This window comes from Pleurodeles waltl, chromosome 11 (assembly GCF_031143425.1).
Source record: "Pleurodeles waltl isolate 20211129_DDA chromosome 11, aPleWal1.hap1.20221129, whole genome shotgun sequence".
NCBI lineage: Eukaryota > Metazoa > Chordata > Amphibia > Caudata > Salamandridae > Pleurodeles > Pleurodeles waltl.
In genome coordinates, this window is record NC_090450.1 from 382,323,717 (window position 1) to 382,467,895 (window position 144,179).

The following is a 144,179-nucleotide window of genomic DNA, read 5'->3' on the forward strand; positions in this document are numbered from 1 at the left end:
TAAAAAGCACTGGCTCACTCACACCTGCTCTTACTTACCTGTGAACAAGGCATGCTGTTGCTGAAACGCGTCAGGATTTTTTGTCTTGCTGCTCAGAAATGCTATTAAATGCTTGGATTTTAACAGGGACTGGTGCCTGGGCTTTTCGTTTTTTGGAGATATTTTCTGTGGGATGCTTCACCCCAGTAACCCAGGCCGCCCTGCAGGGTCTGTGGCCCCTTACGGAGCAGGAGGTGTCAATGATAGTTTTATGGAAGGGGCCCGACCCGCTCTCCTTCATGCAAACGAGGCATTTATCCGAGAAATATATTGTGATGGAGGTGAACAAGGGATAGGAGGGAGACAGTGTGCCTCTCCTCTTACTTTTCATGTATTCCTAGTATAGCTGTTATCATGCTGGGCAACAACTGTAAAAGCAAGTGGACTATCAAGTAATGGATACCTAATACACACAAGAACATTTATATGGTGAACTGAAGTGCCTGTGACACTATTGCAGCTATATGGAAATTAAGCGCTCCAGTTCAGGAAGTTATTTATATCGAACTGTGCATTATGGGAGTTGGAGTTTGGTTATTGAAGTCACATGACTGTGTATTTAAAAAGCAATGGCTCACTCACACCTGCTCTCACTTACCTGTGAACAAGGCATGCTGTTGCCGAAACGCGTCAGGATTTTTTGTCTTGCTGCTCAGAAATGCTATTAAATGCTTGGATTTTAACATGGACTGGTGCCTGGGCTTTTCGTTTTTTGGAGATATTTTCTGTGGGATGCTTCGCCCCAGTAACCCAGGCCGCCTGCAGGGTCTGTGGCCCCTTACGGAGCAGGAGGTGTCAATGATAGTTTTATGGAAGGGGCCCGACCCGCTCTCCTTCATACAAACAAGGCATTTATCCGAGAAATATATTGTGATGGAGGTGAGCAAGGGATAGGAGGGAGACAGTGTGCCTCTCCTCTTACTTTTCATGTATTCCTTATATAGCTGTTATCATGCTGGGCAACAACTGTAAAAGCAAGTGGACTATCAAGTAATGGATACCTAATGCACACAAGAACATTTATATGGTGAACTGAAGTGCCTGTGACGCTCTTGCAGCTATATGGAAATTAAGTGCTCCAGTTCAGGAAGTTATTTATATGGAACTGTGCATTATGGGAGTTGGAGTTTGGTTATTGAAGTCACATGACTGTGTATTTAAAAAGCACTGGCTCACTCACACCTGCTCTTACTTACCTGTGAACAAGGCATGCTGTTGCCGAAACGCGTCAGGATTTTTTGTCTTGCTGCTCAGAAATGCTATTAAATGCTTGGATTTTAACATGGACTGGTGCCTGGGCTTTTCGTTTTTTGGAGATATTTTCTGTGGGATGCTTCGCCCCAGTAAACCAGGCCGCCCTGCAGGGTGTGTGGCCCCTTACGGAGCAGGAGGTGTCAATGATAGTTTTATGGAAGGGGCCCGACCCGCCCTCCTTCATGCAAACGAGGCATTTATCCGAGAAATATATTGTGATGGAGGTGAGCAAGGGATAGGAGGGAGACAGTGTGCCTCTCCTCTTACTTTTCATCTATTCCTTGTATAGCTGTTATCATGCTGGGCAACAACTGTAAAAGTAAGTGGACTATCAAGTAATGGATACCTAATGCACACAAGAACATTTATATGGTGAACTGAAGTGCCTGTGACGCTATTGCAGCTATATGGAAATTAAGCGCTCCAGTTCAGGAAGTTATTTATATGGAACTGTGCATTATGGGAGTTGGAGTTTGGTTATTGAAGTCACATGACTGTGTATTTAAAAAGCACTGGCTCACTCACACCTGCTCTTACTTACCTGTGAACAAGGCATGCTGTTGCCGAAACGCGTCAGGATTTTTTGTCTTGCTGCTCAGAAATGCTATTAAATGCTTGGATTTTAACATGGACTGGTGCCTGGGCTTTTCGTTTTTTGGAGATATTTTCTGTGGGATGCTTCGCCCCAGTAACCCAGGCCGCCCTGCAGGGTCTGTGGCCCCTTACGGAGCAGGAGGTGTCAATGATAGTTTTATGGAAGGGGCCCGACCCGCTCTCCTTAATGCAAACAAGGCATTTATCCGAGAAATATATTGTGATGGAGGTGAGCAAGGGATAGGAGGGAGACAGTGTGCCTCTCCTCTTACTTTTCATGTATTCCTTGTATAGCTGTTATCATGCTGGGCAACAACTGTAAAAGCAAGTGGACTATCAAGTAATGGATACCTATTGCACACAAGAACATTTATATGGTGAACTGAAGTGCCTGTGACGCTATTGCAGCTATATGGAAATTAAGCGCTCCAGTTCAGGAAGTTATTTATATGGAACTGTGCATTATGGGAGTTGGAGTTTGGTTATTGAAGTCACATGACTGTGTATTTAAACAGCACTGGCTCACTCACACCTGCTCTTACTTACCTGTGAACAAGGCATGCTGTTGCTGAAACGCGTCAGGATTTTTTGTCTTGCTGCTCAGAAATGCTATTAAATGCTTGGATTTTAACATGGACTGGTGCCTGGGCTTTTCGTTTTTTGGAGATATTTTCTGTGGGATGCTTCACCCCAGTAACCCAGGCCGCCCTGCAGGGTCTGTGGCCCCTTACGGAGCAGGAGGTGTCAATGATAGTTTTATGGAAGGGGCCCGACCCGCTCTCCTTTATGCAAACGAGGCATTTATCCGAGAAATATATTGTGATGGAGGTGAACAAGGGATAGGAGGGAGACAGTGTGCCTCTCCTCTTACTTTTCATGTATTCCTTGTATAGCTGTTATCATGCTGGGCAACAGCTGTAAAAGCAAGTGGACTATCAAGTAATGGATACCTAATACACACAAGAACATTTATATGGTGAACTGAAGTGCCTGTGACGCTATTGCAGCTATATGGAAATTAAGCGCTCCAGTTCAGGAAGTTATTTATATGGAACTGTGCATTATGGGAGTTGGAGTTTGGTTATTGAAGTCACATGACTGTGTATTTAAAAAGCAATGGCTCACTCACACCTGCTCTCACTTACCTGTGAACAAGGCATGCTGTTGCCGAAACGCGTCAGGATTTTTTGTCTTGCTGCTCAGAAATGCTATTAAATGCTTGGATTTTAACATGGACTGGTGCCTGGGCTTTTCGTTTTTTGGAGATATTTTCTGTGGGATGCTTCGCCCCAGTAACCCAGGCCGCCTGCAGGGTCTGTGGCCCCTTACGGAGCAGGAGGTGTCAATGATAGTTTTATGGAAGGGGCCCGACCCGCTCTCCTTCATGCAAACAAGGCATTTATCCGAGAAATATATTGTGATGGAGGTGAGCAAGGGATAGGAGGGAGACAGTGTGCCTCTCCTCTTACTTTTCATGTATTCCTTATATAGCTGTTATCATGCTGGGCAACAACTGTAAAAGCAAGTGGACTATCAAGTAATGGATACCTAATGCACACAAGAACATTTATATGGTGAACTGAAGTGCCTGTGACGCTCTTGCAGCTATATGGAAATTAAGTGCTCCAGTTCAGGAAGTTATTTATATGGAACTGTGCATTATGGGAGTTGGAGTTTGGTTATTGAAGTCACATGACTGTGTATTTAAAAAGCACTGGCTCACTCACACCTGCTCTTACTTACCTGTGAACAAGGCATGCTGTTGCTGAAACGCGTCAGGATTTTTTGTCTTGCTGCTCAGAAATGCTATTAAATGCTTGGATTTTAACATGGACTGGTGCCTGGGCTTTTAGTTTTTTGGAGATATTTTCTGTGGGATGCTTCGCCCCAGTAAACCAGGCCGCCCTGCAGGGTGTGTGGCCCCTTACGGAGCAGGAGGTGTCAATGATAGTTTTATGGAAGGGGCCCGACCCGCTCTCCTTCATGCAAACGAGGCATTTATCCGAGAAATATATTGTGATGGAGGTGAGCAAGGGATAGGAGGGAGACAGTGTGCCGCTCCTCTTACTTTTCATCTATTCCTTGTATAGCTGTTATCATGCTGGGCAACAACTGTAAAAGCAAGTGGACTATCAAGTAATGGATACCTAACGCACACAAGAACATTTATATGGTGAACTGAAGTGCCTGTGACGCTATTGCAGCTATATGGAAATTAAGCGCTCCAGTTCAGGAAGTTATTTATATGGAATTGTGCATTATGGGAGTTGGAGTTTGGTTATTGAAGTCACATGACTGTGTATTTAAAAAGCACTGGCTCACTCACACCTGCTCTTACTTACCTGTGAACAAGGCATGCTGTTGCCGAAACACGTCAGGATTTTTTGTCTTGCTGCTCAGAAATGCTATAAATGCTTGGATTTTAACATGGACTGGTGCCTGGGCTTTTCGTTTTTTGGAGATATTTTCTGTGGGATGCTTCGCCCCAGTAACACAGGCCGCCCTGCAGGGTGTGTGGCCCCTTACGGAGCAGGAGGTGTCAATGATAGTTTTATGGAAGGGGCCCGACCCGCTCTCCTTCAGGCAAACAAGGCATTTATCCGAGAAATATATTGTGATGGAGGTGAGCAAGGGATAGGAGGGAGACAGTGTGCCTCTCCTCTTACTTTTCATGTATTCCTTGTATAGCTGTTATCATGCTGGGCAACAACTGTAAAAGCAAGTGGACTATCAAGTAATGGATACATAATGCACACAAGAACATTTATATGGTGAACTGAAGTGCCTGTGACGCTATTGCAGCTATATGGAAATTAAGCACTCCAGTTCAGGAAGTTATTTATATGGAACTGTGCATTATGGGAGTTGGAGTTTGGTTATTGAAGTCACATGACTGTGTATTTAAAAAGCACTGGCTCACTCACACCTGCTCTTACTTACCTGTGAACAAGGCATGCTGTTGCCGAAACGCGTCAGGATTTTTTGTCTTGCTGCTCAGAAATGCTATTAAATGCTTGGATTTTAACATGGACTGGTGCCTGGGCTTTTCGTTTTTTGGAGATATTTTCTGTGGGATGCTTCGCCCCAGTAACCCAGGCTGCCCTGCAGGGTCTGTGGCCCCTTACGGAGCAGGAGGTGTCAATGATAGTTTTATGGAAGGGGCCCGACCCGCTCTCCTTAATGCAAACAAGGCATTTATCCGAGAAATATATTGTGATGGAGGTGAGCAAGGGATAGGAGGGAGACAGTGTGCCTCTCCTCTTACTTTTCATGTATTCCTTGTATAGCTGTTATCATGCTGGGCAACAACTGTAAAAGCAAGTGGACTATCAAGTAATGGATACCTATTGCACACAAGAACATTTATATGGTGAACTGAAGTGCCTGTGACGCTATTGCAGCTATATGGAAATTAAGCGCTCCAGTTCAGGAAGTTATTTATATGGAACTGTGCATTATGGGAGTTGGAGTTTGGTTATTGAAGTCACATGACTGTGTATTTAAACAGCACTGGCTCACTCACACCTGCTCTTACTTACCTGTGAACAAGGCATGCTGTTGCTGAAACGCGTCAGGATTTTTTGTTTTGCTGCTCAGAAATGCTATTAAATGCTTGGATTTTAACATGGACTGGTGCCTGGGCTTTTCGTTTTTTGGAGATATTTTCTGTGGGATGCTTCGCCCCAGTAACCCAGGCCGCCCTGCAGGGTCTGTGGCCCCTTACGGAGCAGGAGGTGTCAATGATAGTTTTATGGAAGGGGCCCGACCCGCTCTCCTTCACGCAAACAAGGCATTTATCCGAGAAATATATTGTGATGGAGGTGAGCAAGGGATAGGAGGGAGACAGTGTGCCTCTCCTCTTACTTTTCATGTATTCCTTGTATAGCTGTTATCATGCTGGGCAACAACTGTAAAAGCAAGTCGACTATCAAGTAATGGATACCTAATGCACACAAGAACATTTATATGGTGAACTGAAGTGCCTGTGACGCTATTGCAGCTATATGGAAATTAAGCGCTCCAGTTCAGGAAGTTATTTAAATGGAACTGTGCATTATGGGAGTTGAAGTTTGGTTATTGAGGTCACATGACTGTGTATTTAAAAAGCACTGGCTCACTCACACCTGCTCTTACTTACCTGTGAACAAGGCATGCTGTTGCCGAAACGCGTCCGGATTTTTTGTCTTGCTGCTCAGAAATGCTATTAAATGCTTGGATTTTAACATGGACTGGTGCCTGAGCTTTTCGTTTTTTGGAGATATTTTCTGTGGGATGCTTCGCCCCAGTAACCCAGGCCGCCCTGCAGGGTCTGTGGCCCCTTACGGAGCAGGAGGTGTCAATGATAGTTTTATGGAAGGGGTCCGACCCGCTCTCCTTGATGCAAACAAGGCATTTATCCGAGAAATATATTGTGATGGAGGTGAGCAAGGGATAGGAGGGAGACAGTGTGCCTCTCCTCTTACTTTTCATGTATTCCTTGTATAGCTGTTATCATGCTGGGCAACAACTGTAAAAGCATGTGGACTATCAAGTAATGGATACCTAATGCACACAAGAACATTTATATGGTGAACTGAAGTGCCTGTGACGCTATTGCAGCTATATGGAAATTAAGCGCTCCAGTTCAGGAAGTTATTTATATGGAACTGTGCATTATGGGAGTTGGAGTTTGGTTATTGAAGTCACATGACTGTGTATTTAAAAAGCACTGGCTCACTCACACCTGCTCTTACTTACCTGTGAACAAGGCATGCTGTTGCCGAAACGCGTCAGGATTTTTTGTCTTGCTGCTCAGAAATGCTATTAAATGCTTGGATTTTAACATGGACTGGTGCCTGGGCTTTTCGTTTTTTGGAGATATTTTCTGTGGGATACTTCGCCCCAGTAACCCAGGCCGCCCTGCAGGGTCTGTGGCCCCTTACGGAGCAGGAGGTGTCAATGATAGTTTTATGGAAGGGGCCCGACCCGCTCTCCTTCATGCAAACAAGGCATTTATCCGAGAAATATATTGTGATGGAGGTGAGCAAGGGATAGGAGGGAGACAGTGTGCCTCTCCTCTTACTTTTCATCTATTCCTTGTATAGCTGTTATCATGCTGGGCAACAACTGTAAAAGCAAGTGGACTATCAAGTAATGGATACCTAATGTACAAAAGAACATTTATATGGTGAACTGAAGTGCCTGTGACGCTATTGCAGCTATATGGAAATTAAGCGCTCCAGTTCGGGAAGTTATTTATATGGAACTGTGCATTATGGGAGTTGGAGTTTGGTTATTGAAGTCACATGACTGTGTATTTAAAAAGCACTGGCTCACTCACACCTGCTCTTACGTACCTGTGAACAAGGCATGCTGTTGCCGAAACGCGTCAGGATTTTTTGTCTTGCTGCTCAGAAATGCTATTAAATGCTTGGATTTTAACATGGACTGGTGCCTGGGCTTTTCGTTTTTTGGAGATATTTTCTGTGGGATGCTTCGCCCCAGTAACCCAGGCCGCCCTGCAGGGTCTGTGGCCCCTTACGGAGCAGGAGGTGTCAATGATAGTTTTATGGAAGGGGCCCGACCCGCTCTCCTTAATGTAAACAAGGCATTTCTCCGAGAAATATATTGTGATGGAGGTGAGCAAGGGATAGGAGGGAGACAGTGTGCCTCTCCTCTTACTTTTCATCTATTCCTTTTATAGCTGTTATCATGCTGGGCAACAACTGTAAAAGCAAGTGGACTATCAAGTAATGGATACCTAATGCACACAAGAACATTTATATGGTGAACTGAAGTGCCTGTGACGCTATTGCAGCTATATGGAAATTAAGCGCTCCAGTTCAGGAAGTTATTTATATGGAACTGTGCATTATGGGAGTTGGAGTTTGGTTATTGAAGTCACATGACTGTGTATTTAAAAAGCACTGGCTCACTCACACCTGCTCTTACTTAACTGTGAACAAGGCATGCTGTTGCTGAAACGCGTCAGGATTTTTTGTCTTGCTGCTCAGAAATGCTATTAAATGCTTGGATTTTAACATGGACTGGTGCCTGGGCTTTTCGTTTTTTGGAGATATTTTCTGTGGGATGCTTCGCCCCAGTAACCCAGGCCGCCCTGCAGGGTCTGTGGCCCCTTACAGAGCAGGAGGTGTCAATGATAGTTTTATGGAAGGGGCCCGACCCGCTTTCCTTCATGCAAACGAGGCATTTATCCGAGAAATATATTGTGATGGAGGTGAGCAAGGGATAGGAGGGAGACAGTGTGCCTCTCCTCTTACTTTTCATCTATTCCTTGTATAGCTGTTATCATGCTGGGCAACAACTGTAAAAGCAAGTGGACTATCAAGTAATGGATACCTAATGCACACAAGAACATTTATATGGTGAACTGAAGTGCCTGTGACGCTATTGCAGCTATATGGAAATTAAGCGCTCCAGTTCAGGAAGTTATTTATATGGAACTGTGCATTATGGGAGTTGGAGTTTGGTTATTGAAGTCACATGACTGTGTATTTAAAAAGCACTGGCTCACTCACACCTGCTCTTACTTACCTGTGAACAAGGCATGCTGTTGCCGAAACGCGTCAGGATTTTTTGTCTTGCTGCTCAGAAATGCTATTAAATGCTTGGATTTTAACATGGACTGGTGCCTGGGCTTTTCGTTTTTTGGAGATATTTTCTGTGGGATACTTCGCCCCAGTAACCCAGACCACCCTGCAGGGTCTGTGGCCCCTTACGGAGCAGGAGGTGTCAATGATAGTTTTATGGAAGGGGCCCGACCCGCTCTCCTTCATGCAAACGAGGCATTTATCCGAGAAATATATAGTGATGGAGGTGAGCAAGGGATAGGAGGGAGACAGTGTGCCTCTCCTCTTACTTTTCATGTATTCCTTGTATAGCTGTTATCATGCTGGGCAACAACTGTAAAAGCAAGTGGACTATCAAGTAATGGATACCTATTGCACACAAGAATATTTATATGGTGAACTGAAGTGCCTGTGACGCTATTGCAGCTATATGGAAATTAAGCGTTCCAGTTCAGGAAGTTATTTATATGGAACTGTGCATTATGGGAGTTGGAGTTTGGTTATTGAAGTCACATGACTGTGTATTTAAAAAGCACTGGCTCACTCACACCTGCTCTTACTTACCTGTGAACAAGGCATGCTGTTGCTGAAACACGTCAGGATTTTTTGTCTTGCTGCTCAGAAATGCTATTAAATGCTTGGATTTTAACATGGACTGGTGCCTGGGCTTTTCGTTTTTTGGAGATATTTTCTGTGGGATGCTTCGCCCCAGTAACCCAGGCCGCCCTGCAGGGTCTGTGGCCCCTTACGGAGCAGGAGGTGTAAATGATAGTTTTATGGAAGGGGCCCGACCCGCTCTCCTTCATGCAAACGAGGCATTTATCCGAGAAATATACTGTGATGGAGGTGAGCAAGGGATAGGAGGGAGACAGTGTGCCTCTCCTCTTACTTTTCATCTATTCCTTGTATAGCTGTTATCATGCTGGGCAACAACTGTAAAAGCAAGTGGACTATCAAGTAATGGATACCTAATGCACACAAGAACATTTATATGGTGAACTGAAGTGCCTGTGACGCTATTGCAGCTATATGGAAATTAAGCGCTCCAGTTCAGGAAGTTATTTATATGGAACTGTGCATTATGGGAGTTGGAGTTTGGTTATTGAAGTCACATGACTGTGTATTTAAAAAGCACTGGCTCACTCACACCTGCTCTTACTTACCTGTGAACAAGGCATGCTGTTGCTGAAACGCGTCAGGATTTTTTGTCTTGCTGCTCAGAAATGCTATTAAATGCTTGGATTTTAACATGGACTGGTGCCTGGGCTTTTCGTTTTTTGGAGATATTTTCTGTGGGATGCTTCGCCCCAGTAACCCAGGCCGCCCTGCAGGGTCTGTGGCCCCTTACGGAGCAGGAGGTGTCAATGATAGTTTTATGGAAGGGGCCCGACCCGCTCTCCTTCATGCAAACAAGGCATTTATCCGAGAAATATATTGTGATGGAGGTGAGCAAGGGATAGGAGGGAGACAGTGTGCCTCTCCTCTTACTTTTCATCTATTCCTTGTATAGCTGTTATCATGCTGGGCAACAACTGTAAAAGCAAGTGGACTATCAAGTAATGGATACCTAATGCACACAAGAACATTTATATGGTGAACTGAAGTGCCTGTGACGCTATTGCAGCTCTATGGAAATTAAGCGCTCCAGTTCAGGAAGTTATTTATATGGAACTGTGCATTATGGGAGTTGGAGTTTGGTTATTGAGGTCACATGACTGTGTATTTAAAAAGCAATGGCTCACTCACACCTGCTCTCACTTACCTGTGAACAAGGAATGCTGTTGCCGAAACGCGTCAGGATTTTTTGTCTTGCTGCTCAGAAATGCTATTAAATGCTTGGATTTTAACATGGACTGGTGCCTGGGCTTTTTGTTTTTTGGAGATATTTTCTGTGGGATGCTTCGCCCCAGTAACCCAGGCCGCCCTGCAGGGTCTGTGGCCCCTTACGGAGCAGGAGGTGTCAATGATAGTTTTATGGAAGGGGCCCGACCCGCTCTCCTTGATGCAAACAAGGCATTTATCCGAGAAATATATTGAGATGGAGGTGAGCAAGGGATAGGAGGGAGACAGTGTGCCTCTCCTCTTACTTTTCATGTATTCCTTGTATAGCTGTTATCATGCAGGGCAACAACTGTAAAAGTAAGTGGACTATCAAGTAATGGATACCTAATGCACACAAGAACATTTATATGGTGAACTGAAGTGCCTGTGACGCTATTGCAGCTATATGGAAATTAAGCGCTCCAGTTCAGGAAGTTATTTATATGGAACTGTGCATTATGGGAGTTTGAGTTTGGTTATTGAAGTCACATGACTGTGTATTTAAAAAGCACTGGCTCACTCACACCTGCCCTTACTTACCTGTGAACAAGACATGCTGTTGCTGAAACGCGTCAGGATTTTTTGTCTTGCTGCTCAGAAATGCTATTAAATGCTTGGATTTTAACATGGACTGGTGCCTGGGCTTTTCGTTTTTTGGAGATATTTTCTGTGGGATGCTTCGCCCCAGTAACCCAGGCCGCCCTGCAGGGTCTGTGGCCCCTTACGTAGCAGGAGGTGTCAATGATAGTTTTATGGAAGGGGCCCGACCCGCTCTCCTTCATGCAAACGAGGCATTTATGCGAGAAATATATTGTGATGGAGGTGAGCAAGGGATAGGAGGGAGACAGTGTGCCTCTCCTCTTACTTTTCATCTATTCCTTGTATAGCTGTTATCATGCTGGGCAACAACTGTAAAAGCAAGTGGACTATCAAGTAATGGATACCTAATGCACACAAGAACATTTATATGGTGAACTGAAGTGCCTGTGACGCTATTGCAGCTATATGGAAATTAAGCGCTCCAGTTCAGGAAGTTATTTATATGGAATTGTGCATTATGGGAGCGGGAGTTTGGTTATTGAAGTCACATGACTGTGTATTTAAAAAGCACTGGCTCACTCACACCTGCTCTTACTTACCTGTGAACAAGGCATGCTGTTGCCGAAACGCGTCAGGATTTTTTGTCTTGCTGCTCAGAAATGCTATTAAATGCTTGGATTTTAACATGGACTGGTGCCTGGGCTTTTTGTTTTTTGGAGATATTTTCTGTGGGATGCTTCGCCCCAGTAACCCAGGCCGCCCTGCAGGGTCTGTGGCCCCTTACGGAGCAGGAGGTGACAATGATAGTTTTATGGAAGGGGCCCGACCCGCTCTCCTTGATGCAAACAAGGCATTTATCCGAGAAATATATTGTGATGGAGGTGAGCAAGGGATAGGAGGGAGACAGTGTGCCTCTCCTCTTACTTTTCATGTATTCCTTGTATAGCTGTTATCATGCTGGGCAACAACTGTAAAAGCAAGTGGACTATCAAGTAATGGATACCTAATGCACACAAGAACATTTATATGGTGAACTGAAGTGCCTGTGACGCTATTGCAGCTATATGGAAATTAAGCGCTCCAGATCAGGAAGTTATTTATATGGAACTGTGCATTATGGGAGTTGGAGTTTGGTTATTGAAGTCACATGACTGTGTATTTAAAAAGCACTGGCTCACTCACACCTGCTCTTACTTACCTGTGAACAAGGCATGCTGTTGCCGAAACACGTCAGGATTTTTTGTCTTGCTGCTCAGAAATGCTATTAAATGCTTGGATTTTAACATGGACTGGTGCCTGGGCTTTTCGTTTTTTGGAGATATTTTCTGTGGGATGCTTCGCCCCAGTAACCCAGGCCGCCCTGCAGGGTCTGTGGCCCCTTACGGAGCAGGAGGTGTCAATGATAGTTTTATGGAAGGGGCCCGACCCGCTCTCCTTGATGCAAACAAGGCATTTATCCGAGAAATATATTGTGATGGAGGTGAGCAAGGGATAGGAGGGAGACAGTGTGCCTCTCCTCTTACTTTTCATGTGTTCCTTGTATAGCTGTTATCATGCTGGGCAACAACTGTAAAAGCAAGTGGACTATCAAGTAATGGATACCTAATGCACACAAGAACATTTATATGGTGAACTGAAGTGCCTGTGACTCTATTGCAGCTATATGGAAATTAAGCGCTCCAGTTCAGGAAGTTATTTATATGGAACTGTGCATTATGGGAGTTGGAGTTTGGTTATTGAAGTCACATGACTGTGTATTTAAAAAGCACTGGCTCACTCACACCTGCTCTTACGTACCTGTGAACAAGGCATGCTGTTGCCGAAACGCGTCAGGATTTTTTGTCTTGCTGCTCAGAAATGGTATTAAATGCTTGGATTTTAACATGGACTGGTGCCTGGGCTTTTCGTTTTTTGGAGATATTTTCTGTGGGATGCTTCGCCCCAGTAACCCAGGCCGCCCTGCAGGGTCTGTGGCCCCTTACGGAGCAGGAGGTGTCAATGATAGTTTTATGGAAGGGGCCCGACCCGCTCTCCTTAATGCAAACATGGCATTTATCCGAGAAATATATTGTGAAGGAGGTGAGCAAGGGATAGGAGGGAGACAGTGTGCCTCTCCTCTTACTTTTCATGTATTCCTTGTATAGCTGTTATCATGCTGGGCAACAACTGTAAAAGCAAGTGGACTATCAAGTAATGGATACCTATTGCACACAAGAACATTTATATGGTGAACTGAAGTGCCTGTGACGCTATTGCAGCTATATGGAAATTAAGCGCTCCAGTTCAGGAAGTTATTTATATGGAACTGTGCATTATGGGAGTTGGAGTTTGGTTATTGAAGTCACATGACTGTGTATTTAAAAAGCACTGGCTCACTCACACCTGCTCTTACTTACCTGTGAACAAGGCATGCTGTTGCCGAAACGCGTCAGGATTTTTTGTCTTGCTGCTCAGAAATGCTATTAAATGCTTGGATTTTAACATGGACTGGTGCCTGGGCTTTTCGTTTTTTAGAGATATTTTCTGTGGGATACTTCGCCCCAGTAACCCAGACCACCCTGCAGGGTCTGTGGCCCCTTACGGAGCAGGAGGTGTCAATGATAGTTTTATGGAAGGGGCCCGACCCGCTCTCCTTCATGCAAACGAGGCATTTATCCGAGAAATATATTGTGATGTAGGTGAGCAAGGGATAGGAGGGAGACAGTGTGCCTCTCCTCTTACTTTTCATGTATTCCTTGTATAGCTGTTATCATGCTGGGCAACAACTGTAAAAGCAAGTGGACTATCAAGTAATGGATACCTAATGTACAAAAGAACATTTATATGGTGAACTGAAGTGCCTGTGACGCTATTGCAGCTATATGGAAATTAAGCGCTCCAGTTCGGGAAGTTATTTATATGGAACTGTGCATTATGGGAGTTGGAGTTTGGTTATTGAAGTCACATGACTGTGTATTTAAAAAGCACTGGCTCACTCACACCTGCTCTTACGTACCTGTGAACAAGGCATGCTGTTGCCGAAACGCGTCAGGATTTTTTGTCTTGCTGCTCAGAAATGCTATTAAATGCTTGGATTTTAACATGGACTGGTGCCTGGGCTTTTCGTTTTTTGGAGATATTTTCTGTGGGATGCTTCGCCCCAGTAACCCAGGGCCGCCCTGCAGGGTCTGTGGCCCCTTACGGAGCAGGAGGTGTCAATGATAGTTTTATGGAAGGGGCCCCGACCCGCTCTCCTTAATGTAAACAAGGCATTTATCCGAGAAATATATTGTGATGGAGGTGAGCAAGGGATAGGAGGGAGACAGTGTGCCTCTCCTCTTATTTTCATGTATTCCTTGTATAGCTGTTATCATGCTGGGCAACAACTGTAAAAGCAAGTGGACTATCAAGTAATGGATACCTATTGCACACAAGAACATTTATATGGTGAACTGAAGTGCCTGTGACGCTATTGCAGCTATATGGAAATTAAGCGTTCCAGTTCAGGAAGTTATTTATATGGAACTGTGCATTATGGGAGTTGGAGTTTGGTTATTGAAGTCACATGACTGTGTATTTAAAAAGCACTGGCTCACTCACACCTGCTCTTACTTACCTGTGAACAAGGCATGCTGTTGCTGAAACACGTCAGGATTTTTTGTCTTGCTGCTCAGAAATGCTATTAAATGCTTGGATTTTAACATGGACTGGTGCCTGGGCTTTTCGTTTTTTGGAGATATTTTCTGTGGGATGCTTCGCCCCAGTAACCCAGGCCGCCCTGCAGGGTCTGTGGCCCCTTACGGAGCAGGAGGTGTAAATGATAGTTTTATGGAAGGGGCCCCGATCCGCTCTCCTTCATGCAAACGAGGCATTTATCCGAGAAATATACTGTGATGGAGGTGAGCAAGGGATAGGAGGGAGACAGTGTGCCTCTCCTCTTACTTTTCATCTATTCCTTGTATAGCTGTTATCATGCTGGGCAACAACTGTAAAAGCAAGTGGACTATCAAGTAATGGATACCTAATGCACACAAGAACATTTATATGGTGAACTGAAGTGCCTGTGACGCTATTGCAGCTATATGGAAATTAAGCGCTCCAGTTCAGGAAGTTATTTATATGGAACTGTGCATTATGGGAGTTGGAGTTTGGTTATTGAAGTCACATGACTGTGTATTTAAAAAGCACTGGCTCACTCACACCTGCTCTTACTTACCTGTGAACAAGGCATGCTGTTGCTGAAACGCGTCAGGATTTTTTGTCTTGCTGCTCAGAAATGCTATTAAATGCTTGGATTTTAACATGGACTGGTGCCTGGGCTTTTCGTTTTTTGGAGATATTTTCTGTGGATGCTTCGCCCCAGTAACCCAGGCCGCCCTGCAGGGTCTGTGGCCCCTTACGGAGCAGGAAGGTGTCAATGATAGTTTTTATGGAAGGGGCCCGACCCGCTCTCCTTCATGCAAACAAGGCATTTATCCGAGAAATATATTGTGATGGAGGTGAGCAAGGATAGGAGGGAGACAGTGTGCCTCTCCTCTTACTTTTCATCTATTCCTTGTATAGCTGTTATCATGCTGGGCAACAACTGTAAAAGCAAGTGGACTATCAAGTAATGGATACCTAATGCACACAAGAACATTTATATGGTGAACTGAAGTGCCTGTGACGCTATTGCAGCTCTATGGAAATTAAGCGCTCCAGTTCAGGAAGTTATTTATATGGAACTGTGCATTATGGGAGTTGGAGTTTGGTTATTGAAGTCACATGACTGTGTATTTAAAAAGCAATGGCTCACTCACACCTGCTCTCACTTACCTGTGAACAAGGAATGCTGTTGCCGAAACGCGTCAGGATTTTTTTGTCTTGCTGCTCAGAAATGCTATTAAATGCTTGGATTTTAACATGGACTGGTGCCTGGGCTTTTTGTTTTTTGGAGATATTTTCTGTGGGATGCTTCGCCCCAGTAACCCAGGCCGTCCTGCAGGGTCTGTGGCCCCTTACGGAGCAGGAGGTGTCAATGATAGTTTTATGGAAGGGGGCCCGACCCGCTCTCCTTGATGCAAACAAGGCATTTATCCGAGAAAATATATGTGATGGAGGTGAGCAAGGGATAGGAGGGAGACAGTGTGCCTCTCCTCTTACCTTTTCATGTATTCCTTGTATAGCTGTTATCATGCTGGGCAACAACTGTAAAAGCAAGTGGACTATCAAGTAATGGATACCTAATGCACACAAGAACATTTATATGGTGAACTGAAGTGCCTGTGACGCTATTGCAGCTATATGGAAATTAAGCGCTCCAGATCAGGAAGTTATTTATATGGAACTGTGCATTATGGGAGTTGGAGTTTGGTTTATTGAAGTCACATGACTGTGTATTTAAAAAGCACTGGCTCACTCACACCTGCTCATACTTACCTGTGAACAAGGCATGCTGTTGCCGAAACACGTCAGGATTTTTTGTCTTGCTGCTCAGAAAAGCTATTAAATGCTTGGATTTTAACATGGACTGGTGCCTGGGCTTTTCGTTTTTTGGAGATATTTTCTGTGGGATGCTTCGCCCCAGTAACCCAGGCCGCCCTGCAGGGTCTGTGGCCCCTTACGGAGCCTGAGGTGTCAATGATAGTTTTATGGAAGGGGCCCGACCCGCTCTCCTTGATGCAAACAAGGCATTTATCCGAGAAATATATTGTGATGGAGGTGAGCAAGGGATAGGAGGGAGACAGTGGTGCCTCTCCTCTTACTTTTCATGTATTCCTTGTATAGCTGTTATCATGCTGGGCAACAACTGTAAAAGCAAGTGGACTATCAAGTAATGGATACCTAATGCACACAAGAACATTTATATGGTGAACTGAAGTGCTGTGACGCTATTGCAGCTATATGGAAATTAAGCGCTCCAGTTCAGGAAGTTATTTATATGGAACTGTGCATTATGGGAGTTGGAGTTTGGTTATTGAAGTCACATGACTGTGTATTTAAAAAGCACTGGCTCACTCACACCTGTTCTTACTTACCTGTGAACAAGGCATGCTGTTGCTGAAACGCGTCAGGATTTTTTGTCTTGCTGCTCAGAAATGCTATTAAATGCTTGGATTTTAACATGGACTGGTGCCTGGGCTTTTCGTTTTTTGGAGATATTTTCTGTGGGATGCTTCGCCCCAGTAAACCAGGCCGCCCTGCAGGGTGTGTGGCCCCTTACGGAGCAGGAGGTGTCAATGATAGTTTTATGGAAGGGGTCCGACCCGCTCTCCTTCATGCAAACGAGGCATTTATCCGAGAAATATATTGTGATGGAGGTGAGCAAGTGATAGGAGGGAGACAGTGTGCCTCTCCTCTTACTTTTCATCTATTCCTTGTATAGCTGTTATCATGCTGGGCAACACTGTAAAAGTAAGTGGACTATCAAGTAATGGATACCTAATGCACACAAGACATTTATATGGTGAAGCTGAAGTGCCTGTGACGCTTTTGCAGCTATATGGAAATTAAGAGCTCCAGTTCAGGAAGTTATTTTATATGGAACTGTGCATTATGGGAGTTTGAGTGTTGGTTATTGAAGTCACATGACTGTGTATTTAAAAAGCACTGGCTCACTCACACCTGCCCTTACTTACCTGTGAACAAGACATGCTGTTGCTGAAACGCGTCAGGATTTTTTGTCTTGCTGCTCAGAAATGCTATTAAATGCTTGGATTTTAACATGGACTGGTGCCTGGCTTTTCGTTTTTTGGAGATATTTTCTGTGGGATGCTTCGCCCCAGGTAACCCAGGCCGCCCTGCAGGGTCTGTGGCCCCTTACGGAGCAGGAGGTGTCAATGATAGTTTTATGGAAGGGCCCGACCCGCTCTCCTTCATGCAAACGAGGCATTATGCGAGAAATATATTGTGATGGAGGTGAGCAAGGGATAGGAGGGAGACAGGTGTGCCTCTCCTCTTACTTTTCATCTATTCCTTGTATAGCTGTTATCATGCTGGGCAACAACTGTAAAAGCAAGTGGACTATCAAGTAATGGATACCTAACGCACACAAGAACATTTATATGGTGAACTGAAGTGCCTGTGACGCTATTGCAGCTATATGGAAATTAAGCGCTCCAGTTCAGGAAGTTATTTATATGGAATTGTGCATTATGGGAGTTGGAGTTTGGTTATTGAAGTCACATGACTGTGTATTTAAAAAGCAATGGCTCACTCACACCTGCTCTTACTTACCTGTGAACAAGGCATGCTGTTGCGAAACGCGTCAGGATTTTTTGTCTTGCTGCTCAGAAATGCTATTAAATGCTTGGATTTTAACATGGACTGGTTGCCTGGGCTTTTCGTTTTTTGGAGATATTTTCTGTGGGATGCTTCGCCCCAGTAACCCAGGCCGCCCTGCAGGGTCTGGGGCCCCTTACGGAGCAGGAGGGTGTCAATGATAGTTTTATGGAAGGGGCCCGACCCGCTCTCCTTCATGCAAACGAGGCATTTATGCGAGAAATATATTGTGATGGAGGTGAGCAAGGGATAGGAGGGAGACAGTGTGCCTCTCCTCTTACTTTTCATCTCTTGTATAGCTGTTATCATGCTGGGCAACAACTGTAAAAGCAAGTGGACTATCAAGTAATGGATACCTAATGCACACAAGAACATTTATATGGTGAACTGAAGTGCCTGTGACGCTATTGCAGCTATATGGAAATTAAGCGCTCCAGTTCAGGAAGTTATTTATATGGAATTGTGCATTATGGGAGCGGGAGTTTGGTTATTGAAGTCACATGACTGTATTTAAAAAGCACTGGCTCACTCACACCTGCTCTTACTTACCTGTGAACAAGGCATGCTGTTGCCGAAACGCGTCAGGATTTTTTGTCTTGCTGCTCAGAAATGCTATTAAATGCTTTGATTTTAACATGGACTGGTGCCTGGGCTTTTTGTTTTTTGGAGATATTTTCTGTGGGATGCTTCGCCCCAGTTACCCAGGCTGCCCTGCAGGGTCTGTGGCCCCTTACGGAGCAGGAGGTGACAATGATAGTTTTATGGAAGGGGCCCGACCCGCTCTCCTTGATGCAAACAAGGCATTTATCCGAGAAATATATTGTGATGGAGGTGAGCAAGGGATAGGAGGGAGACAGTGTGCCTCTCCTCTTACTTTTCATGTATTCCTTATATAGCTGTTATCATGCTGGGCAACAACTGTAAAAGCAAGTGGACTATCAAGTAATGGATACCTAATGCACACAAGAACATTTATATGGTGAACTGAAGTGCCTGTGACGCTATTGCAGCTATATGGAAATTAAGCGCTCCAGATCAGGAAGTTATTTATATGGAACTGTGCATTATGGGAGTTGGAGTTTGGTTATTGAAGTCACATGACTGTGTATTTAAAAAGCACTGGCTCACTCACACCTGCTCTTACTTACCTGTGAACAAGGCATGCTGTTGCTGAAACGCGTCAGGATTTTTTGTCTTGCTGCTCAGAAATGCTATTAAATGCTTGGATTTTAACATGGACTGGTGCCTGGGCTTTTCGTTTTTTGGAGATATTTTCTGTGGGATGCTTCGCCCCAGTAAACCAGGCCGCCCTGCAGTGTGTGTGGCCCCTTACGGAGCAGGAGGTGTCAATGATAGTTTTATGGAAGGGGCCCGACCCGCTCTCCTTCATGCAAACGAGGCATTTATCCGAGAAATATATTGTGATGGAGGTGAGCAAGGGATAGTAGGGAGACAGTGTGCCTCTCCTCTTACTTTTCATCTATTCCTTGTATAGCTGTTATCATGCTGGGCAACAACTGTAAAAGTAAGTGGACTATCAAGTAATGGATACCTAATGCACACAAGAACATTTATATGGTGAACTGAAGTGCCTGTGACGCTATTGCAGCTATATGGAAATTAAGCGCTCCAGTTCAGGAAGTTATTTATATGGAACTGTGCATTATGGGAGTTGGAGTTTGGTTATTGAAGTCACATGACTGTGTATTTAAAAAGCACTGGCTCACTCACACCTGCTCTTACTTACCTGTGAACAAGGCATGCTGTTGCTGAAACGCGTCATGATTTTTTGTCTTGCTGCTCAGAAATGCTATTAAATGCTTGGATTTTAACATGGACTGGTGCCTGGGCTTTTCGTTTTTTGGAGATATTTTCTGTGGGATGCTTCGCCCCAGTAACCCAGGCCGCCCTGCAGGGTCTGTGGCCCCTTACGGAGCAGGAGGTGTCAATGATAGTTTTATGGAAGGGGCCCGACCTGCTCTCCTTCATGCAAACGAGGCATTTATGCGAGAAATATATTGTGATGGAGGTGAGCAAGGGACAGGAGGGAGACAGTGTGCCTCTCCTCTTACTTTTCATCTATTCCTTGTATAGCTGTTATCATGCTGGGCAACAACTGTAAAAGCAAGTGGACTATCAAGTAATGGATACCTAATGCACACAAGAACATTTATATGGTGAACTGAAGTGCCTGTGACGCTATTGCAGCTATATGGAAATTAAGCGCTCCAGTTCAGGAAGTTATTTATATGGAATTGTGCATTATGGGAGTGGGAGTTTGGTTATTGAAGTCACATGACTGTGTATTTAAAAAGCACTGGCTCACTCACACCTGCTCTTACTTACCTGTGAACAAGGCATGCTGTTGCCGAAACGCGTCAGGATTTTTTGTCTTGCTGCTCAGAAATGCTATTAAATGCTTGGATTTTAACATGGACTGGTGCCTGGGCTTTTCGTTTTTTGGAGATATTTTCTGTGGGATGCTTCGCCCCAGTAACCCAGGCCGCCCTGCAGGGTCTGTGGCCCCTTACGGAGCAGGAGGTGTCAATGATAGTTTTAAGGAAGGGGCCCGACCCGCTCTCCTTGATGCAAACGAGGCATTTATCCGAGAAATATATTGTGATGAAGGTGAGCAAGGGATAGGAGGGAGACAGTGTGCCTCTCCTCTTACTTTTCATGTATTCCTTGTATAGCTGTTATCATGCTGGGCAACAACTGTAAAAGCAAGTGGACTATCAAGTAATGGATACCTAATGCACACAAGAACATTTATATGGTGAACTGAAGTGCCTGTGACGCTATTGCAGCTATATGGAAATTAAGCACTCCAGGTCAGGAAGTTATTTATATGGAACTGTGCATTATGGGAGTTGGAGTTTGGTTATTGAAGTCACATGACTGTGTATTTAAAAAGCACTGGCTCACTCACACCTGCTCTTACTTACCTGTGAACAAGGCATGCTGTTGCCGAAACGCGTCAGGATTTTTTGTCTTGCTGCTCAGAAATGCTATTAAATGCTTGGATTTTAACATGGACTGGTGCCTGGGCTTTTCGTTTTTTGGAGATATTTTCTGTGGGATGCTTCGCCCCAGTAACCCAGGCCGCCCTGCAGGATCTGTGGCCCCTTACGGAGCAGGAGGTGTCAATGATAGTTTTATGGAAGGGGCCCGACCCGCTCTCCTTTATGCAAACGAGGCATTTATCCGAAAAATATATTGTGATGGAGGTGAGCAAGGGATAGGAGGGAGACAGTGTGCCTCTCCTCTTACTTTTCATGTATTCCTTGTATAGCTGTTATCATGCTGGGCAACAACTGTAAAAGCAAGTGGACTATCAAGTAATGGATACCTAATGCACACAAGAACATTTATATGGTGAACTGAAGTGCCTGTGACGCTATTGCAGCTATATGGAAATTAAGCGCTCCAGTTCAGGAAGTTATTTAATGGAACTGTGCATTATGGGAGTTGGAGTTTGGTTATTGAAGTCACATGACTGTGTATTTAAAAAGCACTGGCTCACTCACACCTGCTCTTACTTACCTGTGAACAAGGCATGCTGTTCCTGAAACGCGTCAGGATTTTTTGTCTTGCTGCTCAGAAATGCTATTAAATGCTTGGATTTTAACATGGACTGGTGCCTGGGCTTTTCGTTTTTTGGAGATATTTTCTGTGGAATGCTTCGCCCCAGTAACCCAGGCCGCCCTGCAGGGTCTGTGGACCCTTACGGAGCAGGAGGTCTCAATGATAGTTTTATGGAAGGGGCCCGACCCGCTCTCCCTGATGCAAACAAGGCATTTATCCGAGAAATATATTGTGATGGAGGTGAGCAAAGGATAGGAGGGAGACAGTGTGCCTCTCCTCTTACTTTTCATGTATTCCTTGTATAGCTGTTATCATGCTGGGCAACAACTGTAAAAGCAAGTGGACTATCAAGTAATGGATACCTAATGCACACAAGAACATTTATATGGTGAACTGAAGTGCCTGTGACGCTATTGCAGCTATATGGAAATTAAGCGCTCCAGTTCAGGAAGTTATTTATATGGAACTGTGCATTATGGGAGTTGGAGTTTGGTTATTGAAGTCACATGACTGAGTATTTAAAAAGCACTGGCTCACTCACACCTGCTCTTACGTACCTGTGAACAAGGCATGCTGTTGCCGAAACGCGTCAGGATTTTTTGTCTTGCTGCTCAGAAATGCTATTAAATGCTTGGATTTTAACATGGACTGGTGCCTGGGCTTTTCGTTTTTTGGAGATATTTTCTGTGGGATGCTTCGCCCCAGTAACCCAGGCCGCCCTGCAGGGTCTGTGGCCCCTTACGGAGCAGGAGGTGTCAATGATAGTTTTATGGAAGGGGCCCGACCCGCTCTCCTTAATGCAAACAAGGCATTTATCCGAGAAATATATTGTGATGGAGGTGAGCAAGGGATAGGAGGGAGACAGTGTGCCTCTCCTCTTACTTTTCATGTATTCCTTGTATAGCTGTTATCATGCTGGGCAACAACTGTAAAAGCAAGTGGACTATCAAGTAATGGATACCTATTGCACACAAGAACATTTATATGGTGAACTGAAGTGCCTGTGACGCTATTGCAGCTATATGGAAATTAAGCGCTCCAGTTCAGGAAGTTATTTATATGGAACTGTGCATTATGGGAGTTGGAGTTTGATTATTGAAGTCACATGACTGTGTATTTAAAAAGCACTGGCTCACTCACACCTGCTCTTACTTACCTGTGAACAAGGCATGCTGTTGCCGAAACGCGTCAGGATTTTTTGTCTTGCTGCTCAGAAATGCTATTAAATGCTTGGATTTTAACATGGACTGGTGCCTGGGATTTTCGTTTTTTTGAGATATTTTCTGTGGGATGCTTCGCCCCAGTTACCCAGGCCGCCCTGCAGGGTCTGTGGCCCCTTACGGAGCAGGAGGTGTCAATGATAGTTTTATGGAAGGGGCCCGACCCGCTCTCCTTCATGCAAACGAGGCATTTATCCGAGAAATATATTGTGATGGAGGTGAGCAAGGGATAGGAGGGAGACAGTGTGCCTCTCCTCTTACTTTTCATGTATTCCTTGTATAGCTGTTATCATGCTGGGCAACAACTGTAAAAGCAAGTGGACTATCAAGTAATGGATACCTATTGCACACAAGAACATTTATATGGTGAACTGAAGTGCCTGTGACGCTATTGCAGCTATATGGAAATTAAGCGCTCCAGTTCAGGAAGTTATTTATATGGAACTGTGCATTATGGGAGTTGGAGTTTGGTTATTGAAGTCACATGACTGTGTATTTAAACAGCACTGGCTCACTCACACCTGCTCTTACTTACCTGTGAACAAGGCATGCTGTTGCTGAAACGCGTCAGGATTTTTTGTTTTGCTGCTCAGAAATGCTATTAAATGCTTGGATTTTAACATGGACTGGTGCCTGGGCTTTTCGTTTTTTGGAGATATTTTCTGTGGGATGCTTCGCCCCAGTAACCCAGGCCGCCCTGCAGGGTCTGTGGCCCCTTACGGAGCAGGAGGTGTCAATGATAGTTTTATGGAAGGGGCCCGACCCGCTCTCCTTCACGCAAACAAGGCATTTATCCGAGAAATATATTGTGATGGAGGTGAGCAAGGGATAGGAGGGAGACAGTGTGCCTCTCCTCTTACTTTTCATGTATTCCTTGTATAGCTGTTATCATGCTGGGCAACAACTGTAAAAGCAAGTGGACTATCAAGTAATGGATACCTAATGCACACAAGAACATTTATATGGTGAACTGAAGTGCCTGTGACGCTATTGCAGCTATATGGAAATTAAGCGCTCCAGTTCAGGAAGTTATTTAAATGGAACTGTGCATTATGGGAGTTGAAGTTTGGTTATTGAAGTCACATGACTGTGTATTTAAAAAGCACTGGCTCACTCACACCTGCTCTTACTTACCTGTGAACAAGGCATGCTGTTGCCGAAACGCGTCAGGATTTTTTGTCTTGCTGCTCAGAAATGCTATTAAATGCTTGGATTTTAACATGGACTGGTGCCTGGGCTTTTCGTTTTTTGGAGATATTTTCTGTGGGATGCTTCGCCCCAGTAACCCAGGCCGCCCTGCAGGGTCTGTGGCCCCTTATGGAGCAGGAGGTGTCAATGATAGTTTTATGGAAGGGGTCCGACCCGCTCTCCTTGATGCAAACAAGGCATTTATCCGAGAAATATATTGTGATGGAGGTGAGCAAGGGATAGGAGGGAGACAGTGTGCCTCTCCTCTTACTTTTCATGTATTCCTTGTATAGCTGTTATCATGCTGGGCAACAACTGTAAAAGCATGTGGACTATCAAGTAATGGATACCTAATGCACACAAGAACATTTATATGGTGAACTGAAGTGCCTGTGACGCTATTGCAGCTATATGGAAATTAAGCGCTCCAGTTCAGGAAGTTATTTATATGGAACTGTGCATTATGGGAGTTGGAGTTTGGTTATTGAAGTCACATGACTGTGTATTTAAAAAGCACTGGCTCACTCACACCTGCTCTTACTTACCTGTGAACAAGGCATGCTGTTGCCGAAACGCGTCAGGATTTTTTGTCTTGCTGCTCAGAAATGCTATTAAATGCTTGGATTTTAACATGGACTGGTGCCTGGGCTTTTCGTTTTTTGGAGATATTTTCTGTGGGATACTTCGCCCCAGTAACCCAGGCCGCCCTGCAGGGTCTGTGGCCCCTTACGGAGCAGGAGGTGTCAATGATAGTTTTATGGAAGGGGCCCGACCCGCTCTCCTTCATGCAAACGAGGCATTTATCCGAGAAATATATTGTGATGGAGGTGAGCAAGGGATAGGAGGGAGACAGTGTGCCTCTCCTCTTACTTTTCATGTATTCCTTGTATAGCTTTTATCATGCTGGGCAACAACTGTAAAAGCAAGTGGACTATCAAGTAATGGATACCTAATGTACAAAAGAACATTTATATGGTGAACTGAAGTGCCTGTGACGCTATTGCAGCTATATGGAAATTAAGCGCTCCAGTTCGGGAAGTTATTTATATGGAACTGTGCATTATGGGAGTTGGAGTTTGGTTATTGAAGTCACATGACTGTGTATTTAAAAAGCACTGGCTCACTCACACCTGCTCTTACGTACCTGTGAACAAGGCATGCTGTTGCCGAAACGCGTCAGGATTTTTTGTCTTGCTGCTCAGAAATGCTATTAAATGCTTGGATTTTAACATGGACTGGTGCCTGGGCTTTTCGTTTTTTGGAGATATTTTCTGTGGGATGCTTCGCCCCAGTAACCCAGGCCGCCCTGCAGGGTCTGTGGCCCCTTACGGAGCAGGAGGTGTCAATGATAGTTTTATGGAAGGGGCCCGACCCGCTCTCCTTAATGTAAACAAGGCATTTCTCCGAGAAATATATTGTGATGGAGGTGAGCAAGGGATAGGAGGGAGACAGTGTGCCTCTCCTCTTACTTTTCATGTATTCCTTGTATAGCTCTTATCATGCTGGGCAACAACTGTAAAAGCAAGTGGACTATCAAGTAATGGATACCTATTGCACACAAGAACATTTATATGGTGAACTGAAGTGCCTGTGACGCTATTGCAGCTATATGGAAATTAAGCGTTCCAGTTCAGGAAGTTATTTATATGGAACTGTGCATTATGGGAGTTGGAGTTTGGTTATTGAAGTCACATGACTGTGTATTTAAAAAGCACTGGCTCACTCACACCTGCTCTTACTTACCTGTGAACAAGGCATGCTGTTGCTGAAACACGTCAGGATTTTTTGTCTTGCTGCTCAGAAATGCTATTAAATGCTTGGATTTTAACATGGACTGGTGCCTGGGCTTTTCGTTTTTTGGAGATATTTTCTGTGGGATGCTTCGCCCCAGTAACCCAGGCCGCCCTGCAGGGTCTGTGGCCCCTTACGGAGCAGGAGGTGTCAATGATAGTTTTATGGAAGGGGCCCGACCCGCTCTCCTTCATGCAAACGAGGCATTTATCTGAGAAATATACTGTGATGGAGGTGAGCAAGGGATAGGAGGGAGACAGTGTGCCTCTCCTCTTACTTTTCATCTATTCCTTGTATAGCTGTTATCATGCTGGGCAACAACTGTAAAAGCAAGTGGACTATCAAGTAATGGATACCTAATGCACACAAGAACATTTATATGGTGAACTGAAGTGCCTGTGACGCTATTGCAGCTATATGGAAATTAAGCGCTCCAGTTCAGGAAGTTATTTATATGGAACTGTGCATTATGGGAGTTGGAGTTTGGTTATTGAAGTCACATGACTGTGTATTTAAAAAGCACTGGCTCACTCACACCTGCTCTTACGTACCTGTGAACAAGGCATGTTGTTGCCGAAACGCGTCAGGATTTTTTGTCTTGCTGCTCAGAAATGGTATTAAATGCTTGGATTTTAACATGGACTGGTGCCTGGGCTTTTCGTTTTTTGGAGATATTTTCTGTGGGATGCTTCGCCCCAGTAACCCAGGCCGCCCTGCAGGGTCTGTGGCCCCTTACGGAGATGGAGGTGTCAATGATAGTTTTATGGAAGGGGCCCGACCCGCTCTCCTTAATGCAAACATGGCATTTATCTGAGAAATATATTGTGATGGAGGTGAGCAAGGGATAGGAGGGAGACAGTGTGCCTCTCCTCTTACTTTTCATGTATTCCTTGTATAGCTGTTATCATGCTGGGCAACAACTGTAAAAGCAAGTGGACTATCAAGTAATGGATACCTATTGCACACAAGAACATTTATATGGTGAACTGAAGTGCCTGTGACGCTATTGCAGCTATATGGAAATTAAGCGCTCCAGTTCAGGAAGTTATTTATATGGAACTGAGCATTATGGGAGTTGGAGTTTGGTTATTGATGTCACATGACTGTGTATTTAAAAAGCACTGGCTCACTCACACCTGCTCTTACTTACCTGTGAACAAGGCATGCTGTTCCTGAAACGCGTCAGGATTTTTTGCCTTGCTGCTCAGAAATGCTATTAAATACTTGGATTTTAACATGGACTGGTGCCTGGGCTTTTCGTTTTTTGGAGATATTTTCTGTGGGATGCTTCGTCCCAGTAACCCAGGCCGCCCTGCAGGGTCTGTGGACCCTTACAGAGCAGGAGGTCTCAATGATAGTTTTATGGAAGGGGCCCGACCCGCTCTCCTTGATGCAAACAAGGCATTTATCCGAGAAATATATTGTGATGGAGGTGAGCAAGGGATAGGAGGGAGACAGTGTGCCTCTCCTCTTACTTTTCATGTATTCCTTGTATAGCTGTTATCATGCTGGGCAACAACTGTAAAAGCAAGTGGACTATCAAGTAATGGATACCTAATGCACACAAGAACATTTATATGGTGAACTGAAGTGCCTGTGACGCTATTGCAGCTATATGGAAATTAAGCGCTCCAGTTCAGGAAGTTATTTATATGGAACTGAGCATTATGGGAGTTGGAGTTTGGTTATTGATGTCACATGACTGTGTATTTAAAAAGCACTGGCTCACTCACACCTGCTCTTACGTACCTGTGAACAAGGCATGCTGTTGCCGAAACGCGTCAGGATTTTTTGTCTTGCTGCTCAGAAATGCTATTAAATGCTTGGATTTTAACATGGACTGGTGCCTGGGCTTTTCGTTTTTTGGAGATATTTTCTGTGGGATGCTTCGCCCCAGTAACCCAGGCCGCCCTGCAGGGTCTGTGACCCCTTACGGAGCAGGAGGTGTCAATGATAGTTTTATGGAAGGGGCCCGACCCGCTCTCCTTAATGCAAACAAGGCATTTATCCGAGAAATATATTGTGATGGAGGTGAGCAAGGGATAGGAGGGAGACAGTGTGCCTCTCCTCTTACTTTTAATGTATTCCTTGTATAGCTGTTATCATGCTGGGCAACAACTGTAAAAGCAAGTGGACTATCAAGTAATGGATACCTATTGCACACAAGAACATTTATATGGTGAACTGAAGTGCCTGTGACGCTATTGCAGCTATATGGAAATTAAGCGCTCCAGTTCAGGAAGTTATTTATATGGACCTGTGCATTATGGGAGTTGGAGTTTGGTTATTGAAGTCACATGACTGTGTATTTAAAAAGCACTGGCTCACTCACACCTGCTCTTACTTACCTGTGAACAAGGCATGCTGTTGCCGAAACGCGTCAGGATTTTTTGTCTTGCTGCTCAGAAATGCTATTAAATGCTTGGATTTTAACATGGACTGGTGCCTGGGCTTTTCGTTTTTTGGAGATATTTTCTGTGGGATGCTTCGCCCCAGTAACCCAGGCCGCCCTGCAGGGTCTGTGGCCCCTTACGGAGCAGGAGGTGTCAATGATAGTTTTATGGAAGGGGCCCGACCCGCTCTCCTTCATGCAAACGAGGCATTTATCCGAGAAATATATTGTGATGGAGGTGAGCAAGGGATAGGAGGGAGACAGTGTGCCTCTCCTCTTACTTTTCATCTATTCCTTGTATAGCTGTTATCATGCTGGGCAACAACTGTAAAAACAAGTGGACTATCAAGTAATGGATACCTAATGCACACAAGAACATTTATATGGTGAACTGAAGTGCCTGTGACGCTATTGCAGCTATATGGAAATTAAGCGCTCCAGTTCAGGAAGTTATTTATATGGAACTGTGCATTATGGGAGTTGGAGTTTGGTTATTGAAGTCACATGACTGTGTATTTAAAAAGCAATGGCTCACTCACACCTGCTCTCACTTACCTGTGAACAAGGCATGCTGTTGCCGAAACGCGTCAGGATTTTTTGTCTTGCTGCTCAGAAATGCTATTAAATGCTTGGATTTTAACATGGACTGGTGCCTCGGCTTTTCGTTTTTTGGAGATATTTTCTGTGGGATGCTTCGCCCCAGTAACCCAGGCCGCCTGCAGGGTCTGTGGCCCCTTACGGAGCAGGAGGTGTCAATGAGAGTTTTATGGAAGGGGCCCGACCCGCTCTCCTTCATGCAAACAAGGCATTTATCCGAGAAATATATTGTGATGGAGGTGAGCAAGGGATAGGAGGGAGACAGTATGCCTCTCCTCTTACTTTTCATGTATTCCTTATATAGCTGTTATCATGCTGGGCAACAACTGTAAAAGCAAGTGGACTATCAAGTAATGGATACCTATTGCACACAAAAACATTTATATGGTGAACAGAAGTGCCTGTGACGCTATTGCAGCTATATGGAAATTAAGCGCTCCAGTTCAGGAAGTTATTTATATGGACCTGTGCATTATGGGAGTTGGAGTTTGGTTATTGAAGTCACATGACTGTGTATTTAAAAAGCACTGGCTCACTCACACCTGCTCTTACTTACCTGTGAACAAGGCATGCTGTTGCCGAAACGCGTCAGGATTTTTTGTCTTGCTGCTCAGAAATGCTATTAAATGCTTGGATTTTAACATGGACTGGTGCCTGGGCTTTTCGTTTTTTGGAGATATTTTCTGTGGGATGCTTCGCCCCAGTAACCCAGGCCGCCTGCAGGGTCTGTGGCCCCTTACGGAGCAGGAGGAGTCAATGAGAGTTTTATGGAAGGGGCCCGACCCGCTCTCCTTCATGCAAACAAGGCATTTATCCGAGAAATATATTGTGATGGAGGTGAGCAAGGGATAGGAGGGAGACAGTATGCCTCTCCTCTTACTTTTCATGTATTCCTTATATAGCTGTTATCATGCTGGGAAACAACTGTAAAAGCAAGTGGACTATCAAGTAATGGATACCTAATGCACACAAGAACATTTATATGGTGAACTGAAGTGCCTGTGACGCTATTGCAGCTATATGGAAATTAAGCGCTCCAGTTCAGGAAGTTATTTATATGGAACTGTGCATTATGGGAGTTGGAGTTTGGTTATTGAAGTCACATGACTGTGTATTTAAAAAGCAATGGCTCACTCACACCTGCTCTCACTTACCTGTGAACAAGGCATGCTGTTGCCGAAACGCGTCAGGATTTTTTGTCTTGCTGCTCAGAAATGCTATTAAATGCTTGGATTTTAACATGGACTGGTGCCTGGGCTTTTCGTTTTTTGGAGATATTTTCTGTGGGATGCTTCGCCCCAGTAACCCAGGCCGCCTGCAGGGTCTGTGGCCCCTTACGGAGCAGGAGGTGTCAATGATAGTTTTATGGAAGGGGCCCGACCCGCTCTCCTTCATGCAAACAAGGCATTTATCCGAGAAATATATTGTGATGGAGGTGAGCAAGGGATAGGAGGGAGACAGTGTGCCTCTCCTCTTACTTTTCATGTATTCCTTATATAGCTGTTATCATGCTGGGCAACAACTGTAAAAGCAAGTGGACTATCAAGTAATGGATACCTAATGCACACAAGAACATTTATATGGTGAACTGAAGTGCCTGTGACGCTCTTGCAGCTATATGGAAATTAAGTGCTCCAGTTCAGGAAGTTATTTATATGGAACTGTGCATTATGGGAGTTGGAGTTTGGTTATTGAAGTCACATGACTGTGTATTTAAAAAGCACTGGCTCACTCACACCTGCTCTTACTTACCTGTGAACAAGGCATGCTGTTGCCGAAACGCGTCAGGATTTTTTGTCTTCCTTCTCAGAAATGCTATTAAATGCTTGGATTTTAACATGAACTGGTGCCTGGGCTTTTCGCTTTTTGGAGATATTTTCTGTGGGATACTTCGCCCCAGTAACCCAGGCCGCCCTGCAGGGTCTGTGGCCCCTTACGGAGCAGGAGGTGTCAATGATAGTTTTATGGAAGGGGCCCGACCCGCTCTCCTTAATGCAAACAAGGCATTTATCCGAGAAATATATTGTGATGGAGGTGAGCAAGGGATAGGAGGGAGACAGTGTGCCTCTCCTCTTACTTTTCATGTATTCCTTGTATAGCTGTTATCATGCTGGGCAACAACTGTAAAAGCAAGTGGACTATCAAGTAATGGATACCTATTGCACACAAGAACATTTATATGGTGAACTGAAGTGCCTGTGACGCTATTGCAGCTATATGGAAATTAAGCGCTCCAGTTCAGGAAGTTATTTATATGGAACTGTGCATTATGGGAGTTGGAGTTTGGTTATTGAAGTCACATGACTGTGTATTTAAACAGCACTGGCTCACTCACACCTGCTCTTACTTACCTGTGAACAAGGCATGCTGTTGCTGAAACGCGTCAGGATTTTTTGTTTTGCTGCTCAGAAATGCTATCAAATGCTTGGATTTTAACATGGACTGGTGCCTGGGCTTTTCGTTTTTTGGAGATATTTTCTGTGGGATGCTTCGCCCCAGTAACCCAGGCCGCCCTGCAGGGTCTGTGGCCCCTTACGGAGCAGGAGGTGTCAATGATAGTTTTATGGAAGGGGCCCGACCCGCTCTCCTTCATGCAAACGAGGCATTTATGCGAGAAATATATTGTGATGGAGGTGAGCAAGGGATAGGAGGGAGACAGTGTGCCTCTCCTCTTACTTTTCATCTATTCCTTGTATAGCTGTTATCATGCTGGGCAACAACTGTAAAAGCAAGTGGACTATCAAGTAATGGATACCTAATGCACACAAGAACATTTATATGGTGAACTGAAGTGCCTGTGACGCTTTGCAGCTATATGGAAATTAAGCGCTCCAGTTCAGGAAGTTATTTATATGGAATTGTGCATTATGGGAGCGGGAGTTTGGTTATTGAAGTCACATGACTGTGTATTTAAAAAGCACTGGCTCACTCACACCTGCTCTTACTTACCTGTGAACAAGGCATGCTGTTGCCGAAACGCGTCAGGATTTTTTGTCTTGCTGCTCAGAAATGCTATTAAATGCTTGGATTTTAACATGGACTGGTGCCTGGGCTTTTTGTTTTTTGGAGATATTTTCTGTGGGATGCTTCGCCCCAGTAACCCAGGCCGCCCTGCAGGGTCTGTGGCCCCTTACGGAGCAGGAGGTGTCAATGATAGTTTTATGGAAGGGGCCCGACCCGCTCTCCTTGATGCAAACAAGGCATTTATCCGAGAAATATATTGTGATGGAGGTGAGCAAGGGATAGGAGGGAGACAGTGTGCCTCTCCTCTTACTTTTCATGTGTTCCTTGTATAGCTGTTATCATGCTGGGCAACAACTGTAAAAGCAAGTGGACTATCAAGTAATGGATACCTAATGCACACAAGAACATTTATATGGTGAACTGAAGTGCCTGTGACGCTATTGCAGCTATATGGAAATTAAGCACTCCAGTTCAGGAAGTTATTTATATGGAACTGTGCATTATGGGAGTTGGAGTTTGGTTATTGAAGTCACATGACTGTGTATTTAAAAAGCACTGGCTCACTCACACCTGCTCTTACTTACCTGTGAACAAGGCATGCTGTTGCCGAAACGCGTCAGGATTTTTTGTCTTGCTGCTCAGAAATGCTATTAAATGCTTGGATTTTAACATGGACTGGTGCCTGGGCTTTTCGTTTTTTGGAGATATTTTCTGTGGGATGCTTCGCCCCAGTAACCCAGGCCGCCCTGCAGGGTCTGTGGCCCCTTACGGAGCAGGAGGTGTCAATGATAGTTTTATGGAAGGGGCCCGACCCACTCTCCTTCATGCAAACGAGGCATTTATCCGAGAAATATATTGTGATGGAGGTGAGCAAGGGATAGGAGGGAGACAGTGTGAATCTCCTCTTACTTTTCATGTATTCCTTGTATAGCTGTTATCATGCTGGGCAACAACTGTAAAAGCAAGTGGACTATCAAGTAATGGATACCTAATGCACACAAGAACATTTATATGGTGAACTGAAGTGCCTGTGACGCTATTGCAGCTATATGGAAATTAAGCGCTCCAGTTCAGGAAGTTATTTAATGGAACTGTGCATTATGGGAGTTGGAGTTTGGTTATTGAAGTCACATGACTGTGTATTTAAAAAGCACTGGCTCACTCACACCTGCTCTTACTTACCTGTGAACAAGGCATGCTGTTGCTGAAACGCGTCAGGATTTTTTGTCTTGCTGCTCAGAAATGCTATTAAATGCTTGGATTTTAACATGGACTGGTACCTGGGCTTTTCGTTTTTTGGAGATATTTTCTGTGGGATGCTTCGCCCCAGTAACCCAGGCCGCCCTGCAGGGTCTGTGGACCCTTACGGAGCAGGAGGTCTCAATGATAGTTTTATGGAAGGGGCCCGACCCGCTCTCCTTGATGCAAACAAGGCATTTATCCGAGAAATATATTGTGATGGAGGTGAGCAAGGGATAGGAGGGAGACAGTGTGCCTCTCCTCTTACTTTTCATGTATTCCTTGTATAGCTGTTATCATGCTGGGCAACAACTGTAAAAGCAAGTGGACTATCAAGTAATGGATACCTAATGCACACAAGAACATTTATATGGTGAACTGAAGTGCCTGTGACGCTATTGCAGCTATATGGAAATTAAGCGCTCCAGTTCAGGAAGTGATTTATATGGAACTGTGCATTATGGGAGTTGGAGTTTGGTTATTGAAGTCACATGACTGTGTATTTAAAAAGCACTGGCTCACTCACACCTGCTCTTACTTACCTGTGAACAAGGCATGCTGTTGCTGAAACGCGTCATGATTTTTTGTCTTGCTGCTTAGAAATGCTATTAAATGCTTGGATTTTAACATGGACTGGTGCCTGGGCTTTTCGTTTTTTGGAGATATTTTCTGTGGGATGCTTCGCCCCAGTAACCCAGGCCGCCCTGCAGGGTCTGTGGCCCCTTACGGAGCAGGAGGTGTCAATGATAGTTTTATGGAAGGGGCCCGACCCGCTCTCCTTCATGCAAACGAGGCATTTATCCGAGAAATATATTGTGATGGAGGTGAGCAAGGGATAGGAGGGAGACAGTGTGCCTCTCCTCTTACTTTTCATCTATTCCTTGTATAGCTGTTATCATGCTGGGCAACAACTGTAAAAACAAGTGGACTATCAAGTAATGGATACCTAATGCACACAAGAACATTTATATGGTGAACTGAAGTGCCTGTGACGCTATTGCAGCTATATGGAAATTAAGCGCTCCAGTTCAGGAAGTTATTTATATGGAACTGTGCATTATGGGAGTTGGAGTTTGGTTATTGAAGTCACATGACTGTGTATTTAAAAAGCAATGGCTCACTCACACCTGCTCTCACTTACCTGTGAACAAGGCATGCTGTTGCCGAAACGCGTCAGGATTTTTTGTCTTGCTGCTCAGAAATGCTATTAAATGCTTGGATTTTAACATGGACTGGTGCCTGGGCTTTTCGTTTTTTGGAGATATTTTCTGTGGGATGCTTCGCCCCAGTAACCCAGGCCGCCTGCAGGGTCTGTGGCCCCTTACGGAGCAGGAGGTGTCAATGAGAGTTTTATGGAAGGGGCCCGACCCGCTCTCCTTCATGCAAACAAGGCATTTATCCGAGAAATATATTGTGATGGAGGTGAGCAAGGGATAGGAGGGAGACAGTGTGCCTCTCCTCTTACTTTTCATGTATTCCTTATATAGCTGTTATCATGCTGGGCAACAACTGTAAAAGCAAGTGGACTATCAAGTAATGGATACCTAATGCACACAAGAACATTTATATGGTGAACTGAAGTGCCTGTGACGCTATTGCAGCTATATGGAAATTAAGCGCTCCAGTTCAGGAAGTTATTTAAATGGAACTGTGCATTATGGGAGTTGAAGTTTGGTTATTGAATTCACATGACTGTGTATTTAAAAAGCACTGGCTCACTCACACCTGCTCTTACTTACCTGTGAACAAGGCATGCTGTTGCCGAAACGCGTCCGGATTTTTTGTCTTGCTGCTCAGAAATGCTATTAAATGCTTGGATTTTAACATGGACTGGTGCCTGGGCTTTTCGTTTTTTGGAGATATTTTCTGTGGGATGCTTCGCCCCAGTAACCCAGGCCGCCCTGCAGGGTCTGTGGTCCCTTACGGAGCAGGAGGTGTCAATGATAGTTTTATGGAAGGGGTCCGACCCGCTCTCCTTGATGCAAACAAGGCATTTATCCAAGAAATATATTGTGATGGAGGTGAGCAAGGGATAGGAGGGAGACAGTGTGCCTCTCCTCTTACTTTTCATGTATTCCTTGTATAGCTGTTATCATGCTGGGCAACAACTGTAAAAGCAAGTGGACTATCAAGTAATGGATATCTAATGTACAAAAGAACATTTATATGGTGAACTGAAGTGCCTGTGACGCTATTGCAGCTATATGGAAATTAAGCGCTCCAGTTCGGGAAGTTATTTATATGGAACTGTGCATTATGGGAGTTGGAGTTTGGTTATTGAAGTCACATGACTGTGTATTTAAAAAGCACTGGCTCACTCACACCTGCTCTTACTTACCTGTGAACAAGGCATGCTGTTGCTGAAACGCGTCAGGATTTTTTGTCTTGCTGCTCAGAAATGCTATTAAATGCTTGGATTTTAACATGGACTGGTGCCTGGGCTTTTCGTTTTTTGGAGATATTTTCTGTGGGATGCTTCGCCCCAGTAACCCAGGCCGCCCTGCAGGGTCTGTGGCCCCTTACGGAGCAGGAGGTGTCAATGATAGTTTTATGGAAGGGGCCCGACCCGCTCTCCTTCATGCAAACAAGGCATTTATCCGAGAAATATATTGTGATGGAGGTGAGCAAGGGATAGGAGGGAGACAGTGTGCCTCTCCTCTTACTTTTCATCTACTCCTTGTATAGCTGTTATCATGCTGGGCAACAACTGTAAAAGCAAGTGGACTATCAAGTAATGGATACCTAATGCACACAAGAACATTTATATGGTGAACTGAAGTGCCTGTGACGCTCTTGCAGCTATATGGAAATTAAGTGCTCCAGTTCAGGAAGTTATTTATATGGAACTGTGCATTATGGGAGTTGGAGTTTGGTTATTGAAGTCACATGACTGTGTATTTAAAAAGCACTGGCTCACTCACACCTGCTCTTACTTACCTGTGAACAAGGCATGCTGTTGCCGAAACGCGTCAGGATTTTTTGTCTTGCTGCTCAGAAATGCTATTAAATGCTTGGATTTTAACATGGACTGGTGCCTGGGCTTTTCGTTTTTTGGAGATATTTTCTGTGGGATGCTTCGCCCCAGTAACCCAGGCCGCCTGCAGGGTCTGTGGCCCCTTACGGAGCAGGAGGTGTCAATGATAGTTTTATGGAAGGGGCCCGACCCGCTCTCCTTCATGCAAACAAGGCATTTATCCGAGAAATATATTGTGATGGAGGTGAGCAAGGGATAGGAGGGAGACAGTGTGCCTCTCCTCTTACTTTTCATGTATTCCTTATATAGCTGTTATCATGCTGGGCAACAACTGTAAAAGCAAGTGGACTATCAAGTAATGGATACCTAATGCACACAAGAACATTTATATGGTGAACTGAAGTGCCTGTGACGCTCTTGCAGCTATATGGAAATTAAGTGCTCCAGTTCAGGAAGTTATTTATATGGAACTGTGCATTATGGGAGTTGGAGTTTGGTTATTGAAGTCACATGACTGTGTATTTAAAAAGCACTGGCTCACTCACACCTGCTCTTACTTACCTGTGAACAAGGCATGCTGTTGCCGAAACGCGTCAGGATTTTTTGTCTTGCTGCTCAGAAATGCTATTAAATGCTTGGATTTTAACATGAACTGGTGCCTGGGCTTTTCGCTTTTTGGAGATATTTTCTGTGGGATACTTCGCCCCAGTAACCCAGGCCGCCCTGCAGGGTCTGTGGCCCCTTACGGAGCAGGAGGTGTCAATGATAGTTTTATGGAAGGGGCCCGACCCGCTCTCCTTAATGCAAACAAGGCATTTATCCGAGAAATATATTGTGATGGAGGTGAGCAAGGGATAGGAGGGAGACAGTGTGCCTCTCCTCTTACTTTTCATGTATTCCTTGTATAGCTGTTATCATGCTGGGCAACAACTGTAAAAGCAAGTGGACTATCAAGTAATGGATACCTATTGCACACAAGAACATTTATATGGTGAACTGAAGTGCCTGTGACGCTATTGCAGCTATATGGAAATTAAGCGCTCCAGTTCAGGAAGTTATTTATATGGAACTGTGCATTATGGGAGTTGGAGTTTGGTTATTGAAGTCACATGACTGTGTATTTAAACAGCACTGGCTCACTCACACCTGCTCTTACTTACCTGTGAACAAGGCATGCTGTTGCTGAAACGCGTCAGGATTTTTTGTTTTGCTGCTCAGAAATGCTATCAAATGCTTGGATTTTAACATGGACTGGTGCCTGGGCTTTTCGTTTTTTGGAGATATTTTCTGTGGGATGCTTCGCCCCAGTAACCCAGGCCGCCCTGCAGGGTCTGTGGCCCCTTACGGAGCAGGAGGTGTCAATGATAGTTTTATGGAAGGGGCCCGACCCGCTCTCCTTCACGCAAACAAGGCATTTATCCGAGAAATATATTGTGATGGAGGTGAGCAAGGGATAGGAGGGAGACAGTGTGCCTCTCCTCTTACTTTTCATGTATTCCTTGTATAGCTGTTATCATGCTGGGCAACAACTGTAAAAGCAAGTGGACTATCAAGTAATGGATACCTAATGCACACAAGAACATTTATATGGTGAACTGAAGTGCCTGTGACGCTATTGCAGCTATATGGAAATTAAGCGCTCCAGTTCAGGAAGTTATTTATATGGAACTGTGCATTATGGGAGTTGAAGTTTGGTTATTGAAGTCACATGACTGTGTATTTAAAAAGCACTGGCTCACTCACACCTGCTCTTACGTACCTGTGAACAAGGCATGCTGTTGCCGAAACGCGTCAGGATTTTTTGTCTTGCTGCTCAGAAATGCTATTAAATGCTTGGATTTTAACATGGACTGGTGCCTGGGCTTTTCGTTTTTTGGAGATATTTTCTGTGGGATGCTTCGCCCCAGTAACCCAGGCCGCCCTGCAGGGTCTGTGGCCCCTTACGGAGCAGGAGGTGTCAATGATAGTTTTATGGAAGGGGCCCGACCCGCTCTCCTTAATGTAAACAAGGCATTTCTCCGAGAAATATATTGTGATGGAGGTGAGCAAGGGATAGGAGGGAGACAGTGTGCCTCTCCTCTTACTTTTCATGTATTCCTTGTATAGCTGTTATCATGCTGGGCAACAACTGTAAAAGCAAGTGGACTATCAAGTAATGGATACCTATTGCACACAAGAACATTTATATGGTGAACTGAAGTGCCTGTGACGCTATTGCAGCTATATGGAAATTAAGCGTTCCAGTTCAGGAAGTTATTTATATGGAACTGTGCATTATGGGAGTTGGAGTTTGGTTATTGAAGTCACATGACTGTGTATTTAAAAAGCACTGGCTCACTCACACCTGCTCTTACTTACCTGTGAACAAGGCATGCTGTTGCTGAAACACGTCAGGATTTTTTGTCTTGCTGCTCAGAAATGCTATTAAATGCTTGGATTTTAACATGGACTGGTGCCTGGGCTTTTCGTTTTTTGGAGATATTTTCTGTGGGATGCTTCGCCCCAGTAACCCAGGCCGCCCTGCAGGGTCTGTGGCCCCTTACGGAGCAGGAGGTGTCAATGATAGTTTTATGGAAGGGGCCCGACCCGCTCTCCTTCATGCAAACGAGGCATTTATCTGAGAAATATACTGTGATGGAGGTGAGCAAGGGATAGGAGGGAGACAGTGTGCCTCTCCTCTTACTTTTCATCTATTCCTTGTATAGCTGTTATCATGCTGGGCAACAACTGTAAAAGCAAGTGGACTATCAAGTAATGGATACCTAATGCACACAAGAACATTTATATGGTGAACTGAAGTGCCTGTGACGCTATTGCAGCTATATGGAAATTAAGCGCTCCAGTTCAGGAAGTTATTTATATGGAACTGTGCATTATGGGAGTTGGAGTTTGGTTATTGAAGTCACATGACTGTGTATTTAAAAAGCACTGGCTCACTCACACCTGCTCTTACTTACCTGTGAACAAGGCATGCTGTTGCTGAAACGCGTCAGGATTTTTTGTCTTGCTGCTCAGAAATGCTATTAAATGCTTGGATTTTAACATGGACTGGTGCCTGGGCTTTTCGTTTTTTGGAGATATTTTCTGTGGGATGCTTCGCCCCAGTAACCCAGGCCGCCCTGCAGGGTCTGTGGCCCCTTACGGAGCAGGAGGTGTCAATGATAGTTTTATGGAAGGGGCCCGACCCGCTCTCCTTCATGCAAACGAGGCATTTATCCGAGAAATATATTGTGATGGAGGTGAGCAAGGGATAGGAGGGAGACAGTGTGCCTCTCCTCTTACTTTTCATCTATTCCTTGTATAGCTGTTATCATGCTGGGCAACAACTGTAAAAGCAAGTGGACTATCAAGTAATGGATACCTAATGCACACAAGAACATTTATATGGTGAACTGAAGTGCCTGTGACGCTATTGCAGCTATATGGAAATTAAGCGCTCCAGTTCAGGAAGTTATTTATATGGAATTGTGCATTATGGGAGTTGGAGTTTGGTTATTGAAGTCACATGACTGTGTATTTAAAAAGCACTGGCTCACACATACCTGCTCTTACTTACCTGTGAACAAGGCATGCTGTTGCCGAAACGCGTCAGGATTTTTTGTCTTGCTGCTCAGAAATGCTATTAAATGCTTGGATTTTAACATGGACTGGTGCCTGGGCTTTTCGTTTTTTGGAGATATTTTCTGTGGGATGCTTCGCCCCAGTAACCCAGGCCGCCCTGCAGGGTCTGTGGCCCCTTACGGAGCAGGAGGTGTCAATGATAGTTTTATGGAAGGGGCCCGACCCGCTCTCCTTCATGCAAACGAGGCATTTATGCGAGAAATATATTGTGATGGAGGTGAGCAAGGGATAGGAGGGAGACAGTGTGCCTCTCCTCTTACTTTTCATCTATTCCTTGTATAGCTGTTATCATGCTGGGCAACAACTGTAAAAGCAAGTGGACTATCAAGTAATGGATACCTAATGCACACAAGAACATTTATATGGTGAACTGAAGTGCCTGTGGCGCTTTGCAGCTATATGGAAATTAAGCGCTCCAGTTCAGGAAGTTATTTATATGGAATTGTGCATTATGGGAGCGGGAGTTTGGTTATTGAAGTCACATGACTGTGTATTTAAAAAGCACTGGCTCACTCACACCTGCTCTTACTTACCTGTGAACAAGGCATGCTGTTGCCGAAACGCGTCAGGATTTTTTGTCTTGCTGCTCAGAAATGCTATTAAATGCTTGGATTTTAACATGGACTGGTGCCTGGGCTTTTTGTTTTTTGGAGATATTTTCTGTGGGATGCTTCGCCCCACTAACCCAGGCCGCCCTGCAGGGTCTGTGGCCCCTTACGGAGCAGGAGGTGTCAATGATAGTTTTATGGAAGGGGCCCGACCCGCTCATCTTGATGCAAACAAGGCATTTATCCGAGAAATATATTGTGATGGAGGTGAGCAAGGGATAGGAGGGAGACAGTGTGCCTCTCCTCTTACTTTTCATGTGTTCCTTGTATAGCTGTTATCATGCTGGGCAACAACTGTAAAAGCAAGTGGACTATCAAGTAATGGATACCTAATGCACACAAGAACATTTATATGGTGAACTGAAGTGCCTGTGACGCTATTGCAGCTATATGGAAATTAAGCACTCCAGTTCAGGAAGTTATTTATATGGAACTGTGCATTATGGGAGTTGGAGTTTGGTTATTGAAGTCACATGACTGTGTATTTAAAAAGCACTGGCTCACTCACACCTGCTCTTACTTACCTGTGAACAAGGCATGCTGTTGCCGAAACGCGTCAGGATTTTTTGTCTTGCTGCTCAGAAATGCTATTAAATGCTTGGATTTTAACATGGACTGGTGCCTGGGCTTTTCGTTTTTTGGAGATATTTTCTGTGGGATGCTTCGCCCCAGTAACCCAGGCCGCCCTGCAGGGTCTGTGGCCCCTTACGGAGCAGGAGGTGTCAATGATAGTTTTATGGAAGGGGCCCGACCCGCTCTCCTTCATGCAAACGAGGCATTTATCCGAGAAATATATTGTGATGGAGGTGAGCAAGGGATAGGAGGGAGACAGTGTGAATCTCCTCTTACTTTTCATGTATTCCTTGTATAGCTGTTATCATGCTGGGCAACAACTGTAAAAGCAAGTGGACTATCAAGTAATGGATACCTAATGCACACAAGAACATTTATATGGTGAACTGAAGTGCCTGTGACGCTATTGCAGCTATATGGAAATTAAGCGCTCCAGTTCAGGAAGTTATTTAATGGAACTGTGCATTATGGGAGTTGGAGTTTGGTTATTGAAGTCACATGACTGTGTATTTAAAAAGCACTGGCTCACTCACACCTGCTCTTACTTACCTGTGAACAAGGCATGCTGTTGCTGAAACGCGTCAGGATTTTTTGTCTTGCTGCTCAGAAATGCTATTAAATGCTTGGATTTTAACATGGACTGGTACCTGGGCTTTTCGTTTTTTGGAGATATTTTCTGTGGGATGCTTCGCCCCAGTAACCCAGGCCGCCCTGCAGGGTCTGTGGACCCTTACGGAGCAGGAGGTCTCAATGATAGTTTTATGGAAGGGGCCCGACCCGCTCTCCTTGATGCAAACAAGGCATTTATCCGAGAAATATATTGTGATGGAGGTGAGCAAGGGATAGGAGGGAGACAGTGTGCCTCTCCTCTTACTTTTCATGTATTCCTTGTATAGCTGTTATCATGCTGGGCAACAACTGTAAAAGCAAGTGGACTATCAAGTAATGGATACCTAATGCACACAAGAACATTTATATGGTGAACTGAAGTGCCTGTGACGCTATTGCAGCTATATGGAAATTAAGCGCTCCAGTTCAGGAAGTTATTTATATGGAACTGTGCATTATGGGAGTTGGAGTTTGGTTATTGAAGTCACATGACTGTGTATTTAAAAAGCAATGGCTCACTCACACCTGCTCTCACTTACCTGTGAACAAGGCATGCTGTTGCCGAAACGCGTCAGGATTTTTTGTCTTGCTGCTCAGAAATGCTATTAAATGCTTGGATTTTAACATGGACTGGTGCCTGGGCTTTTCGTTTTTTGGAGATATTTTCTGTGGGATGCTTCGCCCCAGTAACCCAGGCCGCCTGCAGGGTCTGTGGCCCCTTACGGAGCAGGAGGTGTCAATGAGAGTTTTATGGAAGGGGCCCGACCCGCTCTCCTTCATGCAAACAAGGCATTTATCCGAGAAATATATTGTGATGGAGGTGAGCAAGGGATAGGAGGGAGACAGTATGCCTCTCCTCTTACTTTTCATGTATTCCTTATATAGCTGTTATCATGCTGGGCAACAACTGTAAAAGCAAGTGGACTATCAAGTAATGGATACCTAATGCACACAAGAACATTTATATGGTGAACTGAAGTGCCTGTGACGCTATTGCAGCTATATGGAAATTAAGCGCTCCAGTTCAGGAAGTTATTTATATGGAACTGTGCATTATGGGAGTTGGAGTTTGGTTATTGAAGTCACATGACTGTGTATTTAAAAAGCAATGGCTCACTCACACCTGCTCTCACTTACCTGTGAACAAGGCATGCTGTTGCCGAAACGCGTCAGGATTTTTTGTCTTGCTGCTCAGAAATGCTATTAAATGCTTAGATTTTAACATGGACTGGTGCCTGGGCTTTTCGTTTTTTGGAGATATTTTCTGTGGGATGCTTCGCCCCAGTAACCCAGGCCGCCCTGCAGGGTCTGTGGCCCCTTACGGAGCAGGAGGTGTCAATGATAGTTTTATGGAAGGGGCCCGACCCGCTCTCCTTCACGCAAACAAGGCATTTATCCGAGAAATATATTGTGATGGAGGTGAGCAAGGGATAGGAGGGAGACAGTGTGCCTCTCCTCTTACTTTTCATGTATTCCTTGTATAGCTGTTATCATGCTGGGCAACAACTGTAAAAGCAAGTGGACTATCAAGTAATGGATACCTAATGCACACAAGAACATTTATATGGTGAACTGAAGTGCCTGTGACGCTATTGCAGCTATATGGAAATTAAGCGCTCCAGTTCAGGAAGTTATTTAAATGGAACTGTGCATTATGGGAGTTGAAGTTTGGTTATTGAATTCACATGACTGTGTATTTAAAAAGCACTGGCTCACTCACACCTGCTCTTACTTACCTGTGAACAAGGCATGCTGTTGCCGAAACGCGTCCGGATTTTTTGTCTTGCTGCTCAGAAATGCTATTAAATGCTTGGATTTTAACATGGACTGGTGCCTGGGCTTTTCGTTTTTTGGAGATATTTTCTGTGGGATGCTTCGCCCCAGTAACCCAGGCCACCCTGCAGGGTCTGTGGTCCCTTACGGAGCAGGAGGTGTCAATGATAGTTTTATGGAAGGGGTCCGACCCGCTCTCCTTGATGCAAACAAGGCATTTATCCAAGAAATATATTGTGATGGAGGTGAGCAAGGGATAGGAGGGAGACAGTGTGCCTCTCCTCTTACTTTTCATGTATTCCTTGTATAGCTGTTATCATGCTGGGCAACAACTGTAAAAGCAAGTGGACTATCAAGTAATGGATATCTAATGTACAAAAGAACATTTATATGGTGAACTGAAGTGCCTGTGACGCTATTGCAGCTATATGGAAATTAAGCGCTCCAGTTCGGGAAGTTATTTATATGGAACTGTGCATTATGGGAGTTGGAGTTTGGTTATTGAAGTCACATGACTGTGTATTTAAAAAGCACTGGCTCACTCACACCTGCTCTTACTTACCTGTGAACAAGGCATGCTGTTGCTGAAACGCGTCAGGATTTTTTGTCTTGCTGCTCAGAAATGCTATTAAATGCTTGGATTTTAACATGGACTGGTGCCTGGGCTTTTCGTTTTTTGGAGATATTTTCTGTGGGATGCTTCGCCCCAGTAACCCAGGCCGCCCTGCAGGGTCTGTGGCCCCTTACGGAGCAGGAGGTGTCAATGATAGTTTTATGGAAGGGGCCCGACCCGCTCTCCTTCATGCAAACGAGGCATTTATCCGAGAAATATATTGTGATGGAGGTGAGCAAGGGATAGGAGGGAGACAGTGTGCCTCTCCTCTTACTTTTCATCTATTCCTTGTATAGCTGTTATCATGCTGGGCAACAACTGTAAAAGCAAGTGGACTATCAAGTAATGGATACCTAATGCACACAAGAACATTTATATGGTGAACTGAAGTGCCTGTGACGCTCTTGCAGCTATATGGAAATTAAGTGCTCCAGTTCAGGAAGTTATTTATATGGAACTGTGCATTATGGGAGTTGGAGTTTGGTTATTGAAGTCACATGACTGTGTATTTAAAAAGCAATGGCTCACTCACACCTGCTCTCACTTACCTGTGAACAAGGCATGCTGTTGCCGAAACGCGTCAGGATTTTTTGTCTTGCTGCTCAGAAATGCTATTAAATGCTTGGATTTTAACATGGACTGGTGCCTGGGCTTTTCGTTTTTTGGAGATATTTTCTGTGGGATGCTTCGCCCCAGTAACCCAGGCCGCCTGCAGGGTCTGTGGCCCCTTACGGAGCAGGAGGTGTCAATGAGAGTTTTATGGAAGTGGCCCGACCCGCTCTCCTTCATGCAAACAAGGCATTTATCCGAGAAATATATTGTGATGGAGGTGAGCAAGGGATAGGAGGGAGACAGTATGCCTCTCCTCTTACTTTTCATGTATTCCTTATATAGCTGTTATCATGCTGGGCAACAACTGTAAAAGCAAGTGGACTATCAAGTAATGGATACCTAATGCACACAAGAACATTTATATGGTGAACTGAAGTGCCTGTGACGCTATTGCAGCTATATGGAAATTAAGCGCTCCAGTTCGGGAAGTTATTTATATGGAACTGTGCATTATGGGAGTTGGAGTTTGGTTATTGAAGTCACATGACTGTGTATTTAAAAAGCACTGGCTCACTCACACCTGCTCTCACTTACCTGTGAACAAGGCATGCTGTTGCTGAAACGCGTCAGGATTTTTTGTCTTGCTGCTCAGAAATGCTATTAAATGCTTGGATTTTAACATGGACTGGTGCCTGGGCTTTTCGTTTTTTGGAGATATTTTCTGTGGGATACTTCGCCCCAGTAACCCAGGCCGCCCTGCAGGGTCTGTGGCCCCTTACGGAGCAGGAGGTGTCAATGATAGTTTTATGGAAGGGGCCCGACCCGCTCTCCTTAATGCAAACAAGGCATTTATCCGAGAAATATATTGTGATGGAGGTGAGCAAGGGATAGGAGGGAGACAGTATGCCTCTCCTCTTACTTTTCATGTATTCCTTATATAGCTGTTATCATGCTGGGCAACAACTGTAAAAGCAAGTGGACTATCAAGTAATGGATACCTATTGTACACAAGAACATTTATATGGTGAACTGAAGTGCCTGTGACGCTATTGCAGCTATATGGAAATTAAGCGCTCCAGTTCAGGAAGTTATTTATATGGAACTGTGCATTATGGGAGTTGGAGTTTGGTTATTGAAGTCACATGACTGTGTATTTAAAAAGCACTGGCTCACTCACACCTGCTCTTACTTACCTGTGAACAAGGCATGCTGTTGCCGAAACGCGTCCGGATTTTTTGTCTTGCTGCTCAGAAATGCTATTAAATGCTTGGATTTTAACATGGACTGGTGCCTGGGCTTTTCGTTTTTTGGAGATATTTTCTGTGGGATGCTTCGCCCCAGTAACCCAGGCCGCCCTGCAGGGTCTGTGGCCCCTTACGGAGCAGGAGGTGTCAATGATAGTTTTATGGAAGGGGTCCGACCCGCTCTCCTTGATGCAAACAAGGCATTTATCCAAGAAATATATTGTGATGGAGGTGAGCAAGGGATAGGAGGGAGACAGTGTGCCTCTCCTCTTACTTTTCATGTATTCCTTGTATAGCTGTTATCATGCTGGGCAACAACTGTAAAAGCAAGTGGACTATCAAGTAATGGATATCTAATGTACAAAAGAACATTTATATGGTGAACTGAAGTGCCTGTGACGCTATTGCAGCTATATGGAAATTAAGCGCTCCAGTTCGGGAAGTTATTTATATGGAACTGTGCATTATGGGAGTTGGAGTTTGGTTATTGAAGTCACATGACTGTGTATTTAAAAAGCACTGGCTCACTCACACCTGCTCTTACTTACCTGTGAACAAGGCATGCTGTTGCTGAAACGCGTCAGGATTTTTTGTCTTGCTGCTCAGAAATGCTATTAAATGCTTGGATTTTAACATGGACTGGTGCCTGGGCTTTTCGTTTTTTGGAGATATTTTCTGTGGGATGCTTCGCCCCAGTAACCCAGGCCGCCCTGCAGGGTCTGTGGCCCCTTACGGAGCAGGAGGTGTCAATGATAGTTTTATGGAAGGGGCCCGACCCGCTCTCCTTCATGCAAACGAGGCATTTATCCGAGAAATATATTGTGATGGAGGTGAGCAAGGGATAGGAGGGAGACAGTGTGCCTCTCCTCTTACTTTTCATCTATTCCTTGTATAGCTGTTATCATGCTGGGCAACAACTGTAAAAGCAAGTGGACTATCAAGTAATGGATACCTAATGCACACAAGAACATTTATATGGTGAACTGAAGTGCCTGTGACGCTATTGCAGCTATATGGAAATTAAGCGCTCCAGTTCAGGAAGTTATTTATATGGAACTGTGCATTATGGGAGTTGGAGTTTGGTTATTGAAGTCACATGACTGTGTATTTAAAAAGCACTGGCTCACTCACACCTGCTCTTACTTACCTGTGAACAAGGCATGCTGTTGCCGAAACGCGTCAGGATTTTTTGTCTTGCTGCTCAGAAATGCTATTAAATGCTTGGATTTTAACATGGACTGGTGCCTGGGCTTTTCGTTTTTTGGAGAAATTTTCTGTGGGATACTTCGCCCCAGTAACCCAGGCCGCCCTGCAGGGTCTGTGGCCCCTTACGGAGCAGGAGGTGTCAATGATAGTTTTATGGAAGGGGCCCGACCCGCTCTCCTTCATGCAAACGAGGCATTTATCCGAGAAATATATTGTGATGGAGGTGAGCAAGGGATAGGAGGGAGACAGTGTGCCTCTCCTCTTACTTTTCATGTATTCCTTGTATAGCTGTTATCATGCTGGGCAACAACTGTAAAAGCAAGTGGACTATCAAGTAATGGATACCTAATGTACAAAAGAACATTTATATGGTGAACTGAAGTGCCTGTGACGCTATTGCAGCTATATGGAAATTAAGCGCTCCAGTTCGGGAAGTTATTTATATGGAACTGTGCATTATGGGAGTTGGAGTTTGGTTATTGAAGTCACATGACTGTGTATTTAAAAAGCACTGGCTCACTCACACCTGCTCTTACGTACCTGTGAACAAGGCATGCTGTTGCCGAAACGCGTCAGGATTTTTTGTCTTGCTGCTCAGAAATGCTATTAAATGCTTGGATTTTAACATGGACTGGTGCCTGGGCTTTTCGTTTTTTGGAGATATTTTCTGTGGGATGCTTCGCCCCAGTAACCCAGGCCGCCCTGCAGGGTCTGTGGCCCCTTACGGAGCAGGAGGTGTCAATGATAGTTTTATGGAAGGGGCCCGACCCGCTCTCCTTAATGTAAACAAGGCATTTATCCGAGAAATATATTGTGATGGAGGTGAGCAAGGGATAGGAGGGAGACAGTGTGCCTCTCCTCTTACTTTTCATGTATTCCTTGTATAGCTGTTATCATGCTGGGCAACAACTGTAAAAGCAAGTGGACTATCAAGTAATGGATACCTATTGCACACAAGAACATTTATATGGTGAACTGAAGTGCCTGTGACGCTATTGCAGCTATATGGAAATTAAGCGTTCCAGTTCAGGAAGTTATTTATATGGAACTGTGCATTATGGGAGTTGGAGTTTGGTTATTGAAGTCACATGACTGTGTATTTAAAAAGCACTGGCTCACTCACACCTGCTCTTACTTACCTGTGAACAAGGCATGCTGTTGCTGAAACGCGTCAGGATTTTTTGTCTTGCTGCTCAGAAATGCTATTAAATGCTTGGATTTTAACATGGACTGGTGCCTGGGCTTTTCGTTTTTTGGAGATATTTTCTGTAGGATGCTTCGCCCCAGTAACCCAGGCCGCCCTGCAGGGTCTGTGGCCCCTTACGGAGCAGGAGGTGTCAATGATAGTTTTATGGAAGGGGCCCGACCCGCTCTCCTTCATGCAAACGAGGCATTTATCCGAGAAATATATTGTGATGGAGATGAGCAAGGGATAGGAGGGAGACAGTGTGCCTCTCCTCTTACTTTTCATCTATTCATTGTATAGCTGTTATCATGCTGGGCAACAACTGTAAAAGCAAGTGGACTATCAAGTAATGGATACCTAATGCACACAAGAACATTTATATGGTGAACTGAAGTGCCTGTGACGCTATTGCAGCTATATGGAAATTAAGCGCTCCAGTTCAGGAAGTTATTTATATGGAACTGTGCATTATGGGAGTTGGAGTTTGGTTATTGAAGTCACATGACTGTGTATTTAAAAAGCAATGGCTCACTCACACCTGCTCTCACTTACCTGTGAACAAGGCATGCTGTTGCCGAAACGCGTCAGGATTTTTTGTCTTGCTGCTCAGAAATGCTATTAAATGCTTGGATTTTAACATGGACTGGTGCCTGGGCTTTTCTTTTTTTGGAGATATTTTCTGTGGGATGCTTCGCCCCAGTAACCCAGGCCGCCTGCAGGGTCTGTGGCCCCTTACGGAGCAGGAGGTGTCAATGATAGTTTTATGGAAGGGGCCCGACCCGCTCTCCTTCATGCAAACAAGGCATTTATCCGAGAAATATATTGTGATGGAGGTGAGCAAGGGATACGAGGGAGACAGTGTGCCTCTCCTCTTACTTTTCATGTATTCCTTGTATAGCTGTTATCATGCTGGGCAACAACTGTAAAAGCAAGTGGACTATCAAGTAATGGATACCTAATGCACACAAGAACATTTATGTGGTGAACTGAAGTGCCTGTGACGCCATTGCAGCTATATGGAAATTAAGCGCTCCAGTTCAGGAAGTTATTTATATGGAACTGTGCATTATGGGAGTTGAAGTTTGGTTATTGAAGTCACATGACTGTGTATTTAAAAAGCACTGGCTCACTCACACCTGCTCTTACTTACCTGTGAACAAGGCATGCTGTTGCCGAAACGCGTCAGGATTTTTTGTCTTGCTGCTCAGAAATGCTATTAAATGCTTGGATTTTAACATGGACTGGTGCCTGGGCTTTTTGTTTTTTGGAGATATTTTCTGTGGGATGCTTCGCCCCAGTAACCCAGGCCGCCCTGCAGGGTCTGTGGCCCCTTACGGAGCAGGAGGTGTCAATGATAGTTTTATGGAAGGGGCCCGACCCGCTCTCCTTGATGCAAACAAGGCATTTATCCGAGAAATATATTGTGATGGAGGTGAGCAAGGGATAGGAGGGAGACAGTGTGCCTCTCCTCTTACTTTTCATGTATTCCTTGTATAGCTGTTATCATGCTGGGCAACAACTGTAAAAGCAAGTGGACTATCAAGTAATGGATACCTAATGCACACAAGAACATTTATATGGTGAACTGAAGTGCCTGTGACGCTATTGCAGCTATATGGAAATTAAGCGCTCCAGTTCAGGAAGTTATTTATATGGAACTGTGCATTATGGGAGTTGGAGTTTGGTTATTGAAGTCACATGACTGTGTATTTAAAAAGCAATGGCTCACTCACACCTGCTCTCACTTACCTGTGAACAAGGCATGCTGTTGCCGAAACGCGTCAGGATTTTTTGTCTTGCTGCTCAGAAATGCTATTAAATGCTTGGATTTTAACATGGACTGGTGCCTGGGCTTTTCTTTTTTTGGAGATATTTTCTGTGGGATGCTTCGCCCCAGTAACCCAGGCCGCCTGCAGGGTCTGTGGCCCCTTACGGAGCAGGAGGTGTCAATGATAGTTTTATGGAAGGGGCCCGACCCGCTCTCCTTCATGCAAACAAGGCATTTATCCGAGAAATATATTGTGATGGAGGTGAGCAAGGGATACGAGGGAGACAGTGTGCCTCTCCTCTTACTTTTCATGTATTCCTTGTATAGCTGTTATCATGCTGGGCAACAACTGTAAAAGCAAGTGGACTATCAAGTAATGGATACCTAATGCACACAAGAACATTTATGTGGTGAACTGAAGTGCCTGTGACGCCATTGCAGCTATATGGAAATTAAGCGCTCCAGTTCAGGAAGTTATTTATATGGAACTGTGCATTATGGGAGTTGAAGTTTGGTTATTGAAGTCACATGACTGTGTATTTAAAAAGCACTGGCTCACTCACACCTGCTCTTACTTACCTGTGAACAAGGCATGCTGTTGCCGAAACGCGTCAGGATTTTTTGTCTTGCTGCTCAGAAATGCTATTAAATGCTTGGATTTTAACATGGACTGGTGCCTGGGCTTTTTGTTTTTTGGAGATATTTTCTGTGGGATGCTTCGCCCCAGTAACCCAGGCCGCCCTGCAGGGTCTGTGGCCCCTTACGGAGCAGGAGGTGTCAATGATAGTTTTATGGAAGGGGCCCGACCCGCTCTCCTTGATGCAAACAAGGCATTTATCCGAGAAATATATTGTGATGGAGGTGAGCAAGGGATAGGAGGGAGACAGTGTGCCTCTCCTCTTACTTTTCATGTATTCCTTGTATAGCTGTTATCATGCTGGGCAACAACTGTAAAAGCAAGTGGACTATCAAGTAATGGATACCTAATGCACACAAGAACATTTATATGGTGAACTGAAGTGCCTGTGACGCTATTGCAGCTATATGGAAATTAAGCGCTCCAGATCAGGAAGTTATTTATATGGAACTGTGCATTATGGGAGTTGGAGTTTGGTTATTGAAGTCACATGACTGTGTATTTAAAAAGCACTGGCTCACTCACACCTGCTCTTACTTACCTGTGAACAAGGCATGCTGTTGCCGAAACACGTCAGGATTTTTTGTCTTGCTGCTCAGAAATGCTATTAAATGCTTGGATTTTAACATGGACTGGTGCCTGGGCTTTTCGTTTTTTGGAGATATTTTCTGTGGGATGCTTCGCCCCAGTAACCCAGGCCGCCCTGCAGGGTCTGAGGCCCCTTACGGAGCAGGAGGTGTCAATGATAGTTTTATAGTAGGGGCCCGACCCGCTCTCCTTGATGCAAACAAGGCATTTATCCGAGAAATATATTGTGATGGAGGTGAGCAAGGGATAGGAGGGAGACAGTGTGCCTCTCCTCTTACTTTTCATGTATTCCTTGTATAGCTGTTATCATGCTGGGCAACAACTGTAAAAGCAAGTGGACTATCAAGTAATGGATACCTAATGCACACAAGAACATTTATATGGTGAACTGAAGTGCCTGTGACGCTATTGCTGCTATATGGAAATTAAGCGCTCCAGTTCAGGAAGTTATTTATATGGAACTGTGCATTATGGGAGTTGGAGTTTGGTTATTGAAGTCACATGACTGTGTATTTAAAAAGCACTGGCTCACTCACACCTGTTCTTACTTACCTGTGAACAAGGCATGCTGTTGCTGAAACGCGTCAGGATTTTTTGTCTTGCTGCTCAGAAATGCTATTAAATGCTTGGATTTTAACATGGACTGGTGCCTGGGCTTTTAGTTTTTTGGAGATATTTTCTGTGGGATGCTTCGCCCCAGTAAACCAGGCCGCCCTGCAGGGTGTGTGGCCCCTTACGGAGCAGGAGGTGTCAATGATAGTTTTATGGAAGGGGCCCGACCCGCTCTCCTTCATGCAAACGAGGCATTTATCCGAGAAATATATTGTGATGGAGGTGAGCAAGGGATAGGAGGGAGACAGTGTGCCTCTCCTCTTACTTTTCATCTATTCCTTGTATAGCTGTTATCATGCTGGGCAACAACTGTAAAAGCAAGTGGACTATCAAGTAATGGATACCTAACGCACACAAGAACATTTATATGGTGAACTGAAGTGCCTGTGACGCTATTGCAGCTATATGGAAATTAAGCGCTCCAGTTCAGGAAGTTATTTATATGGAATTGTGCATTATGGGAGTTGGAGTTTGGTTATTGAAGTCACATGACTGTGTATTTAAAAAGCACTAGCTCACTCACACCTGCTCTTACTTACCTGTGAACAAGGCATGCTGTTGCCGAAACACGTCAGGATTTTTTGTCTTGCTGCTCAGAAATGCTATAAATGCTTGGATTTTAACATGGACTGGTGCCTGGGCTTTTCGTTTTTTGGAGATATTTTCTGTGGGATGCTTTGCCCCAGTAACCCAGGCCGCCCTGCAGGGTCTGTGGCCCCTTACGGAGCAGGAGGTGTCAATGATAGTTTTATGGAAGGGGCCCGACCCACTCTCCTTCATGCAAACGAGCCATTTATGCGAGAAATATATTGTGATGGAGGTGAGCAAGGGATAGGAGGGAGACAGTGTGCCTCTCCTCTTACTTTTCATCTATTCCTTGTATAGCTGTTATCATGCTGGGCAACAACTGTAAAAGCAAGTGGACTATCAAGTAATGGATACCTAATGCACACAAGAACATTTATAAGGTGAACTGAAGTGCCTGTGACGCTATTGCAGCTATATGGAAATTAAGCGCTCCAGTTCAGGAAGTTATTTATATGGAATTGTGCATTATGGGAGCGGGAGTTTGGTTATTGAAGTCACATGACTGTGTATTTAAAAAGCACTGGCTCACTCACACCTGCTCTTACTTACCTGTGAACAAGGCATGCTGTTGCCCAAACGCGTCAGGATTTTTTGTCTTGCTGCTCAGAAATCCTATTAAATGCTTGGATTTTAACATGGACTGGTGCCTGGGCTTTTTGTTTTTTGGAGATATTTTCTGTGGGATGCTTCGCCCCAGTAACCCAGGCCGCCCTGCAGGGTCTGTGGCCCCTTACGGAGCAGGAGGTGTCAATGATAGTTTTATAGTAGGGGCCCGACCCGCTCTCCTTGATGCAAACAAGGCATTTATCCGAGAAATATATTGTGATGGAGGTGAGCAAGGGATAGGAGGGAGACAGTGTGCCTCTCCTCTTACTTTTCATGTATTCCTTGTATAGCTGTTATCATGCTGGGCAACAACTGTAAAAGCAAGTGGACTATCAAGTAATGGATACCTAATGCACACAAGAACATTTATATGGTGAACTGAAGTGCCTGTGACGCTATTGCTGCTATATGGAAATTAAGCGCTCCAGTTCAGGAAGTTATTTATATGGAACTGTGCATTATGGGAGTTGGAGTTTGGTTATTGAAGTCACATGACTGTGTATTTAAAAAGCACTGGCTCACTCACACCTGTTCTTACTTACCTGTGAACAAGGCATGCTGTTGCTGAAACGCGTCAGGATTTTTTGTCTTGCTGCTCAGAAATGCTATTAAACGCTTGGATTTTAACATGGACTGGTGCCTGGGCTTTTAGTTTTTTGGAGATATTTTCTGTGGGATGCTTTGCCCCAGTAAACCAGGCCGCCCTGCATGGTGTGTGGCCCCTTACGGAGCAGGAGGTGTCAATGATAGTTTTATGGAAGGGGCCCGACCCGCTCTCCTTCATGCAAACGAGGCATTTATCCGAGAAATATATTGTGATGGAGGTGAGCAAGGGATAGGAGGGAGACAGTGTGCCGCTCCTCTTACTTTTCATCTATTCCTTGTATAGCTGTTATCATGCTGGGCAACAACTGTAAAAGCAAGTGGACTATCAAGTAATGGATACCTAACGCACACAAGAACATTTATATGGTGAACTGAAGTGCCTGTGACGCTATTGCAGCTATATGGAAATTAAGCGCTCCAGTTCAGGAAGTTATTTATATGGAATTGTGCATTATGGGAGTTGGAGTTTGGTTATTGAAGTCACATGACTGTGTATTTAAAAAGCACTGGCTCACTCACACCTGCTCTTACTTACCTGTGAACAAGGCATGCTGTTGCCGAAACACGTCAGGATTTTTTGTCTTGCTGCTCAGAAATGCTATAAATGCTTGGATTTTAACATGGACTGGTGCCTGGGCTTTTCGTTTTTTGGAGATATTTTCTGTGGGATGCTTTGCCCCAGTAACCCAGGCCGCCCTGCAGGGTCTGTGGCCCCTTACGGAGCAGGAGGTGTCAATGATAGTTTTATGGAAGGGGCCCGACCCACTCTCCTTCATGCAAACGAGCCATTTATGCGAGAAATATATTGTGATGGAGGTGAGCAAGGGATAGGAGGGAGACAGTGTGCCTCTCCTCTTACTTTTCATCTATTCCTTGTATAGCTGTTATCATGCTGGGCAACAACTGTAAAAGCAAGTGGACTATCAAGTAATGGATACCTAATGCACACAAGAACATTTATAAGGTGAACTGAAGTGCCTGTGACGCTATTGCAGCTATATGGAAATTAAGCGCTCCAGTTCAGGAAGTTATTTATATGGAATTGTGCATTATGGGAGCGGGAGTTTGGTTATTGAAGTCACATGACTGTGTATTTAAAAAGCACTGGCTCACTCACACCTGCTCTTACTTACCTGTGAACAAGGCATGCTGTTGCCGAAACGCGTCAGGATTTTTTGTCTTGCTGCTCAGAAATCCTATTAAATGCTTGGATTTTAACATGGACTGGTGCCTGGGCTTTTTGTTTTTTGGAGATATTTTCTGTGGGATGCTTCGCCCCAGTAACCCAGGCCGCCCTGCAGGGTCTGTGGCCCCTTACGGAGCAGGAGGTGTCAATGATAGTTTTATGGAAGGGGCCCGACCCGCTCTCCTTGATGCAAACAAGTCATTTATCCGAGAAATATATTGTGATGGAGGTGAGCAAGGGATAGGAGGGAGACAGTGTGCCTCTCCTCTTACTTTTCATGTATTCCTTGTATAGCTGTTATCATGCTGGGCAACAACTGTAAAAGCAAGTGGACTATCAAGTAATGGATACCTAATGCACACAAGAACATTTATAAGGTGAACTGAAGTGCCTGTGACGCTATTGCAGCTATATGGAAATTAAGCGCTCCAGATCAGGAAGTTATTTATATGGAACTGTGCATTATGGGAGTTGGAGTTTGGTTATTGAAGTCACATGACTGTGTATTTAAAAAGCACTGGCTCACTCACACCTGCTCTTACTTACCTGTGAACAAGGCATGCTGTTGCCGAAACACGTCAGGATTTTTTGTCTTGCTGCTCAGAAATGCTATTAAATGCTTGGATTTTAACATGGACTGGTGCCTGGGCGTTTCGTTTTTTGGAGATATTTTCTGTGGGATGCTTCGCCCCAGTAACCCAGGCCGCCCTGCAGGGTCTGTGGCCCCTTACGGAGCAGGAGGTGTCAATGATAGTTTTATGGAAGGGGCCCGACCCGCTCTCCTTGATGCAAACAAGGCATTTATCCGAGAAATATATTGTGATGGAGGTGAGCAAGGGATAGGAGGGAGACAGTGTGCCTCTCCTCTTACTTTTCATGTATTCCTTGTATAGCTGTTATCATGCTGGGCAACAACTGTAAAAGCAAGTGGACTATCAAGTAATGGATACCTAATGCACACAAGAACATTTATATGGTGAACTGAAGTGCCTGTGACGCTATTGCAGCTATATGGAAATTAAGCGCTCCAGTTCAGGAAGTTATTTATATGGAACTGTGCATTATGGGAGTTGGAGTTTGGTTATTGAAGTCACATGACTGTGTATTTAAAAAGCACTGGCTCACTCACACCTGCTCTTACGTACCTGTGAACAAGGCATGCTGTTGCCGAAACGCGTCAGGATTTTTTGTCTTGCTGCTCAGAAATGCTATTAAATGCTTGGATTTTAACATGGACTGGTGCCTGGGCTTTTCGTTTTTTGGAGATATTTTCTGTGGGATGCTTCGCCCCAGTAACCCAGGCCGCCCTGCAGGGTCTGTGGCCCCTTACGGAGCAGGAGGTGTCAATGATAGTTTTATGGAAGGGGCCCGACCCGCTCTCCTTAATGCAAACATGGCATTTATCCGAGAAATATATTGTGATGGAGGTGAGCAAGGGATAGGAGGGAGACAGTGTGCCTCTCCTCTTACTTTTCATGTATTCCTTGTATAGCTGTTATCATGCTGGGCAACAACTGTAAAAGCAAGTGGACTATCAAGTAATGGATACCTATTGCACACAAGAACATTTATATGGTGAACTGAAGTGCCTGTGACGCTATTGCAGCTATATGGAAATTAAGCGCTCCAGTTCAGGAAGTTATTTATATGGAACTGAGCATTATGGGAGTTGGAGTTTGGTTATTGAAGTCACATGACTGTGTATTTAAAAAGCACTGGCTCACTCACACCTGTTCTTACTTACCTGTGAACAAGGCATGCTGTTGCTGAAACGCGTCAGGATTTTTTGTCTTGCTGCTCAGAAATGCTATTAAATGCTTGGATTTTAACATGGACTGGTGCCTGGGCTTTTCGTTTTTTGGAGATATTTTCTGTGGGATGCTTCGCCCCAGTAAACCAGGCCGCCCTGCAGGGTGTGTGGCCCCTTACGGAGCAGGAGGTGTCAATGATAGTTTTATGGAAGGGGCCCGACCCGCTCTCCTTCATGCAAACGAGGCATTTATCCGAGAAATATATTGTGATGGAGGTGAGCAAGGGATAGGAGGGAGACAGTGTGCCTCTCCTCTTACTTTTCATCTATTCCTTGTATAGCTGTTATCATGCTGGGCAACAACTGTAAAAGTAAGTGGACTATCAAGTAATGGATACCTAATGCACACAAGAACATTTATGTGGTGAACTGAAGTGCCTGTGACGCTATTGCAGCTATATGGAAATTAAGCGCTCCAGTTCAGGAAGTTATTTATATGGAACTGTGCATTATGGGAGTTGGAGTTTGGTTATTGAAGTCACATGACTGTGTATTTAAAAAGCACTGGCTCACTCACACCTGCTCTTACTTACCTGTGAACAAGGCATGCTGTTGCTGAAACGCGTCATGATTTTTTGTCTTGCTGCTCAGAAATGCTATTAAATGCTTGGATTTTAACATGGACTGGTGCCTGGGCTTTTTGTTTTTTGGAGATATTTTCTGTGGGATGCTTCGCCCCAGTAACCCAGGCCGCCCTGCAGGGTCTGTGGCCCCTTACGGAGCAGGAGGTGTCAATGATAGTTTTATAGTAGGGGCCCGACCCGCTCTCCTTGATGCAAACAAGGCATTTATCCGAGAAATATATTGTGATGGAGGTGAGCAAGGGATAGGAGGGAGACAGTGTGCCTCTCCTCTTACTTTTCATGTATTCCTTGTATAGCTGTTATCATGCTGGGCAACAACTGTAAAAGCAAGTGGACTATCAAGTAATGGATACCTAATGCACACAAGAACATTTATATGGTGAACTGAAGTGCCTGTGACGCTATTGCTGCTATATGGAAATTAAGCGCTCCAGTTCAGGAAGTTATTTATATGGAACTGTGCATTATGGGAGTTGGAGTTTGGTTATTGAAGTCACATGACTGTGTATTTAAAAAGCACTGGCTCACTCACACCTGTTCTTACTTACCTGTGAACAAGGCATGCTGTTGCTGAAACGCGTCAGGATTTTTTGTCTTGCTGCTCAGAAATGCTATTAAATGCTTGGATTTTAACATGGACTGGTGCCTGGGCTTTTAGTTTTTTGGAGATATTTTCTGTGGGATGCTTCGCCCCAGTAAACCAGGCCGCCCTGCAGGGTGTGTGGCCCCTTACGGAGCAGGAGGTGTCAATGATAGTTTTATGGAAGGGGCCCGACCCGCTCTCCTTCATGCAAACGAGGCATTTATCCGAGAAATATATTGTGATGGAGGTGAGCAAGGGATAGGAGGGAGACAGTGTGCCGCTCCTCTTACTTTTCATCTATTCCTTGTATAGCTGTTATCATGCTGGGCAACAACTGTAAAAGCAAGTGGACTATCAAGTAATGGATACCTAACGCACACAAGAACATTTATATGGTGAACTGAAGTGCCTGTGACGCTATTGCAGCTATATGGAAATTAAGCGCTCCAGTTCAGGAAGTTATTTATATGGAATTGTGCATTATGGGAGTTGGAGTTTGGTTATTGAAGTCACATGACTGTGTATTTAAAAAGCACTGGCTCACTCACACCTGCTCTTACTTACCTGTGAACAAGGCATGCTGTTGCCGAAACACGTCAGGATTTTTTGTCTTGCTGCTCAGAAATGCTATAAATGCTTGGATTTTAACATGGACTGGTGCCTGGGCTTTTCGTTTTTTGGAGATATTTTCTGTGGGATGCTTTGCCCCAGTAACCCAGGCCGCCCTGCAGGGTCTGTGGCCCCTTACGGAGCAGGAGGTGTCAATGATAGTTTTATGGAAGGGGCCCGACCCACTCTCCTTCATGCAAACGAGCCATTTATGCGAGAAATATATTGTGATGGAGGTGAGCAAGGGATAGGAGGGAGACAGTGTGCCTCTCCTCTTACTTTTCATCTATTCCTTGTATAGCTGTTATCATGCTGGGCAACAACTGTAAAAGCAAGTGGACTATCAAGTAATGGATACCTAATGCACACAAGAACATTTATAAAGTGAACTGAAGTGCCTGTGACGCTATTGCAGCTATATGGAAATTAAGCGCTCCAGTTCAGGAAGTTATTTATATGGAATTGTGCATTATGGGAGCGGGAGTTTGGTTATTGAAGTCACATGACTGTGTATTTAAAAAGCACTGGCTCACTCACACCTGCTCTTACTTACCTGTGAACAAGGCATGCTGTTGCCGAAACGCGTCAGGATTTTTTGTCTTGCTGCTCAGAAATCCTATTAAATGCTTGGATTTTAACATGGACTGGTGCCTGGGCTTTTTGTTTTTTGGAGATATTTTCTGTGGGATGCTTCGCCCCAGTAACCCAGGCCGCCCTGCAGGGTCTGTGGCCCCTTACGGAGCAGGAGGTGTCAATGATAGTTTTATGGAAGGGGCCCGACCCGCTCTCCTTGATGCAAACAAGTCATTTATCCGAGAAATATATTGTGATGGAGGTGAGCAAGGGATAGGAGGGAGACAGTGTGCCTCTCCTCTTACTTTTCATGTATTCCTTGTATAGCTGTTATCATGCTGGGCAACAACTGTAAAAGCAAGTGGACTATCAAGTAATGGATACCTAATGCACACAAGAACATTTATAAGGTGAACTGAAGTGCCTGTGACGCTATTGCAGCTATATGGAAATTAAGCGCTCCAGATCAGGAAGTTATTTATATGGAACTGTGCATTATGGGAGTTGGAGTTTGGTTATTGAAGTCACATGACTGTGTATTTAAAAAGCACTGGCTCACTCACACCTGCTCTTACTTACCTGTGAACAAGGCATGCTGTTGCCGAAACACGTCAGGATTTTTTGTCTTGCTGCTCAGAAATGCTATTAAATGCTTGGATTTTAACATGGACTGGTGCCTGGGCGTTTCGTTTTTTGGAGATATTTTCTGTGGGATGCTTCGCCCCAGTAACCCAGGCCGCCCTGCAGGGTCTGTGGCCCCTTACGGAGCAGGAGGTGTCAATGATAGTTTTATGGAAGGGGCCCGACCCGCTCTCCTTGATGCAAACAAGGCATTTATCCGAGAAATATATTGTGATGGAGGTGAGCAAGGGATAGGAGGGAGACAGTGTGCCTCTCCTCTTACTTTTCATGTATTCCTTGTATAGCTGTTATCATGCTGGGCAACAACTGTAAAAGCAAGTGGACTATCAAGTAATGGATACCTAATGCACACAAGAACATTTATATGGTGAACTGAAGTGCCTGTGACGCTATTGCAGCTATATGGAAATTAAGCGCTCCAGTTCAGGAAGTTATTTATATGGAACTGTGCATTATGGGAGTTGGAGTTTGGTTATTGAAGTCACATGACTGTGTATTTTAAAAGCACTGGCTCACTCACACCTGCTCTTACGTACCTGTGAACAAGGCATGCTGTTGCCGAAACGCGTCAGGATTTTTTGTCTTGCTGCTCAGAAATGCTATTAAATGCTTGGATTTTAACATGGACTGGTGCCTGGGCTTTTCGTTTTTTGGAGATATTTTCTGTGGGATGCTTCGCCCCAGTAACCCAGGCCGCCCTGCAGGGTCTGTGGCCCCTTACGGAGCAGGAGGTGTCAATGATAGTTTTATGGAAGGGGCCCGACCCGCTCTCCTTAATGCAAACATGGCATTTATCCGAGAAATATATTGTGATGGAGGTGAGCAAGGGATAGGAGGGAGACAGTGTGCCTCTCCTCTTACTTTTCATGTATTCCTTGTATAGCTGTTATCATGCTGGGCAACAACTGTAAAAGCAAGTGGACTATCAAGTAATGGATACCTATTGCACACAAGAACATTTATATGGTGAACTGAAGTGCCTGTGACGCTATTGCAGCTATATGGAAATTAAGCGCTCCAGTTCAGGAAGTTATTTATATGGAACTGAGCATTATGGGAGTTGGAGTTTGGTTATTGAAGTCACATGACTGTGTATTTAAAAAGCACTGGCTCACTCACACCTGTTCTTACTTACCTGTGAACAAGGCATGCTGTTGCTGAAACGCGTCAGGATTTTTTGTCTTGCTGCTCAGAAATGCTATTAAATGCTTGGATTTTAACATGGACTGGTGCCTGGGCTTTTCGTTTTTTGGAGATATTTTCTGTGGGATGCTTCGCCCCAGTAAACCAGGCCGCCCTGCAGGGTGTGTGGCCCCTTACGGAGCAGGAGGTGTCAATGATAGTTTTATGGAAGGGGCCCGACCCGCTCTCCTTCATGCAAACGAGGCATTTATCCGAGAAATATATTGTGATGGAGGTGAGCAAGGGATAGGAGGGAGACAGTGTGCCTCTCCTCTTACTTTTCATCTATTCCTTGTATAGCTGTTATCATGCTGGGCAACAACTGTAAAAGTAAGTGGACTATCAAGTAATGGATACCTAATGCACACAAGAACATTTATGTGGTGAACTGAAGTGCCTGTGACGCTATTGCAGCTATATGGAAATTAAGCGCTCCAGTTCAGGAAGTTATTTATATGGAACTGTGCATTATGGGAGTTGGAGTTTGGTTATTGAAGTCACATGACTGTGTATTTAAAAAGCACTGGCTCACTCACACCTGCTCTTACTTACCTGTGAACAAGGCATGCTGTTGCTGAAACGCGTCATGATTTTTTGTCTTGCTGCTCAGAAATGCTATTAAATGCTTGGATTTTAACATGGACTGGTGCCTGGGCTTTTCGTTTTTTGGAGATATTTTCTGTGGGATGCTTCGCCCCAGTAACCCAGGCCGCCCTGCAGGGTCTGTGGCCCCTTACGGAGCAGGAGGTGTCAATGATAGTTTTATGGAAGGGGCCCGACCCGCTCTCCTTCATGCAAACGAGGCATTTATGCGAGAAATATATTGTGATGGAGGTGAGCAAGGGATAGGAGGGAGACAGTGTGTCTCTCCTCTTACTTTTCATCTATTCCTTGTATAGCTGTTATCATGCTGGGCAACAACTGTAAAAGCAAGTGGACTATCAAGTAATGGATACCTAATGCACACAAGAACATTTATATGGTGAACTGAAGTGCCTGTGACGCTATTGCAGCTATATGGAAATTAAGCGCTCCAGTTCAGGAAGTTATTTATATGGAATTGTGTATTATGGGAGTGGGAGTTTGGTTATTGAAGTCACATGACTGTGTATTTAAAAAGCACTGGCTCACTCACACCTGCTCTTACTTACCTGTGAACAAGGCATGCTGTTGCCGAAACGCGTCAGGATTTTTTGTGTTGCTGGTCAGAAATGCTATTAAATGCTTGGATTTTAACATGGACTGGTGCCTGGGCTTTTCGTTTTTTGGAGATATTTTCTGTGGGGTGCTTCGCCCCAGTAACCCAGGCCGCCCTGCAGGGTCTGTGGCCCCTTACGGAGCAGGAGGTGTCAATGATAGTTTTATGGAAGGGGCCCGACCCGCTCTCCTTGATGCAAACAAGGCATTTATCCGAGAAATATATTGTGATGGAGGTGAGCAAGGGATAGGAGGGAGACAGTGTGCCTCTCCTCTTACTTTTCATGTATTCCTTGTATAGCTGTTATCATGCTGGGCAACAACTGTAAAAGCAAGTGGACTATCAAGTAATGGATACCTAATGCACACAAGAACATTTATATGGTGAACTGAAGTGCCTGTGACGCTATTGCAGCTATATGGAAATTAAGCGCTCCAGTTCAGGAAGTTATTTAATGGAACTGTGCATTATGGGAGTTGGAGTTTGGTTATTGAAGTCACATGACTGTGTATTTAAAAAGCACTGGCTCACTCACACCTGCTGTTACTTACCTGTGAACAAGGCATGCTGTTGCTGAAACGCGTCAGGATTTTTTGTCTTGCTGCTCAGAAATGCTATTAAATGCTTGGATTTTAACATGGACTGGTGCCTGGGCTTTTCGTTTTTTGGAGATATTTTCTGTGGGATGCTTCGCCCCAGTAACCCAGGCCGCCCTGCAGGGTCTGTGGACCCTTACGGAGCAGGAGGTGTCAATGATAGTTTTATGGAAGGGGCCCGACCCGCTCTCCTTGATGCAAACAAGGCATTTATCCGAGAAATATATTGTGATGGAGGTGAACAAGGGATAGGAGGGAGACAGTGTGCCTCTCCTCTTACTTTTCATGTATTCCTTGTATAGCTGTTATCATGCTGGGCAACAACTGTAAAAGCAAGTGGACTATCAAGTAATGGATACCTAATGCACACAAGAACATTTATATGGTGAACTGAAGTGCCTGTGACGCTATTGCAGCTATATGGAAATTAAGCGCTCCAGTTCAGGAAGTTATTTATATGGAACTGTGCATTATGGGAGTTGGAGTTTGGTTATTGAAGTCACATGACTGTGTATTTAAAAAGCACTGGCTCACTCACACCTGCTCTTACTTACCTGTGAACAAGGCATGCTGTTGCTGAAACGCGTCAGGATTTTTTGTTTTGCTGCTCAGAAATGCTATTAAATGCTTGGATTTTAACATGGACTGGTGCCTGGGCTTTTCGTTTTTTGGAGATATTTTCTGTGGGATGCTTCGCCCCAGTAACCCAGGCCGCCCTGCAGGGTCTGTGGCCCCTTACGGAGCAGGAGGTGTCAATGATAGTTTTATGGAAGGGGCCCGACCCGCTCTCCTTCATGCAAACAAGGCATTTATCCGAGAAATATATTGTGATGGAGGTGAGCAAGGGATAGGAGGGAGACAGTGTGCCTCTCCTCTTACTTTTCATGTATTCCTTGTATAACTGTTATCATGCTGGGCAACAACTGTAAAAGCAAGTGGACTATCAAGTAATGGATACCTAATGCACACAAGAACATTTATATGGTGAACTGAAGTGCCTGTGACGCTATTGCAGCTATATGGAAATTAAGCGCTCCAGTTCAGGAAGTTATTTATATGGAACTGTGCATTATGGGAGTTGAAGTTTGGTTATTGAAGTCACATGACTGTGTATTTAAAAAGCACTGGCTCACTCACACCTGCTCTTACTTACCTGTGAACAAGGCATGCTGTTGCCGAAACGCGTCAGGAATTTTTGTCTTGCTGCTCAGAAATGCTATTAAATGCTTGGATTTTAACATGGACTGGTGCCTGGGCTTTTCGTTTTTTGGAGATATTTTCTGTGGGATGCTTCGCCCCAGTAACCCAGGCCGCCCTGCAGGGTCTGTGGCCCCTTACGGAGCAGGAGGTGTCAATGATAGTTTTATGGAAGGGGCCCGACCCGCTCTCCTTGATGCAAACAAGGCATTTATCCGAGAAATATATTGTGATGGAGGTGAGCAAGGGATAGGAGGGAGACAGTGTGCCTCTCCTCTTACTTTTCATCTATTCCTTGTATAGCTGTTATCATGCTGGGCAACAACTGTAAAAGCAAGTGGACTATCAAGTAATGGATACCTAATGCACACAAGAACATTTATATGGTGAACTGAAGTGCCTGTGACGCTATTGCAGCTATATGGAAATTAAGCGCTCCAGTTCGGGAAGTTATTTATATGGAACTGTGCATTATGGGAGTTGGAGTTTGGTTATTGAAGTCACATGACTGTGTATTTAAAAAGCAGTGGCTCACTCACACCTGCTCTCACTTACCTGTGAACAAGGCATGCTGTTGCCGAAACGCGTCAGGATTTTTTGTCTTGCTGCTCAGAAATGCTATTAAATGCTTGGATTTTAACATGGACTGGTGCCTGGGCTTTTCGTTTTTTGGAGATATTTTCTGTGGGATGCTTCGCCCCAGTAACCCAGGCCGCCTGCAGGGTCTGTGGCCCCTTACGGAGCAGGAGGTGTCAATGAGAGTTTTATGGAAGGGGCCCGACCCGCTCTCCTTCATGCAAACAAGGCATTTATCCGAGAAATATATTGTGATGGAGGTGAGCAAGGGATAGGAGGGAGACAGTATGCCTCTCCTCTTACTTTTCATGTATTCCTTATATAGCTGTTATCATGCTGGGCAACAACTGTAAAAGCAAGTGGACTATCAAGTAATGGATACCTAATGCACACAAGAACATTTATATGGTGAACTGAAGTGCCTGTGACGCTATTGCAGCTATATGGAAATTAAGCGCTCCAGTTCAGGAAGTTATTTATATGGAACTGTGCATTATGGGAGTTGGAGTTTGGTTATTGAAGTCACATGACTGTGTATTTAAAAAGCAATGGCTCACTCACACCTGCTCTCACTTACCTGTGAACAAGGCATGCTGTTGCCGAAACGCGTCAGGATTTTTTGTCTTGCTGCTCAGAAATGCTATTAAATGCTTGGATTTTAACATGGACTGGTGCCTGGGCTTTTCGTTTTTTGGAGATATTTTCTGTGGGATGCTTCGCCCCAGTAACCCAGGCCGCCTGCAGGGTCTGTGGCCCCTTACGGAGCAGGAGGTGTCAATGATAGTTTTATGGAAGGGGCCCGACCCGCTCTCCTTCATGCAAACAAGGCATTTATCCGAGAAATATATTGTGATGGAGGTGAGCAAGGGATAGGAGGGAGACAGTGTGCCTCTCCTCTTACTTTTCATGTATTCCTTATATAGCTGTTATCATGCTGGGCAACAACTGTAAAAGCAAGTGGACTATCAAGTAATGGATACCTAATGCACACAAGAACATTTATATGGTGAACTGAAGTGCCTGTGACGCTATTGCAGCTATATGGAAATTAAGCGCTCCAGTTCAGGAAGTTATTTAAATGGAACTGTGCATTATGGGAGTTGGAGTTTGGTTATTGAAGTCACATGACTGTGTATTTAAAAAGCACTGGCTCACTCACACCTGCTCTTACTTACCTGTGAACAAGGCATGCTGTTGCTGAAACGCGTCAGGATTTTTTGTTTTGCTGCTCAGAAATGCTATTAAATGCTTAGATTTTAACATGGACTGGTGCCTGGGCTTTTCGTTTTTTGGAGATATTTTCTGTGGGATGCTTCGCCCCAGTAACCCAGGCCGCCCTGCAGGGTCTGTGGCCCCTTACGGAGCAGGAGGTGTCAATGATAGTTTTATGGAAGGGGCCCGACCCGCTCTCCTTCACGCAAACAAGGCATTTATCCGAGAAATATATTGTGATGGAGGTGAGCAAGGGATAGGAGGGAGACAGTGTGCCTCTCCTCTTACTTTTCATGTATTCCTTGTATAGCTGTTATCATGCTGGGCAACAACTGTAAAAGCAAGTGGACTATCAAGTAATGGATACCTAATGCACACAAGAACATTTATATGGTGAACTGAAGTGCCTGTGACGCTATTGCAGCTATATGGAAATTAAGCGCTCCAGTTCAGGAAGTTATTTAAATGGAACTGTGCATTATGGGAGTTGAAGTTTGGTTATTGAATTCACATGACTGTGTATTTAAAAAGCACTGGCTCACTCACACCTGCTCTTACTTACCTGTGAACAAGGCATGCTGTTGCCGAAACGCGTCCGGATTTTTTGTCTTGCTGCTCAGAAATGCTATTAAATGCTTGGATTTTAACATGGACTGGTGCCTGGGCTTTTCGTTTTTTGGAGATATTTTCTGTGGGATGCTTCGCCCCAGTAACCCAGGCCACCCTGCAGGGTCTGTGGTCCCTTACGGAGCAGGAGGTGTCAATGATAGTTTTATGGAAGGGGTCCGACCCGCTCTCCTTGATGCAAACAAGGCATTTATCCAAGAAATATATTGTGATGGAGGTGAGCAAGGGATAGGAGGGAGACAGTGTGCCTCTCCTCTTACTTTTCATGTATTCCTTGTATAGCTGTTATCATGCTGGGCAACAACTGTAAAAGCAAGTGGACTATCAAGTAATGGATATCTAATGTACAAAAGAACATTTATATGGTGAACTGAAGTGCCTGTGACGCTATTGCAGCTATATGGAAATTAAGCGCTCCAGTTCGGGAAGTTATTTATATGGAACTGTGCATTATGGGAGTTGGAGTTTGGTTATTGAAGTCACATGACTGTGTATTTAAAAAGCACTGGCTCACTCACACCTGCTCTTACTTACCTGTGAACAAGGCATGCTGTTGCTGAAACGCGTCAGGATTTTTTGTCTTGCTGCTCAGAAATGCTATTAAATGCTTGGATTTTAACATGGACTGGTGCCTGGGCTTTTCGTTTTTTGGAGATATTTTCTGTGGGATGCTTCGCCCCAGTAACCCAGGCCGCCCTGCAGGGTCTGTGGCCCCTTACGGAGCAGGAGGTGTCAATGATAGTTTTATGGAAGGGGCCCGACCCGCTCTCCTTCATGCAAACGAGGCATTTATCCGAGAAATATACTGTGATGGAGGTGAGCAAGGGATAGGAGGGAGACAGTGTGCCTCTCCTCTTACTTTTCATTTATTCCTTGTATAGCTGTTATCATGCTGGGCAACAACTGTAAAAGCAAGTGGACTATCAAGTAATGGATACCTAACGCACACAAGAACATTTATATGGTGAACTGAAGTGCCTGTGACGCTATTGCAGCTATATGGAAATTAAGCGCTCCAGTTCAGGAAGTTATTTATATGGAATTGTGCATTATGGGAGTTGGAGTTTGGTTATTGAAGTCACATGACTGTGTATTTAAAAAGCACTGGCTCACTCACACCTGCTCTTACTTACCTGTGAACAAGGCATGCTGTTGCCGAAACACGTCAGGATTTTTTGTCTTGCTGCTCAGAAATGCTATAAATGCTTGGATTTTAACATGGACTGGTGCCTGGGCTTTTCGTTTTTTGGAGATATTTTCTGTGGGATGCTTTGCCCCAGTAACCCAGGCCGCCCTGCAGGGTCTGTGGCCCCTTACGGAGCAGGAGGTGTCAATGATAGTTTTATGGAAGGGGCCCGACCCACTCTCCTTCATGCAAACGAGCCATTTATGCGAGAAATATATTGTGATGGAGGTGAGCAAGGGATAGGAGGGAGACAGTGTGCCTCTCCTCTTACTTTTCATCTATTCCTTGTATAGCTGTTATCATGCTGGGCAACAACTGTAAAAGCAAGTGGACTATCAAGTAATGGATACCTAATGCACACAAGAACATTTATAAGGTGAACTGAAGTGCCTGTGACGCTATTGCAGCTATATGGAAATTAAGCGCTCCAGTTCAGGAAGTTATTTATATGGAATTGTGCATTATGGGAGCGGGAGTTTGGTTATTGAAGTCACATGACTGTGTATTTAAAAAGCACTGGCTCACTCACACCTGCTCTTACTTACCTGTGAACAAGGCATGCTGTTGCCGAAACGCGTCAGGATTTTTTGTCTTGCTGCTCAGAAATCCTATTAAATGCTTGGATTTTAACATGGACTGGTGCCTGGGCTTTTTGTTTTTTGGAGATATTTTCTGTGGGATGCTTCGCCCCAGTAACCCAGGCCGCCCTGCAGGGTCTGTGGCCCCTTACGGAGCAGGAGGTGTCAATGATAGTTTTATAGTAGGGGCCCGACCCGCTCTCCTTGATGCAAACAAGGCATTTATCCGAGAAATATATTGTGATGGAGGTGAGCAAGGGATAGGAGGGAGACAGTGTGCCTCTCCTCTTACTTTTCATGTATTCCTTGTATAGCTGTTATCATGCTGGGCAACAACTGTAAAAGCAAGTGGACTATCAAGTAATGGATACCTAATGCACACAAGAACATTTATATGGTGAACTGAAGTGCCTGTGACGCTATTGCTGCTATATGGAAATTAAGCGCTCCAGTTCAGGAAGTTATTTATATGGAACTGTGCATTATGGGAGTTGGAGTTTGGTTATTGAAGTCACATGACTGTGTATTTAAAAAGCACTGGCTCACTCACACCTGTTCTTACTTACCTGTGAACAAGGCATGCTGTTGCTGAAACGCGTCAGGATTTTTTGTCTTGCTGCTCAGAAATGCTATTAAATGCTTGGATTTTAACATGGACTGGTGCCTGGGCTTTTAGTTTTTTGGAGATATTTTCTGTGGGATGCTTCGCCCCAGTAAACCAGGCCGCCCTGCAGGGTGTGTGGCCCCTTACGGAGCAGGAGGTGTCAATGATAGTTTTATGGAAGGGGCCCGACCCGCTCTCCTTCATGCAAACGAGGCATTTATCCGAGAAATATATTGTGATGGAGGTGAGCAAGGGATAGGAGGGAGACAGTGTGCCTCTCCTCTTACTTTTCATCTATTCCTTGTATAGCTGTTATCATGCTGGGCAACAACTGTAAAAGCAAGTGGACTATCAAGTAATGGATACCTAACGCACACAAGAACATTTATATGGTGAACTGAAGTGCCTGTGACGCTATTGCAGCTATATGGAAATTAAGCGCTCCAGTTCAGGAAGTTATTTATATGGAATTGTGCATTATGGGAGTTGGAGTTTGGTTATTGAAGTCACATGACTGTGTATTTAAAAAGCACTGGCTCACTCACACCTGCTCTTACTTACCTGTGAACAAGGCATGCTGTTGCCGAAACACGTCAGGATTTTTTGTCTTGCTGCTCAGAAATGCTATAAATGCTTGGATTTTAACATGGACTGGTGCCTGGGCTTTTCGTTTTTTGGAGATATTTTCTGTGGGATGCTTTGCCCCAGTAACCCAGGCCGCCCTGCAGGGTCTGTGGCCCCTTACGGAGCAGGAGGTGTCAATGATAGTTTTATGGAAGGGGCCCGACCCACTCTCCTTCATGCAAACGAGCCATTTATGCGAGAAATATATTGTGATGGAGGTGAGCAAGGGATAGGAGGGAGACAGTGTGCCTCTCCTCTTACTTTTCATCTATTCCTTGTATAGCTGTTATCATGCTGGGCAACAACTGTAAAAGCAAGTGGACTATCAAGTAATGGATACCTAATGCACACAAGAACATTTATAAGGTGAACTGAAGTGCCTGTGACGCTATTGCAGCTATATGGAAATTAAGCGCTCCAGTTCAGGAAGTTATTTATATGGAATTGTGCATTATGGGAGCGGGAGTTTGGTTATTGAAGTCACATGACTGTGTATTTAAAAAGCACTGGCTCACTCACACCTGCTCTTACTTACCTGTGAACAAGGCATGCTGTTGCCGAAACGCGTCAGGATTTTTTGTCTTGCTGCTCAGAAATCCTATTAAATGCTTGGATTTTAACATGGACTGGTGCCTGGGCTTTTTGTTTTTTGGAGATATTTTCTGTGGGATGCTTCGCCCCAGTAACCCAGGCCGCCCTGCAGGGTCTGTGGCCCCTTACGGAGCAGGAGGTGTCAATGATAGTTTTATGGAAGGGGCCCGACCCGCTCTCCTTGATGCAAACAAGTCATTTATCCGAGAAATATATTGTGATGGAGGTGAGCAAGGGATAGGAGGGAGACAGTGTGCCTCTCCTCTTACTTTTCATGTATTCCTTGTATAGCTGTTATCATGCTGGGCAACAACTGTAAAAGCAAGTGGACTATCAAGTAATGGATACCTAATGCACACAAGAACATTTATAAGGTGAACTGAAGTGCCTGTGACGCTATTGCAGCTATATGGAAATTAAGCGCTCCAGATCAGGAAGTTATTTATATGGAACTGTGCATTATGGGAGTTGGAGTTTGGTTATTGAAGTCACATGACTGTGTATTTAAAAAGCACTGGCTCACTCACACCTGCTCTTACTTACCTGTGAACAAGGCATGCTGTTGCCGAAACACGTCAGGATTTTTTGTCTTGCTGCTCAGAAATGCTATTAAATGCTTGGATTTTAACATGGACTGGTGCCTGGGCGTTTCGTTTTTTGGAGATATTTTCTGTGGGATGCTTCGCCCCAGTAACCCAGGCCGCCCTGCAGGGTCTGTGGCCCCTTACGGAGCAGGAGGTGTCAATGATAGTTTTATGGAAGGGGCCCGACCCGCTCTCCTTGATGCAAACAAGGCATTTATCCGAGAAATATATTGTGATGGAGGTGAGCAAGGGATAGGAGGGAGACAGTGTGCCTCTCCTCTTACTTTTCATGTATTCCTTGTATAGCTGTTATCATGCTGGGCAACAACTGTAAAAGCAAGTGGACTATCAAGTAATGGATACCTAATGCACACAAGAACATTTATATGGTGAACTGAAGTGCCTGTGACGCTATTGCAGCTATATGGAAATTAAGCGCTCCAGTTCAGGAAGTTATTTATATGGAACTGTGCATTATGGGAGTTGGAGTTTGGTTATTGAAGTCACATGACTGTGTATTTAAAAAGCACTGGCTCACTCACACCTGCTCTTACGTACCTGTGAACAAGGCATGCTGTTGCCGAAACGCGTCAGGATTTTTTGTCTTGCTGCTCAGAAATGCTATTAAATGCTTGGATTTTAACATGGACTGGTGCCTGGGCTTTTCGTTTTTTGGAGATATTTTCTGTGGGATGCTTCGCCCCAGTAACCCAGGCCGCCCTGCAGGGTCTGTGGCCCCTTACGGAGCAGGAGGTGTCAATGATAGTTTTATGGAAGGGGCCCGACCCGCTCTCCTTAATGCAAACATGGCATTTATCCGAGAAATATATTGTGATGGAGGTGAGCAAGGGATAGGAGGGAGACAGTGTGCCTCTCCTCTTACTTTTCATGTATTCCTTGTATAGCTGTTATCATGCTGGGCAACAACTGTAAAAGCAAGTGGACTATCAAGTAATGGATACCTATTGCACACAAGAACATTTATATGGTGAACTGAAGTGCCTGTGACGCTATTGCAGCTATATGGAAATTAAGCGCTCCAGTTCAGGAAGTTATTTATATGGAACTGAGCATTATGGGAGTTGGAGTTTGGTTATTGAAGTCACATGACTGTGTATTTAAAAAGCACTGGCTCACTCACACCTGTTCTTACTTACCTGTGAACAAGGCATGCTGTTGCTGAAACGCGTCAGGATTTTTTGTCTTGCTGCTCAGAAATGCTATTAAATGCTTGGATTTTAACATGGACTGGTGTCTGGGCTTTTCGTTTTTTGGAGATATTTTCTGTGGGATGCTTCGCCCCAGTAAACCAGGCCGCCCTGCAGGGTGTGTGGCCCCTTACGGAGCAGGAGGTGTCAATGATAGTTTTATGGAAGGGGCCCGACCCGCTCTCCTTCATGCAAACGAGGCATTTATCCGAGAAATATATTGTGATGGAGGTGAGCAAGGGATAGGAGGGAGACAGTGTGCCTCTCCTCTTACTTTTCATCTATTCCTTGTATAGCTGTTATCATGCTGGGCAACAACTGTAAAAGTAAGTGGACTATCAAGTAATGGATACCTAATGCACACAAGAACATTTATGTGGTGAACTGAAGTGCCTGTGACGCTATTGCAGCTATATGGAAATTAAGCGCTCCAGTTCAGGAAGTTATTTATATGGAACTGTGCATTATGGGAGTTGGAGTTTGGTTATTGAAGTCACATGACTGTGTATTTAAAAAGCACTGGCTCACTCACACCTGCTCTTACTTACCTGTGAACAAGGCATGCTGTTGCTGAAACGCGTCATGATTTTTTGTCTTGCTGCTCAGAAATGCTATTAAATGCTTGGATTTTAACATGGACTGGTGCCTGGGCTTTTCGTTTTTTGGAGATATTTTCTGTGGGATGCTTCGCCCCAGTAACCCAGGCCGCCCTGCAGGGTCTGGGGCCCCTTACGGAGCAGGAGGTGTCAATGATAGTTTTATGGAAGGGGCCCGACCCGCTCTCCTTCATGCAAACGAGGCATTTATGCGAGAAATATATTGTGATGGAGGTGAGCAAGGGATAGGAGGGAGACAGTGTGTCTCTCCTCTTACTTTTCATCTATTCCTTGTATAGCTGTTATCATGCTGGGCAACAACTGTAAAAGCAAGTGGACTATCAAGTAATGGATACCTAATGCACACAAGAACATTTATATGGTGAACTGAAGTGCCTGTGACGCTATTGCAGCTATATGGAAATTAAGCGCTCCAGTTCAGGAAGTTATTTATATGGAATTGTGTATTATGGGAGTGGGAGTTTGGTTATTGAAGTCACATGACTGTGTATTTAAAAAGCACTGGCTCACTCACACCTGCTCTTACTTACCTGTGAACAAGGCATGCTGTTGCCGAAACGCGTCAGGATTTTTTGTGTTGCTGCTCAGAAATGCTATTAAATGCTTGGATTTTAACATGGACTGGTGCCTGGGCTTTTCGTTTTTTGGAGATATTTTCTGTGGGGTGCTTCGCCCCAGTAACCCAGGCCGCCCTGCAGGGTCTGTGGCCCCTTACGGAGCAGGAGGTGTCAATGATAGTTTTATGGAAGGGGCCCGACCCGCTCTCCTTGATGCAAACAAGGCATTTATCCGAGAAATATATTGTGATGGAGGTGAGCAAGGGATAGGAGGGAGACAGTGTGCCTCTCCTCTTACTTTTCATGTATTCCTTGTATAGCTGTTATCATGCTGGGCAACAACTGTAAAAGCAAGTGGACTATCAAGTAATGGATACCTAATGCACACAAGAACATTTATATGGTGAACTGAAGTGCCTGTGACGCTATTGCAGCTATATGGAAATTAAGCGCTCCAGTTCAGGAAGTTATTTAATGGAACTGTGCATTATGGGAGTTGGAGTTTGGTTATTGAAGTCACATGACTGTGTATTTAAAAAGCACTGGCTCACTCACACCTGCTGTTACTTACCTGTGAACAAGGCATGCTGTTGCTGAAACGCGTCAGGATTTTTTGTCTTGCTGCTCAGAAATGCTATTAAATGCTTGGATTTTAACATGGACTGGTGCCTGGGCTTTTCGTTTTTTGGAGATATTTTCTGTGGGATGCTTCGCCCCAGTAACCCAGGCCGCCCTGCAGGGTCTGTGGACCCTTACGGAGCAGGAGGTGTCAATGATAGTTTTATGGAAGGGGCCCGACCCGCTCTCCTTGATGCAAACAAGGCATTTATCCGAGAAATATATTGTGATGGAGGTGAGCAAGGGATAGGAGGGAGACAGTGTGCCTCTCCTCTTACTTTTCATGTATTCCTTGTATAGCTGTTATCATGCTGGGCAACAACTGTAAAAGCAAGTGGACTATCAAGTAATGGATACCTAATGCACACAAGAACATTTATATGGTGAACTGAAGTGCCTGTGACGCTATTGCAGCTATATGGAAATTAAGCGCTCCAGTTCAGGAAGTTATTTATATGGAACTGTGCATTATGGGAGTTGGAGTTTGGTTATTGAAGTCACATGACTGTGTATTTAAAAAGCACTGGCTCACTCACACCTGCTCTTACGTACCTGTGAACAAGGCATGCTGTTGCCGAAACGCGTCAGGATTTTTTGTCTTGCTGCTCAGAAATGCTATTAAATGCTTGGATTTTAACATGGACTGGTGCCTAGGCTTTTCGTTTTTTGGAGATATTTTCTGTGGGATGCTTCGCCCCAGTATCCCAGGCCGCCCTGCAGGGTCTGTGGCCCCTTACGGAGCAGGAGGTGTCAATGATAGTTTTATGGAAGGGGCCCGACCCGCTCTCCTTAATGCAAACAAGGCATTTATCCGAGAAATATATTGTGATGGAGGTGAGCAAGGGATAGGAGGGAGAAAGTGTGCCTCTCCTCTTACTTTTCATGTATTCCTTGTATAGCTGTTATCATGCTGGGCAACAACTGTAAAAGCAAGTGGACTATCAAGTAATGGATACCTATTGCACACAAGAACATTTATATGGTGAACTGAAGTGCCTGTGACGCTATTGCAGCTATATGGAAATTAAGCGCTCCAGTTCAGGAAGTTATTTATATGGAACTGTGCATTATGGGAGTTGGAGTTTGGTTATTGAAGTCACATGACTGTGTATTTAAAAAGCACTGGCTCACTCACACCTGCTCTTACTTACCTGTGAACAAGGCATGCTGTTGCTGAAACGCGTCAGGATTTTTTGTTTTGCTGCTCAGAAATGCTATTAAATGCTTGGATTTTAACATGGACTGGTGCCTGGGCTTTTCGTTTTTTGGAGATATTTTCTGTGGGATGCTTCGCCCCAGTAACCCAGGCCGCCCTGCAGGGTCTGTGGCCCCTTACGGAGCAGGAGGTGTCAATGATAGTTTTATGGAAGGGGCCCGACCCGCTCTCCTTCATGCAAACAAGGCATTTATCCGAGAAATATATTGTGATGGAGGTGAGCAAGGGATAGGAGGGAGACAGTGTGCCTCTCCTCTTACTTTTCATGTATTCCTTGTATAACTGTTATCATGCTGGGCAACAACTGTAAAAGCAAGTGGACTATCAAGTAATGGATACCTAATGCACACAAGAACATTTATATGGTGAACTGAAGTGCCTGTGACGCTATTGCAGCTATATGGAAATTAAGCGCTCCAGTTCAGGAAGTTATTTATATGGAACTGTGCATTATGGGAGTTGAAGTTTGGTTATTGAAGTCACATGACTGTGTATTTAAAAAGCACTGGCTCACTCACACCTGCTCTTACTTACCTGTGAACAAGGCATGCTGTTGCCGAAACGCGTCAGGAATTTTTGTCTTGCTGCTCAGAAATGCTATTAAATGCTTGGATTTTAACATGGACTGGTGCCTGGGCTTTTCGTTTTTTGGAGATATTTTCTGTGGGATGCTTCGCCCCAGTAACCCAGGCCGCCCTGCAGGGTCTGTGGCCCCTTACGGAGCAGGAGGTGTCAATGATAGTTTTATGGAAGGGGCCCGACCCGCTCTCCTTGATGCAAACAAGGCATTTATCCGAGAAATATATTGTGATGGAGGTGAGCAAGGGATAGGAGGGAGACAGTGTGCCTCTCCTCTTACTTTTCATCTATTCCTTGTATAGCTGTTATCATGCTGGGCAACAACTGTAAAAGCAAGTGGACTATCAAGTAATGGATACCTAATGCACACAAGAACATTTATATGGTGAACTGAAGTGCCTGTGACGCTATTGCAGCTATATGGAAATTAAGCGCTCCAGTTCGGGAAGTTATTTATATGGAACTGTGCATTATGGGAGTTGGAGTTTGGTTATTGAAGTCACATGACTGTGTATTTAAAAAGCAGTGGCTCACTCACACCTGCTCTTACGTACCTGTGAACAAGGCATGCTGTTGCCGAAACGCGTCATGATTTTTTGTCTTGCTGCTCAGAAATGCTATTAAATGCTTGGATTTTAACATGGACTGGTGCCTGGGCTTTTCGTTTTTTGGAGATATTTTCTGTGGGATGCTTCGCCCCAGTAACCCAGGCCACCCTGCAGGGTCTGTGGCCCCTTACGGAGCAGGAGGTGTCAATGATAGTTTTATGGAAGGGGCCCGACCCGCTCTCCTTAATGTAAACAAGGCATTTATCCGAGAAATATATTGTGATGGAGGTGAGCAAGGGATAGGAGGGAGACAGTGTGCCTCTCCTCTTACTTTTCATGTATTCCTTGTATAGCTGTTATCATGCTGGGCAACAACTGTAAAAACAAGTGGACTATCAAGTAATGGATACCTAATGCACACAAGAACATTTATATGGTGAACTGAAGTGCCTGTGACGCTATTGCAGCTATATGGAAATTAAGCGCTCCAGTTCAGGAAGTTATTTATATGGAACTGTGCATTATGGGAGTTGGAGTTTGGTTATTGAAGTCACATGACTGTGTATTTAAAAAGCACTGGCTCACTCACACCTGCTCTTACTTACCTGTGAACAAGGCATGCTGTTGCTGAAACGCGTTATGATTTTTTGTCTTGCTGCTCAGAAATGCTATTAAATGCTTGGATTTTAACATGGACTGGTGCCTGGGCTTTTCGTTTTTTGGAGATATTTTCTGTGGGATGCTTCGCCCCAGTAACCCAGGCCGCCCTGCAGGGTCTGTGGCCCCTTACGGAGCAGGAGGTGTCAATGATAGTTTTATGGAAGGGGCCCGACCCGCTCTCCTTCATGCAAACGAGGCATTTATCCGAGAAATATATTGTGATGGAGGTGAGCAAGGGATAGGAGGGAGACAGTGTGCCTCTCCTCTTACTTTTCATCTATTCCTTGTATAGCTGTTATCATGCTGGGCAACAACTGTAAAAACAAGTGGACTATCAAGTAATGGATACCTAATGCACACAAGAACATTTATATGGTGAACTGAAGTGCCTGTGACGCTATTGCAGCTATATGGAAATTAAGCGCTCCAGTTCAGGAAGTTATTTATATGGAACTGTGCATTATGGGAGTTGGAGTTTGGTTATTGAAGTCACATGACTGTGTATTTAAAAAGCAATGGCTCACTCACACCTGCTCTCACTTACCTGTGAACAAGGCATGCTGTTGCCGAAACGCGTCAGGATTTTTTGTCTTGCTGCTCAGAAATGCTATTAAATGCTTGGATTTTAACATGGACTGGTGCCTGGGCTTTTCGTTTTTTGGAGATATTTTCTGTGGGATGCTTCGCCCCAGTAACCCAGGCCGCCTGCAGGGTCTGTGGCCCCTTACGGAGCAGGAGGTGTCAATGAGAGTTTTATGGAAGGGGCCCGACCCGCTCTCCTTCATGCAAACAAGGCATTTATCCGAGAAATATATTGTGATGGAGGTGAGCAAGGGATAGGAGGGAGACAGTATGCCTCTCCTCTTACTTTTCATGTATTCCTTATATAGCTGTTATCATGCTGGGCAACAACTGTAAAAGCAAGTGGACTATCAAGTAATGGATACCTAATGCACACAAGAACATTTATATGGTGAACTGAAGTGCCTGTGACGCTATTGCAGCTATATGGAAATTAAGCGCTCCAGTTCAGGAAGTTATTTATATGGAACTGTGCATTATGGGAGTTGGAGTTTGGTTATTGAAGTCACATGACTGTGTATTTAAAAAGCAATGGCTCACTCACACCTGCTCTCACTTACCTGTGAACAAGGCATGCTGTTGCCGAAACGCGTCAGGATTTTTTGTCTTGCTGCTCAGAAATGCTATTAAATGCTTGGATTTTAACATGGACTGGTGCCTGGGCTTTTCGTTTTTTGGAGATATTTTCTGTGGGATGCTTCGCCCCAGTAACCCAGGCCGCCTGCAGGGTCTGTGGCCCCTTACGGAGCAGGAGGTGTCAATGATAGTTTTATGGAAGGGGCCCGACCCGCTCTCCTTCATGCAAACAAGGCATTTATCCGAGAAATATATTGTGATGGAGGTGAGCAAGGGATAGGAGGGAGACAGTGTGCCTCTCCTCTTACTTTTCATGTATTCCTTATATAGCTGTTATCATGCTGGGCAACAACTGTAAAAGCAAGTGGACTATCAAGTAATGGATACCTAATGCACACAAGAACATTTATATGGTGAACTGAAGTGCCTGTGACGCTATTGCAGCTATATGGAAATTAAGCGCTCCAGTTCAGGAAGTTATTTAAATGGAACTGTGCATTATGGGAGTTGGAGTTTGGTTATTGAAGTCACATGACTGTGTATTTAAAAAGCACTGGCTCACTCACACCTGCTCTTACTTACCTGTGAACAAGGCATGCTGTTGCTGAAACGCGTCAGGATTTTTTGTTTTGCTGCTCAGAAATGCTATTAAATGCTTAGATTTTAACATGGACTGGTGCCTGGGCTTTTCGTTTTTTGGAGATATTTTCTGTGGGATGCTTCGCCCCAGTAACCCAGGCCGCCCTGCAGGGTCTGTGGCCCCTTACGGAGCAGGAGGTGTCAATGATAGTTTTATGGAAGGGGCCCGACCCGCTCTCCTTCACGCAAACAAGGCATTTATCCGAGAAATATATTGTGATGGAGGTGAGCAAGGGATAGGAGGGAGACAGTGTGCCTCTCCTCTTACTTTTCATGTATTCCTTGTATAGCTGTTATCATGCTGGGCAACAACTGTAAAAGCAAGTGGACTATCAAGTAATGGATACCTAATGCACACAAGAACATTTATATGGTGAACTGAAGTGCCTGTGACGCTATTGCAGTTATATGGAAATTAAGCGCTCCAGTTCAGGAAGTTATTTAAATGGAACTGTGCATTATGGGAGTTGAAGTTTGGTTATTGAATTCACATGACTGTGTATTTAAAAAGCACTGGCTCACTCACACCTGCTCTTACTTACCTGTGAACAAGGCATGCTGTTGCCGAAACGCGTCCGGATTTTTTGTCTTGCTGCTCAGAAATGCTATTAAATGCTTGGATTTTAACATGGACTGGTGCCTGGGCTTTTCGTTTTTTGGAGATATTTTCTGTGGGATGCTTCGCCCCAGTAACCCAGGCCACCCTGCAGGGTCTGTGGTCCCTTACGGAGCAGGAGGTGTCAATGATAGTTTTATGGAAGGGGTCCGACCCGCTCTCCTTGATGCAAACAAGGCATTTATCCAAGAAATATATTGTGATGGAGGTGAGCAAGGGATAGGAGGGAGACAGTGTGCCTCTCCTCTTACTTTTCATGTATTCCTTGTATAGCTGTTATCATGCTGGGCAACAACTGTAAAAGCAAGTGGACTATCAAGTAATGGATATCTAATGTACAAAAGAACATTTATATGGTGAACTGAAGTGCCTGTGACGCTATTGCAGCTATATGGAAATTAAGCGCTCCAGTTCGGGAAGTTATTTATATGGAACTGTGCATTATGGGAGTTGGAGTTTGGTTATTGAAGTCACATGACTGTGTATTTAAAAAGCACTGGCTCACTCACACCTGCTCTTACTTACCTGTGAACAAGGCATGCTGTTGCTGAAACGCGTCAGGATTTTTTGTCTTGCTGCTCAGAAATGCTATTAAATGCTTGGATTTTAACATGGACTGGTGCCTGGGCTTTTCGTTTTTTGGAGATATTTTCTGTGGGATGCTTCGCCCCAGTAACCCAGGCCGCCCTGCAGGGTCTGTGGCCCCTTACGGAGCAGGAGGTGTCAATGATAGTTTTATGGAAGGGGCCCGACCCGCTCTCCTTCATGCAAACGAGGCATTTATCCGAGAAATATACTGTGATGGAGGTGAGCAAGGGATAGGAGGGAGACAGTGTGCCTCTCCTCTTACTTTTCATCTATTCCTTGTATAGCTGTTATCATGCTGGGCAACAACTGTAAAAGCAAGTGGACTATCAAGTAATGGATACCTAACGCACACAAGAACATTTATATGGTGAACTGAAGTGCCTGTGACGCTATTGCAGCTATATGGAAATTAAGCGCTCCAGTTCAGGAAGTTATTTATATGGAATTGTGCATTATGGGAGTTGGAGTTTGGTTATTGAAGTCACATGACTGTGTATTTAAAAAGCACTGGCTCACTCACACCTGCTCTTACTTACCTGTGAACAAGGCATGCTGTTGCCGAAACACGTCAGGATTTTTTGTCTTGCTGCTCAGAAATGCTATAAATGCTTGGATTTTAACATGGACTGGTGCCTGGGCTTTTCGTTTTTTGGAGATATTTTCTGTGGGATGCTTTGCCCCAGTAACCCAGGCCGCCCTGCAGGGTCTGTGGCCCCTTACGGAGCAGGAGGTGTCAATGATAGTTTTATGGAAGGGGCCCGACCCACTCTCCTTCATGCAAACGAGCCATTTATGCGAGAAATATATTGTGATGGAGGTGAGCAAGGGATAGGAGGGAGACAGTGTGCCTCTCCTCTTACTTTTCATCTATTCCTTGTATAGCTGTTATCATGCTGGGCAACAACTGTAAAAGCAAGTGGACTATCAAGTAATGGATACCTAATGCACACAAGAACATTTATAAGGTGAACTGAAGTGCCTGTGACGCTATTGCAGCTATATGGAAATTAAGCGCTCCAGTTCAGGAAGTTATTTATATGGAATTGTGCATTATGGGAGCGGGAGTTTGGTTATTGAAGTCACATGACTGTGTATTTAAAAAGCACTGGCTCACTCACACCTGCTCTTACTTACCTGTGAACAAGGCATGCTGTTGCCGAAACGCGTCAGGATTTTTTGTCTTGCTGCTCAGAAATGCTATTAAATGCTTGGATTTTAACATGGACTGGTGCCTGGGCTTTTTGTTTTTTGGAGATATTTTCTGTGGGATGCTTCGCCCCAGTAACCCAGGCCGCCCTGCAGGGTCTGTGGCCCCTTACGGAGCAGGAGGTGTCAATGATAGTTTTATAGTAGGGGCCCGACCCGCTCTCCTTGATGCAAACAAGGCATTTATCCGAGAAATATATTGTGATGGAGGTGAGCAAGGGATAGGAGGGAGACAGTGTGCCTCTCCTCTTACTTTTCATGTATTCCTTGTATAGCTGTTATCATGCTGGGCAACAACTGTAAAAGCAAGTGGACTATCAAGTAATGGATACCTAATGCACACAAGAACATTTATAAGGTGAACTGAAGTGCCTGTGACGCTATTGCAGCTATATGGAAATTAAGCGCTCCAGATCAGGAAGTTATTTATATGGAACTGTGCATTATGGGAGTTGGAGTTTGGTTATTGAAGTCACATGACTGTGTATTTAAAAAGCACTGGCTCACTCACACCTGCTCTTACTTACCTGTGAACAAGGCATGCTGTTGCCGAAACACGTCAGGATTTTTTGTCTTGCTGCTCAGAAATGCTATTAAATGCTTGGATTTTAACATGGACTGGTGCCTGGGCGTTTCGTTTTTTGGAGATATTTTCTGTGGGATGCTTCGCCCCAGTAACCCAGGCCGCCCTGCAGGGTCTGTGGCCCCTTACGGAGCAGGAGGTGTCAATGATAGTTTTATGGAAGGGGCCCGACCCGCTCTCCTTGATGCAAACAAGGCATTTATCCGAGAAATATATTGTGATGGAGGTGAGCAAGGGATAGGAGGGAGACAGTGTGCCTCTCCTCTTACTTTTCATGTATTCCTTGTATAGCTGTTATCATGCTGGGCAACAACTGTAAAAGCAAGTGGACTATCAAGTAATGGATACCTAATGCACACAAGAACATTTATATGGTGAACTGAAGTGCCTGTGACGCTATTGCAGCTATATGGAAATTAAGCGCTCCAGTTCAGGAAGTTATTTATATGGAACTGTGCATTATGGGAGTTGGAGTTTGGTTATTGAAGTCACATGACTGTGTATTTAAAAAGCACTGGCTCACTCACACCTGCTCTTACGTACCTGTGAACAAGGCATGCTGTTGCCGAAACGCGTCAGGATTTTTTGTCTTGCTGCTCAGAAATGCTATTAAATGCTTGGATTTTAACATGGACTGGTGCCTGGGCTTTTCGTTTTTTGGAGATATTTTCTGTGGGATGCTTCGCCCCAGTAACCCAGGCCGCCCTGCAGGGTCTGTGGCCCCTTACGGAGCAGGAGGTGTCAATGATAGTTTTATGGAAGGGGCCCGACCCGCTCTCCTTAATGCAAACATGGCATTTATCCGAGAAATATATTGTGATGGAGGTGAGCAAGGGATAGGAGGGAGACAGTGTGCCTCTCCTTTTACTTTTCATGTATTCCTTGTATAGCTGTTATCATGCTGGGCAACAACTGTAAAAGCAAGTGGACTATCAAGTAATGGATACCTATTGCACACAAGAACATTTATATGGTGAACTGAAGTGCCTGTGACGCTATTGCAGCTATATGGAAATTAAGCGCTCCAGTTCAGGAAGTTATTTATATGGAACTGTGCATTATGGGAGTTGGAGTTTGGTTATTGAAGTCACATGACTGTGTATTTAAAAAGCACTGGCTCACTCACACCTGCTCTTACTTACCTGTGAACAAGGCATGCTGTTGCTGAAACGCGTCATGATTTTTTGTCTTGCTGCTCAGAAATGCTATTAAATGCTTGGATTTTAACATGGACTGGTGCCTGGGCTTTTCGTTTTTTGGAGATATTTTCTGTGGGATGCTTCGCCCCAGTAAACCAGGCCGCCCTGCAGGGTGTGTGGCCCCTTACGGAGCAGGAGGTGTCAATGATAGTTTTATGGAAGGGGCCCGACCCGCTCTCCTTCATGCAAACGAGGCATTTATCCGAGAAATATATTGTGATGGAGGTGAGCAAGGGATAGGAGGGAGACAGTGTGCCTCTCCTCTTACTTTTCATCTATTCCTTGTATAGCTGTTATCATGCTGGGCAACAACTGTAAAAGTAAGTGGACTATCAAGTAATGGATACCTAATGCACACAAGAACATTTATGTGGTGAACTGAAGTGCCTGTGACGCTATTGCAGCTATATGGAAATTAAGCGCTCCAGTTCAGGAAGTTATTTATATGGAACTGTGCATTATGGGAGTTGGAGTTTGGTTATTGAAGTCACATGACTGTGTATTTAAAAAGCACTGGCTCACTCACACCTGCTCTTACTTACCTGTGAACAAGGCATGCTGTTGCTGAAACGCGTCATGATTTTTTGTCTTGCTGCTCAGAAATGCTATTAAATGCTTGGATTTTAACATGGACTGGTGCCTGGGCTTTTCGTTTTTTGGAGATATTTTCTGTGGGATGCTTCGCCCCAGTAACCCAGGCCGCCCTGCAGGGTCTGTGGCCCCTTACGGAGCAGGAGGTGTCAATGATAGTTTTATGGAAGGGGCCCGACCCGCTCTCCTTCATGCAAACGAGGCATTTATGCGAGAAATATATTGTGATGGAGGTGAGCAAGGGATAGGAGGGAGACAGTGTGTCTCTCCTCTTACTTTTCATCTATTCCTTGTATAGCTGTTATCATGCTGGGCAACAACTGTAAAAGCAAGTGGACTATCAAGTAATGGATACCTAATGCACACAAGAACATTTATATGGTGAACTGAAGTGCCTGTGACGCTATTGCAGCTATATGGAAATTAAGCGCTCCAGTTCAGGAAGTTATTTATATGGAATTGTGTATTATGGGAGTGGGAGTTTGGTTATTGAAGTCACATGACTGTGTATTTAAAAAGCACTGGCTCACTCACACCTGCTCTTACTTACCTGTGAACAAGGCATGCTGTTGCCGAAACGCGTCAGGATTTTTTGTGTTGCTGCTCAGAAATGCTATTAAATGCTTGGATTTTAACATGGACTGGTGCCTGGGCTTTTCGTTTTTTGGAGATATTTTCTGTGGGGTGCTTCGCCCCAGTAACCCAGGCCGCCCTGCAGGGTCTGTGGCCCCTTACGGAGCAGGAGGTGTCAATGATAGTTTTATGGAAGGGGCCCGACCCGCTCTCCTTGATGCAAACAAGGCATTTATCCGAGAAATATATTGTGATGGAGGTGAGCAAGGGATAGGAGGGAGACAGTGTGCCTCTCCTCTTACTTTTCATGTATTCCTTGTATAGCTGTTATCATGCTGGGCAACAACTGTAAAAGCAAGTGGACTATCAAGTAATGGATACCTAATGCACACAAGAACATTTATATGGTGAACTGAAGTGCCTGTGACGCTATTGCAGCTATATGGAAATTAAGCGCTCCAGTTCAGGAAGTTATTTAATGGAACTGTGCATTATGGGAGTTGGAGTTTGGTTATTGAAGTCACATGACTGTGTATTTAAAAAGCACTGGCTCACTCACACCTGCTGTTACTTACCTGTGAACAAGGCATGCTGTTGCTGAAACGCGTCAGGATTTTTTGTCTTGCTGCTCAGAAATGCTATTAAATGCTTGGATTTTAACATGGACTGGTGCCTGGGCTTTTCGTTTTTTGGAGATATTTTCTGTGGGATGCTTCGCCCCAGTAACCCAGGCCGCCCTGCAGGGTCTGTGGACCCTTACGGAGCAGGAGGTGTCAATGATAGTTTTATGGAAGGGGCCCGACCCGCTCTCCTTGATGCAAACAAGGCATTTATCCGAGAAATATATTGTGATGGAGGTGAGCAAGGGATAGGAGGGAGACAGTGTGCCTCTCCTCTTACTTTTCATGTATTCCTTGTATAGCTGTTATCATGCTGGGCAACAACTGTAAAAGCAAGTGGACTATCAAGTAATGGATACCTAATGCACACAAGAACATTTATATGGTGAACTGAAGTGCCTGTGACGCTATTGCAGCTATATGGAAATTAAGCGCTCCAGTTCAGGAAGTTATTTATATGGAACTGTGCATTATGGGAGTTGGAGTTTGGTTATTGAAGTCACATGACTGTGTATTTAAAAAGCACTGGCTCACTCACACCTGCTCTTACGTACCTGTGAACAAGGCATGCTTTTTGCCGAAACGCGTCAGGATTTTTTGTCTTGCTGCTCAGAAATGCTATTAAATGCTTGGATTTTAACATGGACTGGTGCCTGGGCTTTTCGTTTTTTGGAGATATTTTCTGTGGGATGCTTCGCCCCAGTATCCCAGGCCGCCCTGCAGGGTCTGTGGCCCCTTACGGAGCAGGAGGTGTCAATGATAGTTTTATGGAAGGGGCCCGACCCGCTCTCCTTAATGCAAACAAGGCATTTATCCGAGAAATATATTGTGATGGAGGTGAGCAAGGGATAGGAGGGAGAAAGTGTGCCTCTCCTCTTACTTTTCATGTATTCCTTGTATAGCTGTTATCATGCTGGGCAACAACTGTAAAAGCAAGTGGACTATCAAGTAATGGATACCTATTGCACACAAGAACATTTATATGGTGAACTGAAGTGCCTGTGACGCTATTGCAGCTATATGGAAATTAAGCGCTCCAGTTCAGGAAGTTATTTATATGGAACTGTGCATTATGGGAGTTGGAGTTTGGTTATTGAAGTCACATGACTGTGTATTTAAAAAGCACTGGCTCACTCACACCTGCTCTTACTTACCTGTGAACAAGGCATGCTGTTGCTGAAACGCGTCAGGATTTTTTGTTTTGCTGCTCAGAAATGCTATTAAATGCTTGGATTTTAACATGGACTGGTGCCTGGGCTTTTCGTTTTTTGGAGATATTTTCTGTGGGATGCTTCGCCCCAGTAACCCAGGCCGCCCTGCAGGGTCTGTGGCCCCTTACGGAGCAGGAGGTGTCAATGATAGTTTTATGGAAGGGGCCCGACCCGCTCTCCTTCATGCAAACAAGGCATTTATCCGAGAAATATATTGTGATGGAGGTGAGCAAGGGATAGGAGGGAGACAGTGTGCCTCTCCTCTTACTTTTCATGTATTCCTTGTATAACTGTTATCATGCTGGGCAACAACTGTAAAAGCAAGTGGACTATCAAGTAATGGATACCTAATGCACACAAGAACATTTATATGGTGAACTGAAGTGCCTGTGACGCTATTGCAGCTATATGGAAATTAAGCGCTCCAGTTCAGGAAGTTATTTATATGGAACTGTGCATTATGGGAGTTGAAGTTTGGTTATTGAAGTCACATGACTGCGTATTTAAAAAGCACTGGCTCACTCACACCTGCTCTTACTTACCTGTGAACAAGGCATGCTGTTGCCGAAACGCGTCAGGAATTTTTGTCTTGCTGCTCAGAAATGCTATTAAATGCTTGGATTTTAACATGGACTGGTGCCTGGGCTTTTCGTTTTTTGGAGATATTTTCTGTGGGATGCTTCGCCCCAGTAACCCAGGCCGCCCTGCAGGGTCTGTGGCCCCTTACGGAGCAGGAGGTGTCAATGATAGTTTTATGGAAGGGGCCCGACCCGCTCTCCTTGATGCAAACAAGGCATTTATCCGAGAAATATATTGTGATGGAGGTGAGCAAGGGATAGGAGGGAGACAGTGTGCCTCTCCTCTTACTTTTCATCTATTCCTTGTATAGCTGTTATCATGCTGGGCAACAACTGTAAAAGCAAGTGGACTATCAAGTAATGGATACCTAATGCACACAAGAACATTTATATGGTGAACTGAAGTGCCTGTGACGCTATTGCAGCTATATGGAAATTAAGCGCTCCAGTTCGGGAAGTTATTTATATGGAACTGTGCATTATGGGAGTTGGAGTTTGGTTATTGAAGTCACATGACTGTGTATTTAAAAAGCAGTGGCTCACTCACACCTGCTCTTACGTACCTGTGAACAAGGCATGCTGTTGCCGAAACGCGTCAGGATTTTTTGTCTTGCTGCTCAGAAATGCTATTAAATGCTTGGATTTTAACATGGACTGGTGCCTGGGCTTTTCGTTTTTTGGAGATATTTTCTGTGGGATGCTTCGCCCCAGTAACCCAGGCCACCCTGCAGGGTCTGTGGCCCCTTACGGAGCAGGAGGTGTCAATGATAGTTTTATGGAAGGGGCCCGACCCGCTCTCCTTAATGTAAACAAGGCATTTATCCGAGAAATATATTGTGATGGAGGTGAGCAAGGGATAGGAGGGAGACAGTGTGCCTCTCCTCTTACTTTTCATGTATTCCTTGTATAGCTGTTATCATGCTGGGCAACAACTGTAAAAGCAAGTGGACTATCAAGTAATGGATACCTATTGCACACAAGAACATTTATATGGTGAACTGAAGTGCCTGTGACGCTATTGCAGCTATATGGAAATTAAGCGTTCCAGTTCAGGAAGTTATTTATATGGAACTGTGCATTATGGGAGTTGGAGTTTGGTTATTGAAGTCACATGACTGTGTATTTAAAAAGCACTGGCTCACTCACACCTGCTCTTACTTACCTGTGAACAAGGCATGCTGTTGCTGAAACGCGTCATGATTTTTTGTCTTGCTGCTCAGAAATGCTATTAAATGCTTGGATTTTAACATGGACTGGTGCCTGGGCTTTTCGTTTTTTGGAGATATTTTCTGTGGGATGCTTCGCCCCAGTAACCCAGGCCGCCCTGCAGGGTCTGTGGCCCCTTACGGAGCAGGAGGTGTCAATGATAGTTTTATGGAAGGGGCCCGACCCGCTCTCCTTCATGCAAACGAGGCATTTATCCGAGAAATATATTGTGATGGAGGTGAGCAAGGGATAGGAGGGAGACAGTGTGCCTCTCCTCTTACTTTTCATCTATTCCTTGTATAGCTGTTATCATGCTGGGCAACAACTGTAAAAACAAGTGGACTATCAAGTAATGGATACCTAACGCACACAAGAACATTTATATGGTGAACTGAAGTGCCTGTGACGCTATTGCAGCTATATGGAAATTAAGCGCTCCAGTTCAGGAAGTTATTTATATGGAACTGTGCATTATGGGAGTTGGAGTTTGGTTATTGAAGTCACATGACTGTGTATTTAAAAAGCAATGGCTCACTCACACCTGCTCTCACTTACCTGTGAACAAGGCATGCTGTTGCCGAAACGCGTCAGGATTTTTTGTCTTGCTGCTCAGAAATGCTATTAAATGCTTGGATTTTAACATGGACTGGTGCCTGGGCTTTTCGTTTTTTGGAGATATTTTCTGTGGGATGCTTCGCCCCAGTAACCCAGGCCGCCTGCAGGGTCTGTGGCCCCTTACGGAGCAGGAGGTGTCAATGAGAGTTTTATGGAAGGGGCCCGACCCGCTCTCCTTCATGCAAACAAGGCATTTATCCGAGAAATATATTGTGATGGAGGTGAGCAAGGGATAGGAGGGAGACAGTATGCCTCTCCTCTTACTTTTCATGTATTCCTTATATAGCTGTTATCATGCTGGGCAACAACTGTAAAAGCAAGTGGACTATCAAGTAATGGATACCTAATGCACACAAGAACATTTATATGGTGAACTGAAGTGCCTGTGACGCTATTGCAGCTATATGGAAATTAAGCGCTCCAGTTCAGGAAGTTATTTATATGGAACTGTGCATTATGGGAGTTGGAGTTTGGTTATTGAAGTCACATGACTGTGTATTTAAAAAGCAATGGCTCACTCACACCTGCTCTCACTTACCTGTGAACAAGGCATGCTGTTGCCGAAACGCGTCAGGATTTTTTGTCTTGCTGCTCAGAAATGCTATTAAATGCTTGGATTTTAACATGGACTGGTGCCTGGGCTTTTCGTTTTTTGGAGATATTTTCTGTGGGATGCTTCGCCCCAGTAACCCAGGCCGCCCTGCAGGGTCTGTGGCCCCTTACGGAGCAGGAGGTGTCAATGATAGTTTTATGGAAGGGGCCCGACCCGCTCTCCTTCACGCAAACAAGGCATTTATCCGAGAAATATATTGTGATGGAGGTGAGCAAGGGATAGGAGGGAGACAGTGTGCCTCTCCTCTTACTTTTCATGTATTCCTTGTATAGCTGTTATCATGCTGGGCAACAACTGTAAAAGCAAGTGGACTATCAAGTAATGGATACCTAATGCACACAAGAACATTTATATGGTGAACTGAAGTGCCTGTGACGCTATTGCAGCTATATGGAAATTAAGCGCTCCAGTTCAGGAAGTTATTTAAATGGAACTGTGCATTATGGGAGTTGAAGTTTGGTTATTGAATTCACATGACTGTGTATTTAAAAAGCACTGGCTCACTCACACCTGCTCTTACTTACCTGTGAACAAGGCATGCTGTTGCCGAAACGCGTCCGGATTTTTTGTCTTGCTGCTCAGAAATGCTATTAAATGCTTGGATTTTAACATGGACTGGTGCCTGGGCTTTTCGTTTTTTGGAGATATTTTCTGGGGGATGCTTCGCCCCAGTAACCCAGGCCACCCTGCAGGGTCTGTGGTCCCTTACGGAGCAGGAGGTGTCAATGATAGTTTTATGGAAGGGGTCCGACCCGCTCTCCTTGATGCAAACAAGGCATTTATCCGAGAAATATACTGTGATGGAGGTGAGCAAGGGATAGGAGGGAGACAGTGTGCCTCTCCTCTTACTTTTCATCTATTCCTTGTATAGCTGTTATCATGCTGGGCAACAACTGTAAAAGCAAGTGGACTATCAAGTAATGGATACCTAACGCACACAAGAACATTTATATGGTGAACTGAAGTGCCTGTGACGCTATTGCAGCTATATGGAAATTAAGCGCTCCAGTTCAGGAAGTTATTTATATGGAATTGTGCATTATGGGAGTTGGAGTTTGGTTATTGAAGTCACATGACTGTGTATTTAAAAAGCACTGGCTCACTCACACCTGCTCTTACTTACCTGTGAACAAGGCATGCTGTTGCCGAAACACGTCAGGATTTTTTGTCTTGCTGCTCAGAAATGCTATAAATGCTTGGATTTTAACATGGACTGGTGCCTGGGCTTTTCGTTTTTTGGAGATATTTTCTGTGGGATGCTTTGCCCCAGTAACCCAGGCCGCCCTGCAGGGTCTGTGGCCCCTTACGGAGCAGGAGGTGTCAATGATAGTTTTATGGAAGGGGCCCGACCCACTCTCCTTCATGCAAACGAGCCATTTATGCGAGAAATATATTGTGATGGAGGTGAGCAAGGGATAGGAGGGAGACAGTGTGCCTCTCCTCTTACTTTTCATCTATTCCTTGTATAGCTGTTATCATGCTGGGCAACAACTGTAAAAGCAAGTGGACTATCAAGTAATGGATACCTAATGCACACAAGAACATTTATAAGGTGAACTGAAGTGCCTGTGACGCTATTGCAGCTATATGGAAATTAAGCGCTCCAGTTCAGGAAGTTATTTATATGGAATTGTGCATTATGGGAGCGGGAGTTTGGTTATTGAAGTCACATGACTGTGTATTTAAAAAGCACTGGCTCACTCACACCTGCTCTTACTTACCTGTGAACAAGGCATGCTGTTGCCGAAACGCGTCAGGATTTTTTGTCTTGCTGCTCAGAAATCCTATTAAATGCTTGGATTTTAACATGGACTGGTGCCTGGGCTTTTTGTTTTTTGGAGATATTTTCTGTGGGATGCTTCGCCCCAGTAACCCAGGCCGCCCTGCAGGGTCTGTGGCCCCTTACGGAGCAGGAGGTGTCAATGATAGTTTTATAGTAGGGGCCCGACCCGCTCTCCTTGATGCAAACAAGGCATTTATCCGAGAAATATATTGTGATGGAGGTGAGCAAGGGATAGGAGGGAGACAGTGTGCCTCTCCTCTTACTTTTCATGTATTCCTTGTATAGCTGTTATCATGCTGGGCAACAACTGTAAAAGCAAGTGGACTATCAAGTAATGGATACCTAATGCACACAAGAACATTTATATGGTGAACTGAAGTGCCTGTGACGCTATTGCTGCTATATGGAAATTAAGCGCTCCAGTTCAGGAAGTTATTTATATGGAACTGTGCATTATGGGAGTTGGAGTTTGGTTATTGAAGTCACATGACTGTGTATTTAAAAAGCACTGGCTCACTCACACCTGCTCTTACTTACCTGTGAACAAGGCATGCTGTTGCTGAAACGCGTCATGATTTTTTGTCTTGCTGCTCAGAAATGCTATTAAATGCTTGGATTTTAACATGGACTGGTGCCTGGGCTTTTCGTTTTTTGGAGATATTTTCTGTGGGATGCTTCGCCCCAGTAACCCAGGCCGCCCTGCAGGGTCTGTGGCCCCTTACGGAGCAGGAGGTGTCAATGATAGTTTTATGGAAGGGGCCCGACCCGCTCTCCTTCATGCAAACGAGGCATTTATCCGAGAAATATATTGTGATGGAGGTGAGCAAGGGATAGGAGGGAGACAGTGTGCCTCTCCTCTTACTTTTCATCTATTCCTTGTATAGCTGTTATCATGCTGGGCAACAACTGTAAAAACAAGTGGACTATCAAGTAATGGATACCTAACGCACACAAGAACATTTATATGGTGAACTGAAGTGCCTGTGACGCTATTGCAGCTATATGGAAATTAAGCGCTCCAGTTCAGGAAGTTATTTATATGGAACTGTGCATTATGGGAGTTGGAGTTTGGTTATTGAAGTCACATGACTGTGTATTTAAAAAGCAATGGCTCACTCACACCTGCTCTCACTTACCTGTGAACAAGGCATGCTGTTGCCGAAACGCGTCAGGATTTTTTGTCTTGCTGCTCAGAAATGCTATTAAATGCTTGGATTTTAACATGGACTGGTGCCTGGGCTTTTCGTTTTTTGGAGATATTTTCTGTGGGATGCTTCGCCCCAGTAACCCAGGCCGCCTGCAGGGTCTGTGGCCCCTTACGGAGCAGGAGGTGTCAATGAGAGTTTTATGGAAGGGGCCCGACCCGCTCTCCTTCATGCAAACAAGGCATTTATCCGAGAAATATATTGTGATGGAGGTGAGCAAGGGATAGGAGGGAGACAGTATGCCTCTCCTCTTACTTTTCATGTATTCCTTATATAGCTGTTATCATGCTGGGCAACAACTGTAAAAGCAAGTGGACTATCAAGTAATGGATACCTAATGCACACAAGAACATTTATATGGTGAACTGAAGTGCCTGTGACGCTATTGCAGCTATATGGAAATTAAGCGCTCCAGTTCAGGAAGTTATTTATATGGAACTGTGCATTATGGGAGTTGGAGTTTGGTTATTGAAGTCACATGACTGTGTATTTAAAAAGCAATGGCTCACTCACACCTGCTCTCACTTACCTGTGAACAAGGCATGCTGTTGCCGAAACGCGTCAGGATTTTTTGTCTTGCTGCTCAGAAATGCTATTAAATGCTTGGATTTTAACATGGACTGGTGCCTGGGCTTTTCGTTTTTTGGAGATATTTTCTGTGGGATGCTTCGCCCCAGTAACCCAGGCCGCCCTGCAGGGTCTGTGGCCCCTTACGGAGCAGGAGGTGTCAATGATAGTTTTATGGAAGGGGCCCGACCCGCTCTCCTTCACGCAAACAAGGCATTTATCCGAGAAATATATTGTGATGGAGGTGAGCAAGGGATAGGAGGGAGACAGTGTGCCTCTCCTCTTACTTTTCATGTATTCCTTGTATAGCTGTTATCATGCTGGGCAACAACTGTAAAAGCAAGTGGACTATCAAGTAATGGATACCTAATGCACACAAGAACATTTATATGGTGAACTGAAGTGCCTGTGACGCTATTGCAGCTATATGGAAATTAAGCGCTCCAGTTCAGGAAGTTATTTAAATGGAACTGTGCATTATGGGAGTTGAAGTTTGGTTATTGAATTCACATGACTGTGTATTTAAAAAGCACTGGCTCACTCACACCTGCTCTTACTTACCTGTGAACAAGGCATGCTGTTGCCGAAACGCGTCCGGATTTTTTGTCTTGCTGCTCAGAAATGCTATTAAATGCTTGGATTTTAACATGGACTGGTGCCTGGGCTTTTCGTTTTTTGGAGATATTTTCTGGGGGATGCTTCGCCCCAGTAACCCAGGCCACCCTGCAGGGTCTGTGGTCCCTTACGGAGCAGGAGGTGTCAATGATAGTTTTATGGAAGGGGTCCGACCCGCTCTCCTTGATGCAAACAAGGCATTTATCCGAGAAATATACTGTGATGGAGGTGAGCAAGGGATAGGAGGGAGACAGTGTGCCTCTCCTCTTACTTTTCATCTATTCCTTGTATAGCTGTTATCATGCTGGGCAACAACTGTAAAAGCAAGTGGACTATCAAGTAATGGATACCTAACGCACACAAGAACATTTATATGGTGAACTGAAGTGCCTGTGACGCTATTGCAGCTATATGGAAATTAAGCGCTCCAGTTCAGGAAGTTATTTATATGGAATTGTGCATTATGGGAGTTGGAGTTTGGTTATTGAAGTCACATGACTGTGTATTTAAAAAGCACTGGCTCACTCACACCTGCTCTTACTTACCTGTGAACAAGGCATGCTGTTGCCGAAACACGTCAGGATTTTTTGTCTTGCTGCTCAGAAATGCTATAAATGCTTGGATTTTAACATGGACTGGTGCCTGGGCTTTTCGTTTTTTGGAGATATTTTCTGTGGGATGCTTTGCCCCAGTAACCCAGGCCGCCCTGCAGGGTCTGTGGCCCCTTACGGAGCAGGAGGTGTCAATGATAGTTTTATGGAAGGGGCCCGACCCACTCTCCTTCATGCAAACGAGCCATTTATGCGAGAAATATATTGTGATGGAGGTGAGCAAGGGATAGGAGGGAGACAGTGTGCCTCTCCTCTTACTTTTCATCTATTCCTTGTATAGCTGTTATCATGCTGGGCAACAACTGTAAAAGCAAGTGGACTATCAAGTAATGGATACCTAATGCACACAAGAACATTTATAAGGTGAACTGAAGTGCCTGTGACGCTATTGCAGCTATATGGAAATTAAGCGCTCCAGTTCAGGAAGTTATTTATATGGAATTGTGCATTATGGGAGCGGGAGTTTGGTTATTGAAGTCACATGACTGTGTATTTAAAAAGCACTGGCTCACTCACACCTGCTCTTACTTACCTGTGAACAAGGCATGCTGTTGCCGAAACGCGTCAGGATTTTTTGTCTTGCTGCTCAGAAATCCTATTAAATGCTTGGATTTTAACATGGACTGGTGCCTGGGCTTTTTGTTTTTTGGAGATATTTTCTGTGGGATGCTTCGCCCCAGTAACCCAGGCCGCCCTGCAGGGTCTGTGGCCCCTTACGGAGCAGGAGGTGTCAATGATAGTTTTATAGTAGGGGCCCGACCCGCTCTCCTTGATGCAAACAAGGCATTTATCCGAGAAATATATTGTGATGGAGGTGAGCAAGGGATAGGAGGGAGACAGTGTGCCTCTCCTCTTACTTTTCATGTATTCCTTGTATAGCTGTTATCATGCTGGGCAACAACTGTAAAAGCAAGTGGACTATCAAGTAATGGATACCTAATGCACACAAGAACATTTATATGGTGAACTGAAGTGCCTGTGACGCTATTGCTGCTATATGGAAATTAAGCGCTCCAGTTCAGGAAGTTATTTATATGGAACTGTGCATTATGGGAGTTGGAGTTTGGTTATTGAAGTCACATGACTGTGTATTTAAAAAGCACTGGCTCACTCACACCTGTTCTTACTTACCTGTGAACAAGGCATGCTGTTGCTGAAACGCGTCAGGATTTTTTGTCTTGCTGCTCAGAAATGCTATTAAATGCTTGGATTTTAACATGGACTGGTGCCTGGGCTTTTAGTTTTTTGGAGATATTTTCTGTGGGATGCTTCGCCCCAGTAAACCAGGCCGCCCTGCAGGGTCTGTGGCCCCTTACGGAGCAGGAGGTGTCAATGATAGTTTTATGGAAGGGGCCCGACCCGCTCTCCTTGATGCAAACAAGTCATTTATCCGAGAAATATATTGTGATGGAGGTGAGCAAGGGATAGGAGGGAGACAGTGTGCCTCTCCTCTTACTTTTCATGTATTCCTTGTATAGCTGTTATCATGCTGGGCAACAACTGTAAAAGCAAGTGGACTATCAAGTAATGGATACCTAATGCACACAAGAACATTTATAAGGTGAACTGAAGTGCCTGTGACGCTATTGCAGCTATATGGAAATTAAGCGCTCCAGATCAGGAAGTTATTTATATGGAACTGTGCATTATGGGAGTTGGAGTTTGGTTATTGAAGTCACATGACTGTGTATTTAAAAAGCACTGGCTCACTCACACCTGCTCTTACTTACCTGTGAACAAGGCATGCTGTTGCCGAAACACGTCAGGATTTTTTGTCTTGCTGCTCAGAAATGCTATTAAATGCTTGGATTTTAACATGGACTGGTGCCTGGGCGTTTCGTTTTTTGGAGATATTTTCTGTGGGATGCTTCGCCCCAGTAACCCAGGCCGCCTTGCAGGGTCTGTGGCCCCTTACGGAGCAGGAGGTGTCAATGATAGTTTTATGGAAGGGGCCCGACCCGCTCTCCTTGATGCAAACAAGGCATTTATCCGAGAAATATATTGTGATGGAGGTGAGCAAGGGATAGGAGGGAGACAGTGTGCCTCTCCTCTTACTTTTCATGTATTCCTTGTATAGCTGTTATCATGCTGGGCAACAACTGTAAAAGCAAGTGGACTATCAAGTAATGGATACCTAATGCACACAAGAACATTTATATGGTGAACTGAAGTGCCTGTGACGCTATTGCAGCTATATGGAAATTAAGCGCTCCAGTTCAGGAAGTTATTTATATGGAACTGTGCATTATGGGAGTTGGAGTTTGGTTATTGAAGTCACATGACTGTGTATTTAAAAAGCACTGGCTCACTCACACCTGCTCTTACGTACCTGTGAACAAGGCATGCTGTTGCCGAAACGCGTCAGGATTTTTTGTCTTGCTGCTCAGAAATGCTATTAAATGCTTGGATTTTAACATGGACTGGTGCCTGGGCTTTTCGTTTTTTGGAGATATTTTCTGTGGGATGCTTCGCCCCAGTAACCCAGGCCGCCCTGCAGGGTCTGTGGCCCCTTACGGAGCAGGAGGTGTCAATGATAGTTTTATGGAAGGGGCCCGACCCGCTCTCCTTAATGCAAACATGGCATTTATCCGAGAAATATATTGTGATGGAGGTGAGCAAGGGATAGGAGGGAGACAGTGTGCCTCTCCTCTTACTTTTCATGTATTCCTTGTATAGCTGTTATCATGCTGGGCAACAACTGTAAAAGCAAGTGGACTATCAAGTAATGGATACCTATTGCACACAAGAACATTTATATGGTGAACTGAAGTGCCTGTGACGCTATTGCAGCTATATGGAAATTAAGCGCTCCAGTTCAGGAAGTTATTTATATGGAACTGTGCATTATGGGAGTTGGAGTTTGGTTATTGAAGTCACATGACTGTGTATTTAAAAAGCACTGGCTCACTCACACCTGTTCTTACTTACCTGTGAACAAGGCATGCTGTTGCTGAAACGCGTCAGGATTTTTTGTCTTGCTGCTCAGAAATGCTATTAAATGCTTGGATTTTAACATGGACTGGTGCCTGGGCTTTTCGTTTTTTGGAGATATTTTCTGTGGGATGCTTCGCCCCAGTAAACCAGGCCGCCCTGCAGGGTGTGTGGCCCCTTACGGAGCAGGAGGTGTCAATGATAGTTTTATGGAAGGGGCCCGACCCGCTCTCCTTCATGCAAACGAGGCATTTATCCGAGAAATATATTGTGATGGAGGTGAGCAAGGGATAGGAGGGAGACAGTGTGCCTCTCCTCTTACTTTTCATCTATTCCTTGTATAGCTGTTATCATGCTGGGCAACAACTGTAAAAGTAAGTGGACTATCAAGTAATGGATACCTAATGCACACAAGAACATTTATGTGGTGAACTGAAGTGCCTGTGACGCTATTGCAGCTATATGGAAATTAAGCGCTCCAGTTCAGGAAGTTATTTATATGGAACTGTGCATTATGGGAGTTGGAGTTTGGTTATTGAAGTCACATGACTGTGTATTTAAAAAGCACTGGCTCACTCACACCTGCTCTTACTTACCTGTGAACAAGGCATGCTGTTGCTGAAACGCGTCATGATTTTTTGTCTTGCTGCTCAGAAATGCTATTAAATGCTTGGATTTTAACATGGACTGGTGCCTGGGCTTTTCGTTTTTTGGAGATATTTTCTGTGGGATGCTTCGCCCCAGTAACCCAGGCCGCCCTGCAGGGTCTGTGGCCCCTTACGGAGCAGGAGGTGTCAATGATAGTTTTATGGAAGGGGCCCGACCCGCTCTCCTTCATGCAAACGAGGCATTTATGCGAGAAATATATTGTGATGGAGGTGAGCAAGGGATAGGAGGGAGACAGTGTGTCTCTCCTCTTACTTTTCATCTATTCCTTGTATAGCTGTTATCATGCTGGGCAACAACTGTAAAAGCAAGTGGACTATCAAGTAATGGATACCTAATGCACACAAGAACATTTATATGGTGAACTGAAGTGCCTGTGACGCTATTGCAGCTATATGGAAATTAAGCGCTCCAGTTCAGGAAGTTATTTATATGGAATTGTGTATTATGGGAGTGGGAGTTTGGTTATTGAAGTCACATGACTGTGTATTTAAAAAGCACTGGTCACTCACACCTGCTCTTACTTACCTGTGAACAAGGCATGCTGTTGCCGAAACGCGTCAGGATTTTTTGTGTTGCTGCTCAGAAATGCTATTAAATGCTTGGATTTTAACATGGACTGGTGCCTGGGCTTTTCGTTTTTTGGAGATATTTTCTGTGGGGTGCTTCGCCCCAGTAACCCAGGCCGCCCTGCAGGGTCTGTGGCCCCTTACGGAGCAGGAGGTGTCAATGCTAGTTTTATGGAAGGGGCCCGACCCGCTCTCCTTGATGCAAACAAGGCATTTATCCGAGAAATATATTGTGATGGAGGTGAGCAAGGGATAGGAGGGAGACAGTGTGCCTCTCCTCTTACTTTTCATGTATTCCTTGTATAGCTGTTATCATGCTGGGCAACAACTGTAAAAGCAAGTGGACTATCAAGTAATGGATACCTAATGCACACAAGAACATTTATATGGTGAACTGAAGTGCCTGTGACGCTATTGCAGCTATATGGAAATTAAGCGCTCCAGTTCAGGAAGTTATTTAATGGAACTGTGCATTATGGGAGTTGGAGTTTGGTTATTGAAGTCACATGACTGTGTATTTAAAAAGCACTGGCTCACTCACACCTGCTGTTACTTACCTGTGAACAAGGCATGCTGTTGCTGAAACGCGTCAGGATTTTTTGTCTTGCTGCTCAGAAATGCTATTAAATGCTTGGATTTTAACATGGACTGGTGCCTGGGCTTTTCGTTTTTTGGAGATATTTTCTGTGGGATGCTTCGCCCCAGTAACCCAGGCCGCCCTGCAGGGTCTGTGGACCCTTACGGAGCAGGAGGTGTCAATGATAGTTTTATGGAAGGGGCCCGACCCGCTCTCCTTGATGCAAACAAGGCATTTATCCGAGAAATATATTGTGATGGAGGTGAGCAAGGGATAGGAGGGAGACAGTGTGCCTCTCCTCTTACTTTTCATGTATTCCTTGTATAGCTGTTATCATGCTGGGCAACAACTGTAAAAGCAAGTGGACTATCAAGTAATGGATACCTAATGCACACAAGAACATTTATATGGTGAACTGAAGTGCCTGTGACGCTATTGCAGCTATATGGAAATTAAGCGCTCCAGTTCAGGAAGTTATTTATATGGAACTGTGCATTATGGGAGTTGGAGTTTGGTTATTGAAGTCACATGACTGTGTATTTAAAAAGCACTGGCTCACTCACACCTGCTCTTACTTACCTGTGAACAAGGCATGCTGTTGCTGAAACGCGTCAGGATTTTTTGTTTTGCTGCTCAGAAATGCTATTAAATGCTTGGATTTTAACATGGACTGGTGCCTGGGCTTTTCGTTTTTTGGAGATATTTTCTGTGGGATGCTTCGCCCCAGTAACCCAGGCCGCCCTGCAGGGTCTGTGGCCCCTTACGGAGCAGGAGGTGTCAATGATAGTTTTATGGAAGGGGCCCGACCCGCTCTCCTTCATGCAAACAAGGCATTTATCCGAGAAATATATTGTGATGGAGGTGAGCAAGGGATAGGAGGGAGACAGTGTGCCTCTCCTCTTACTTTTCATGTATTCCTTGTATAACTGTTATCATGCTGGGCAACAACTGTAAAAGCAAGTGGACTATCAAGTAATGGATACCTAATGCACACAAGAACATTTATATGGTGAACTGAAGTGCCTGTGACGCTATTGCAGCTATATGGAAATTAAGCGCTCCAGTTCAGGAAGTTATTTATATGGAACTGTGCATTATGGGAGTTGAAGTTTGGTTATTGAAGTCACATGACTGTGTATTTAAAAAGCACTGGCTCACTCACACCTGCTCTTACTTACCTGTGAACAAGGCATGCTGTTGCCGAAACGCGTCAGGAATTTTTGTCTTGCTGCTCAGAAATGCTATTAAATGCTTGGATTTTAACATGGACTGGTGCCTGGGCTTTTCGTTTTTTGGAGATATTTTCTGTGGGATGCTTCGCCCCAGTAACCCAGGCCGCCCTGCAGGGTCTGTGGCCCCTTACGGAGCAGGAGGTGTCAATGATAGTTTTATGGAAGGGGCCCGACCCGCTCTCCTTGATGCAAACAAGGCATTTATCCGAGAAATATATTGTGATGGAGGTGAGCAAGGGATAGGAGGGAGACAGTGTGCCTCTCCTCTTACTTTTCATCTATTCCTTGTATAGCTGTTATCATGCTGGGCAACAACTGTAAAAGCAAGTGGACTATCAAGTAATGGATACCTAATGCACACAAGAACATTTATATGGTGAACTGAAGTGCCTGTGACGCTATTGCAGCTATATGGAAATTAAGCGCTCCAGTTCGGGAAGTTATTTATATGGAACTGTGCATTATGGGAGTTGGAGTTTGGTTATTGAAGTCACATGACTGTGTATTTAAAAAGCAGTGGCTCACTCACACCTGCTCTTACGTACCTGTGAACAAGGCATGCTGTTGCCGAAACGCGTCAGGATTTTTTGTCTTGCTGCTCAGAAATGCTATTAAATGCTTGGATTTTAACATGGACTGGTGCCTGGGCTTTTCGTTTTTTGGAGATATTTTCTGTGGGATGCTTCGCCCCAGTAACCCAGGCCACCCTGCAGGGTCTGTGGCCCCTTACGGAGCAGGAGGTGTCAATGATAGTTTTATGGAAGGGGCCCGACCCGCTCTCCTTAATGTAAACAAGGCATTTATCCGAGAAATATATTGTGATGGAGGTGAGCAAGGGATAGGAGGGAGACAGTGTGCCTCTCCTCTTACTTTTCATGTATTCCTTGTATAGCTGTTATCATGCTGGGCAACAACTGTAAAAGCAAGTGGACTATCAAGTAATGGATACCTATTGCACACAAGAACATTTATATGGTGAACTGAAGTGCCTGTGACGCTATTGCAGCTATATGGAAATTAAGCGTTCCAGTTCAGGAAGTTATTTATATGGAACTGTGCATTATGGGAGTTGGAGTTTGGTTATTGAAGTCACATGACTGTGTATTTAAAAAGCACTGGCTCACTCACACCTGCTCTTACTTACCTGTGAACAAGGCATGCTGTTGCTGAAACGCGTCATGATTTTTTGTCTTGCTGCTCAGAAATGCTATTAAATGCTTGGATTTTAACATGGACTGGTGCCTGGGCTTTTCGTTTTTTGGAGATATTTTCTGTGGGATGCTTCGCCCCAGTAACCCAGGCCGCCCTGCAGGGTCTGTGGCCCCTTACGGAGCAGGAGGTGTCAATGATAGTTTTATGGAAGGGGCCCGACCCGCTCTCCTTCATGCAAACGAGGCATTTATCCGAGAAATATATTGTGATGGAGGTGAGCAAGGGATAGGAGGGAGACAGTGTGCCTCTCCTCTTACTTTTCATCTATTCCTTGTATAGCTGTTATCATGCTGGGCAACAACTGTAAAAACAAGTGGACTATCAAGTAATGGATACCTAATGCACACAAGAACATTTATATGGTGAACTGAAGTGCCTGTGACGCTATTGCAGCTATATGGAAATTAAGCGCTCCAGTTCAGGAAGTTATTTATATGGAACTGTGCATTATGGGAGTTGGAGTTTGGTTATTGAAGTCACATGACTGTGTATTTAAAAAGCAATGGCTCACTCACACCTGCTCTCACTTACCTGTGAACAAGGCATGCTGTTGCCGAAACGCGTCAGGATTTTTTGTCTTGCTGCTCAGAAATGCTATTAAATGCTTGGATTTTAACATGGACTGGTGCCTGGGCTTTTCGTTTTTTGGAGATATTTTCTGTGGGATGCTTCGCCCCAGTAACCCAGGCCGCCTGCAGGGTCTGTGGCCCCTTACGGAGCAGGAGGTGTCAATGAGAGTTTTATGGAAGGGGCCCGACCCGCTCTCCTTCATGCAAACAAGGCATTTATCCGAGAAATATATTGTGATGGAGGTGAGCAAGGGATAGGAGGGAGACAGTATGCCTCTCCTCTTACTTTTCATGTATTCCTTATATAGCTGTTATCATGCTGGGCAACAACTGTAAAAGCAAGTGGACTATCAAGTAATGGATACCTAATGCACACAAGAACATTTATATGGTGAACTGAAGTGCCTGTGACGCTATTGCAGCTATATGGAAATTAAGCGCTCCAGTTCAGGAAGTTATTTATATGGAACTGTGCATTATGGGAGTTGGAGTTTGGTTATTGAAGTCACATGACTGTGTATTTAAAAAGCAATGGCTCACTCACACCTGCTCTCACTTACCTGTGAACAAGGCATGCTGTTGCCGAAACGCGTCAGGATTTTTTGTCTTGCTGCTCAGAAATGCTATTAAATGCTTGGATTTTAACATGGACTGGTGCCTGGGCTTTTCGTTTTTTGGAGATATTTTCTGTGGGATGCTTCGCCCCAGTAACCCAGGCCGCCTGCAGGGTCTGTGGCCCCTTACGGAGCAGGAGGTGTCAATGATAGTTTTATGGAAGGGGCCCGACCCGCTCTCCTTCATGCAAACAAGGCATTTATCCGAGAAATATATTGTGATGGAGGTGAGCAAGGGATAGGAGGGAGACAGTGTGCCTCTCCTCTTACTTTTCATGTATTCCTTATATAGCTGTTATCATGCTGGGCAACAACTGTAAAAGCAAGTGGACTATCAAGTAATGGATACCTAATGCACACAAGAACATTTATATGGTGAACTGAAGTGCCTGTGACGCTATTGCAGCTATATGGAAATTAAGCGCTCCAGTTCAGGAAGTTATTTAAATGGAACTGTGCATTATGGGAGTTGGAGTTTGGTTATTGAAGTCACATGACTGTGTATTTAAAAAGCACTGGCTCACTCACACCTGCTCTTACTTACCTGTGAACAAGGCATGCTGTTGCTGAAACGCGTCAGGATTTTTTGTTTTGCTGCTCAGAAATGCTATTAAATGCTTAGATTTTAACATGGACTGGTGCCTGGGCTTTTCGTTTTTTGGAGATATTTTCTGTGGGATGCTTCGCCCCAGTAACCCAGGCCGCCCTGCAGGGTCTGTGGCCCCTTACGGAGCAGGAGGTGTCAATGATAGTTTTATGGAAGGGGCCCGACCCGCTCTCCTTCACGCAAACAAGGCATTTATCCGAGAAATATATTGTGATGGAGGTGAGCAAGGGATAGGAGGGAGACAGTGTGCCTCTCCTCTTACTTTTCATGTATTCCTTGTATAGCTGTTATCATGCTGGGCAACAACTGTAAAAGCAAGTGGACTATCAAGTAATGGATACCTAATGCACACAAGAACATTTATATGGTGAACTGAAGTGCCTGTGACGCTATTGCAGCTATATGGAAATTAAGCGCTCCAGTTCAGGAAGTTATTTAAATGGAACTGTGCATTATGGGAGTTGAAGTTTGGTTATTGAATTCACATGACTGTGTATTTAAAAAGCACTGGCTCACTCACACCTGCTCTTACTTACCTGTGAACAAGGCATGCTGTTGCCGAAACGCGTCCGGATTTTTTGTCTTGCTGCTCAGAAATGCTATTAAATGCTTGGATTTTAACATGGACTGGTGCCTGGGCTTTTCGTTTTTTGGAGATATTTTCTGTGGGATGCTTCGCCCCAGTAACCCAGGCCACCCTGCAGGGTCTGTGGTCCCTTACGGAGCAGGAGGTGTCAATGATAGTTTTATGGAAGGGGTCCGACCCGCTCTCCTTGATGCAAACAAGGCATTTATCCAAGAAATATATTGTGATGGAGGTGAGCAAGGGATAGGAGGGAGACAGTGTGCCTCTCCTCTTACTTTTCATGTATTCCTTGTATAGCTGTTATCATGCTGGGCAACAACTGTAAAAGCAAGTGGACTATCAAGTAATGGATATCTAATGTACAAAAGAACATTTATATGGTGAACTGAAGTGCCTGTGACGCTATTGCAGCTATATGGAAATTAAGCGCTCCAGTTCGGGAAGTTATTTATATGGAACTGTGCATTATGGGAGTTGGAGTTTGGTTATTGAAGTCACATGACTGTGTATTTAAAAAGCACTGGCTCACTCACACCTGCTCTTACTTACCTGTGAACAAGGCATGCTGTTGCTGAAACGCGTCAGGATTTTTTGTCTTGCTGCTCAGAAATGCTATTAAATGCTTGGATTTTAACATGGACTGGTGCCTGGGCTTTTCGTTTTTTGGAGATATTTTCTGTGGGATGCTTCGCCCCAGTAACCCAGGCCGCCCTGCAGGGTCTGTGGCCCCTTACGGAGCAGGAGGTGTCAATGATAGTTTTATGGAAGGGGCCCGACCCGCTCTCCTTCATGCAAACGAGGCATTTATCCGAGAAATATACTGTGATGGAGGTGAGCAAGGGATAGGAGGGAGACAGTGTGCCTCTCCTCTTACTTTTCATCTATTCCTTGTATAGCTGTTATCATGCTGGGCAACAACTGTAAAAGCAAGTGGACTATCAAGTAATGGATACCTAACGCACACAAGAACATTTATATGGTGAACTGAAGTGCCTGTGACGCTATTGCAGCTATATGGAAATTAAGCGCTCCAGTTCAGGAAGTTATTTATATGGAATTGTGCATTATGGGAGTTGGAGTTTGGTTATTGAAGTCACATGACTGTGTATTTAAAAAGCACTGGCTCACTCACACCTGCTCTTACTTACCTGTGAACAAGGCATGCTGTTGCCGAAACACGTCAGGATTTTTTGTCTTGCTGCTCAGAAATGCTATAAATGCTTGGATTTTAACATGGACTGGTGCCTGGGCTTTTTGTTTTTTGGAGATATTTTCTGTGGGATGCTTTGCCCCAGTAACCCAGGCCGCACTGCAGGGTCTGTGGCCCCTTACGGAGCAGGAGGTGTCAATGATAGTTTTATGGAAGGGGCCCGACCCACTCTCCTTCATGCAAACGAGCCATTTATGCGAGAAATATATTGTGATGGAGGTGAGCAAGGGATAGGAGGGAGACAGTGTGCCTCTCCTCTTACTTTTCATCTATTCCTTGTATAGCTGTTATCATGCTGGGCAACAACTGTAAAAGCAAGTGGACTATCAAGTAATGGATACCTAATGCACACAAGAACATTTATAAGGTGAACTGAAGTGCCTGTGACGCTATTGCAGCTATATGGAAATTAAGCGCTCCAGTTCAGGAAGTTATTTATATGGAATTGTGCATTATGGGAGCGGGAGTTTGGTTATTGAAGTCACATGACTGTGTATTTAAAAAGCACTGGCTCACTCACACCTGCTCTTACTTACCTGTGAACAAGGCATGCTGTTGCCGAAACGCGTCAGGATTTTTTGTCTTGCTGCTCAGAAATCCTATTAAATGCTTGGATTTTAACATGGACTGGTGCCTGGGCTTTTTGTTTTTTGGAGATATTTTCTGTGGGATGCTTCGCCCCAGTAACCCAGGCCGCCCTGCAGGGTCTGTGGCCCCTTACGGAGCAGGAGGTGTCAATGATAGTTTTATAGAAGGGGCCCGACCCGCTCTCCTTGATGCAAACAAGGCATTTATCCGAGAAATATATTGTGATGGAGGTGAGCAAGGGATAGGAGGGAGACAGTGTGCCTCTCCTCTTACTTTTCATGTATTCCTTGTATAGCTGTTATCATGCTGGGCAACAACTGTAAAAGCAAGTGGACTATCAAGTAATGGATACCTAATGCACACAAGAACATTTATATGGTGAACTGAAGTGCCTGTGACGCTATTGCTGCTATATGGAAATTAAGCGCTCCAGTTCAGGAAGTTATTTATATGGAACTGTGCATTATGGGAGTTGGAGTTTGGTTATTGAAGTCACATGACTGTGTATTTAAAAAGCACTGGCTCACTCACACCTGTTCTTACTTACCTGTGAACAAGGCATGCTGTTGCTGAAACGCGTCAGGATTTTTTGTCTTGCTGCTCAGAAATGCTATTAAATGCTTGGATTTTAACATGGACTGGTGCCTGGGCTTTTAGTTTTTTGGAGATATTTTCTGTGGGATGCTTCGCCCCAGTAAACCAGGCCGCCCTGCAGGGTGTGTGGCCCCTTACGGAGCAGGAGGTGTCAATGATAGTTTTATGGAAGGGGCCCGACCCGCTCTCCTTCATGCAAACGAGGCATTTATCCGAGAAATATATTGTGATGGAGGTGAGCAAGGGATAGGAGGGAGACAGTGTGCCTCTCCTCTTACTTTTCATCTATTCCTTGTATAGCTGTTATCATGCTGGGCAACAACTGTAAAAGCAAGTGGACTATCAAGTAATGGATACCTAACGCACACAAGAACATTTATATGGTGAACTGAAGTGCCTGTGACGCTATTGCAGCTATATGGAAATTAAGCGCTCCAGTTCAGGAAGTTATTTATATGGAATTGTGCATTATGGGAGTTGGAGTTTGGTTATTGAAGTCACATGACTGTGTATTTAAAAAGCACTGGCTCACTCACACCTGCTCTTACTTACCTGTGAACAAGGCATGCTGTTGCCGAAACACGTCAGGATTTTTTGTCTTGCTGCTCAGAAATGCTATAAATGCTTGGATTTTAACATGGACTGGTGCCTGGGCTTTTCGTTTTTTGGAGATATTTTCTGTGGGATGCTTTGCCCCAGTAACCCAGGCCGCCCTGCAGGGTCTGTGGCCCCTTACGGAGCAGGAGGTGTCAATGATAGTTTTATGGAAGGGGCCCGACCCACTCTCCTTCATGCAAACGAGCCATTTATGCGAGAAATATATTGTGATGGAGGTGAGCAAGGGATAGGAGGGAGACAGTGTGCCTCTCCTCTTACTTTTCATCTATTCCTTGTATAGCTGTTATCATGCTGGGCAACAACTGTAAAAGCAAGTGGACTATCAAGTAATGGATACCTAATGCACACAAGAACATTTATAAGGTGAACTGAAGTGCCTGTGACGCTATTGCAGCTATATGGAAATTAAGCGCTCCAGTTCAGGAAGTTATTTATATGGAATTGTGCATTATGGGAGCGGGAGTTTGGTTATTGAAGTCACATGACTGTGTATTTAAAAAGCACTGGCTCACTCACACCTGCTCTTACTTACCTGTGAACAAGGCATGCTGTTGCTGAAACACGTCAGGATTTTTTGTCTTGCTGCTCAGAAATGCTATTAAATGCTTGGATTTTAACATGGACTGGTGCCTGGGCTTTTCGTTTTTTGGAGATATTTTCTGTGGGATGCTTCGCCCCAGTAACCCAGGCCGAACTGCAGGGTCTGTGGCCCCTTACGGAGCAGGAGGTGTCAATGATAGTTTTATGGAAGGGGCCCGACCCGCTCTCCTTCACGCAAACAAGGCATTTATCCGAGAAATATATTGTGATGGAGGTGAGCAAGGGATAGGAGGGAGACAGTGTGCCTCTCCTCTTACTTTTCATGTATTCCTTGTATAGCTGTTATCATGCTGGGCAACAACTGTAAAAGCAAGTGGACTATCAAGTAATGGATACCTAATGCACACAAGAACATTTATATGGTGAACTGAAGTGCCTGTGACGCTATTGCAGCTATATGGAAATTAAGCGCTCCAGTTCAGGAAGTTATTTAAATGGAACTGTGCATTATGGGAGTTGAAGTTTGGTTATTGAATTCACATGACTGTGTATTTAAAAAGCACTGGCTCACTCACACCTGCTCTTACTTACCTGTGAACAAGGCATGCTGTTGCCGAAACGCGTCCGGATTTTTTGTCTTGCTGCTCAGAAATGCTATTAAATGCTTGGATTTTAACATGGACTGGTGCCTGGGCTTTTCGTTTTTTGGAGATATTTTCTGTGGGATGCTTCGCCCCAGTAACCCAGGCCACCCTGCAGGGTCTGTGGTCCCTTACGGAGCAGGAGGTGTCAATGATAGTTTTATGGAAGGGGTCCGACCCGCTCTCCTTGATGCAAACAAGGCATTTATCCGAGAAATATACTGTGATGGAGGTGAGCAAGGGATAGGAGGGAGACAGTGTGCCTCTCCTCTTACTTTTCATCTATTCCTTGTATAGCTGTTATCATGCTGGGCAACAACTGTAAAAGCAAGTGGACTATCAAGTAATGGATACCTAACGCACACAAGAACATTTATATGGTGAACTGAAGTGCCTGTGACGCTATTGCAGCTATATGGAAATTAAGCGCTCCAGTTCAGGAAGTTATTTATATGGAATTGTGCATTATGGGAGTTGGAGTTTGGTTATTGAAGTCACATGACTGTGTATTTAAAAAGCACTGGCTCACTCACACCTGCTCTTACTTACCTGTGAACAAGGCATGCTGTTGCCGAAACACGTCAGGATTTTTTGTCTTGCTGCTCAGAAATGCTATAAATGCTTGGATTTTAACATGGACTGGTGCCTGGGCTTTTCGTTTTTTGGAGATATTTTCTGTGGGATGCTTTGCCCCAGTAACCCAGGCCGCCCTGCAGGGTCTGTGGCCCCTTACGGAGCAGGAGGTGTCAATGATAGTTTTATGGAAGGGGCCCGACCCACTCTCCTTCATGCAAACGAGCCATTTATGCGAGAAATATATTGTGATGGAGGTGAGCAAGGGATAGGAGGGAGACAGTGTGCCTCTCCTCTTACTTTTCATCTATTCCTTGTATAGCTGTTATCATGCTGGGCAACAACTGTAAAAGCAAGTGGACTATCAAGTAATGGATACCTAATGCACACAAGAACATTTATAAGGTGAACTGAAGTGCCTGTGACGCTATTGCAGCTATATGGAAATTAAGCGCTCCAGTTCAGGAAGTTATTTATATGGAATTGTGCATTATGGGAGCGGGAGTTTGGTTATTGAAGTCACATGACTGTGTATTTAAAAAGCACTGGCTCACTCACACCTGCTCTTACTTACCTGTGAACAAGGCATGCTGTTGCCGAAACGCGTCAGGATTTTTTGTCTTGCTGCTCAGAAATCCTATTAAATGCTTGGATTTTAACATGGACTGGTGCCTGGGCTTTTTGTTTTTTGGAGATATTTTCTGTGGGATGCTTCGCCCCAGTAACCCAGGCCGCCCTGCAGGGTCTGTGGCCCCTTACGGAGCAGGAGGTGTCAATGATAGTTTTATAGTAGGGGCCCGACCCGCTCTCCTTGATGCAAACAAGGCATTTATCCGAGAAATATATTGTGATGGAGGTGAGCAAGGGATAGGAGGGAGACAGTGTGCCTCTCCTCTTACTTTTCATGTATTCCTTGTATAGCTGTTATCATGCTGGGCAACAACTGTAAAAGCAAGTGGACTATCAAGTAATGGATACCTAATGCACACAAGAACATTTATATGGTGAACTGAAGTGCCTGTGACGCTATTGCTGCTATATGGAAATTAAGCGCTCCAGTTCAGGAAGTTATTTATATGGAACTGTGCATTATGGGAGTTGGAGTTTGGTTATTGAAGTCACATGACTGTGTATTTAAAAAGCACTGGCTCACTCACACCTGTTCTTACTTACCTGTGAACAAGGCATGCTGTTGCTGAAACGCGTCAGGATTTTTTGTCTTGCTGCTCAGAAATGCTATTAAATGCTTGGATTTTAACATGGACTGGTGCCTGGGCTTTTAGTTTTTTGGAGATATTTTCTGTGGGATGCTTCGCCCCAGTAAACCAGGCCGCCCTGCAGGGTCTGTGGCCCCTTACGGAGCAGGAGGTGTCAATGATAGTTTTATGGAAGGGGCCCGACCCGCTCTCCTTGATGCAAACAAGTCATTTATCCGAGAAATATATTGTGATGGAGGTGAGCAAGGGATAGGAGGGAGACAGTGTGCCTCTCCTCTTACTTTTCATGTATTCCTTGTATAGCTGTTATCATGCTGGGCAACAACTGTAAAAGCAAGTGGACTATCAAGTAATGGATACCTAATGCACACAAGAACATTTATAAGGTGAACTGAAGTGCCTGTGACGCTATTGCAGCTATATGGAAATTAAGCGCTCCAGATCAGGAAGTTATTTATATGGAACTGTGCATTATGGGAGTTGGAGTTTGGTTATTGAAGTCACATGACTGTGTATTTAAAAAGCACTGGCTCACTCACACCTGCTCTTACTTACCTGTGAACAAGGCATGCTGTTGCCGAAACACGTCAGGATTTTTTGTCTTGCTGCTCAGAAATGCTATTAAATGCTTGGATTTTAACATGGACTGGTGCCTGGGCGTTTCGTTTTTTGGAGATATTTTCTGTGGGATGCTTCGCCCCAGTAACCCAGGCCGCCCTGCAGGGTCTGTGGCCCCTTACGGAGCAGGAGGTGTCAATGATAGTTTTATGGATGGGGCCCGACCCGCTCTCCTTGATGCAAACAAGGCATTTATCCGAGAAATATATTGTGATGGAGGTGAGCAAGGGATAGGAGGGAGACAGTGTGCCTCTCCTCTTACTTTTCATGTATTCCTTGTATAGCTGTTATCATGCTGGGCAACAACTGTAAAAGCAAGTGGACTATCAAGTAATGGATACCTAATGCACACAAGAACATTTATATGGTGAACTGAAGTGCCTGTGACGCTATTGCAGCTATATGGAAATTAAGCGCTCCAGTTCAGGAAGTTATTTATATGGAACTGTGCATTATGGGAGTTGGAGTTTGGTTATTGAAGTCACATGACTGTGTATTTAAAAAGCACTGGCTCACTCACACCTGCTCTTACGTACCTGTGAACAAGGCATGCTGTTGCCGAAACGCGTCAGGATTTTTTGTCTTGCTGCTCAGAAATGCTATTAAATGCTTGGATTTTAACATGGACTGGTGCCTGGGCTTTTCGTTTTTTGGAGATATTTTCTGTGGGATGCTTCGCCCCAGTAACCCAGGCCGCCCTGCAGGGTCTGTGGCCCCTTACGGAGCAGGAGGTGTCAATGATAGTTTTATGGAAGGGGCCCGACCCGCTCTCCTTAATGCAAACATGGCATTTATCCGAGAAATATATTGTGATGGAGGTGAGCAAGGGATAGGAGGGAGACAGTGTGCCTCTCCTCTTACTTTTCATGTATTCCTTGTATAGCTGTTATCATGCTGGGCAACAACTGTAAAAGCAAGTGGACTATCAAGTAATGGATACCTATTGCACACAAGAACATTTATATGGTGAACTGAAGTGCCTGTGACGCTATTGCAGCTATATGGAAATTAAGCGCTCCAGTTCAGGAAGTTATTTATATGGAACTGTGCATTATGGGAGTTGGAGTTTGGTTATTGAAGTCACATGACTGTTTATTTAAAAAGCACTGGCTCACTCACACCTGTTCTTACTTACCTGTGAACAAGGCATGCTGTTGCTGAAACGCGTCAGGATTTTTTGTCTTGCTGCTCAGAAATGCTATTAAATGCTTGGATTTTAACATGGACTGGTGCCTGGGCTTTTCGTTTTTTGGAGATATTTTCTGTGGGATGCTTCGCCCCAGTAAACCAGGCCGCCCTGCAGGGTGTGTGGCCCCTTACGGAGCAGGAGGTGTCAATGATAGTTTTATGGAAGGGGCCCGACCCGCTCTCCTTCATGCAAACGAGGCATTTATCCGAGAAATATATTGTGATGGAGGTGAGCAAGGGATAGGAGGGAGACAGTGTGCCTCTCCTCTTACTTTTCATCTATTCCTTGTATAGCTGTTATCATGCTGGGCAACAACTGTAAAAGTAAGTGGACTATCAAGTAATGGATACCTAATGCACACAAGAACATTTATGTGGTGAACTGAAGTGCCTGTGACGCTATTGCAGCTATATGGAAATTAAGCGCTCCAGTTCAGGAAGTTATTTATATGGAACTGTGTATTATGGGAGTGGGAGTTTGGTTATTGAAGTCACATGACTGTGTATTTAAAAAGCACTGGCTCACTCACACCTGCTCTTACTTACCTGTGAACAAGGCATGCTGTTGCCGAAACGCGTCAGGATTTTTTGTGTTGCTGCTCAGAAATGCTATTAAATGCTTGGATTTTAACATGGACTGGTGCCTGGGCTTTTCGTTTTTTGGAGATATTTTCTGTGGGGTGCTTCGCCCCAGTAACCCAGGCCGCCCTGCAGGGTCTGTGGCCCCTTACGGAGCAGGAGGTGTCAATGATAGTTTTATGGAAGGGGCCCGACCCGCTCTCCTTGATGCAAACAAGGCATTTATCCGAGAAATATATTGTGATGGAGGTGAGCAAGGGATAGGAGGGAGACAGTGTGCCTCTCCTCTTACTTTTCATGTATTCCTTGTATAGCTGTTATCATGCTGGGCAACAACTGTAAAAGCAAGTGGACTATCAAGTAATGGATACCTAATGCACACAAGAACATTTATATGGTGAACTGAAGTGCCTGTGACGCTATTGCAGCTATATGGAAATTAAGCGCTCCAGTTCAGGAAGTTATTTAATGGAACTGTGCATTATGGGAGTTGGAGTTTGGTTATTGAAGTCACATGACTGTGTATTTAAAAAGCACTGGCTCACTCACACCTGCTGTTACTTACCTGTGAACAAGGCATGCTGTTGCTGAAACGCGTCAGGATTTTTTGTCTTGCTGCTCAGAAATGCTATTAAATGCTTGGATTTTAACATGGACTGGTGCCTGGGCTTTTCGTTTTTTGGAGATATTTTCTGTGGGATGCTTCGCCCCAGTAACCCAGGCCGCCCTGCAGGGTCTGTGGACCCTTACGGAGCAGGAGGTGTCAATGATAGTTTTATGGAAGGGGCCCGACCCGCTCTCCTTGATGCAAACAAGGCATTTATCCGAGAAATATATTGTGATGGAGGTGAGCAAGGGATAGGAGGGAGACAGTGTGCCTCTCCTCTTACTTTTCATGTATTCCTTGTATAGCTGTTATCATGCTGGGCAACAACTGTAAAAGCAAGTGGACTATCAAGTAATGGATACCTAATGCACACAAGAACATTTATATGGTGAACTGAAGTGCCTGTGACGCTATTGCAGCTATATGGAAATTAAGCGCTCCAGTTCAGGAAGTTATTTATATGGAACTGTGCATTATGGGAGTTGGAGTTTGGTTATTGAAGTCACATGACTGTGTATTTAAAAAGCACTGGCTCACTCACACCTGCTCTTACTTACCTGTGAACAAGGCATGCTGTTGCTGAAACGCGTCAGGATTTTTTGTTTTGCTGCTCAGAAATGCTATTAAATGCTTGGATTTTAACATGGACTGGTGCCTGGGCTTTTCGTTTTTTGGAGATATTTTCTGTGGGATGCTTCGCCCCAGTAACCCAGGCCGCCCTGCAGGGTCTGTGGCCCCTTACGGAGCAGGAGGTGTCAATGATAGTTTTATGGAAGGGGCCCGACCCGCTCTCCTTCATGCAAACAAGGCATTTATCCGAGAAATATATTGTGATGGAGGTGAGCAAGGGATAGGAGGGAGACAGTGTGCCTCTCCTCTTACTTTTCATGTATTCCTTGTATAACTGTTATCATGCTGGGCAACAACTGTAAAAGCAAGTGGACTATCAAGTAATGGATACCTAATGCACACAAGAACATTTATATGGTGAACTGAAGTGCCTGTGACGCTATTGCAGCTATATGGAAATTAAGCGCTCCAGTTCAGGAAGTTATTTATATGGAACTGTGCATTATGGGAGTTGAAGTTTGGTTATTGAAGTCACATGACTGTGTATTTAAAAAGCACTGGCTCACTCACACCTGCTCTTACTTACCTGTGAACAAGGCATGCTGTTGCCGAAACGCGTCAGGAATTTTTGTCTTGCTGCTCAGAAATGCTATTAAATGCTTGGATTTTAACATGGACTGGTGCCTGGGCTTTTCGTTTTTTGGAGATATTTTCTGTGGGATGCTTCGCCCCAGTAACCCAGGCCGCCCTGCAGGGTCTGTGGCCCCTTACGGAGCAGGAGGTGTCAATGATAGTTTTATGGAAGGGGCCCGACCCGCTCTCCTTGATGCAAACAAGGCATTTATCCGAGAAATATATTGTGATGGAGGTGAGCAAGGGATAGGAGGGAGACAGTGTGCCTCTCCTCTTACTTTTCATCTATTCCTTGTATAGCTGTTATCATGCTGGGCAACAACTGTAAAAGCAAGTGGACTATCAAGTAATGGATACCTAATGCACACAAGAACATTTATATGGTGAACTGAAGTGCCTGTGACGCTATTGCAGCTATATGGAAATTAAGCGCTCCAGTTCGGGAAGTTATTTATATGGAACTGTGAATTATGGGAGTTGGAGTTTGGTTATTGAAGTCACATGACTGTGTATTTAAAAAGCAGTGGCTCACTCACACCTGCTCTTACGTACCTGTGAACAAGGCATGCTGTTGCCGAAACGCGTCAGGATTTTTTGTCTTGCTGCTCAGAAATGCTATTAAATGCTTGGATTTTAACATGGACTGGTGCCTGGGCTTTTCGTTTTTTGGAGATATTTTCTGTGGGATGCTTCGCCCCAGTAACCCAGGCCACCCTGCAGGGTCTGTGGCCCCTTACGGAGCAGGAGGTGTCAATGATAGTTTTATGGAAGGGGCCCGACCCGCTCTCCTTAATGTAAACAAGGCATTTATCCGAGAAATATATTGTGATGGAGGTGAGCAAGGGATAGGAGGGAGACAGTGTGCCTCTCCTCTTACTTTTCATGTATTCCTTGTATAGCTGTTATCATGCTGGGCAACAACTGTAAAAGCAAGTGGACTATCAAGTAATGGATACCTATTGCACACAAGAACATTTATATGGTGAACTGAAGTGCCTGTGACGCTATTGCAGCTATATGGAAATTAAGCGTTCCAGTTCAGGAAGTTATTTATATGGAACTGTGCATTATGGGAGTTGGAGTTTGGTTATTGAAGTCACATGACTGTGTATTTAAAAAGCACTGGCTCACTCACACCTGCTCTTACTTACCTGTGAACAAGGCATGCTGTTGCTGAAACGCGTCATGATTTTTTGTCTTGCTGCTCAGAAATGCTATTAAATGCTTGGATTTTAACATGGACTGGTGCCTGGGCTTTTCGTTTTTTGGAGATATTTTCTGTGGGATGCTTCGCCCCAGTAACCCAGGCCGCCCTGCAGGGTCTGTGGCCCCTTACGGAGCAGGAGGTGTCAATGATAGTTTTATGGAAGGGGCCCGACCCGCTCTCCTTCATGCAAACGAGGCATTTATCCGAGAAATATATTGTGATGGAGGTGAGCAAGGGATAGGAGGGAGACAGTGTGCCTCTCCTCTTACTTTTCATCTATTCCTTGTATAGCTGTTATCATGCTGGGCAACAACTGTAAAAACAAGTGGACTATCAAGTAATGGATACCTAATGCACACAAGAACATTTATATGGTGAACTGAAGTGCCTGTGACGCTATTGCAGCTATATGGAAATTAAGCGCTCCAGTTCAGGAAGTTATTTATATGGAACTGTGCATTATGGGAGTTGGAGTTTGGTTATTGAAGTCACATGACTGTGTATTTAAAAAGCAATGGCTCACTCACACCTGCTCTCACTTACCTGTGAACAAGGCATGCTGTTGCCGAAACGCGTCAGGATTTTTTGTCTTGCTGCTCAGAAATGCTATTAAATGCTTGGATTTTAACATGGACTGGTGCCTGGGCTTTTCGTTTTTTGGAGATATTTTCTGTGGGATGCTTCGCCCCAGTAACCCAGGCCGCCTGCAGGGTCTGTGGCCCCTTACGGAGCAGGAGGTGTCAATGAGAGTTTTATGGAAGGGGCCCGACCCGCTCTCCTTCATGCAAACAAGGCATTTATCCGAGAAATATATTGTGATGGAGGTGAGCAAGGGATAGGAGGGAGACAGTATGCCTCTCCTCTTACTTTTCATGTATTCCTTATATAGCTGTTATCATGCTGGGCAACAACTGTAAAAGCAAGTGGACTATCAAGTAATGGATACCTAATGCACACAAGAACATTTATATGGTGAACTGAAGTGCCTGTGACGCTATTGCAGCTATATGGAAATTAAGCGCTCCAGTTCAGGAAGTTATTTATATGGAACTGTGCATTATGGGAGTTGGAGTTTGGTTATTGAAGTCACATGACTGTGTATTTAAAAAGCAATGGCTCACTCACACCTGCTCTCACTTACCTGTGAACAAGGCATGCTGTTGCCGAAACGCGTCAGGATTTTTTGTCTTGCTGCTCAGAAATGCTATTAAATGCTTGGATTTTAACATGGACTGGTGCCTGGGCTTTTCGTTTTTTGGAGATATTTTCTGTGGGATGCTTCGCCCCAGTAACCCAGGCCGCCTGCAGGGTCTGTGGCCCCTTACGGAGCAGGAGGTGTCAATGATAGTTTTATGGAAGGGGCCCGACCCGCTCTCCTTCATGCAAACAAGGCATTTATCCGAGAAATATATTGTGATGGAGGTGAGCAAGGGATAGGAGGGAGACAGTGTGCCTCTCCTCTTACTTTTCATGTATTCCTTATATAGCTGTTATCATGCTGGGCAACAACTGTAAAAGCAAGTGGACTATCAAGTAATGGATACCTAATGCACACAAGAACATTTATATGGTGAACTGAAGTGCCTGTGACGCTATTGCAGCTATATGGAAATTAAGCGCTCCAGTTCAGGAAGTTATTTAAATGGAACTGTGCATTATGGGAGTTGGAGTTTGGTTATTGAAGTCACATGACTGTGTATTTAAAAAGCACTGGCTCACTCACACCTGCTCTTACTTACCTGTGAACAAGGCATGCTGTTGCTGAAACGCGTCAGGATTTTTTGTTTTGCTGCTCAGAAATGCTATTAAATGCTTAGATTTTAACATGGACTGGTGCCTGGGCTTTTCGTTTTTTGGAGATATTTTCTGTGGGATGCTTCGCCCCAGTAACCCAGGCCGCCCTGCAGGGTCTGTGGCCCCTTACGGAGCAGGAGGTGTCAATGATAGTTTTATGGAAGGGGCCCGACCCGCTCTCCTTCACGCAAACAAGGCATTTATCCGAGAAATATATTGTGATGGAGGTGAGCAAGGGATAGGAGGGAGACAGTGTGCCTCTCCTCTTACTTTTCATGTATTCCTTGTATAGCTGTTATCATGCTGGGCAACAACTGTAAAAGCAAGTGGACTATCAAGTAATGGATACCTAATGCACACAAGAACATTTATATGGTGAACTGAAGTGCCTGTGACGCTATTGCAGCTATATGGAAATTAAGCGCTCCAGTTCAGGAAGTTATTTAAATGGAACTGTGCATTATGGGAGTTGAAGTTTGGTTATTGAATTCACATGACTGTGTATTTAAAAAGCACTGGCTCACTCACACCTGCTCTTACTTACCTGTGAACAAGGCATGCTGTTGCCGAAACGCGTCCGGATTTTTTGTCTTGCTGCTCAGAAATGCTATTAAATGCTTGGATTTTAACATGGACTGGTGCCTGGGCTTTTCGTTTTTTGGAGATATTTTCTGTGGGATGCTTCGCCCCAGTAACCCAGGCCACCCTGCAGGGTCTGTGGTCCCTTACGGAGCAGGAGGTGTCAATGATAGTTTTATGGAAGGGGTCCGACCCGCTCTCCTTGATGCAAACAAGGCATTTATCCAAGAAATATATTGTGATGGAGGTGAGCAAGGGATAGGAGGGAGACAGTGTGCCTCTCCTCTTACTTTTCATGTATTCCTTGTATAGCTGTTATCATGCTGGGCAACAACTGTAAAAGCAAGTGGACTATCAAGTAATGGATATCTAATGTACAAAAGAACATTTATATGGTGAACTGAAGTGCCTGTGACGCTATTGCAGCTATATGGAAATTAAGCGCTCCAGTTCGGGAAGTTATTTATATGGAACTGTGCATTATGGGAGTTGGAGTTTGGTTATTGAAGTCACATGACTGTGTATTTAAAAAGCACTGGCTCACTCACACCTGCTCTTACTTACCTGTGAACAAGGCATGCTGTTGCTGAAACGCGTCAGGATTTTTTGTCTTGCTGCTCAGAAATGCTATTAAATGCTTGGATTTTAACATGGACTGGTGCCTGGGCTTTTCGTTTTTTGGAGATATTTTCTGTGGGATGCTTCGCCCCAGTAACCCAGGCCGCCCTGCAGGGTCTGTGGCCCCTTACGGAGCAGGAGGTGTCAATGATAGTTTTATGGAAGGGGCCCGACCCGCTCTCCTTCATGCAAACGAGGCATTTATCCGAGAAATATACTGTGATGGAGGTGAGCAAGGGATAGGAGGGAGACAGTGTGCCTCTCCTCTTACTTTTCATCTATTCCTTGTATAGCTGTTATCATGCTGGGCAACAACTGTAAAAGCAAGTGGACTATCAAGTAATGGATACCTAACGCACACAAGAACATTTATATGGTGAACTGAAGTGCCTGTGACGCTATTGCAGCTATATGGAAATTAAGCGCTCCAGTTCAGGAAGTTATTTATATGGAATTGTGCATTATGGGAGTTGGAGTTTGGTTATTGAAGTCACATGACTGTGTATTTAAAAAGCACTGGCTCACTCACACCTGCTCTTACTTACCTGTGAACAAGGCATGCTGTTGCCGAAACACGTCAGGATTTTTTGTCTTGCTGCTCAGAAATGCTATAAATGCTTGGATTTTAACATGGACTGGTGCCTGGGCTTTTCGTTTTTTGGAGATATTTTCTGTGGGATGCTTTGCCCCAGTAACCCAGGCCGCACTGCAGGGTCTGTGGCCCCTTACGGAGCAGGAGGTGTCAATGATAGTTTTATGGAAGGGGCCCGACCCACTCTCCTTCATGCAAACGAGCCATTTATGCGAGAAATATATTGTGATGGAGGTGAGCAAGGGATAGGAGGGAGACAGTGTGCCTCTCCTCTTACTTTTCATCTATTCCTTGTATAGCTGTTATCATGCTGGGCAACAACTGTAAAAGCAAGTGGACTATCAAGTAATGGATACCTAATGCACACAAGAACATTTATAAGGTGAACTGAAGTGCCTGTGACGCTATTGCAGCTATATGGAAATTAAGCGCTCCAGTTCAGGAAGTTATTTATATGGAATTGTGCATTATGGGAGCGGGAGTTTGGTTATTGAAGTCACATGACTGTGTATTTAAAAAGCACTGGCTCACTCACACCTGCTCTTACTTACCTGTGAACAAGGCATGCTGTTGCCGAAACGCGTCAGGATTTTTTGTCTTGCTGCTCAGAAATCCTATTAAATGCTTGGATTTTAACATGGACTGGTGCCTGGGCTTTTTGTTTTTTGGAGATATTTTCTGTGGGATGCTTCGCCCCAGTAACCCAGGCCGCCCTGCAGGGTCTGTGGCCCCTTACGGAGCAGGAGGTGTCAATGATAGTTTTATAGTAGGGGCCCGACCCGCTCTCCTTGATGCAAACAAGGCATTTATCCGAGAAATATATTGTGATGGAGGTGAGCAAGGGATAGGAGGGAGACAGTGTGCCTCTCCTCTTACTTTTCATGTATTCCTTGTATAGCTGTTATCATGCTGGGCAACAACTGTAAAAGCAAGTGGACTATCAAGTAATGGATACCTAATGCACACAAGAACATTTATATGGTGAACTGAAGTGCCTGTGACGCTATTGCTGCTATATGGAAATTAAGCGCTCCAGTTCAGGAAGTTATTTATATGGAACTGTGCATTATGGGAGTTGGAGTTTGGTTATTGAAGTCACATGACTGTGTATTTAAAAAGCACTGGCTCACTCACACCTGTTCTTACTTACCTGTGAACAAGGCATGCTGTTGCTGAAACGCGTCAGGATTTTTTGTCTTGCTGCTCAGAAATGCTATTAAATGCTTGGATTTTAACATGGACTGGTGCCTGGGCTTTTAGTTTTTTGGAGATATTTTCTGTGGGATGCTTCGCCCCAGTAAACCAGGCCGCCCTGCAGGGTGTGTGGCCCCTTACGGAGCAGGAGGTGTCAATGATAGTTTTATGGAAGGGGCCCGACCCGCTCTCCTTCATGCAAACGAGGCATTTATCCGAGAAATATATTGTGATGGAGGTGAGCAAGGGATAGGAGGGAGACAGTGTGCCTCTCCTCTTACTTTTCATCTATTCCTTGTATAGCTGTTATCATGCTGGGCAACAACTGTAAAAGCAAGTGGACTATCAAGTAATGGATACCTAACGCACACAAGAACATTTATATGGTGAACTGAAGTGCCTGTGACGCTATTGCAGCTATATGGAAATTAAGCGCTCCAGTTCAGGAAGTTATTTATATGGAATTGTGCATTATGGGAGTTGGAGTTTGGTTATTGAAGTCACATGACTGTGTATTTAAAAAGCACTGGCTCACTCACACCTGCTCTTACTTACCTGTGAACAAGGCATGCTGTTGCCGAAACACGTCAGGATTTTTTGTCTTGCTGCTCAGAAATGCTATAAATGCTTGGATTTTAACATGGACTGGTGCCTGGGCTTTTCGTTTTTTGGAGATATTTTCTGTGGGATGCTTTGCCCCAGTAACCCAGGCCGCCCTGCAGGGTCTGTGGCCCCTTACGGAGCAGGAGGTGTCAATGATAGTTTTATGGAAGGGGCCCGACCCACTCTCCTTCATGCAAACGAGCCATTTATGCGAGAAATATATTGTGATGGAGGTGAGCAAGGGATAGGAGGGAGACAGTGTGCCTCTCCTCTTACTTTTCATCTATTCCTTGTATAGCTGTTATCATGCTGGGCAACAACTGTAAAAGCAAGTGGACTATCAAGTAATGGATACCTAATGCACACAAGAACATTTATAAGGTGAACTGAAGTGCCTGTGACGCTATTGCAGCTATATGGAAATTAAGCGCTCCAGTTCAGGAAGTTATTTATATGGAATTGTGCATTATGGGAGCGGGAGTTTGGTTATTGAAGTCACATGACTGTGTATTTAAAAAGCACTGGCTCACTCACACCTGCTCTTACTTACCTGTGAACAAGGCATGCTGTTGCTGAAACACGTCAGGATTTTTTGTCTTGCTGCTCAGAAATGCTATTAAATGCTTGGATTTTAACATGGACTGGTGCCTGGGCTTTTCGTTTTTTGGAGATATTTTCTGTGGGATGCTTCGCCCCAGTAACCCAGGCCGAACTGCAGGGTCTGTGGCCCCTTACGGAGCAGGAGGTGTCAATGATAGTTTTATGGAAGGGGCCCGACCCGCTCTCCTTCATGCAAACGAGGCATTTATGCGAGAAATATATTGTGATGGAGGTGAGCAAGGGATAGGAGGGAGACAGTGTGTCTCTCCTCTTACTTTTCATGTATTCCTTGTATAGCTGTTATCATGCTGGGCAACAACTGTAAAAGCAAGTGGACTATCAAGTAATGGATACCTATTGCACACAAGAACATTTATATGGTGAACTGAAGTGCCTGTGACGCTATTGCAGCTATATGGAAATTAAGCGTTCCAGTTCAGGAAGTTCTTTATATGGAACTGTGCATTATGGGAGTTGGAGTTTGGTTATTGAAGTCACATGACTGTGTATTTAAAAGCACTGGCTCACTCACACCTGCTCTTACTTACCTGTGAACAAGGCATGCTGTTGCTGAAACACGTCAGGATTTTTTGTCTTGCTGCTCAGAAATGCTATTAAATGCTTGGATTTTAACATGGACTGGTGCCTGGGCTTTTCGTTTTTTGGAGATATTTTCTGTGGGATGCTTCGCCCCAGTAACCCAGGCCGCCCTGCAGGGTCTGTGGCCCCTTACGGAGCAGGAGGTGTCAATGATAGTTTTATGGAAGGGGCCCGACCCGCTCTCCTCCATGCAAACGAGGCATTTATCCGAGAAATATACTGTGATGGAGGTGAGCAAGGGATAGGAGGGAGACAGTGTGCCTCTCCTCTTACTTTTCATCTATTCCTTGTATAGCTGTTATCATGCTGGGCAACAACTGTAAAAGCAAGTGGACTATCAAGTAATGGATACCTAATGCACACAAGAACATTTATATGGTGAACTGAAGTGCCTGTGACGCTATTGCAGCTATATGGAAATTAAGCGCTCCAGTTCAGGAAGTTATTTATATGGAACTGTGCATTATGGGAGTTGGAGTTTGGTTATTGAAGTCACATGACTGTGTATTTAAAAAGCACTGGCTCACTCACACCTGCTCTTACTTACCTGTGAACAAGGCATGCTGTTGCTGAAACGCGTCATGATTTTTTGTCTTGCTGCTCAGAAATGCTATTAAATGCTTGGATTTTAACATGGACTGGTGCCTGGGCTTTTCGTTTTTTGGAGATATTTTCTGTGGGATGCTTCGCCCCAGTAACCCAGGCCGAACTGCAGGGTCTGTGGCCCCTTACGGAGCAGGAGGTGTCAATGATAGTTTTATGGAAGGGGCCCGACCCGCTCTCCTTCATGCAAACGAGGCATTTATGCGAGAAATATATTGTGATGGAGGTGAGCAAGGGATAGGAGGGAGACAGTGTGTCTCTCCTCTTACTTTTCATCTATTCCTTGTATAGCTGTTATCATGCTGGGCAACAACTGTAAAAGCAAGTGGACTATCAAGTAATGGATACCTAATGCACACAAGAACATTTATATGGTGAACTGAAGTGCCTGTGACGCTATTGCAGCTATATGGAAATTAAGCGCTCCAGTTCAGGAAGTTATTTATATGGAATTGTGTATTATGGGAGTGGGAGTTTGGTTATTGAAGTCACATGACTGTGTATTTAAAAAGCACTGGCTCACTCACACCTGCTCTTACTTACCTGTGAACAAGGCATGCTGTTGCCGAAACGCGTCAGGATTTTTTGTCTTGCTGCTCAGAAATGCTATTAAATGCTTGGATTTTAACATGGACTGGTGCCTGGGCTTTTCGTTTTTTGGAGATATTTTCTGTGGGATGCTTCGCCCCAGTAACCCAGGCCGCCCTGCAGGGTCTGTGGCCCCTTACGGAGCAGGAGGTGTCAATGATAGTTTTATGGAAGGGGCCCGACCCGCTCTCCTTGATGCAAACAAGGCATTTATCCGAGAAATATATTGTGATGGAGGTGAGCAAGGGATAGGAGGGAGACAGTGTGCCTCTCCTCTTACTTTTCATGTATTCCTTGTATAGCTGTTATCATGCTGGGCAACAACTGTAAAAGCAAGTGGACTATCAAGTAATGGATACCTAATGCACACAAGAACATTTATATGGTGAACTGAAGTGCCTGTGACGCTATTGCAGCTATATGGAAATTAAGCGCTCCAGTTCAGGAAGTTATTTAATGGAACTGTGCATTATGGGAGTTGGAGTTTGGTTATTGAAGTCACATGACTGTGTATTTAAAAAGCACTGGCTCACTCACACCTGCTCTTACTTACCTGTGAACAAGGCATGCTGTTGCTGAAACGCGTCAGGATTTTTTGTCTTGCTGCTCAGAAATGCTATTAAATGCTTGGATTTTAACATGGACTGGTGCCTGGGCTTTTCGTTTTTTGGAGATATTTTCTGTGGGATGCTTCGCCCCAGTAACCCAGGCCGCCCTGCAGGGTCTGTGGACCCTTACGGAGCAGGAGGTGTCAATGATAGTTTTATGGAAGGGGCCCGACCCGCTCTCCTTGATGCAAACAAGGCATTTATCCGAGAAATATATTGTGATGGAGGTGAGCAAGGGATAGGAGGGAGACAGTGTGCCTCTCCTCTTACTTTTCATGTATTCCTTGTATAGCTGTTATCATGCTGGGCAACAACTGTAAAAGCAAGTGGACTATCAAGTAATGGATACCTAATGCACACAAGAACATTTATATGGTGAACTGAAGTGCCTGTGACGCTATTGCAGCTATATGGAAATTAAGCGCTCCAGTTCAGGAAGTTATTTATATGGAACTGTGCATTATGGGAGTTGGAGTTTGGTTATTGAAGTCACATGACTGTGTATTTAAAAAGCACTGGCTCACTCACACCTGCTCTTACGTACCTGTGAACAAGGCATGCTGTTGCTGAAACGCGTCAGGATTTTTTGTCTTGCTGCTCAGAAATGCTATTAAATGCTTGGATTTTAACATGGACTGGTGCCTGGGCTTTTCGTTTTTTGGAGATATTTTCTGTGGGATGCTTCGCCCCAGTAACCCAGGCCGCCCTGCAGGGTCTGTGGCCCCTTACGGAGCAGGAGGTGTCAATGATAGTTTTATGGAAGGGGCCCGACCCGCTCTCCTTCATGCAAACAAGGCATTTATCCGAGAAATATATTGTGATGGAGGTGAGCAAGGGATAGGAGGGAGACAGTGTGCCTCTCCTCTTACTTTTCATGTATTCCTTGTATAACTGTTATCATGCTGGGCAACAACTGTAAAAGCAAGTGGACTATCAAGTAATGGATACCTAATGCACACAAGAACATTTATATGGTGAACTGAAGTGCCTGTGACGCTATTGCAGCTATATGGAAATTAAGCGCTCCAGTTCAGGAAGTTATTTATATGGAACTGTGCATTATGGGAGTTGAAGTTTGGTTATTGAAGTCACATGACTGTGTATTTAAAAAGCACTGGCTCACTCACACCTGCTCTTACTTACCTGTGAACAAGGCATGCTGTTGCCGAAACGCGTCAGGAATTTTTGTCTTGCTGCTCAGAAATGCTATTAAATGCTTGGATTTTAACATGGACTGGTGCCTGGGCTTTTCGTTTTTTGGAGATATTTTCTGTGGGATGCTTCGCCCCAGTAACCCAGGCCGCCCTGCAGGGTCTGTGGCCCCTTACGGAGCAGGAGGTGTCAATGATAGTTTTATGGAAGGGGCCCGACCCGCTCTCCTTGATGCAAACAAGGCATTTATCCGAGAAATATATTGTGATGGAGGTGAGCAAGGGATAGGAGGGAGACAGTGTGCCTCTCCTCTTACTTTTCATCTATTCCTTGTATAGCTGTTATCATGCTGGGCAACAACTGTAAAAGCAAGTGGACTATCAAGTAATGGATACCTAATGCACACAAGAACATTTATATGGTGAACTGAAGTGCCTGTGACGCTATTGCAGCTATATGGAAATTAAGCGCTCCAGTTCGGGAAGTTATTTATATGGAACTGTGCATTATGGGAGTTGGAGTTTGGTTATTGAAGTCACATGACTGTGTATTTAAAAAGCAGTGGCTCACTCACACCTGCTCTTACGTACCTGTGAACAAGGCATGCTGTTGCCGAAACGCGTCAGGATTTTTTGTCTTGCTGCTCAGAAATGCTATTAAATGCTTGGATTTTAACATGGACTGGTGCCTGGGCTTTTCGTTTTTTGGAGATATTTTCTGTGGGATGCTTCGCCCCAGTAACCCAGGCCGAACTGCAGGGTCTGTGGCCCCTTACGGAGCAGGAGGTGTCAATGATAGTTTTATGGAAGGGGCCCGACCCGCTCTCCTTCATGCAAACGAGGCATTTATGCGAGAAATATATTGTGATGGAGGTGAGCAAGGGATAGGAGGGAGACAGTGTGTCTCTCCTCTTACTTTTCATCTATTCCTTGTATAGCTGTTATCATGCTGGGCAACAACTGTAAAAGCAAGTGGACTATCAAGTAATGGATACCTAATGCACACAAGAACATTTATATGGTGAACTGAAGTGCCTGTGACGCTATTGCAGCTATATGGAAATTAAGCGCTCCAGTTCAGGAAGTTATTTATATGGAATTGTGTATTATGGGAGTGGGAGTTTGGTTATTGAAGTCACATGACTGTGTATTTAAAAAGCACTGGCTCACTCACACCTGCTCTTACTTACCTGTGAACAAGGCATGCTGTTGCTGAAACACGTCAGGATTTTTTGTCTTGCTGCTCAGAAATGCTATTAAATGCTTGGATTTTAACATGGACTGGTGCCTGGACTTTTCGTTTTTTGGAGATATTTTCTGTGGGATGCTTCGCCCCAGTAACCCAGGCCGCCCTGCAGGGTCTGTGGCCCCTTACGGAGCAGGAGGTGTCAATGATAGTTTTATGGAAGGGGCCCGACCCGCTCTCCTTCATGCAAACGAGGCATTTATCCGAGAAATATACTGTGATGGAGGTGAGCAAGGGATAGGAGGGAGACAGTGTGCCTCTCCTCTTACTTTTCATCTATTCCTTGTATAGCTGTTATCATGCTGGGCAACAACTGTAAAAGCAAGTGGACTATCAAGTAATGGATACCTAATGCACACAAGAACATTTATATGGTGAACTGAAGTGCCTGTGACGCTATTGCTGCTATATGGAAATTAAGCGCTCCAGTTCAGGAAGTTATTTATATGGAACTGTGCATTATGGGAGTTGGAGTTTGGTTATTGAAGTCACATGACTGTGTATTTAAAAAGCACTGGCTCACTCACACCTGCTCTTACTTACCTGTGAACATGGCATGCTGTTGCTGAAACGCGTCAGGATTTTTTGTCTTGCTGCTCAGAAATGCTATTAAATGCTTGGATTTTAACATGGACTGGTGCCTGGGCTTTTCGTTTTTTGGAGATATTTTCTGTGGGATGCTTCGCCCCAGTAACCCAGGCCGCCCTGCAGGGTCTGTGGCCCCTTACGGAGCAGGAGGTGTCAATGATAGTTTTATGGAAGGGGCCCGACCAGCTCTCCTTCATGCAAACGAGGCATTTATCCGAGAAATATATTGTGATGGAGGTGAGCAAGGGATAGGAGGGAGACAGTGTGCCTCTCCTCTTACTTTTCATCTATTCCTTGTATAGCTGTTATCATGCTGGGCAACAACTGTAAAAGCAAGTGGACTATCAAGTAATGGATACCTAATGCACACAAGAACATTTATATGGTGAACTGAAGTGCCTGTGACGCTATTGCAGCTATATGGAAATTAAGCGCTCCAGTTCAGGAAGTTATTTATATGGAACTGTGCATTATGGGAGTTGGAGTTTGGTTATTGAAGTCACATGACTGTGTATTTAAAAAGCAATGGCTCACTCACACCTGCTCTCACTTACCTGTGAACAAGGCATGCTGTTGCCGAAACGCGTCAGGATTTTTTGTCTTGCTGCTCAGAAATGCTATTAAATGCTTGGATTTTAACATGGACTGGTGCCTGGGCTTTTCTTTTTTTGGAGATATTTTCTGTGGGATGCTTCGCCCCAGTAACCCAGGCCGCCTGCAGGGTCTGTGGCCCCTTACGGAGTAGGAGGTGTCAATGATAGTTTTATGGAAGGGGCCCGACCCGCTCTCCTTCATGCAAACAAGGCATTTATCCGAGAAATATATTGTGATGGAGGTGAGCAAGGGATACGAGGGAGACAGTGTGCCTCTCCTCTTACTTTTCATGTATTCCTTGTATAGCTGTTATCATGCTGGGCAACAACTGTAAAAGCAAGTGGACTATCAAGTAATGGATACCTAATGCACACAAGAACATTTATATGGTGAACTGAAGTGCCTGTGACGCTATTGCAGCTATATGGAAATTAAGCGCTCCAGTTCAGGAAGTTATTTATATGGAACTGTGCATTATGGGAGTTGAAGTTTGGTTATTGAAGTCACATGACTGTGTATTTAAAAAGCACTGGCTCACTCACACCTGCTCTTACTTACCTGTGAACAAGGCATGCTGTTGCCGAAACGCGTCAGGATTTTTTGTCTTGCTGCTCAGAAATGCTATTAAATGCTTGGATTTTAACATGGACTGGTGCCTGGGCTTTTCGTTTTTTGGAGATATTTTCTGTGGGATGCTTCGCCCCAGTAAACCAGGCCGCCCTGCAGGGTGTGTGGCCCCTTACGGAGCAGGAGGTGTCAATGATAGTTTTATGGAAGGGGCCCGACCCGCTCTCCTTCATGCAAACGAGGCATTTATCCGAGAAATATATTGTGATGGAGGTGAGCAAGGGATAGGAGGGAGACAGTGTGCCTCTCCTCTTACTTTTCATGTATTCCTTGTATAGCTGTTATCATGCTGGGCAACAACTGTAAAAGCAAGTGGACTATCAAGTAATGGATACCTATTGCACACAAGAACATTTATATGGTGAACTGAAGTGCCTGTGACGCTATTGCAGCTATATGGAAATTAAGCGCTCCAGTTCAGGAAGTTATTTATATGGAACTGTGCATTATGGGAGTTGGAGTTTGGTTATTGAAGTCACATGACTGTGTATTTAAAAAGCACTGGCTCACTCACACCTGCTCTTACGTACCTGTGAACAAGGCATGCTGTTGCCGAAACGCGTCAGGATTTTTTGTCTTGCTGCTCAGAAATGCTATTAAATGCTTGGATTTTAACATGGACTGGTGCCTAGGCTTTTCGTTTTTTGGAGATATTTTCTGTGGGATGCTTTGCCCCAGTAACCCAGGCCGCCCTGCAGGGTCTGTGGCCCCTTACAGAGCAGGAGGTGTCAATGATAGTTTTATGGAAGGGGCCCGACCCGCTCTCCTTAATGCAAACATGGCATTTATCCGAGAAATATATTGTGATGGAGGTGAGCAAGGGATAGGAGGGAGACAGTGTGCCTCTCCTCTTACTTTTCATGTATTCCTTGTATAGCTGTTATCATGCTGGGCAACAACTGTAAAAGCAAGTGGACTATCAAGTAATGGATACCTATTGCACACAAGAACATTTATATGGTGAACTGAAGTGCCTGTGACGCTATTGCAGCTATATGGAAATTAAGCGCTCCAGTTCAGGAAGTTATTTATATGGAACTGAGCATTATGGGAGTTGGAGTTTGGTTATTGAAGTCACATGACTGTGTATTTAAAAAGCACTGGCTCACTCACACCTGCTCTTACTTACCTGTGAACAAGGCATGCTGTTGCTGAAACGCGTCAGGATTTTTTGTCTTGCTGCTCAGAAATGCTATTAAATGCTTGGATTTTAACATGGACTGGTGCCTGGGCTTTTCGTTTTTTGGAGATATTTTCTGTGGGATGCTTCGCCCAAGTAACCCAGGCCGCCCTGCAGGGTCTGTGGCCCCTTACGGAGCAGGAGGCGTCAATGATAGTTTTATGGAAGGGGCCCGACCCGCTCTCCTTCATGCAAACGAGGCATTTATGCGAGAAATATATTGTGATGGAGGTGAGCAAGGGATAGGAGGGAGACAGTGTGCCTCTCCTCTTACTTTTCATGTATTCCTTGTATAGCTGTTATCATGCTGGGCAACAACTGTAAAAGCAAGTGGACTATCAAGTAATGGATACCTAATGCACACAAGAACATTTATATGGTGAACTGAAGTGCCTGTGACGCTATTGCAGCTATATGGAAATTAAGCGCTCCAGTTCAGGAAGTTATTTATATGGAACTGTGCATTATGGGAGTTGGAGTTTGGTTACTGAAGTCACATGACTGTGTATTTAAAAAGCACTGGCTCACTCACACCTGCTCTTACTTACCTGTGAACAAGGCATGCTGTTGCCGAAACGAGTCAGGATTTTTTGTCTTGCTGCTCAGAAATGCTATTAAATGCTTGGATTTTAACATGGACTGGTGCCTGGGCTTTTCGTTTTTTGGAGATATTTTCTGTGGGATGCTTCGCCCCAGTAACCCAGGCCGCCCTGCAGGGTCTGTGGCCCCTTACGGAGCAGGAGGTGTCAATGATAGTTTTATGGAAGGGGCCCGACCCGCTCTCCTTCATGCAAACGAGGCATTTATCCGAGAAATATATTGTGATGGAGGTGAGCAAGGGATAGGAGGGAGACAGTGTGCCTCTCCTCTTACTTTTCATCTATTCCTTGTATAGCTGTTATCATGCTGGGCAACAACTGTAAAAGCAAGTGGACTATCAAGTAATGGATACCTAATGCACACAAGAACATTTATATGGTGAACTGAAGTGCCTGTGACGATATTGCAGCTATATGGAAATTAAGCGCTCCAGTTCAGGAAGTTATTTATATGGAACTGTGCATTATGGGAGTTAGAGTTTGGTTATTGAAGTCACATGACTGTGTATTTAAAAAGCACTGGCTCACTCACACCTGCTCTTACTTACCTGTGAACAAGGCATGCTGTTGCCGAAACGCGTCAGGATTTTTTGTCTTGCTGCTCAAAAATGCTATTAAATGCTTGGATTTTAACATGGACTGGTGCCTGGGCTTTTTGTTTTTTGGAGATATTTTCTGTGGGATGCTTCACCCCAGTAACCCAGGCCGCCCTGCAGGGTCTGTGGCCCCTTACGGAGCAGGAGGTGTCAATGATAGTTTTATGGAAGGGGCCCGACCCGCTTTCCTTGATGCAAACAAGGCATTTATCCGAGAAATATATTGTGATGGAGGTGAGCAAGGGATAGGAGGGAGACAGTGTGCCTCTCCTCTTACTTTTCATGTATTCCTTGTATAGCTGTTATCATGCTGGGCAACAACTGTAAAAGCAAGTGGACTATCAAGTAATGGATACCTAATGCACACAAGAACATTTATATGGTGAACTGAAGTGCCTGTGACGCTATTGCAGCTATATGGAAATTAAGCGCTCCAGATCAGGAAGTTATTTATATGGAACTGTGCATTATGGGAGTTGGAGTTTGGTTATTGAAGTCACATGACTGTGTATTTAAAAAGCACTGGCTCACTCACACCTGCTCTTACTTACCTGTGAACAAGGCATGCTGTTGCCGAAACACGTCAGGATTTTTTGTCTTGCTGCTCAGAAATGCTATTAAATGCTTGGATTTTAACATGGACTGGTGCCTGGGCTTTTCGTTTTTTGGAGATATTTTCTGTGGGATGCTTCGCCCCAGTAACCCAGGCCGCCCTGCAGGGTCTGTGGCCCCTTACAGAGCAGGAGGTGTCAATGATAGTTTTATGGAAGGGGCCCGACCCGCTCTCCTTGATGCAAACAAGGCATTTATCCGAGAAATATATTGTGATGGAGGTGAGCAAGGGATAGGAGGGAGACAGTGTGCCTCTCCTCTTACTTTTCATGTATTCCTTGTATAGCTGTTATCATGCTGGGCAACAACTGTAAAAGCAAGTGGACTATCAAGTAATGGATACCTAATGCACACAAGAACATTTATATGGTGAACTGAAGTGCCTGTGACGCTATTGCAGCTATATGGAAATTAAGCGCTCCAGATCAGGAAGTTATTTATATGGAACTGTGCATTATGGGAGTTGGAGTTTGGTTATTGAAGTCACATGACTGTGTATTTAAAAAGCACTGGCTCACTCACACCTGCTCTTACTTACCTGTGAACAAGGCATGCTGTTGCCGAAACACGTCAGGATTTTTTGTCTTGCTGCTCAGAAATGCTATTAAATGCTTGGATTTTAACATGGACTGGTGCCTGGGCTTTTCGTTTTTTGGAGATATTTTCTGTGGGATGCTTCGCCCCAGTAACCCAGGCCGCCCTGCAGGGTCTGTGGCCCCTTACGGAGCAGGAGGTGTCAATGATAGTTTTATGGAAGGGGCCCGACCCGCTCTCCTTGATGCAAACAAGGCATTTATCCGAGAAATATATTGTGATGGAGGTGAGCAAGGGATAGGAGGGAGACAGTGTGCCTCTCCTCTTACTTTTCATGTATTCCTTGTATAGCTGTTATCATGCTGGGCAACAACTGTAAAAGCAAGTGGACTATCAAGTAATGGATACCTATTGCACACAAGAACATTTATATGGTGAACTGAAGTGCCTGTGACGCTATTGCAGCTATATGGAAATTAAGCGCTCCAGTTCAGGAAGTTATTTATATGGAACTGTGCATTATGGGAGTTGGAGTTTGGTTATTGAAGTCACATGACTGTGTATTTAAAAAGCACTGGCTCACTCACACCTGCTCTTACGTACCTGTGAACAAGGCATGCTGTTGCCGAAACGCGTCAGGATTTTTTGTCTTGCTGCTCAGAAATGCTATTAAATGCTTGGATTTTAACATGGACTGGTGCCTGGGCTTTTCGTTTTTTGGAGATATTTTCTGTGGGATGCTTCGCCCCAGTAAACCAGGCCGCCCTGCAGGGTGTGTGGCCCCTTACGGAGCAGGAGGTGTCAATGATAGTTTTATGGAAGGGGCCCGACACGCTCTCCTTCATGCAAACGAGGCATTTATCTGAGAAATATATTGTGATGGAGGTGAGCAAGGGATAGGAGGGAGACAGTGTGCCTCTCCTCTTACTTTTCATCTATTCCTTGTATAGCTGTTATCATGCTGGGCAACAACTGTAAAAGTAAGTGGACTATCAAGTAATGGATACCTAATGCACACAAGAACATTTATATGGTGAACTGAAGTGCCTGTGACGCTATTGCAGCTATATGGAAATTAAGCGCTCCAGTTCAGGAAGTTATTTATATGGAACTGTGCATTATGGGAGTTTGAGTTTGGTTATTGAAGTCACATGACTGTGTATTTAAAAAGCACTGGCTCACTCACACCTGCTCTTACTTACCTGTGAACAAGGCATGCTGTTGCTGAAACGCATCAGGATTTTTCGTCTTGCTGCTCAGAAATGCTATTAAATGCTTGGATTTTAACATGGACTGGTGCCTGGGCTTTTCGTTTTTTGAGATATTTTCTGTGGGATGCTTCGCCCCAGTAACCCAGGCCGCCCTGCAGGGTCTGTGGCCCCTTACGGAGCAGGAGGTGTCAATGATAGTTTTATGGCAGGGGCCCGACCCGCTCTCCTTGATGCAAACAAGGCATTTATCCGAGAAATATATTGTGATGGAGGTGAGCAAGGGATAGGAGGGAGACAGTGTGCCTCTCCTCTTACTTTTCATGTATTCCTTGTATAGCTGTTATCATGCTGGGCAACAACTGTAAAAGCAAGTGGACTATCAAGTAATGGATACCTAATGCACACAAGAACATTTATATGGTGAACTGAAGTGCCTGTGACGCTATTGCAGCTATATGGAAATTAAGCGCTCCAGATCAGGAAGTTATTTATATGGAACTGTGCATTATGGGAGTTGGAGTTTGGTTATTGAAGTCACATGACTGTGTATTTAAAAAGCACTGGCTCACTCACACCTGCTCTTACTTACCTGTGAACAAGGCATGCTGTTGCCGAAACACGTCAGGATTTTTTGTCTTGCTGCTCAGAAATGCTATTAAATGCTTGGATTTTAACATGGACTGGTGCCTGGGCTTTTCGTTTTTTGGAGATATTTTCTGTGGGATGCTTCGCCCCAGTAACCCAGGCCGCCCTGCAGGGTCTGTGGCCCCTTACGGAGCAGGAGGTGTCAATGATAGTTTTATGGAAGGGGCCCGCCCCGCTCTCCTTGATGCAAACAAGGCATTTATCCGAGAAATATATTGTGATGGAGGTGAGCAAGGGATAGGAGGGAGACAGTGTGCCTCTCCTCTTACTTTTCATGTATTCCTTGTATAGCTGTTATCATGCTGGGCAACAACTGTAAAAGCAAGTGGACTATCAAGTAATGGATACCTAATGCACACAAGAACATTTATATGGTGAACTGAAGTGCCTGTGACGCTATTGCAGCTATATGGAAATTAAGCGCTCCAGTTCAGGAAGTTATTTATATGGAACTGTGCATTATGGGAGTTGGAGTTTGGTTATTGAAGTCACATGACTGTGTATTTAAAAAGCACTGGCTCACTCACACCTCCTCTTACGTACCTGTGAACAAGGCATGCTGTTGCCGAAACGCGTCAGGATTTTTTGTCTTGCTGCTCAGAAATGCTATTAAATGCTTGGATTTTAACATGGACTGGTGCCTGGGCTTTTCGTTTTTTGGAGATATTTTCTGTGGGATGCTTCGCCCCAGTAACCCAGGCCGCCCTGCAGGGTCTGTGGCCCCTTCCGGAGCAGGAGGTGTCAATGATAGTTTTATGGAAGGGGCCCGACCCGCTCTCCTTAATGCAAACATGGCATTTATCCGAGAAATATATTGTGATGGAGGTGAGCAAGGGATAGGAGGGAGACAGTGTGCCTCTCCTCTTACTTTTCATGTATTGCTTGTATAGCTGTTATCATGCTGGGCAACAACTGTAAAAGCAAGTGGACTATCAAGTAATGGATACCTATTGCACACAAGAACATTTATATGGTGAACTGAAGTGCCTGTGACGCTATTGCAGCTATATGGAAATTAAGCGCTCCAGTTCAGGAAGTTATTTATATGGAACTGAGCATTATGGGAGTTGGAGTTTGGTTATTGAAGTCACATGACTGTGTATTTAAAAAGCACTGGCTCACTCACACCTGTTCTTACTTACCTGTGAACAAGGCATGCTGTTGCTGAAACGCGTCAGGATTTTTTGTCTTGCTGCTCAGAAATGCTATTAAATGCTTGGATTTTAACATGGACTGGTGCCTGGGCTTTTCGTTTTTTGGAGATATTTTCTGTGGGATGCTTCGCCCCAGTAACCCAGGCCGCCCTGCAGGGTCTGTGGCCCCTTACGGAGCAGGAGGTGTCAATGATAGTTTTATGGAAGGGGCCCGACCCGCTCTCCTTGATGCAAACAAGGCATTTATCCGAGAAATATATTGTGATGGAGGTGAGCAAGGGATAGGAGGGAGATAGTGTGCCTCTCCTCTTACTTTTCATGTATTGCTTGTATAGCTGTTATCATGCTGGGCAACAACTGTAAAAGCAAGTGGACTATCAAGTAATGGATACCTATTGCACACAAGAACATTTATATGGTGAACTGAAGTGCCTGTGACGCTATTGCAGCTATATGGAAATTAAGCGCTCCAGTTCAGGAAGTTATTTATATGGAACTGTGCATTATGGGAGTTGGAGTTTGGTTATTGAAGTCACATGACTGTGTATTTAAAAAGCACTGGCTCACTCACACCTGCTCTTACGTACCTGTGAACAAGGCATGCTGTTGCCGAAACGCGTCAGGATTTTTTGTCTTGCTGCTCAGAAATGCTATTAAATGCTTGGATTTTAACATGGACTGGTGCCTGGGCTTTTCGTTTTTTGGAGATATTTTCTGTGGGATGCTTCGCCCCAGTAACCCAGGCCGCCCTGCAGGGTCTGTGGCCCCTTACAGAGCAGGAGGTGTCAATGATAGTTTTATGGAAGTGGCCCGACCCGCTCTCCTTAATGCAAACATGGCATTTATCCGAGAAATATATTGTGATGGAGGTGAGCAAGGGATAGGAGGGAGACAGCGTGCCTCTCCTCTTACTTTTCATGTATTCCTTGTATAGCTGTTATCATGCTGGGCAACAACTGTAAAAGCAAGTGGACTATCAAGTAATGGATACCTATTGCACACAAGAACATTTATATGGTGAACTGAAGTGCCTGTGACGCTATTGCAGCTATATGGAAATTAAGCGCTCCAGTTCAGGAAGTTATTTAAATGGAACTGAGCATTATGGGAGTTGGAGTTTGGTTATTGAAGTCACATGACTGTGCATTTAAAAAGCACTGGCTCACTCACACCTGTTCTTACTTACCTGTGAACAAGGCATGCTGTTGCTGAAACGCGTCAGGATTTTTTGTCTTGCTGCTCAGAAATGCTATTAAATGCTTGGATTTTAACATGGACTGGTGCCTGGGCTTTTCGTTTTTTGGAGATATTTTCTGTGGGATGCTTCGCCCCAGTAAACCAGGCCGCCCTGCAGGGTGTGTGGCCCCTTACGGAGCAGGAGGTGTCAATGATAGTTTTATGGAAGGGGCCCGACCCGCTCTCCTTCATGCAAACGAGGCATTTATCCGAGAAATATATTGTGATGGAGGTGAGCAAGGGATAGGAGGGAGACAGTGTGCCTCTCCTCTTACTTTTCATCTATTCCTTGTATAGCTGTTATCATGCTGGGCAACAACTGTAAAAGTAAGTGGACTATCAAGTAATGGATACCTAATGCACACAAGAACATTTATATGGTGAACTGAAGTGCCTGTGACGCTATTGCAGCTATATGGAAATTAAGCGCTCCAGTTCAGGAAGTTATTTATATGGAACTGTGCATTATGGGAGTTTGAGTTTGGTTATTGAAGTCACATGACTGTGTATTTAAAAAGCACTGGCTCACTCACACCTGCTCTTACTTACCTGTGAACAAGGCATGCTGTTGCTGAAACGCATCAGGATTTTTCGTCTTGCTGCTCAGAAATGCTATTAAATGCTTGGATTTTAACATGGACTGGTGCCTGGGCTTTTCGTTTTTTGGAGATATTTTCTGTGGGATGCTTCGCCCCAGTAACCCAGGCCGCCCTGCAGGGTCTGTGGCCCCTTACGGAGCAGGAGGTGTCAATGATAGTTTTATAGCAGGGGCCCGACCCGCTCTCCTTGATGCAAACAAGGCATTTATCCGAGAAATATATTGTGATGGAGGTGAGCAAGGGATAGGAGGGAGACAGTGTGCCTCTCCTCTTACTTTTCATGTATTCCTTGTATAGCTGTTATCATGCTGGGCAACAACTGTAAAAGCAAGTGGACTATCAAGTAATGGATACCTAATGCACACAAGAACATTTATATGGTGAACTGAAGTGCCTGTGACGCTATTGCAGCTATATGGAAATTAAGCGCTCCAGATCAGGAAGTTATTTATATGGAACTGTGCATTATGGGAGTTGGAGTTTGGTTATTGAAGTCACATGACTGTGTATTTAAAAAGCACTGGCTCACTCACACCTGCTCTTACTTACCTGTGAACAAGGCATGCTGTTGCCGAAACACGTCAGGATTTTTTGTCTTGCTGCTCAGAAATGCTATTAAATGCTTGGATTTTAACATGGACTGGTGCCTGGGCTTTTCGTTTTTTGGAGATATTTTCTGTGGGATGCTTCGCCCCAGTAACCCAGGCCGCCCTGCAGGGTCTGTGGCCCCTTACGGAGCAGGAGGTGTCAATGATAGTTTTATGGAAGGGGCCCGACCCGCTCTCCTTGATGCAAACAAGGCATTTATCCGAGAAATATATTGTGATGGAGGTGAGCAAGGGATAGGAGGGAGACAGTGTGCCTCTCCTCTTACTTTTCATGTATTCCTTGTATAGCTGTTATCATGCTGGGCAACAACTGTAAAAGCAAGTGGACTATCAAGTAATGGATACCTAATGCACACAAGAACATTTATATGGTGAACTGAAGTGCCTGTGACGCTATTGCAGCTATATGGAAATTAAGCGCTCCAGTTCAGGAAGTTATTTATATGGAACTGTGCATTATGGGAGTTGGAGTTTGGTTATTGAAGTCACATGACTGTGTATTTAAAAAGCACTGGCTCACTCACACCTCCTCTTACGTACCTGTGAACAAGGCATGCTGTTGCCGAAACGCGTCAGGATTTTTTGTCTTGCTGCTCAGAAATGCTATTAAATGCTTGGATTTTAACATGGACTGGTGCCTGGGCTTTTCGTTTTTTGGAGATATTTTCTGTGGGATGCTTCGCCCCAGTAACCCAGGCCGCCCTGCAGGGTCTGTGGCCCCTTCCGGAGTAGGAGGTGTCAATGATAGTTTTATGGAAGGGGCCCGACCCGCTCTCCTTAATGCAAACATGGCATTTATCCGAGAAATATATTGTGATGGAGGTGAGCAAGGGATAGGAGGGAGACAGTGTGCCTCTCCTCTTACTTTTCATGTATTGCTTGTATAGCTGTTATCATGCTGGGCAACAACTGTAAAAGCAAGTGGACTATCAAGTAATGGATACCTATTGCACACAAGAACATTTATATGGTGAACTGAAGTGCCTGTGACGCTATTGCAGCTATATGGAAATTAAGCGCTCCAGTTCAGGAAGTTATTTATATGGAACTGAGCATTATGGGAGTTGGAGTTTGGTTATTGAAGTCACATGACTGTGTATTTAAAAAGCACTGGCTCACTCACACCTGTTCTTACTTACCTGTGAACAAAGCATGCTGTTGCTGAAACGCGTCAGGATTTTTTGTCTTGCTGCTCAGAAATGCTATTAAATGCTTGGATTTTAACATGGACTGGTGCCTGGGCTTTTCGTTTTTTGGAGATATTTTCTGTGGGATGCTTCGCCCCAGTAACCCAGGCCGCCCTGCAGGGTCTGTGGCCCCTTACGGAGCAGGAGGTGTCAATGATAGTTTTATGGAAGGGGCCCGACCCGCTCTCCTTGATGCAAACAAGGCATTTATCCGAGAAATATATTGTGATGGAGGTGAGCAAGGGATAGGAGGGAGACAGTGTGCCTCTCCTCTTACTTTTCATGTATTGCTTGTATAGCTGTTATCATGCTGGGCAACAACTGTAAAAGCAAGTGGACTATCAAGTAATGGATACCTATTGCACACAAGAACATTTATATGGTGAACTGAAGTGCCTGTGACGCTATTGCAGCTATATGGAAATTAAGCGCTCCAGTTCAGGAAGTTATTTATATGGAACTGTGCATTATGGGAGTTGGAGTTTGGTTATTGAAGTCACATGACTGTGTATTTAAAAAGCACTGGCTCACTCACACCTGCTCTTACGTACCTGTGAACAAGGCATGCTGTTGCCGAAACGCGTCAGGATTTTTTGTCTTGCTGCTCAGAAATGCTATTAAATGCTTGGATTTTAACATGGACTGGTGCCTGGGCTTTTCGTTTTTTGGAGATATTTTCTGTGGGATGCTTCGCCCTTGTAACCCAGGCCGCCCTGCAGGGTCTGTGGCCCCTTACAGAGCAGGAGGTGTCAATGATAGTTTTATGGAAGTGGCCCGACCCGCTCTCCTTAATGCAAACATGGCATTTATCCGAGAAATATATTGTGATGGAGGTGAGCAAGGGATAGGAGGGAGACAGCGTGCCTCTCCTCTTACTTTTCATGTATTCCTTGTATAGCTGTTATCATGCTGGGCAACAACTGTAAAAGCAAGTGGACTATCAAGTAATGGATACCTATTGCACACAAGAACATTTATATGGTGAACTGAAGTGCCTGTGACGCTATTGCAGCTATATGGAAATTAAGCGCTCCAGTTCAGGAAGTTATTTAAATGGAACTGAGCATTATGGGAGTTGGAGTTTGGTTATTGAAGTCACATGACTGTGTATTTAAAAAGCACTGGCTCACTCACACCTGTTCTTACTTACCTGTGAACAAGGCATGCTGTTGCTGAAACGCGTCAGGATTTTTTGTCTTGCTGCTCAGAAATGCTATTAAATGCTTGGATTTTAACATGGACTGGTGCCTGGGCTTTTCGTTTTTTGGAGATATTTTCTGTGGGATGCTTCGCCCCAGTAAACCAGGCCGCCCTGCAGGGTGTGTGGCCCCTTACGGAGCAGGAGGTGTCAATGATAGTTTTATGGAAGGGGCCCGACCCGCTCTCCTTCATGCAAACGAGGCATTTATCCGAGAAATATATTGTGATGAAGGTGAGCAAGGGATAGGAGGGAGACAGTGTGCCTCTCCTCTTACTTTTCATCTATTCCTTGTATAGCTGTTATCATGCTGGGCAACAACTGTAAAAGTAAGTGGACTATCAAGTAATGGATACCTAATGCACACAAGAACATTTATATGGTGAACTGAAGTGCCTGTGACGCTATTGCAGCTATATGGAAATTAAGCGCTCCAGTTCAGGAAGTTATTTATATGGAACTGTGCATTATGGGAGTTTGAGTTTGGTTATTGAAGTCACATGACTGTGTATTTAAAAAGCACTGGCTCACTCACACCTGCTCTTACTTACCTGTGAACAAGGCATGCTGTTGCTGAAACGCATCAGGATTTTTTGTCTTGCTGCTCAGAAATGCTATTAAATGCTTGGATTTTAACATGGACTGGTGCCTGGGCTTTTCGTTTTTTGGAGATATTTTCTGTGGGATGCTTCGCCCCAGTAACCCAGGCCGCCCTGCAGGGTCTGTGGCCCCTTACGGAGCAGGAGGTGTCAATGATAGTTTTATGGAAGGGGCCCGACCCGCTCTCCTTGATGCAAACAAGGCATTTATCCGAGAAATATATTGTGATGGAGGTGAGCAAGGGATAGGAGGGAGACAGTGTGCCTCTCCTCTTACTTTTCATGTATTCCTTGTATAGCTGTTATCATGCTGGGCAACAACTGTAAAAGCAAGTGGACTATCAAGTAATGGATACCTAATGCACACAAGAACATTTATATGGTGAACTGAAGTGCCTGTGACGCTATTGCAGCTATATGGAAATTAAGCGCTCCAGATCAGGAAGTTATTTATATGGAACTGTGCATTATGGGAGTTGGAGTTTGGTTATTGAAGTCACATGACTGTGTATTTAAAAAGCACTGGCTCACTCACACCTGCTCTTACTTACCTGTGAACAAGGCATGCTGTTGCCGAAACACGTCAGGATTTTTTGTCTTGCTGCTCAGAAATGCTATTAAATGCTTGGATTTTAACATGGACTGGTGCCTGGGCTTTTCGTTTTTTGGAGATATTTTCTGTGGGATGCTTCGCCCCAGTAACCCAGGCCGCCCTGCAGGGTCTGTGGCCCCTTACGGAGCAGGAGGTGTCAATGATAGTTTTATGGAAGGGGCCCGACCCGCTCTCCTTGATGCAAACAAGGCATTTATCCGAGAAATATATTGTGATGGAGGTGAGCAAGGGATAGGAGGGAGACAGTGTGCCTCACCTCTTACTTTTCATGTATTCCTTGTATAGCTGTTATCATGCTGGGCAACAACTGTAAAAGCAAGTGGACTATCAAGTAATGGATACCTAATGCACACAAGAACATTTATATGGTGAACTGAAGTGCCTGTGACGCTATTGCAGCTATATGGAAATTAAGCGCTCCAGTTCAGGAAGTTATTTATATGGAACTGTGCATTATGGGAGTTGGAGTTTGGTTATTGAAGTCACATGACTGTGTATTTAAAAAGCACTGGCTCACTCACACCTGCTCTTACTTACCTGTGAACAAGGCATGCTGTTGCCGAAACACGTCAGGATTTTTTGTCTTGCTGCTCAGAAATGCTATTAAATGCTTGGATTTTAACATGGACTGGTGCCTGGGCTTTTCGTTTTTTGGAGATATTTTCTGTGGGATGCTTCGCCCCAGTAACCCAGGCCGCCCTGCAGGGTCTGTGGCCCCTTACGGAGCAGGAGGTGTCAATGATAGTTTTATGGAAGGGGCCCGACCCGCTCTCCTTGATGCAAACAAGGCATTTATCCGAGAAATATATTGTGATGGAGGTGAGCAAGGGATAGGAGGGAGACAGTGTGCCTCACCTCTTACTTTTCATGTATTCCTTGTATAGCTGTTATCATGCTGGGCAACAACTGTAAAAGCAAGTGGACTATCAAGTAATGGATACCTAATGCACACAAGAACATTTATATGGTGAACTGAAGTGCCTGTGACGCTATTGCAGCTATATGGAAATTAAGCGCTCCAGTTCAGGAAGTTATTTATATGGAACTGTGCATTATGGGAGTTGGAGTTTGGTTATTGAAGTCACATGACTGTGTATTTAAAAAGCACTGGCTCACTCACACCTCCTCTTACGTACCTGTGAACAAGGCATGCTGTTGCCGAAACGCGTCAGGATTTTTTGTCTTGCTGCTCAGAAATGCTATTAAATGCTTGGATTTTAACATGGACTGGTGCCTGGGCTTTTCGTTTTTTGGAGATATTTTCTGTGGGATGCTTCGCCCCAGTAACCCAGGCCGCCCTGCAGGGTCTGTGGCCCCTTCCGGAGCAGGAGGTGTCAATGATAGTTTTATGGAAGGGGCCCGACCCGCTCTCCTTAATGCAAACATGGCATTTATCCGAGAAATATATTGTGATGGAGGTGAGCAAGGGATAGGAGGGAGACAGTGTGCCTCTCCTCTTACTTTTCATGTATTGCTTGTATAGCTGTTATCATGCTGGGCAACAACTGTAAAAGCAAGTGGACTATCAAGTAATGGATACCTATTGCACACAAGAACATTTATATGGTGAACTGAAGTGCCTGTGACGCTATTGCAGCTATATGGAAATTAAGCGCTCCAGTTCAGGAAGTTATTTATATGGAACTGAGCATTATGGGAGTTGGAGTTTGGTTATTGAAGTCACATGACTGTGTATTTAAAAAGCACTGGCTCACTCACACCTGTTCTTACTTACCTGTGAACAAGGCATGCTGTTGCTGAAACGCGTCAGGATTTTTTGTCTTGCTGCTCAGAAATGCTATTAAATGCTTGGATTTTAACATGGACTGGTGCCTGGGCTTTTCGTTTTTTGGAGATATTTTCTGTGGGATGCTTCGCCCCAGTAAACCAGGCCGCCCTGCAGGGTGTGTGGCCCCTTACGGAGCAGGAGGTGTCAATGATAGTTTTATGGAAGGGGCCCGACCCGCTCTCCTTCATGCAAACGAGGCATTTATCCGAGAAATATATTGTGATGGAGGTGAGCAAGGGATAGGAGGGAGACAGTGTGCCTCTCCTCTTACTTTTCATCTATTCCTTGTATAGCTGTTATCATGCTGGGCAACAACTGTAAAAGTAAGTGGACTATCAAGTAATGGATACCTAATGCACACAAGAACATTTATATGGTGAACTGAAGTGCCTGTGACGCTATTGCAGCTATATGGAAATTAAGCGCTCCAGTTCAGGAAGTTATTTATATGGAACTGTGCATTATGGAAGTTGGAGTTTGGTTATTGAAGTCACATGACTGTGTATTTAAAAAGCACTGGCTCACTCACACCTGCTCTTACTTACCTGTGAACAAGGCATGCTGTTGCTGAAACGCGTCATGATTTTTTGTCTTGCTGCTCAGAAATGCTATTAAATGCTTGGATTTTAACATGGACTGGTGCCTGGGCTTTTCGTTTTTTGGAGATATTTTCTGTGGGATGCTTCGCCCCAGTAACCCAGGCCGCCCTGCAGGGTCTGTGGCCCCTTACGGAGCAGGAGGTGTCAATGATAGTTTTATGGAAGGGGCCCGACCCGCTCTCCTTCATGCAAACGAGGCATTTATGCGAGAAATATATTGTGATGGAGGTGAGCAAGGGATAGGAGGGAGACAGTGTGCCTCTCCTCTTACTTTTCATCTATTCCTTGTATAGCTGTTATCATGCTGGGCAACAACTGTAAAAGCAAGTGGACTATCAAGTAATGGATACCTAATGCACACAAGAACATTTATATGGTGAACTGAAGTGCCTGTGACGCTATTGCAGCTATATGGAAATTAAGCGCTCTAGTTCAGGAAGTTATTTATATGGAATTGTGCATTATGGGAGTGGGAGTTTGGTTATTGAAGTCACATGACTGTGTATTTAAAAAGCACTGGCTCACTCACACCTGCTCTTACTTACCTGTGAACAAGGCATGCTGTTGCCGAAACGCGTCAGGATTTTTTGTCTTGCTGCTCAGAAATGCTATTAAATTCTTGGATTTTAACATGGACTGGTGCCTGGGCTTTTCGTTTTTTGGAGATATTTTCTGTGGGATGCTTCGCCCGAGTAACCCAGGCCGCCCTGCAGGGTCTGTGGCCCCTTACGGAGCAGGAGGTGTCAATGATAGTTTTATGGAAGGGGCCCGACCCGCTCTCCTTGATGCAAACAAGGCATATATCCGAGAAATATATTGTGATGGAGGTGAGCAAGGGATAGTAGGGAGACAGTGTGCCTCTCCTCTTACTTTTCATGTATTCCTTGTATAGCTGTTATCATGCTGGGCAACAACTGTAAAAGCAAGTGGACTATCAAGTAATGGATACCTAATGCACACAAGAACATTTATATGGTGAACTGAAGTGCCTGTGACGCTATTGCAGCTATATGGAAATTAAGCGCTCCAGTTCAGGAAGTTATTTATATGGAACTGTGCATTATGGGAGTTGGAGTTTGGTTATTGAAGTCACATGACTGTGTATTTAAAAAGCACTGGCTCACTCACACCTGCTCTTACTTACCTGTGAACAAGGCATGCTGTTGCCGAAACGCGTCAGGATTTTTTGTCTTGCTGCTCAGAAATGCTATTAAATGCTTGGATTTTAACATGGACTGGTGCCTGGGCTTTTCGTTTTTTTGAGATATTTTCTGTGGGATGCTTCGCCCCAGTAACCCAGGCCGCCCTGCAGGGTCTGTGGCCCCTTACGGAGCAGGAGGTGTCAATGATAGTTTTATGGAAGGGGCCCGACCCGCTCTCCTTCATGCAAACGAGGCATTTATCCGAGAAATATATTGTGATGGAGGTGAGCAAGGGATAAGAGGGAGACAGTGTGCCTCTCCTCTTACTTTTCATGTATTCCTTGTATAGCTGTTATCATGCTGGGCAACAACTGTAAAAGCAAGTGGACTATCAAGTAATGGATACCTAATGCACACAAGAACATTTATATGGTGAACTGAAGTGCCTGTGACGCTATTGCAGCTATATGGAAATTAAGCGCTCCAGTTCAGGAAGTTATTTATATGGAACTGTGCATTATGGGAGTTGGAGTTTGGTTATTGAAGTCACATGACTGTGTATTTAAAAAGCACTGGCTCACTCACACCTCCTCTTACGTACCTGTGAACAAGGCATGCTGTTGCCGAAACGCGTCAGGATTTTTTGTCTTGCTGCTCAGAAATGCTATTAAATGCTTGGATTTTAACATGGACTGGTGCCTGGGCTTTTCGTTTTTTGGAGATATTTTCTGTGGGATGCTTCGCCCCAGTAACCCAGGCCGCCCTGCAGGGTCTGTGGCCCCTTCCGGAGCAGGAGGTGTCAATGATAGTTTTATGGAAGGGGCCCGACCCGCTCTCCTTAATGCAAACATGGCATTTATCCGAGAAATATATTGTGATGGAGGTGAGCAAGGGATAGGAGGGAGACAGTGTGCCTCTCCTCTTACTTTTCATGTATTGCTTGTATAGCTGTTATCATGCTGGGCAACAACTGTAAAAGCAAGTGGACTATCAAGTAATGGATACCTATTGCACACAAGAACATTTATATGGTGAACTGAAGTGCCTGTGACGCTATTGCAGCTATATGGAATTTAAGCGCTCCAGTTCAGGAAGTTATTTATATGGAACTGAGCATTATGGGAGTTGGAGTTTGGTTATTGAAGTCACATGACTGTGTATTTAAAAAGCACTGGCTCACTCACACCTGTTCTTACTTACCTGTGAACAAGGCATGCTGTTGCTGAAACGCGTCAGGATTTTTTGTCTTGCTGCTCAGAAATGCTATTAAATGCTTGGATTTTAACATGGACTGGTGCCTGGGCTTTTCGTTTTTTGGAGATATTTTCTGTGGGATGCTTCGCCCCAGTAAACCAGGCCGCCCTGCAGGGTGTGTGGCCCCTTACGGAGCAGGAGGTGTCAATGATAGTTTTATGGAAGGGGCCCGACCCGCTCTCCTTCATGCAAACGAGGCATTTATCCGAGAAATATATTGTGATGGAGGTGAGCAAGGGATAGGAGGGAGACAGTGTGCCTCTCCTCTTACTTTTCATCTATTCCTTGTATAGCTGTTATCATGCTGGGCAACAACTGTAAAAGTAAGTGGACTATCAAGTAATGGATACCTAATGCACACAAGAACATTTATAT